The 129,158-nt window shown below is 45.7% G+C and overlaps 3 protein-coding genes and 2 non-coding genes across 7 annotated transcripts in view; 3 read left to right on the top strand and 2 right to left on the bottom strand.

Moving 5' to 3' along the window:
* Nucleotides 1-27,212: 27,212 nt before the first annotated feature.
* Nucleotides 27,213-27,285, bottom strand: trnav-cac. The gene has a single exon. It is a non-coding gene; the product is annotated as a tRNA-Val (tRNA).
* Nucleotides 27,286-39,241: 11,956 nt separating this feature from the next.
* Nucleotides 39,242-80,115, top strand: LOC103179706 (carbohydrate sulfotransferase 9). Of its 2 annotated transcripts, none has more exons than XM_007895089.2 (4): nt 39,242-39,510; nt 50,720-50,943; nt 77,915-77,952; nt 78,797-80,115. In XM_007895089.2, exons 2-4 carry the CDS (start codon nt 50,784-50,786, stop codon nt 79,856-79,858), a joined length of 1,260 nt encoding a protein of 419 aa, XP_007893280.1. In that variant the 5' UTR covers nt 39,242-39,510; nt 50,720-50,783; the 3' UTR covers nt 79,859-80,115. The 2 variants fall into 2 exon arrangements, with proteins under 2 accessions (XP_007893280.1, XP_007893281.1); XM_007895090.2 differs by lacking the exon at nt 39,242-39,510 and adding an exon at nt 50,102-50,130.
* An 822-nt stretch (nt 80,116-80,937) lies between these two features.
* On the bottom strand, nt 80,938-81,011 carry trnat-cgu. The gene has a single exon. It is a non-coding gene; the product is annotated as a tRNA-Thr (tRNA).
* A 3,893-nt stretch (nt 81,012-84,904) lies between these two features.
* Nucleotides 84,905-95,852, top strand: aqp4 (aquaporin 4). The gene is made up of 5 exons (XM_007895092.2): nt 84,905-85,018; nt 91,494-91,902; nt 92,678-92,842; nt 92,964-93,044; nt 95,487-95,852. The coding sequence occupies exons 1-5, from the start codon at nt 84,987-84,989 to the stop codon at nt 95,766-95,768; spliced, it is 969 nt and encodes a 322-aa protein (XP_007893283.1). The 5' UTR covers nt 84,905-84,986; the 3' UTR covers nt 95,769-95,852.
* Nucleotides 95,853-128,688: 32,836 nt separating this feature from the next.
* Nucleotides 128,689-129,158, top strand: part of LOC103179708 (BTB/POZ domain-containing protein KCTD1) — a 94,751-nt gene continuing 94,281 nt past the window's right edge. For both annotated transcript variants that reach the window (XM_042331787.1, XM_042331786.1), the window contains exon 1: nt 128,689-128,760. In XM_042331787.1, coding sequence (XP_042187721.1) covers nt 128,752-128,760 — 9 coding nt within the window. In that variant the 5' untranslated portion in view covers nt 128,689-128,751. The remainder of the gene's footprint in view (nt 128,761-129,158) is intronic.

The following is a 129,158-nucleotide window of genomic DNA, read 5'->3' as shown; positions in this document are numbered from 1 at the left end:
TGCTCAGCTGCCTCTGCAATTCCATCTTCTACCACCTCCCCATCTCCCTCGCTCACCCCAGCCCCTACTCATCCCTCTCTCCACGCCTTCGAACCTGTCTCCCAATCCTCTCTCACCACCACTATAATCTATATGAAACTGACCACCCGCTCCTTCGACCCCATCCCTACCTCTCTCCTTACCTCCCAGCTCACCTCCTTGCCCCTCTACTCACCAACATCATAAACTTTTCCCTGTCCACTGGTGCTGTTCCCACTCCATTAAAAATGGCCGTCATCACTCCTATCCTTAAGAAACCCTCCCTGGACCCATCTCTACTCTCAAACTACCGCCCCATCTCCAACCTCCCTTTCCTCTCCAAGGTTCTGGAATGAGTCATTGCTTCCCAGCTTCGCTCCTTCCACTCCCGCCACTCCTTTCACGAAACCCTCCAATCGGGTTTTCATGCCGCCCACAGCACAGACCCAGCCCTGGCCAAAGTGACAAATGACATTCTGTTCATCTGTGACCAGGGTTCCCTCTGCCTCCTCCTCTTCCTTGACCTCTCAGCTGCTTTCGACACCATTGACCACTCTATCCTCATCCACCACCTCCACTCTCACCTGAACCTTCACGGTTCTGTCCTTGAATGGTTCAGATCGTACCTCTCACACCAGCTCCACTTCATCTCCACAAACGGTTTCTCCTTTAGTCCCCGCACCGTCTCGTGTTATTTTCCTTAGGGCTCTGTCCTTGGTCCCCTCCTCTTCAATATCTATGTGCTCCCTCTTGGTGACATCATCCACAGACGTGGGGTCAACTTCCACATGTATGCGGATGACACCCAACTCTACCTCTCTGCCTCCACCCTTGACTCCAGGACCCACTGCTGTCCTGATAGAATGACTGTCATACATAAAGTTCTGGATGAGAGCTAACTTTCTTCAGTTGAATGTCAGCAAGTCCGAGGCTCTCCTAATTGACTCCCGTCAGCGCCTCCTCACCTCAGGTGCTGACAGCATCACCATCCATGGTTGCACACTCCACTTTGCTAAGCCAGTCCGGAAGCTTGGGGTCTTGTTTGACCCTCAACTATCCTTTCTACCCCACATCCGTGCCATGACCCGCTCTGCCTTCCCCCACCTCCGCAACATCATCCAGCTCTGCCACTGTCTCACACCGCAGGCCACCGAAGCCTTACACATGCATTCATAACATCAAGGTAATGCAAACTCCTTGCTTGTCGGCCTCCCCAACTTCTCCCTCCATAGGCTGCAGATCATCTAGAACTCTGCAGCCCGTGTCCTCTCCCGCACTAGGATCCGTAAAGGGAGAAGGAAAGTCACTTTCCATTCTCCATAGATGCTGCCTGAGGTGCTGAATGTTCCCAGCGACTTCTGCTTCTGTACCCAGTGAAGTGTTTTGAGACGTCCTCCTGACATGCAAGGTGTATCAAATGCAGGAATAATATTGCTGTTATTACTTCCCGACATGAAAGGCGCTATACAAAATGTAATTTTGTTGAGAAGCGCTTTGAGACGTCTCAACGAAGGGATAAGGCACTGTATGAAATGTAAGGAATTATTATTAATAATACAGTCTTCTCCTGGTGGGACAAGGAGCCTGTAAACAGCTCCTTGAGTTATAATTTTAGCCGTGAAGAACATGTTGAAAGTTGCAGTGCATTCCAAGCCTCAAGGGTGGCTCAGTCGTGGCAGGCAATGTGAGCCACACCAGGCTACAAGTGAACCAGTCCCAGAATTTCCTCTGAAAGATTCATTGATAAGCATGTCGTACTCTCCTTCAGCAAAGGCAGCAGCAAGTGTACCACACAGACAGCAGGCGGCAAAGCTGAAACGTGAGCAAATACACGATTAGCCGTGTGTTTATCAGTGCGAGATTATGACGGTTGGTTTTTCTCAACCGATTTCGGAAAATTCCGTGAAAACTATTGTGCAGCCCTCAAAGGTTCAGAGGTCTGATTGATTGGTCAGGTCTGCCGTCGAATGCTCGTTTTTTAAAACAGTTTAAAACTTTCAAAGGCTTTTACTCTTAAATTGCAAACGTCCACGACTGTCTGTGGGACGCTGCTGTGCGCAGTTGGCTGCCGTGTTTCGCTCATAAAATACACAGTGAATTCACTTGACAGTATATTCTGTGAGACGCTTTGAGACGCCTCGAAGACGTGATAAGGCGCTATATCCAATGCTAGGATTATTATTGTTATTATCGTCGAGAGAGCTGTTTTTTCTTTGATGAAAATGATCGCAGAAAATGTTGTTTCACAGCAAAATGTCAAATCGGAATGCTGGAGTTTCACAGCAGTTGTTTTTGCTCAGATGAGTATTACTTTAAGATGACTATTTTAATTGAAGATTTCAAAGACCTGCCTAGAGACATGTTTGACCGTGTATGTATAACACATTTGAATAGCCGTACACACGACTCTGTAAGCAGACTGTCCGGAGGAACTCTCTGAGACACAGCCTTTCTGCGGAAGCTGAGGTGGCTTTGGGCTACACTGAGACCTTTCATTAACCACATGTGGCTTGTGGCTCTGTGGTTCGATCTCTCTTACCACCCCCCCACCCCCCACCCGCCCCCATTTAGCTGCTTTTTAAATGAAAACCCAGCCCCAGTTCAGGAAGTAGAGAGTAACTTCCAAACCTGTTACTGGTTTCAGGTAATAATATAATAATAATCATCCTTGCATTTGATACAGAGCCTTATCACGTCTTCGAGATAGTGTATTCACAGAATATATTGTAAAGTGAATTGACTGTATTCGGCAACCAATTGTCCCACAAACAGTCGTGGATTGAGTGACCAAATTCTTCTTTTTTTTAAGGAATTATTACTCGCAGAAAAGCAATCCAACAATCGACTAACAACGGCGTTCCTACTTACTGCTGGGTGACCAGAGGCGTATTTTAAAAATGATCTTTGAAGGAATTACTTTGAAGTAATCAACTCTTGGCGTGGTGGGTGGGTGGTAACAGGACTTTTGTGAACACCCTGCCCAATATACCATTCCCTCTCGACTTCTGAAAAGATTGATGTCGCTAACCTTTCGAGGAAAGGTTATATTTTTCCCAAAGTTGTGGTTGATTCATTGTGATTACAGAGGAGAGGAACATACACACATCTGAGCCTTTTCCATCAGCTGTGGAGCCAGTGCCAGCATACAGATCAGCTCCCTGAACTGCTCAACAACAACAACAACAAATTACAATTGTGTAGCGCCTTTCACATCGGAAAGACGTCCCAGGGTGCTGGGCAGTCAGCGTTTTTTGGACTGAGCTGGGAGTTGGGATCAGGAGGGGTGGAGGGCAAGGGTGAGTGGAGGTGGGTGTGTGGCCGAAGACACGGTCGAAGAGGAAGGTCTTTGGATGGGATTTGAAGGAGGCAAGAGAGGGGGTGAGGCGGAGAGACTGCGGGATAGAGTTCCAGAGTGTGGGAGCAGAAATGCTGACTGCCTGACCACCAATGGTGGAGCGAGAAGTGCGTGGGACCTGAAGCAGGCCGGTGTCCACTGAGCGGAGGGAGCAACCAGGCTGATATGGTCAAACACTGTACTCGTGTGAAGATGTGTGCGAGAGGGGGAGGGCAAGAAAATCGCCCAAATAAAATTGGTCACTCACTTCACGTCTGTTTGTGGGACGTCAATGTGTGCAAATTGCCTGCTGCGTTTACCTTCAAAATACACGCAGTCACTATACTTTGCAGTATATCCTGTGAAGCACAACGAGATATCCTCCTGACATGAAAGTCACCATATCGAATGGAAGTAGAGTATTAGTATTTTTGTATTGTGCCACTGGGTAACTAACAACAACAAATAACAACAAATTACATTTGCGCAGCACCTTTCATGTCGGGAGGACGTCCCAAGCCCCTGGACAGTCAGGGATTTGGACCCGAGCAGGGTGTTGGAATTAGGAGGGTGGAGAGCGGGGAGGGTAGGGTTAGGAGGGTGGCCGAACAACAACAACAACAAGATTGCATTTATAGAGCGCCTTTCACATCGGGAGGACGTCCCAAGGCGCTGGACAGTTGGATCGGGACCCGAGTAGGGGGGAAATGGTCAGGGTGAGGGGAGGGAAGGGAGGGAGCGAGGAGGGGGTAGAGAGTCGAGAGGGGAGCTGAAGTTACGGTTGAAGAGAAGGCACAGTCGAAGAGGAGGGTCTTGAGAAGTGTCTCGAAGGAGGCAAGGGCGGGAACGAGATGAAGGGACTGTGGGATGGAGTTCCAAAGGGTGGGGGTAGAGAGGCTGAAGGCCTGACTGCCAATGGTGGGGTGGGCCGAGCGGGGGACATGGAGCAGGCCAGAGCCTGCTGAGCTGATATTGCATTAGCCAAAAGTAACTAACATAATCATTACTTTTGATACAGAGCTTATCACTTCAGGAAGAGGTCTCAAGGTGCAGCACAGGATGTAGGGTAAAAGTGTGGTGACTGTGCATTGTAGGCGAACGCCTACTAGTTAGATAACGTAGGCAAGATTGTGTCACTGGTTGACTAAATTGTAATGTGTTGCTGGGTAACTGGTGTACATTAAAAAGAAGACAGAAGAGAACAAGGATAGACGGTAAGCTGAGACCTTGTTAACAATAATACCAATCCTTATGTTTAGATACAGAGCCTTTCACGTCAGGAGGACGTCCTCAAAATGCTTTGCAGGATTCACTGTAAAGTGCACGGTGACTGTGTGTTTTGTGAGCGAATTTTAGTGGTATTCTAACGAGCAAGTCACCTAAAAAAAGAGCCTATTTAGATTCCGAATGCACTGCATGTTGGCAGGAGTTGTTTGAATTTCAATTGGGTCTATTGGTATCAGATGACAAACTCGGGCAGATCAGTGTTCACTCTTCCCTTACATTTCCAGCATCTATAATTAGATGTCTGGTGGCATCGTCACTCTGTTTCCACTGTGTGATCGTGGAGACGGTTGAAATGTTCTTAAAATCCAATTCATTCAAAACTCTGCCACCTGTATCCTCATCCGCACTAAACTCCCCCCACCACCCTTCACCAACAACCTCCCCCACCCCACCGTCACCCCTTTCCTAGCCAGGCTCCACTGGCTCCCTATTGCAGAACGGGTCGATTTCCAGAGCGTCGCACTCAGATACAAATCACTTCACACCCTGGCACCTCCTTAATACCTCTCCGACCTGCCCACATCACATTCCAACACCCGCCCGCTTCGCTCAGCTGGCTCCGGCCATCTGTGTGCCCCTCGTTCCCTCCGCTGTGAGAGGATTTGGGGTGCAGAGTTCTGAATAGTCTAATTAATTGGAACGCCCTTTACAATTCGGGTGGTTCTGTCCCTTTGTGTGCTTTTTTTTTGGTCAGTCGGGCGTCTGACACATGCGGAAACCCATCACTGTGCTTAAGAGTATCCAAACCAAGCTGAGATTTCCAGGCATCCCACCTACACATGGAAATCCCAGAGATAGATTGTTGGAATGGAATGCGCTCTCTCTCCCTAGAGGGCCACATCCTGCTTACCTAATTCCGGAAAGTATTAGGCGCAGGTTGGCAAGAGGGAATCCAGCCTTGGGGAATCCAGAGTGTGTGTTGGGGGTAACCGCTGGAGTCTAACCAGGTAAAACTGCATAGCTTGCCATTGATATCACTGCCTGTCAAGCTTCCACGCTGCATGTCCAGCTAGGACCACCCTACCTGGTCCCTTTGTGTTGAAGTGTAGCGATGCTGTTCCTTTAAGGTCTCTGCTGCGAGCAGCTACGCTCTGTCAGGGAGTTTAAAGCTCACAAGAACAATGTCAGTTGCAATTAAATAACTCGAGCTGCATTTTGAACTCGCCGAAAGAGCAAGTGAATGTTTTAAAATAGACTAATGCACTAATTGCGGGCTAATGTCTCTCAGCACAGACCACTGCATTAAATGTCAGCTCCACAGGCCTTTGTCCCAATTAAAAAAAAACTCAAGTCAATTTGCAAATCCAGTGATAAACTCAGGTGGAGCTGTCTACCTACAGTCACTGCCTGCGAATTACAGCTGGCGTATGATTTTTTTCTTGGTGTCTGGTCATCCCCATGCAAACCAAACTGAGAATTCCATGCATCCGACTTACACATGGAAATCCCACAGATAGATTATTGGAATGGAATGTGCTCTCTCTTTCCCTGGAGAGACACATCTTGCTTACCTAATTCCAAGGGTTGGGGACCCCAGACTGTGCTTGGGGTAACTGCTGGAGTCTGACCAACTAAAACCGACTGGGACAATCTGACACACAAGGAAAGCCACTCTCCGTTTAGATACGGCATTACGGTCATGTTCTAACCTTGTGCAGAGCAGCAGGTTTGACTAACCTTTGATTAGCAGGTTAAATTTCTCCCCTCAAGAGGCGTGTGCAGAAAGGAAACTTGCCCAACGTTTCGCCCTGCCCCGGAATCGAACCCAGGTCCTCTCGCTTGCGAGGTGAGTGCTCTAATCAATACGCCACAGGCCTCCAATACACAGTATAATATATTAAAAACAAGGCACACACAAATCATTTTTATGAATGAAGCCTAATGTTTATTCAACATTTGGAGCAGCAGAAGCGCTGAATGCAGATAGGCTCCATTCAAGAACAGGGTATCTTCTTCACATGATTGAGACTCATTCCTGGGCAAAACGACCTATTGAATGGTGTCATTTTCACTTATGGCATCTCTTCCTGGGGTACCTTCTTACGTGGGCTTTTACGTGGATAGTTCTTTCCTTATGCTTCTTCCTACGGTGCAAGTTGAGGCGCCTTATGTGTCCCCTTCGGCAGTAAAATGCTGGTTTGCACGACTTCATCTTGAGTTGCTTCAGACCCCCTACTTTCTGTCCAGTGGTGTTCGCTCGGCTTTGCCACTTTGCTCTGCCCTCAGGCCTGTTTATATATGACATGTCCATTATGATGCGAGCCATTGTTGTACGGTCATACATATGTATGACCTTATAGGGTCATCACACTCATGGATGAGACATCACTGCCTTATAAGGTGGGCCAATTACATTTGTATAGCACCTTTCACGTCGGGAGGACATCTCAAGGCGCTGGACAAGTCAGGGATTTGGACCCGAGCAGGGGTGGGGGAATTGGGGTAAGGGAGAGTAGAGGGCAGGGAGGGTAGAAGGATGGCCGAAGGCACGGTCAAAGGGGAGGGTCTTGAGACGTGCCTTAAAAGAGGCAAAGGAGGGAATGAGGTGAAGGGAATGTAGGATGGAGTTCCAAAGGGTGGGGGCAGAGAGGCTGAACACCCAATTGCCGATGGTGGGATGGGCTAGGTAGAGGATGTGGAGCTGGTAGGAGCCTGCTGAGTGGAGAGAGCGAGCAGGTTGATAAGGGGTTAGCAGATCACAGAAGTAGGAAGGGGCAAAGCCGTGGGGGTGCCTTGATGACGAGGCCGAGGATTTTTAACTCTATCCTCTGGGGGATGGGGAGCCAGCGCAGCCAGACGAGGATGGGGGTGACGGGGTCATGGAGCCTGAGGGAGAGGACACGAGCTGCAGACTGGATGATCTGCAGCTTATGGGGCAAAGAGTTGGGAAGGCTGACAAGCAGGGAATTTGTCAGTTTGTCAAGCGCTGTGGGAAGCTACCCGGCACAAGGGGAGCTATATAAGTGCAAGTTGTTGTTGTATAATTTCCTTTGCCAAAGCCGCCGGGCGCAACTCTGACTGGGATTTCAGTCTGCACAGGGGTCTGTTCTTGCTCCGCCTGTTCATTGTGCTTCTCCCTGTGATATTTTGCTCCCTGCATTCCACCGCTGCTGACAGAACGGTTGACACAGCCAAGGACATTGTCACTCGTCACAGCAAGCTGAGAACGCTGCAAGCTCTGTTGGAGGAGGCGGGGGAGATTTAACCTGCCAACCAGAGGTAAACTGCTGCTCTGCATAGGGTCAGAACACGGCACAGATATAGAGGATAATGGAGAGGGGAGAGGGTGGGAGAGGGGAGGTATGAGGAGCTAAATGGCATAGGCTTTTGACTTCCATTTTAATGTGACAATGGTGTGACAATCTCGATGGTGTGTGATGGGCTGGACCGGAACCTCCTTTGACAATGTGGTGTCATAGCACTGGGCTGTGTGTTTGCCATCATTAACACAGTGGGCTGATTGACCTCTTGTCTGGGGATATCTCTGGTTCTTTCGTAGGTCCTGTTCTCCAGTCGCTAAAAGAGATAGGTTCCACTGGCGGAAGCAGCGGATTTTCTTTCATTGGATTTGGGAAGCCCTGGGTTTGAAAGACCGGGGGAGATTGAAGGAGAAGGAAAGGAAAGCATTGAAAAAAGCAAATAGGATTCTGCCCTGGGGCCCAGAGTTTGCTGAGCAGAGGGCATTGTGTGTAGATGTTTGTGGCTGTCTTCTCTTGGCTCAGGCTGGGGACAACCGCTGGGGACAGCGCTGTGAGGGACAGCCACGTGAACGTAGCGGAAGAGATCCTCAACTACCTGGCCAGCAAGAGAAGCCACAGTGAGGCTGTAGTGTGTGTCATTCAGGAAAATAAGGTGAGGAAAGAGCCCTGAGTGTCAGTCTGGCTCAGTCGGTAGCACTCTCACTTCTGGTTCAAGCCCCACATCAGAGGACAGAAGTGATAGTTTTGCCAAATGGTTCAGGAAGGCAGAGCCAGGAATAACAACAACAACTTGCATCTATACAGTGCCCCTCACGCAGGGTAACGTCCCAGAGCGCTTGAAGGTGTCAGAGCACAATGACGAGTTGGGGAAAGGTCAAAGAGGAAGGTCTTCAGGCACGACCTGAAGATGGGGAAGGAAGGGACAAGGCGGAGGGATAGAGGAAGAGTGTTCCAAAGTTTCGGGGTGTAGTGGCTGAAAGCCCGGCCACCGATGGTGGAGCAGAGAGCACGAGGAACATGCAGGAGGCCGGAGCCAGTTGAGCGGAGGCAGCAGGTTATGGTTTGGGAGTAAGCAGGTCGGAGAGGGAGGGAGGTGCCAGGGAGTGAAGACATTTGAAAACGAGTGTGAAGATCTTGAAATCAATCTGTTCGGTGATAGAATAAAACATGGAGGGAGGAAAAGAAATCAGAAGCATGTTGCAAATGTTAGCAGCAACAGTGATCAGGAAATCAAGATTTAATGAGTGGGGTGGGGTGGGGTGAAGAGTGGAAACACTTGCTCCTGTTTTAACCACCCCCCCCCCCCGCCCCGTCTTCTCCTCTGTTTGTCACAGGAAGGAGAAACATCCCTGCATCTAGCAGCACAGATCAGGAAGGACATGACTCACTCGGACCAAGAGGACACCCAGAAAGTTCGAATCCTCATGGAGTTTGGGGCAGATATTATGGCAGCCACCAACCTGCTTAGCGAGAGGAGATAGAGATGAACGGCCAGGAGGGGGCTATTCAGCCCACTCAGCAATTAGGACCACTACGATCTCCAGCATCCCTACTGTCCTGGCCGTTCAACAAACTCTCAACTGGTAGCTTCATGCCCAACGCCTTATCTGTTTCTCCATCAGTGAGCAAGCTTTCAGCCATTCTGCCCTCGCTCTCTGAAACTCCATCCCGGAGTCCGTCCCTCCGTCTCGTGCGGTGTCCCTCAGGGCTCTGTCCTCGGTCCCCTCCTCTTCACCCTCTATATGCTCCCTCTTGGTGACATCATCCGCAGACATGGGGTTAACTTCCACATGTATGTGGATGACACCCAACTCTACCTTTCCTCTTCTACCCTCAACTCCACGACCACCGATGTCCTGACAGCTGCCTGTCCGACATCGAGTCCTGGACGAGAGACAACTTTCTTCAGCTCAACGTGCGCAAAACTGAGGCCCTCCTGATTGGCTCACGTCAGCGCCTCCGCACCTCAGGCGCTGACAGCATCAGCATCCAAGGCTGCACTCTCCACCTCTCAAAGCCATCAGGAACCTCGGGCTTCTGTTCGACCCTGAGCTGTCCTTTCTTCCTCACATCCGCGCCCCAACTGGCACCGCCTTCCACCACCTCCGAAACATCGCCAGACTACGGCACTACCTCACCCCTCACGCTGCTGAAACTCTGTTCCACGCCTTTATCACCTCAAGGCTGGACTATGGGAACTCTCTCCTCGCCGGCCTTCCCGCCACCTCCCTCCACAAGCTGCAGGTCATTCAGAACTCTGCAGCTCGTGTACTGTCCCGCACCAGGCTTCGGGACCACATCACTCCCACCCTCGCTCCCCTCCACTGGCTCCCCATCCCCCAGAGGATCGAATTCAAGATCCTCATCCTCACTTACAAGGCCATTCACGGCCTTGCTCCCTCCTACCTCTCCGACCTACTATCCCCCTACTTGCCTGCCCGTAACCCCCGTTCCTCTGGCTCCGGTCTGCTCCACATCCCCCGCCCCAACTGCCCTACCATCGGTGGTCGGGCCTTCAGCCTCTCAGCCCCCAGGCTCTGGAACTCCATCCCCCAGTGCCTTCGCCTTGCCTCCTCCCTTTCCTCCTTCAAGGCCGGTCTCAAGACCTTTCTCTTCAACCGTGTCTTCAGCTCCCCTCTCGACTCTCTACCCCCTCCTCGCTCCCTCCCTTCTCTCCCCTCACCCTGACCATTTCCCCCCTGCTCGGGTCCCGACCCAACAGTCCAGCGCCTTGGGACATCCTCCCGATATGAAAGGCGCTGTATAAATGAAATCTTGTTGTTGTTGTTGTCTCTCCGTCCCTCCGTCCCTCTGTCCCTTCCTCCCTCCCCTCCTTCAAAATCCTCCTTCCTATAATAATAATAATAATAATAATAATAATTCCTCTGTCTTTGAGCGTGATTCAGCCATTCCTCCCCCCACTCCCCCCTGCAACCCCCAGTGCTTTGAGACATCTCAAAGATGTGCTAAGGTGCCAAATCAAATGCAAGGATTATTAATATAAAAATCACTTCTAGTTCTAATGATTATGTTTTGTAAAGAGCTTCGGGATGTTTATTTTACATAAAAGGAGCAACACCTTTCTGTGCCCCCAACAGCTCCAGTACAGCACTGGGGGGGGGGGGGAGATTCTGCTTCATTGTTGGAGATGCCGTCCTTTGCATAAGATGAGGCAACAACATCCCTCTCCGTCCGTTCTTCAAGCGAACATCAAAATTCCAGCGTCACTGTTTGAAAAGGGATGTTTCACCCACTGTCGGAGCTAATAATCTCCCCATCACTTCAGAGTAGTTGGTGGGACTTTTCTGTGGCTGTAGTGTTTGCTTACAAAAACAGTCACTGCATTTGAAGGGTAATCACTGCACAGTTCTTTGAGATGGTTTGACATGTTCAATCGCTGTAAAAATTCAAATTTGTTCTGCCGACAGAGACTGTGCTCCACAGCAATTATTTGCAGAGCATTTGGAGATGTTATAACCTTATAGGCGTTGTGTTAAATGTAAGGATTATAATTATTACTCCATTATGGTATGAAACGTGTTTCTTGTTGGGAATCTCCAGATACACGAGACTCCACTGCACTACTGTGCCCGGGCGGGCACTGCAGACTTGCTGCTCGAGATCCTGAAACACATCAAGTCATCAGTAAACAGGCCAAGGTAACTCACACCACTGCCAGTCAATCCTAAACGGTAACCATAGATGAGCTCTTAACCTAGGATGATTAATATCAAGATAGACTGTCCCTTAGACAACCACCTTTGGACAGATGTGTGACTGATGGCAACTACATGTGCATGTAGTACAGTTAGCTTGAACCTGTTTATATCCACATCCCGCATATGTCGACAACATTTTGAAGTCCCAGGCCCCCTCCCCGTATAGGAACATGTTAAACTTACTGTGTCGACATAAATTTCTGTGTGCTTATAGTGACAAATTTTTCAAGTCCCTAATAGCATTAAGTACTTTGTGTTCTTACTGCTTATGGCGACAGGCTTTAACCTCACGTGTGAGATGTGAGTGAGTGAATCATTGATTGGGTGAGTGTGTCTCGTGCGTGCATGAGCGAGTGAAAAAGCGGCCTGGCTCAGTTTGGTTGTGCTGACGTCTGAGGGTCATAAAATTGTGAGGGTTCAAGCCCCACATCAGGTAAACTTTCACACGTATGCGGGTCATGCACAAATCTACTTTTCCTCCAGCTGCGACTCCAGGTCCGTTGATGTTCTCTCGGCTTGTCTGGCGGACATCAGGGCCTGGATGAGCGAAAACTTCCTACAGCTCAATGTTGACAAGGCAGAAGCCACACTCAGTGGCTTCCTTCAATGTCTTCTATTCCTGCGGCTCTGACCTCCTCAACCTCCCCGGCCTATCCCTCGGACTCACCGAACCTGTGTGCAACCTAGGCATTGGATTCGACCCACAGCTGTCCTTCCTTCCCCACATCCGGTCCCTGACCAGGACCGCCTTCCTCCATCTCCGCCACATTGCCCGCCTCCGACAGTACCTTACCCCAGGCTCAGCCGAAACACTCGACTATGCATTTATCATCTCCCAACTCAAATTTCTCAGATGCCTTCTTTGCTGGTCTCGCCAGTTCCACCAGGCTCCACCAGAGGGGAGATGAGGAGAATTTGTTTTACAACAGAGAGTTGTTACGGTCTGCAATGAAATGGTGGAAATAGATTCAATAACAACTTTCAAAAGGGAATTGGATAGGTACCTGAAGAGGCAATATTTGTAAGGTATGGAGAAAGAGCGGGGGAGTGGGACTGATTGAGAGCTCTTCCAAAGAGCCGCAACAGGCACAATAGGCCGAATGGCCACCTTCCGTGCTTTAATATTCTGTGATTTTATGATTTTGAGAGTTGCAAAGGGCAATTTCAGGACAGACAACAGGAAGTTTTTCTTCACTGAGGAGATAACTAATGACTCGAACAGTTGACAGGGAGGGTAGGCGAGGCATGGACACTGGGATTCATTTTTAATAAAAGCAGTTTGATGTTGAGATGGGGGGACGGTAGGGTGGGTATTCTGGAGGGATGAGATAATAATAATAATCCTTGCATTTGATATAGCACCTTTTGACCTGCTGAGTGTTCCCAACTAATTCTGTTTCTATTTCAGATTTCCGGCATCTCCACTATTTTGTCTTTTGTTCAGCACCTTATCACGTCGTTGAGACGTCTCACAGGGCTTTGCAGAATATAGTGTAAAGTGAATTGCCTGTACATTTTTGGGGGGCGAAACGCGGTAGCCAATTTTATACAGCAGTGTCCCACAAACAGTCATGATCTGATGGGCTGAAGGAGCTTCTTCATCCAATCCAATCTTGTGATCTTTTGTCAAATACAGAAAGTGCCCGAGATCAGTGTGGTCATTGAGAGTTCGAGGCAGATTAATTCTATTAAGTCCTTTTGCAAATGTCAGGGTTTACCATTCATGTCAACAAATCTGGTCGGTCAACCCCTGTGTTCAGTTTCCTCTGTGCTATAGGAGAGAGAAAAAAATAAACTTTTCTTTCTGTGCTACACCATGCTTACACTGAATCTACACTGACGTGATGAAGCCTGCTCGGCTCACCCACTTGACGTCTTGGACTTTTGAACCCAGCTCAATTTGCCATCAAACTTTCAGTTCAACTCCCATCTAATTGTGTCCCTCCTTTCCCCCGAAGGCAGTGACTTACTGGGTCACAATTCCATGGGCACTGATGAGATGATGTGATGTGTAAGCTTAGACAATGGCATCTTGTGGGATGGTTTGATTTTGTCACATGTGTAGATGTCTCATAGAAGATTGAAAGGTATATCCTGGCGTGACGGTTGCTGCATCCAGCACCCGTGGTTTAGGTGGTAGCCAACCGGGCAGAGATTACTCACAATCATCGCAGCTGAAACCCTCGTCCATGCCTTCGTCACTTCCCGGCTGGACTATTCCAATGCCCTCCTCACTGGTCTCCCCAGCTTCACCATCCACAAAATTCAACTGATCAAAAACTCGTCGTCCAGATTCTCACCCGCACAAAATTCGGTTCCCTGATCACACCGGTCCTTGTCAGGCTCCACTGTCTGCCAATTACCGAACGGATCAATTTCAAGATCCTCTCATTCGTCTTCAAATCCCTTTGTGCTCTCGCACTTCCCTACCTATCTGACCTGCTTACCCCCCACTCCACTCACCCGCTGCCTCCACTAAGCTGGTTCCGGCCTCCTGTTTGTCCCTTGTCCCCATTATTTTGTATTTATTGTAAAGTGAAGTGACTGTATTTTGTAGCATCAAATTTCACCTAGTAAAATATAACATAAGGTGCATATTAAATATACTAAATATAAACTGAGTTTTCCTCGGATCCTGTTTCTTCTCTTGAGTTCTTCAGCTCCGTAAAATTAAAGCTATAATTTTATTTTGGAGGCAGATGTTCAACTCCTTTGAGCAATAGAGTTAGACTTATTGGTCAAGTGAGCCATGTGTTAAAACCATGGAGGATTATTATATATAAAAAAAAATCGCAGCCAATTGATAAAATTAAAGGCAATGGAAAGGCTTCTCTTGGCACATTTGATGAAAGTCGCCAGAGAAACTGTAGGAAAGAGCAGGAACCAGTATGTGGGAGATTAAAAACAATCATTACATTAGATGGATGAGAGTAGCCTACCAGCTAATTATGAAATTGATCTCTGTGCCCCTTGTATATTGTGGTGCGTGAAACGTGAAATGTAGTAAGCGTCATCTAGAGGCACTGTTGTATTGTTGAGCATCTGATGCTTTTACATTGTCTCCGCATTTGTTCAGGCCACTCCCGCCAAACTGATGTTTTGCAAATGTGCAGCACCGTTGAGTAAACTATGGATGATTTTAGATGTTTGCCCATGCTACAAGTTGTTCTCCTGCAAATGCACAGTCACTACACATTACAGTAAAATCCTGGGCAGCCCTTTGAAACATTTCAACGACATGATATGGCGCTACATTAAATGCAAGGCTTATTATTATATCTGCAAAACATCATTGTAAATGTATTTTCACAATGTCCACAACCCAAATAAGTGTAACAGAGACAATTGTTCTTTCTCATTTTCTTTCTCATTTTGTGGAGTCCTGTAGCTCAGTGGTTAGAGCACTCGCTTTGCAAGTGAGAGACCTGAGTTCAATTCCAGGCAGGGAGAAACCTTGGGCAAGTTTCCTTACTCCACACGCCTAATAATAATCCCTCCAAAAAAACAAAACAATAATAAAATTGGTCATTTTCAATCTACGACTGTTTGTGGGACATTGCTGTGCGCAATTGGCTGCCGCGTTCGCCCACAAATATACAGTCAATTCACTTTACAGTGTGTTCTGTGAAGCGCTTTGGGACGTCCTCCCGACGTGAAAAGCGCTATATCAAATGCAAGGATTATTATTATTATTATTATTATTATTATTATCTAACTTTGCTTACAAAATGACGGCTTACATAAATATTGTGAAAACTTTTAAGACGTCTATATACTTGAGGTGTCTTAAAATCAAATTGCCTTTACAGATGGGTTCATAGGTTCAAATCTAAAAACATATGAACCTCACTCAGTCCCACACCGATTTTCAGACTCTTTGTGAGGTTTGGTGGGATGTGGGGTTTGAAGGAAGCAGAACAAAAAATACATTGTAATCATAAAATACAATACAATTTACATTTATATAGCACCTTTTGGGGACGTCTCAAAAGCCCTTGATAATGATAACCATTTTCTAGACTGTTTCACCCAAAACTATATCAAAATCGATTTCAGATTTGTTGCCACCATTACACGTCAATTTGGCTCTGTATCACAATCACCATCAGCAAGGCAAACGCACACAGCAACAACAACTTGAACTTGTGGAGTTCTGTAGCTCAGTGGTTAGAGCACGCGCCTCCCAAAAGAGTGACCTGGGTTCGATTCCCCGCAGGGCAAAACCTTGGGCAAGTTTCCTTACTCCACATGCCTGCTAATAATCCCTCAAGAAAAAAATAATAATAATAATTTGGTCACTCAATCCATGACTGTTTGTGGGACACTGCTGTCCAGAAGATGTGATAAGGCTCTATATCAAATGCAATAATAATTATCGTTGCATTTGATATACGCCTTCTTACATCTTCGAGACGTTTCAAAGCACTTCACAGGATATACTGTATATATCCATTTTGTAGGTGAAACACTGCAACTAAATGCGTACAGCAGTGTTCTACAAACGGTTGAATAAACAGTCGTGGATTGAGTGACCAATTTATTATTATTATTTTGTTTAAGGAATTTTTCCCACCCTAAAAGCAATCCGCCAATCAATTAATAACCGGGTTCCTACTTATTGCTAGGTAAACAGAGGCATGTGGGGTAAGAAAACTTGCCCAAGGTTTCGCCCTGCGGGAATCAAACCCAGGTCTCTCGTTTGCTTGGCGAAGTCACTACACTTTACAGAATATCCTATGAAGCACTTTGGGATGTCCTCCTAATGTGAAGGGTGCTATACTAAATGTAACGATTATTATTATTATTACTTAACTTCTGTCAAACCACCTGGAGGGCTTCGGGTCTTGCTTGAACAATCGTTTGAAAGTCAGGTTGTCTTTGGGGGCAAGGAGAGTGAGAATTGCAGGCCTCCTCGGCAGATCAAAGCTGGGAAAGGACTATCTGACAATAAAAAAGACTGAGCCCAATGCAAGTGCCTAAAATATACAAGACAAAAATCTCTCGCCACAGATTTTAAAAAATGACAGGCATTAGAACTTGGGAAGAAAGGAACCATTTTGCGAGAGGAGTCTGGCCTGTCACCGTGTCGTTAACGCAGGTAGATGCCAGGGAATCCCAACGTTTCTGTTCCTTAATTGGAGTTAGAAATTGTCATTTCCATGAGCTCAAGGTTTTTCTTTTAAAATCAATTTGATGGCTTCTGACATGAAGGAGCATCTGCATGGATCAGGAGCTGGGAACATCACACTACACTGAGCGCAGAGCTAAGCGGAGAGACTGCTTACTCCAGGTCTGTCCAAGGAACAAATTCATTGGCAGTTCTTTAGTGTATTCTGTGTGCTAATTAACACAAGGAATGTGTTGAGGGATAGCCGTAGATTTTACCCCGTGCTTTTAATGCAATTGGCAGCATTATTACACTGTAATTCCTTCTGTTGTGAAGCATCGGTAATGGGAAGCAAGGCAGGAACATGGGGGTACCTGAAAGAATAGCTCATATTAATCGTTTGGAATTGAATTGCTACCTGACAACCTGACATTGCTGGACTTTGATAACCAGCAATAAAGGATATAATGGCAACGTTCTCAGAACTTTAAGACTAAATTATGTAATTTAGTCTTAAATATGCGACTGGTTGCATCCGCAGACTACATTAAGTCGCCAGTGAAACAAAGAGTCAACTTGTGAAAGATTTTCTGTCCTGTGGAGTCCTCTGTAGAGTTAGTGCAGTCAGAGGCTATTTTTAAAAAATCTGTAGTGAGAGATTTCTGTCTTGTAAATTTCTAGGCTCTCACATTGGGCTCAGTCATTTTTTTTATTAGAGATTCCTTTCCCAGCCTTGATCTGCTGAGGTGGGCTGCAATTCTCACTCTCCTTACCCCAAAGAAAACTTGACTTTTATATGATTGTACAAACAAGACCCTAAATCTCTAGGTTGATTGACAAAAGTTAAGTGATAATAATAATCCTTACATTTAATATAGCACCGTTAACGTGAGGACAATAATCCTTGCATTTGATATAGAGTCTTATCATGTCTTCGAGTAGTCTCAAAGCGCTTCACAGAATATATTGTAAAGTGGATTGACTGTATGTTTTGTGGGTGAAATGTGGCAGCCAAACCCGGATGCCCCAAAGTGCTTCACAGGATATACTGTAAATGTAGTGACTGTGTGTTATACTGCACGTTTTACCCCGTGTTCCCCAGACATGCATCAAGACTGAATGTGTGCTGCATCACTACCTCAGCCCTGATTTTATTCAAGAGAGAGTTCTTCCCTGGGCCTTTTACAACATTTCCGTGTACTTTTTCACATCAAAATGATTCAAAGCACTCTGCAAGTAAATACCGTGAAGTGTAGTGACTGTTTCTCATTGACAAATACAATCCTACCTATGATCAGGCTCTATAATAAAAATCCGGTACAACGCCTTTCATGTCGGGAGGACGATTAAAAGCGCTTCCCGGGACTTACTGTGATGTGCAGTGACTGTTTTGTGGGCAAACAAAGTTGTTTCCAAATAATACTTTTATAATTTTTTCTTCGTAGACTGTCAACAGCATTGCAGAAACAGGAAGAACAGCAACAAACTGTAATCATAGCGTGGGTTTCACATTCTGTACAGCAACATCTTGAAGCCTTTAGAGACGGCATTGAACTACGGTAGAGGGGAGGAAACAGCTTCACGGTGGAACAGGTAGGTTTACAGAAAGCTTTTAAAGGCAGAGAAGGTTGAGGTGGAGGAATTTAGGGAAGGTCTTCCAGATACAGTGGCTGAAGACCTGACTGTTAACAGTGAGGCTGTAAGTGGGGGGTGGGGGCAGGGAAGGAACGCACTCCAGCTTGGACACAAACTCTGAACTAAATATCCATAAAGATTTGCTTATTTTAATAACCATTTAAATATTTGGAGGAACTTTTTGGTCAGCCAGGTAATAATAAAGTAATAATATTACTTTAATAATAAAGTAATAATCCTTGCATTTGATATAGTGCTTGATCACATCTATTTTAGAGACCATTCTCTGCCTCCTGGTAACCTTTCATTGAGAGACGAACCTCTCCGCAGACAGCCTCATATGTATGCACATCACATCGAGAGAAAGGAATTTGAAAGCTTGATTATTTGATGGATGTCTGTTCAAGTGCATATCAGCTCTTTGGCGACGTCTACACATGGAGATTTCGCTGTGACTAGAATGGAAAAAGGGATGCACCCTACTTACCTAATTCTGAAGAGTATTAGGCGCAGGTCGGCAAGAGCCAATGCTTGGGGACCTCAGAGTGTGCGTTAGGGATACTGCTGGATTCTATCCAGCTGAAACCACATAGCTTGCCAGTGACAGCACTGTCTGGCAAGCTTCCCCTCTGCTTGTCCTACTACGTCCATCAACCGGGTATTTTTGGATCTTGTCGTTTCCTGAAAGTCAAGCTGGCTCTGAGGTGACATGCTTGGCAATGGGATGTCGGTTCAAGTCAACCCTCTGTGATGGTCTCCAGTTCGGTTCCTGAGCCAAGCGGGTCCACAGTATTCCAGGGCAGTGCTGATGGCAGCCCAGCCCAGCCTCGCTCATCAGCAGAGCTTGGAGGGGCAGACCAGTTACTGGGGGCAGGGATTCTTCTCACTTCTGTTAACCTAAAGGGTTTTGTAAACCAAAACCATAGATAGGTAGGGTGGCCCTGTCTGGACAAGCAGCGAGAGGCTTACTGAACCCAGCAGAGATTCAAAATGCCCTCGTGATCCTACCTTTCTTAAAAAGAAACGGAATTAGGACCCAATTTAAGAATGGTTCCATAATTCTGTACAACTTAAAGGTAAAACACAACAATAACACATTACACTTGTATTACACTCACTGAAAAGCCAGGTGCGGGCCGCTGAACGCACCTGTGTCAAATCTGGCCTAACGGTCCACCGACAAATCTGGCTGGACCTCCTCAAAATTTACCGCTCCACTCTAGCCTCGGCCAAGTCGTCCTTCTACTCCAGGATAATCCTGGAGGCGAAGAACAACCCCAGGCTACTGTTTTCCACCACAACCCGACTCCTCCGTCCCCCCCGCCACCCCGCGCAGGTCATCTCCTCCAACCTTCACTGCGAGGAGATGCTGGATTTCCTTGAATCCAAGATCAAGGGAATCCGCTCCGCGGTCACTTCCCCTCCAACTTCCACCCACCACCCACCCCTTCCCTCCCACACTCCGACTCCTACCCATCCTCCCCTACACACCTTCGTACCCGTTTCCCCACCCTCTGTCACTGAACTCATCCAATCCCTAAAACCAACCACCTGCTCCCTTGACCCCATCCCCACTCCACTCCTTATCTCCCAGCTCCACTTTCTTGCCCCACATATCACTGACATCATCAACCTGTCCCTCTCCTCTGGCTCTGTCCCCATTCCATTAAAAACTGCCATCATCACGCCCACCCTGAAAAAACCCTCCCTTGATGCGTCGCAGCTATCAAGTTACCGGCCCATCTCCAACCTCCCCTTTCTCTCCAAGGTCTTGGAAAGAGTTGTCGCCTCCCAACTGCGCTCTTTCCTTTCCACCCATTCTCTTTTCGAACCCCTTCAGTCAGGTTTCCGTGCTGCCCATAGCACAGAAACTGCCCTGGTCAAGGTCACCAATGATATCCTGACCATCTGTGACCAGGGCTCCCTCTGTCTCCTCGTCCTCCTCGACCTATCGGCAGCATTCGATACGGTCGACCACGCTATCCTACTCCACCGCTTGTCCTCCCACCTCAACCTTCAAGGCACTGTCCTTGAATGGTTTAGGTCGTACCTTTCTCACCGTCTTCATTTCGTCTCGACGAATGGCTTCTCCTCCACCCCCCGCACTGTCTCATGTGGTGTCCCTCAGGGCTCTGTCCTTGGTCCCCTCCTCTTCACCCTCTATATGCTCCCCCTTGGTGACATCATCCGCAGACATGGAGTTAACTTCCACATGTATGCGGATGACACCCAACTCTACCTTTCCTCCTCTACTCTCAACTCCACGACCACCGATGTCCTGACAGCCTGCCTGTCCGACATCGAGTCCTGGACGAGAGACAACTTTCTTCAGCTCAACGTGCGAAAAACCGAGGCCCTCCTGATTGGCTCACGTCAGCGCCTCCGCACCTCAGGCGCTGACACCATCAGCATCCAAGGCTGCACTCTCCACCTCGCAAAGCCAGTCAGGAACCTCGGCGTTTTGTTCGACCCTGAGCTGTCCTTTCTCCCTCACATCCGCACCACAACTGGCACCGCCTTCCATCACCTCCGGAACATCGCCAGACTACGGCATTACCTCACCCCTCACGCTGCTGAAACTCTGGTCCACGCCTTTGTCACCTCAAGGCTGGACTATGGGAACTCTCTCCTCGCCGGCCTTCCCGCCACCTCCCTCCACAAGCTGCAGGTCATTCAGAACTCTGCAGCTCGTGTACTGTCCCGCACCAGGCTTCGGGACCACATCACTCCCACCCTCGCTCGCCTCCACTGGCTCCCCATCCCCCAGAGGATTGATTTCAAGATCCTCATCCTCACCTACAAGGCCATTCACGGCCTTGCTCCCTCCTACCTCTCCGACCTACTATCCCCCTACCTACCTGCCCGTACCCTCCGTTCCTCTGGCTCCGGTCTGCTCCACGTCCCCCGCCCCAACCGCCCTACCATCGGTGGTCGGGCCTTCAGCCTCTCAGCCCCCAGGCTCTGGAACTCTATCCCCCAGTGCCTTCGCCTTGCTTCCTCCCTTTCCTCCTTCAAGGCCGGTCTCAAAACCTTTCTCTTTGACCGAGCCTTCAGCTCCCCTCTCGACTCTCTTCCCCCTCCTCGCTCCCTCCCTTCCCTCCCCTTACCCTGACCATTTCCCCCCTCCTCGCTCCCTCCCTTCCCTCCCCTCACCCTGACCATTTCCCCCCTGCTCGGGTCATGACCCAACTGTGCAGCGCCTTGAGACGTCCTCCTGACGTGAAAGGCGCTTTATAAATGGAATCTTGTTGTTGTTGTTGTTGTTGTTGTATAGCACCTTTCACATCAGGAGGATGTCCCAACGCCCTGGACAGTCAAGGATTTGGATTCGGGCTTGGAGTTGGCATCAGGGAGGGTGGAGGGCAGGTAGGGTAGGGGTAGGAGAGTGACCGAAGGCGAGGTCGAAGAGGAGGGTCTTGAGACGGGTCTTGAAGGAAGCAAGTGGGAGGCAAGGTGAAGGGACTGTGAGATGGAGTTCCAAAAGTGGGGGCAGAAAGATTGCCGATGGTAGGGCAGGCAGGAGCCCGCTGAGTAGAGGGGGAGGACAGGTCGGTAATGGACAGGCTAAAACGAGATAGATGTTCTACCCTTATGGACACAGACAAGGAGCAGTGGGATGTAATGCAATGGTCCTTAATGGCAATACTGAAGCAGTAAGGAAAATCTGCTTCCTGGCTTTTCGAAACAATAGGATTGTGAGAAATGCGAAAAGGGTTTGTAAAATCAACAAAAACATGAGATTAAAATAAATCTGTGCGGAATTGTAATATTTTCCAAGTATTTTCTATTTTCTGCTCCTACCAGCCAACCGCCGCCGCCCCCCCTCCACCCCACCCCCGAACAGATTAAAGGTTTTAGCAGACAGTGGATGAGTACCACATCTCAAAATGCACGCAGACCTTTGCATGATGAATCTGTGTCTCAGTTTGGGGCGAAATCTGTCAGATTATGTGTGCCATGCTATCCAAGAATCTGAGCAAATCCTCATCGAGCAGTGAATGATTGAGAGAGAGAGAGATCCACTGGACCACTGCCCTCACACACTGCAGTCTCTCAGAACCATCGACGAGTTGGTCACACACCCTTCGACTCGCTGCTGAACGCTATCCCTCTTTGCATTGGGGTGGTTCCTCAGGTGAGTGCAAATAATAATCCCTGCATTTGATAGATAAAAGCCTTATCACGTCTTCGAGACGTCTCAAAGCGCTTCACAGAATATAATATAAAGTAAATTAACAGCATGTTTTGTGGGCGAAACGCGGCAGCCAATTGTACACAGCAACATCCAACAACTGAGTGACCAAATTATTGTTTGAAAACAATTTTTTTCAAGGATTATTATCCCCGAAAAAGTAATCCACCAATCGACTAACAACCAGGTTCCTACTTACTGCTAGGTAACCAGAGGCGTGTGGAGTAAGGAAACTTGCCTATGGTTTCGCTCTGCCCGGAAACCGAACCCAGGTCCTCTTGCTTGCGAGGCGAGTGCGCTAACCACAACACTACAGAACTCCACGATTCTCATGGGCTTTGACAGAGAGAATAATTGCCCAACCAACCTGTCCCAATTCATCTCCAACAACAACAACAAATTACATTTGAACAGCGCCTTTCACGTCGGGAGGATGTCCCAAAGCGCTGGACAGTCAGAGATTTGGAGCAGGGGGTTGAAACCAGGAGAGGGCAGGGAGGGTTGGGGTAGGAAGGTGGCCAAATACGCAGTTGAAGAGGAGGGTCTTGAGACGTGTATTGAAAGAGTCAAGAGAGGGAGCAAGGTTGAAGAGGTATGTTTTTAGATATAACTTGGAGGGAGGGAGAGAAGAAGAGGGAGTCAGAAGGACTGGAATGGAATTCCAGAGGGTGTGGGCAAAATGGCTGAAAACTCGGCTGCCGATGGCAGGGAGGATAGTGGTGGGGGAGAGGACGATCGGCAACAGGGGAACAGACCGATATTGCAACAATTTGATGAAGAAGCTGCCTTGAATCTAATCGCGTTAAAAATTGCATTAGGATTTGTTGCTAATCACATGAGGGTTAATCTCTAATTGACTGCCCATATTATATCCTGTGAGGCGCTTTGAGACATCCTCCCGACGTGAAAGCCGCTGTATAAATTATTGGGATTATTATTGTTATTATTGTAAGGAACAATACGCTGTTACTCCCAGATCAATGCAAACTTTCTTCCTGAACTATCAGCTGTTTAGTCCCTTCCTATCTACTAATTGTATTAATTGCGCATCTGAAAGCCTGCTTCACTGCCCAGAGCTGCTGGGACTCAGGTTCACTCTCTGGGTTTGTAAAATGCATTCAGTTTCAGGTCAGTTGCTAACCTGACCGCACTGAGTTTGGAGTCAGTTCAAATTTAGTTAAACTGCTGCTTATCTAATCTCAGAGAGTATTAGGCGCAGGATAATAATAATAATAATCCTTGCATTTGATACAACACAATGCAAAATTGCATTTGTACAGCGCCTTTCACGTTGGGAGGACGTCCCAAGGCGCTGGACAGTCAGGCATTTAGACCTAATAGCGCCTTATCACATTGTTGAGAAGTCTCAAAGCACTTCACAGAATATATTATAAATTGGATTGACTGCATATTTTGTGGACGAAACGTAGCAGCCAATTGCTCACAGCAGTGTCCCACAAACAGTCGTGGGTTGAATAACCAAATGGTCAGAGCCAAGGCTTGGGGATCCCAGAGTGTGTGTTGGGATAACTGCTGGAGTCTAACCAGCTAAAACCGCATAGCTTGTCATTGAGAGCACTGCCCGGCCTGGCAAGCTTTGCCGCCACTTGGACAAGCAGTGGGAAAGCTTGCGGAGTTAAAAGGAGACGTGCGGGAAGAATCTCTGCTCCACTACAGCGGAGTAAGGCTGACACAATTCTATTTGTGCACACGAAATTCTGCCTGAAGGAAAAAGTCATTTAATCGAGTTCATTTTCCACAAGGATATACAGGTGTGGATGTCGTTAATGTCTTCCGACATGCACCTGGGTGTGCGTCCTGCAATCCTCAGCCTCCAGCGTTCACATCTAATTCTTTTAGTGACTGTTAGACAAAACCGCCAATTAGTTTCATTTTCTATTAAAGTTAATGGTTCCTCCGAGCATCGGAGATTTTTCAGCAATTGATGCAATTTCTTTCCAGCTTTATGTTCATCACACAGCATGGAGTGCATGAGCTTCAGAGAGCTGTAACCTCAGGTATCATCTCGCCCAGCCAACCAAAGAAACCATAGAGTAAATCTGGACCAAGGTGGGAGTTTTATCCTATTCAGTATTTAGCGATCAGTGATATGACTGACCAAAATGAATTGCTTAGTCCCATTCAACTGTTTCTACTGGTGGTGGGTCTGAAGCCAGTGGACACAGGTTTAAGATAATTGGCAAAAGAACCAGAGGGAAGACGAGGAGAATTTCTTTTATGCAGCGAATTGTTACGATCTGGAACACACTGCCTGACAGGATGGTGGAAGCAGATTCGATAACTTTCGAAAGGGGTTTGGATATTTACTTGAAAGGAAAAAAGTTGCAAGGCTATGGGGAAAGTGCGGGGGAGTGGGACTAAATGGATAGCTCTTTCAAAGAGCTGGCACAGGCACAATGGGCCGAATGGCCTCCTTCTGTGCTGTGGGATTTTATGGTTCGAGGCCAGTTCATTCTTAAAGTTGGATGACCAATATCTGATACAGACCAGTGGTTTACTTGTGTTTTATGCTGTAATGACAATTTGTTATCTTACTGCTAAACATAATCGAGTTTCAAGCTCCAGTGCATTGCTGGGGGCGGAGGAGGGGGGGTGGTCTCATTGTCTGAGGTGCTGTCATTTTGAACAAACCCCCACCAAATAAAATTGGTCACTCACTCCACGTCTCTTTGTGGGACACTGCTGTGTGCAAAATACACAGTCACAGCTCTTTACAGTATGTCCTGCGAGGGGTTTTGAGACGTCCTCCTGAACATGAAAGGGTGTATTAAACGCAAGGATTATTATGCCATACAATATAATTGGCATTTACACAGCGTCTGCCTTTCACGTCGGGAGGATGTCTCGAAACATTTCGCAGTACTGGCTGGGCACACCGAGCTGGGGAGGAGAAGAGGTGAGGACGAGAGTGGGGAGGGGGAAAAATGACCGAAAGCGCCGTCGTAAAGCCTCAATGCTGGGTCTCGGTTAGCACGAGGGATGGCTTAAGGAATGTCTGCGGATTTCACAGAATGTAGGGAATTGTCACAGGGTTAATTCCAACCTCAGGCAGCCATCAATTACCGGCAAAAATGATTGGAGGTGATCCATTGCACTTGTGGCTAATTTGTCTGTTTCCATTCGCCTGCTGACTGTCAGTTCCTGTTACCACTGCGGTTAAATCAGTTCCATCGCATTACATCACATTAATCGCTGTTCCGGTAGCCTAAGAGCATCGCGCACAGCTGTCGGTCTGTGTGGAAATCCTGGCGTCTACACAATCAACAACACCAACAACAAAATTACACTTATAGAGCGCCTTTCACGTTGGGAGGACGTCCCAAAGCGCTGAACAGTCAGATGTCGGGGTCCGAGCATGGGGGAGGGGTGGTGTAGGGGTGAGGGAAGGCAGAGAGGTGGGAGAGAGACCAAAGGCACGATCGAAGAGAAGGGTCTTGAGACCGCCTTGAAGGAAGCAAGGGAGGAAGCGAGGTAAAGGGACCATGGGATGGAGTTCCAGAGTGTGGAGGCAGAGAGGCTGAAAGCCTGGCCACCAATGGTAGGGCGGGTCGGGCGGGAGACATGGAGCAGACCGGAGCCCATTGAACGGAGGGAGCGGACAGGTTGGTAGGGAGTCAGCAGGTCAGAGAGGTAGGAGGGGGCAAGGCCATGGATGGTCTTCAAAGTGAGGACGAGGATCTTGAACTCGATCCTCTGGGGGATGGGGAGCCAGTGGAGTCAGACGAGGGTGGGAGTGATGGGGTCTCGGAGCCTGGTGCGTGAGAGTACACGAGCTGTAAAGTTTTGGATGATCTGCAGCTTGTGAAGCGAAGAGTTAGGAAGGCCGATGAGGAGGGAGTTCCTGTAATCGACCCTTGATGTGACGAATGCGTGGGTGAGGGTTTTGGCAGCCTGAGGGGTGAGGGGGTGGTGGAGTCTGGCAATGTTGCGGAGATGGTGGTAGGCAGTGCCGGTCATGGCGCGGATGTGGGGGAGAAACGACAGTTCAGGGTCAAACAAGACACCCAGGTTCCTGACTGCATTAGTGAGGTTGAATGTGCAGCCATGGAGGCTGATGTTGCCAGCGAAACAATGACAGTAGACGCTATCTCCTCTGTCCGAGGAACCCTCAGAATGTTAATAATAATAATAATCCTTGCTTTTGATATAGCGCCTGATCACGTCTTCGAGACGTCTCAAAGCGCTTCACAGAATATACTGTCAAATATTTTGTTGGCAAAATACGGCAGCAGATTGCGCACAGCAGTGTTCCACAAACAGTTGTGGATTGACTGACCAAATTATTATTATTTATATATTTTTGAAGGGTTTATTACCCCAGAAAAAGGGGAAGTGGGGGGAGTGCGTGAGAGGTTGCAAGGTGACATGCTTGACTGTGGAATGTGGGATCCGAGTCCACATTCTATAATAATATTTCTTGATATGGCGCCTCATCACGTTTTTTGAAATGTCCCGAAGTGCTTCACAGAATATACTCTGAAGTGAATTGATTGTATATTTTGTGGGTGAAACGCGGCAGCCAATTGCACACAGCAGTGTCCCACAAACAGTAGTGGATTGAGTGACCAATTTATTATTATTATTTTTTTTAAGGAATTATTACCCCCAGAAAAGCGATCCGCCAATCGACTAACAACCGGGTTCCTACTTACTGCTAGGTAAGCAGAGGAATGTGGAGTAAGGAAACTTGCCCAACGTTTCGACCTGCCCGGGAATCGAACCCGGGTCTCTCGCTTGTGAGGCGAGCGCTCTAACCACTGAGCCACAGGCCTTCACTATGGTCTAGAGAGCCCGGTTCCTGTCCCACGTGGGACCGCAACACTCCTCTCTCTGGAATTCCATCCTGGAGTCCCTCCAACTCCATCCCTTGTTCAAGGTCCATCTCGAAACATACCTCTTTGACTGTGGTTTCAGTCATCTTTCTCCTCTCCCCTCAACTCCCTGCCACCCCATCCCCACCCACCCCACCACTTCACCGCTCCCCCAACCCCGGCTCCCATCAGATTAGATTCCCAGACAGCATTGTCGAATGCTTTAATATGTCCTCCCGATGTGAAAGTTGCTGTATAAATATAAACTGTATATCGTGATCATACGTTCCCACGCTGGGGGGTGGGGGAAGTTGGTGGGGGATTGTATCTGTATTTTGCAACCTTCTGTCACTAAAAGCCAGTGCAAAGAAAAGCTTTTGCAATGAACTGAATGGCAAGGCACACAGAACCCATTCGTTCTCAAGACCACGCTTAATTTGTTCCGCTCCTTTCAATTCTCCAGCAAGGCCTGAGCTCGGGGTAACAAAAAGAGGGTGAAGGTGGGAGAAAAACCTGTTCACAATCGTTGCATTAATCCTCCCCGCCCCAAATCTTGCTTTTGTTTTGAATTTGTCTCACGCATATAAAAGCTCAAGCTACTTTACATACATTTAGTTGGTCGAGGGGCGAGACAGCTTCTTTGGGAAAGTGGCGCGAATTGAAATGAACTCGCAGACAATACAGTTGTTTGTTCAAAAACAGAGAGAGCTGGGAAAACTCAGGTCAGGCAGCATCTATGGAGAAAGGAACGCGAGTCAATGTTTCGGGTCCACAACCCTTCGTCAGTTTGCTTGTATCGAAAAAAAATACTGGTTTGAAATGCTATTTCTTTGTTTGCTGAATGTTAGGAATCTCAAAGTGAAGTGAAATGTTTTTAATAATAATAATCCTTGCATTTGATATTGCGCTTTTCACGCCCCGAGACGTCTCAAAGAGCTTCACGGAATATACTGTAAAGTGTTTCGACTGTAAACATTGTGGGCGAAACACAGCAGCCAATAGCGCACAGCAGTGTCCCACAAACAGTCGTGGTTTGAGTGACCAAATTATTGTTGTGTTTTTTTTCTTGAGGGGTTATTATCAGATGTGTGGAGTAAGGAAATTTGCCCAATGTTTCGCCTTGCTGGGAATTGAACTCTTGCCAGGCGAGCGCTCTAACCACTGAGTTACAGGACTCCTCTTGAGAGAAGACGTTCCAGAAGTGTGTCGAGTTTTAAGTGGAATTGAAAAAGTAAACCCAGAACAATAGGATCTACCCAAGCGTAGGCTTACAGTTAGAGTTAGATTTAACAACAACAAGATTCCATTTATAGAGCGCCTTTCACGACGGGAGGACGTCCCAAGGCGCTGAACAGTTGGGTCAGGACCCGAGCAGGGGGGAAATGGTCAGGGTGAGGGGAGGGAAGGGAGGGAGCGAGGAGGGGGTAGAGAGTCGAGAGGGGAGATGAAGGCACGGTCAAAGAGAAAGGTCTTGAGACCGGCCTTGAAGGAGGAAAGGAAGGAAGCGGAGAAGGCACTGGGGGATGGAGTTCCAGAGCCTCGGGGCTGAGAGGCTGAAGGCCCGACCACCGATGGTAGGGCGGTTGGGGCGGGGGACATGGAGCAGACCGGAGCTAGAGGAACGGAGGGTACGGGCAGGTAGGTAGGGGGATAGTAGGTCAGAGAGGTAGGAGGGAGCAAGGCCGTGGATGGCCTTGTAGGTGAGGATGAGGGTCTTGAATTCGATCCTCGCATTTAAAAATGCGAGTGGCAGTGAAACATGTTTTGTATTTCCGGGACCTCTAGTTGCTGGAGTTGCATATAATAAGTTACCTTGGTCTCTTGAATGTAGTTTTTCTCAGAATATAATAATAATTTGGTCACTCTGTTCACGACTGTTTGTGGGACACTACTGTGTACAATTGGCTGCTGTGTTTCACCCACAAAACATACAGTCAATTCACTTTACAGTATATTCTGTGAAGTGCTTTGAGACGTCTCGAAGTCATGATAAGGTTCTATATCAAATGCAAGGATTATTATTATTATTACTGTAATTATTATTATTGTTGCTTCCTCCGTTCCTCAGATTTCCCTCCTTTTTAAAGAGCTCAGCCCTGGGACCAGTGAATCCCTGCCCCCACCCCCTCCACCACTCAATAGCTACAAAGATCCATTGTGCCTTTTCAGACGTTCATCAGCAGTGTCTACGAAGCTCGAGTCCCAGATGTCTCACAAGCAGATCTTTGATAATTCAGTGCACCCCATGGAGGTGACCTTGGAACAGTCATTAAATTGTGGGGATCGGGAGCCCAGAGGTCATCATGACCGTCGGCTTAATGTCACTGTCTTAAATTTTAAGAACGTAGGGAGTTGTTCATTTTTAATCTTAATTTAGGAGCCAATTTCCTGCGATATTGAAAAACAATTTGCAGAAAATCAGTGGCCAAAATTAATGTAATTTACATTTATACACAGCCTTTCATGTCGGGAGGATGTCCCAAAGTGCCTTATCGGTGGATCCAAGCCATTACTGTTGACGTGAGCGAGGCTGGCTTGACTGTTTATCAGCAGTTGTCTGGAGTACTGTGGACCTGCCTGGCTCAGGAGCTGGCTATAGAGGATTGACTCGATTCTGACCTCCCACCCTCCTCGATGCACTTAGCAGCAAGGATCACCGAGTAGGGAGTAAAGTACAGAGTGGAAAGTTTACAATATTTCTCTATGATAACAACAATAATAATAATCCTTGCATTCGCTACAGTGCCTTATCACGTCGTTCAGACACCTCAAAGTGCTTCACAGCATATACTGTGCTTTAAGACATCTCAATGATGTGATAAGGTGCAATATGAAATGCAAGGATTATTATTATTATCATTAGAGATAAAAGCAACAACTTGCATTTATGTAGTGTCGCGGATTGCTAACAATGGCCTAGTTTGATGCTGAGTTGTAGAGAAAGAGGAGGTCGAAGAAGAAAGTCTTTGGGTGTGATCTGAAGATGGGCAGAGATGAGGCTATGTGCAGGGATTGAGGCAGGGAGTTTGGGGTGTAGGAGCTGAAAGCACTGCCGCCAATGGTTGCGCGAAGGGGTCAGCTCAATGTTGGCAAGACAGAGGCCTCTCCTGCTTGGCGCCCAGCACCGCCTCCTCACCTCAGCCGCTGACACTATCACCATTCATGGCTGCATTCTTCAGCTCACCGAGCCAATCCAAAACCTCAGTGTCCTTTTCGACCCCCAGCTATCCTTCAAACCCCACATTTGCGCAGTGACTCGTTCCGCCTTCATTCTTGCCTTCAAGGCCTTCCACGGTCTTGCTCCCCCCCTACCTCTCTGACCTCATAACCCCATATCAGCCTGTCCACTCCCTCTGCTCGGTGGACACCGTCCTGCTTCAGGTCGCCCACACTTCCCGCCCTACCATTGGCAGTCAGGTATTCAGCATTTCTGCCCCCACACTCTGAAACTCTATCCTACAACCCCTCCGCCTCAACCCCTCTCTTGCCTCCTTCAAGTCCAGTCTGAAGACCTTCCCTTCACACAACCGTGACCGTGCCTTCGGCCACCCTCCCAGCGTCCTGGCAAACAGTTCCCCAAATAAAAGTTGGTCACTCATCCCATGGCTGTTTGTGGGACGCTGCTGTGTGCAAAATGGCTGCCATGTTTTGTCCACAAAATACTGTCAATCCGCTTTACAGTACATTCTGCGAAGCACTTTGAAACGTCTCAATGTTGTGATAAGGCACTACCTCAAAAGCAAGGATTATCATTATTTTTATTTATATAGCACCTCTCACATCGGGAGAACGTCTCAAAGGGCTTTACAAAGACTGAGTGAGAACCCGGATTGGGAGGAAGATAGGAAGCCTCACCGAAAGTTTGTGTTTGTTTTCAATGGTGGCTGGTTTCACAGTTTACGTCCCTCGTATTCAATTTATGCATCAGCCTGGCTCGGTTGGTAGCACACTCAACTCTGACTCAGAAGGTTAGGAGCTCAGGCCCCATGCCGGGATCTGAAACTCATCCAGCCTATGCTGACGTTCCACTGTATTTGAACATCAGAATAAACTTCAAGAATTTAAAGTCCCAATGTGGGGCTTGAACCCACAACTTCCTGACTCAGAGGTGAGAGCAACTACCGATTACACCAGGCTGATACACTAGTTCTTCGTAAGATGGAGATTTTTACCTGTTTCAGTTCATCAACGCTGGACACAACTCACCCGCTGAGAAGTGGAATATTCTGCCCCTGGGTTTAAGCACTGAATAAAAACAATGGATCATGTTTTTAAAAAAATTGCAGTGTTAGACAGACTCTGTTATGTGCCAAGGCTCACACCCTTTGCGTGACTAGCTACTTGACTTATTTACTCAACGTTACCTGTTGCCATCAGTGCAAAGAGACTTGAGGAGGCAGAGCTCAATACAATGATACAATTTACAATACAATTTACATTTATACGGCGCCTTTCACATCAGGGGGGATGTCTCAGAGCGCTCAAAAACATTCAAGATCTTTCGAGCAACCTTTAGTGCCATGCCATGTTTTTCACGAGAGGTCCCGGGTGAGGCCAAATTTAGGCAAACTTCCTTCTTCCATAAGCCTTGTTTACCTAGCAGTAAGTAGGAACCCGGTTGTCAGTCGATTGGCAGACCGCTTTCCAGGATGATAATCCCTCAAAAAAAATGTCTGGTCACTCAATCCACAACTGTTTGTGGGACACGGCTGTTCACAATTGGCTGCCACGTTTCGCCTACAAAAGGCATAGTCAATCCACTTTACAATATATTTTGTGAAGCACTTTGAGACGTCTCAACGACGTGATAAGGCACAAGATCAAATGCAATGATTGTTAGTATTATTACTCCCCTCAACTCCCTCCCCCGGTGCCCATCCAGCATTGTGAATGCACTTTGGGATGTTCTCCTGACATGAAAGGCGATGCATAAATGTAAATTTTATGGTAACTAAATATGTATGACATTGAGATGCCTAATGTCTGATATCCATCCACATTGCTGGGATTGTCAGATATCCCCCTCAGGGCTAATCTTGCCTGCAGATGGCAAATAAACCTGAGATCCAAGGCCCTGGGAGAAGAGAACAAATTTCCCTTTGGCCAGAACAAAGCTTATTGATATGTGTTTTGCTCAGTCGATGCCTGACACACACAAAAAACAATCACTGTGCTTAAGAGTTGCAAACCAGACTGAAAGTTCCACATACGTGTGTCAACTAACATGGAAATTCCCCCTGAAGGGGCGTACCCTGTTTACCTAATGCTGGGCTTGCAATAATAATAGAATGTTTCATTAAAGCGTTAATGATCCGTTGATCAAATCTCAGAATCTCTCGGGCCACTGACCATGATGAAAGACTAAGCAATGCCTTCCAGGGGCTTTCGATTGTTCTGACATTAAGGTAATCTCAGGCAGTTGAGCACTTGGTAATTAGAGCTTTGTGGGCAGAGAAAGGCCAAGAGATCATGCAAAGAAACACATTGTGGACCACCGGTCAAAGGTGAAAGGTTCTGGCACCCAGAATGTCCTGTTGCTGACAGATTGAAGTGAATTAGTCTGAACTTGCTGACAACTGAAGGCCTGATTGCTATCCAGTGCTGTGCTTCTAAAGCAATGTCCAAAGCAAATTGCTTTAAGCTACTTTAAGTGTAATTATTATTATTATTATTATAACAATTATAATATTTTTTATAATTAAGTGGAATATCCCTAGAATGAAAACCATTTATTTAACCATTGTTCCAGATTGTAAATAAGGCTTTCCCTTATTGTTAATAATATAATATTAACAGTTTAAAATAATAATATATAAACATAATATAAAAATATAATAACAATCTGATCATCATAATCTTCTTGTATTTGATATAACGCCTTTTATGACAGCCGGATGTGTTGAAGTGCTTTGCAGGCTTTCCTGTAAAGTGGAGTGACTGTGTGTTTTGGGGGCAAAAACATCAGCCAATGTGCACACAGCAATGGCCCACAAACAGCAGGGAAATTAATGACTAATTTTGTTTTGGAGGAGCGTTAGCCAGGACTCCAGGAGAAACTCCCTCCTCTTTTCAAATAGTGCCATGGGATCTTTAACGTCCACCTAGACAGACACAGATGGGACCTCAGGTTAATGTGTAGGTGGACACTATAATTCATTATAAGCAAAAATCAAATGGCATTATTAGTCTAAATTGTGTTCTGCACAATGCATTAAGCTACTGGCAACCCTTCTGTAATAATAACTTGTTTTTTTTTGCTTTAAATGATCATTCACCTTTATTTAGTAGATGTTTATGTAGTTTTGCCTTGTTTCACTGCCTTTAATTTACTGTCTGTCTCATACCTCACACACAGCTCAATCAGCCTGCAACTGATGTGCTTATAAAAATAAACCGTTGCCTTAAAAAGAATCTAACCATGATCAAACACACGTGCATTCAGTAAATGTGAGGTGTAAATTGTGCCGTTCAATGTGATAATTGTCACTCGCCCTCCTCGGCTCGCATTTGAGATATTCTCTTGATGTGAAATATGTCAGCCTGGCTCAGTGGGTGGTATTTGCGCCTCTCAGTCAAAGGATTGTGGGTTCAAGCCCCACTTTGAGACTTGTAACTCATACAGTCTAGGCTGACACTCCAGAACAGTGCTGGGGGGTGTGCTGCATTATTGGAGGTACCGTCCTTCAGGTAAGATATTACACTGAGGTCCTATCTGCCCGTTCACGTGGATGTTAAAGATCCCGTGGTATATTCAAAAAGGGAAAAGCATTTCTCCCTGTGCCCTGACCAACAATCCCCCAAATAAATTTGGCTATTCACTTTGTGACTGTTTGTGGGATGTGGCTGTGCACAAATTATCTGCTGCACTCACCCACAAACACAGTCACTACACTTTCCAGTAAATCCTGTGAAGTGCTTTGAGACGTCCTCCTGATAATAATGCTTATGTTTGATTTTTATGATAAATATAAATTGGATTGTAATTCATACAAATCTTCAAGCCTTAAGGTTTCACCCCACCCGGGAATCGAATCCAGGTCCTCTTGCTTGCGAGGCGATCGCTCTAACCAATACCCTACAGGACTCCACAAAATGGAACATCAGTGCAAACACTTTGAAAACAGAGTGCCATTTTGTTTTCACCGCAATTGCCGTCATATCAGCCATTTGTCCCGGCCAACTTCAATCTGGCAGCCGTGGCAGTTCCATGTCTGGAAAACACAATTAGGAGATTATCTGCCATTGCAATGTGACAACCCAGAAACACCATCGTCCCCATTAAATTCTCTGTGTGGGAGCAAGTGGGCAATCTGAGAGTCTTGTAATCCGCATTAATCCTCCATCGATGCACTGTGTTTGGAAAGCTTGCCGATTATCAATGTCTGGGCACGTAGGAAAACCACCGCTCTCCCTGTACAAACAGGAGCCTGTTGAGTCCCCTGCATAAATCTTGAGCTGCTTTTGTATCTTCGTGGCGTTGAGAGCATTTGACCTTCCCTTCAAGATGAAGCATTGACAATTAATCACTGGTGTCACACCCTCTACCACACCAGCGAATGTTCATCGAGTCTCTGCATCTCTGCATTTGTTTACGCAGATTCATTTTCAATTCCACAAGGGATTCGGTCTGAATTGCTGACGATCTGGATCAGCTGGCTGCCCTTGCAGTTCCCCTCTCTTCTTTCCCTCATCTCTCTCTCTCTCCCTCTCTCTGCCCGCTGATATGATCCCATCTCCTTCACGCTCTGTGTTGCAGGATTGATTTCTAGGCTTATCCTTGAATTGCCTCAATTGACTTAAATGCCAAATGTTCTAATTTCGTTCCCGATTGAAACAACGACGCAAGTCTTTTTTCTGTAAGAACATACGGATTTGGGGAATTCTGTGCCCCCCAGAAAAATACAGTTGCAGAATTAGGACCATGGGAGCAGGAGTAGGCCATTCAGCCCCTCAAGTCTGTTCCGCCATTCTATTAGATCATGGCTGATTGATACCTCAACTCCATTTACCCGCCTTTGCTCCATATCCCTTAATTCTCTGAACTAACAAACCTCTAGTTTTGAAAATTTGAATGGATCTGGCAACCACAACCTTTTGGGGAGAGAGTTCCAGATTTCCACTACCCTTTGTGTGAAAAAGTGCCACTTGATTTAATCCTTGATTTAACAATTCTTACATTTGATACAGCACCTTATCATGTCTTTGAGACGTCTCAAAGCGCTTCACAGAATATACTGTAAAGTGAACTGACTTTGTGGGTGAAATGCGGCAGCTAATTACACAGAGCAGTGTCCTACAAACACTTGTGGATTGAATACCAAATTATAAATTGTTTTCATTCTTGAATGGCCTTGCTCTAATTTTAATATTATGCCTCCTTGTTCTGAATTGCTTACTGAAGGCCACGGTATTTTTAACTGCTGGCAGAATTACAGTTGTCAGCCTGGCTCGGTCAGTAGCACTGAATCAGAAAGCTGTGGGTTCAATTCCCCCAAATCGGGACATTGAGCTCAAATTGTCTAAGAAGACACAGTGCAGTGCTGTGGGATGTGGAGTACATTGTCGGAGGTGCCGTCCTTCAGATCAGATTAAAACCGAGTCCCCGTCCATCTGTTCAGGTGGACGTTAAAGGGAACTATTCGAAACAGGGAAGGGAGTTTCTCTTTCCTGGCTGACAATCCCCCAAATAAAAATTGGTCATTGATTTCATGGCTGTTTGTGCTGCGTGCAAAGTGGCTCTGCTGTGGTTTTGCTTTTTCCTCCGAAACATTCACTGTATTTCACAGTATCATAACAACAGTGAGAAGAATCCTTGTATTTGATACATCAAATGCAAAGATTATCATTGTTATATTATGAAATGCTGAGTCTACGACAGCATCGAAAAGGCAACTGCATAAATACTTCAGGAAAAATAATACTAAAGAGCATGTGAAAAAAAAAGGGGAATTGAAACAGATAGCTCCAGTGGGATTGCTAGAACTAGCACACACAGACGCACATAAGAAGTTGAATAGCCTCTGTGCTGTAGACTCTTGATGATTCTCGAGACTGCAATTATTTTTCAAAGTGTGTACAGGATACTGCTAACTGTGGCATTGGCTCATACTGTTTCTCTAGAATGTAGGTCAAGCCTGACGGACGGAATTTTTTCTCTCTCTCTGTTGGTTTCTTCCTGAACTGGATTAAATCCATTCAATTGGATCAATAGCTTTCGGAATACCAATAGTTTCTGCATGTATTATTTCGCGGAATTAGTATTGGATTGACTTTGTTTGCCCCCCACCCCCCCCCCACCACCCCACACCGAGGTTTGTCATTTGTCATTGGGATGTCAATGCATTGTTTCCAAGAATCATAGAGATTTACAGCATAGAAGAGGCCATTCGGCCCAACAAGTCTCTCAGAGTAAAGTGTTCATTCAATCCCACTGCCTTGCCATATCTCCATACCCCTTCAAGCGTCTGCAATATAATATAATACAAAATTACATTTCCGTCAAGAGGACGTCCCAAGACGCTGGACACTGTCAGAGATTTGGACCTGAGCTGGGGGTCGGGATTGGGGAGGGTGAAAGGCAGGAGGGTGGCCGAAGGCTCAGTCGAAGAGGAGGGTTTTGAGACGCGGCTTGAATGAGGCAAGGGAGGGAGCGAGGCGAAGGGAATGTGGGATGGAGTTCCAGAGGTTGGGGTCAGAAAGGCTGAAGACCCAACCGCCAATGGTGGGGTGAGCCGGGCGGGGACCTGGAGCAGGCCAGAGCCTGCTGAGCGGAGGGAACAGACATGGTTGATATGGGGTCAGCAGGTCGCAGAGGTAGGGAGGGACAACGGCATGGAAGGCGAGGAAGAGGATTTTGAACACTGTCCTCTGAGGTATGGGGAGCCAGTGGAGCCGGGCAAGAGTGAAGGTGATGGGGTCACAAAGCCTGGTGCAGGAGAGGACACGAGCTGCAGAGCTCTGGATGATGTGCAGCTTCTGGAGGGAAGAATTGGGAAAACTGACAAGTAGGGAGTTTGCATAGTCGAGCCTAGATGTGATGAATGCGTGGAATGAGGGGTTTGGCAGCCTGAGGGGTGAGGCAATGGCGGAGTTGGGCGATGTTGCAGAGGTGGGGGAAGGCAGAGTGGATCATGGCATGGATGTGGGTGTTATAGAAGTTGACCCCATGTCTGCAGATGTTGAAGAAGAGGATACTAAGGACAGAGCCCTGAGGAACGCCGCACGAGACTTTGCGGAGACTGGAGGAGAAGCCGTTTGTGGAGATGAAGTGAAGACGGTGTGAGAATTATGATCTGAACCACTCAAGGACAGAGGCTGACTCGAATGGAACGAATAGCTTTCTTCTGTGCACTAAATCTCTATGATTGTATCCTTTAGTGTTCAGAAAGTTAGCTTGGGAAAGCAAAACGTTCCTCAGAAGTTATGCTTGCGAGTGCAACTGGTCTGTTTCCCCCTCTGATTTCTGGGAATGTTTTCTGATGACCACTGCTACTAACTTCTGGATTAATAGTTGGGCGATGTTGCGGAGGTGGGGGAAGGCAGAGTGGGTCAAGACACGGATGTGGGGTAGAAAGGACAAAATCACTGGGTGCAGTGATTCTTCCCGCTCAGCTCCTGTTAACTCTGTAATCCAAAGCCCTATTGGTTAGGGTGGTCCTAGCTGGAGTAGTAATGAGAAGCTTGCCAGACCATGCTCTCAATGGCAAGCTTTGAGGTTTTGGCTGGTTAAACTCCAGCAGATACTCCCAACACACAATGTGGTGTCCCCATACATTAGCTCTTGCCAACCTGCATCTCATACTCTCTGTATCCCTCACCCTATCTGCCCCACCATCGGGCAGGCAGGCTTTTATCTAATTCCGAACACCCACCCACACCCCACCCGCTCTCAAGAACTCCATCCCGGAGTCCCTCTGACTCCCTGCCCTCGTTCAAGCTCCATCTCAGGATCTACCACTTTGACTGCAGCCCCCTCTCCCCCTTGATTCCCACCCCCATCGCAGGTGCCCAGTCAGCATTGTCAAGCATTTTGAGATATCCTCTTGACATAAAAGGTACTGTACGTAAATTGTAACTGTATACAAATGTGAATTGTATTGTATTAGGTAAACAAGATGTGTCCAGAGTTCGTATTTGAGACTCAGGGAATTTCCGCACATGGAACTCAGCCAGGTTCGGATACTGTTAAACATGGTGATGGGTTTCTGTGTTGTCAGACACTCGGCTGACCAGGTTATTTAAAAAAAGCACAAGAACAAGGGAAGAATGTGGACTGGCTGAAGAATTTTGCACCTCTTCAGTTTTGTTGTGGAGTCCTGCAGCTTAGAGGTTAGAGCACTCGCCTCGCAAGCGAGAGGACCTGGGTTCGATTCCCGGGCAGGGCAAAACCTTAGGCAAGTTTGCTTACTCCACACGCCTCTGTTTACCCAGCAGTAAGTAGGAACCCAGTTGTTGGTCGATTGGCGGATCGCTTTTCTGGGGGTAATAATCCCTTCAAAAATAAATGCACTTTTAAAAAATATATAATTTGATCACTCAGTCCACAACTATTTGTGGGCAATTGGCTGCCGTGTTTCACCCACAAAATATCCGGTCAACTCACTTTACAGTCTATTCTGTGAAGCGCTTTGAGGCGTCTCGAAGACGTGAAAAGGCGCTATATTAAATGCAAGGATTATTATGCATGTACATCGTATCAACAAGAAGTTTCTCCTCACTTGTGCGAATAAACCAGCCGAGTGGATCAACCCAAGTAGGTGGGTGGGAGTGGCAAGGAAATGCATTCATTGGTTTGCAGGAGGTGCTTGAAGGCTGGAGCTTTGGCAGAGTGGAGTGCAACAAGCTGTTAGCACACACAGAGAGAGAGAGAGAGAAGTGATCTCCCTCACTGACTGCTCAACCTCCTCACTCCCTGCCTCAACTGGTGGCTTTCTCTTCTCTCTGCCAGGAATTCAGAGGTTGCAAGAGAATCAGATCAACTCAGCTCCCAAATGAGAGCACTGCTGCTGCTGGTGGTGGTGGTGGTGGTGATGGTGATGGGGGGGGTAGTGTTTTCCCTGTGAAAGAGGGGAAAGTTCACTCCCTTTGCCAAGCAAGAAAAAAGCAAGCAAGCAGGAGCCCAGGAATGTGCAGTGTGCAAAGAAGAGAGAGAGAGAGAGCTTAACAGCAGCTTGATGGAAAATGCCTGTGAGTACAGCACAGTACATGCATCTGAGAGAGAGAGAGAGAGAGAGAAAGAGAGAGAGAGAGTGTAAGAGGGAGAATGGCTTTGGCTTGTCTTTGCTTTGCAGAGCAGCTGAGACTAACTGTACAAGACAGCTTTGCTGGCAATGGTCTGTCTGTGTGTCTGTGCTGAAGGGTGTGTGTGTTGTGTGTGGAGAGAGACTGATGCAGGAGAGCCCTTGACAGTACGTGTTGGACTACACTGCACAGTGCACTGGAGGCGAAACAAGTTGGTCACTGCAGAGAGTTGGGACGTTTTGAGCAGCAAATCTACTGACAGTGAACTTTCCCCTCTTTTTCACAGGGAACCAACTCAAGTCTCAGCTCAGACCTGCTTCCATTTGAGAGTTGATCTGTTTTTTTTTACCTGTGAAGATGCTTTTCTCTTTCTCTTTTTTTTTCTTTGTTGATCTTTCTATTTTGTTCAAAAGGAAGAAGTTTTACTCCTTCTTACCTCTCTTTCTCCCTCCCTCCCTCCCTCCTTCCCTCCTTATTTTATCTCTGTCTCTCTCTGCCTCCACTCTTCCCACCCCTCCACCACACACACAGAAATAACAACACAAACCAAACTGGGCTCAGGAAGGAAACTTGGGAGAGAGAGAGAGCAAAGGGCAATAACTGGGGAACAAACCTTTTTTTTTTACTGGTGTTTAACAATTGCAAGGAAAAGGCTGGTTTGTGGTGCGAGTCAGAGCATAAAGGAGCTTTCCTTTCCAGATGTGCTTAGTCCTCCCAGCACCTGAGGGCTTTCTAACCAGATAAGGGGAGAAAGGCAAGTCTCCTTACTCCACACGCCTGTTCACGTAGCAGTGAGTAGGAATCCGGTTGTTCGTCGATTGGCGGATCGCTTTCCGGGGGTAATAATACCTCTAAAGAAATAAAATTTGCTCACTCATTCCACAACTGTTTGTAGGATGCTGCTGTGCCCATTTGGCTGCCGTGTTTCGCCCACAACATGCACAGTCAATCCACTTTACAATATATCCTGTGAAGCATTTTGAGACGTCTCAACGACGTGATAAAGCGTTATGCGAAATGCAAGGATTATTATTATTATAAGGTGTCGACTTGACTCAGTCAGTAGCGCTCTCATTCCCGAGGCTCAAGAGACTGTGGGTTCGAACCTCACATCGGGACTTTGAACCCACATAGTCTCGGCTGACGCTCTGATGGAGTGTTGGAGGCTGCACTTGCCTTGTCGAGAGGTTCCATCCTTCGGATGAGAAAGGTCCTCTCTGCCTGTTCAGGTGGATGCTCACAATCCCATGGCACTACTCGAAAGGAGAAGGCAGTTTCTCTCTCCCGGTGTCCTGGCCAACAATCCCCCAGATAAAATTTGTAATTTACTGCATGACTGGTTGTGGGACATTGCTGTGTGCAAATTGGCTGCCACCTTCGCCTACCAAATACACAGTCATTGCACATTACAGTACAGCAAAGTGCTGTCAAGCATTTTGAGACGTCTCAACAGCACGCTAAGGATTATTATTGTTATTATTGAAAGTTCTGAGAGGCTGTCCTATTTTGAAGGGCACAGCATGCTGGTTCCGGTTTAAGTTGTGGTTGTTGAGGTGGTTGTTGTTGTTGAGGTTGTTATATAATATGATAATCCTTGCATTTGATATAGCGCCTTATTACGTCTTTGAGACGTCTCAAAACGCTTCACAGAATATACTGTAAAGTGAATTGACTGTATATTTTGTGGGCAAAATATGGCAGCCAATTGCGCACGGCAGTATCCCACAAACAGGCCAATGAGTGACCAATTTTTTTTTGAAGGGATTATTACCACTGGAAAAGCCATCCGCCAATCAACTAACAACCGGGTTCCTACTTACTGCTAAGAAAACAGAGGCGGATGGAGTAAGGAAACTTGCCCAACATTTTGCGCTGCCAGGAATCGAACCCAGGTCCCTCGCTTGTGAAGCGAGTGCTCTAACCACTGAGCTACAGAACTTCAGCTGCAGCTGTTGTTGTTGATGTTGAGATAACCCACCTGTTTTCATGCCTCCCACAGCCTTTGTCAAAGTCACTGATGACATTCTGTCCACCTACGACCAGGGCTCTCTCTGCCTCCTTGTCCTCCTTGAACCTCTCTGCTGCCTTCGATACTATCGACCATTCTATTCTACAGCGTCCTCAGATGCTATATTTGTGTAGCGCCTTGGGACGTCCTCCCGACATGAAAGGCTCTATGCAAATGTAATTGTAATTGTGTTGTTGTTGTTGTATCCTCCTCCACTGCCTCTCCTCTCAGCCTAACCTTCGCGGAGCTGCGCTTGCCTGCGTCAAATACTACCTCTTCCACCAGTGCTCTGTGACTGGGAGGGCCAGTGCTCTCTGTTGGGGGGGTAGTGCTCTGTGACTGGGTGGGGTGGGGGGGGGGGGTCAGTGCTCTGTGTCTGGGCCGGGCAGTGCTCTCTGTTGGGGGGCAGTGCTCTCTGTTGGGGGTCAGTGCTCTGTGACTGGGGGGAGGTCAGTGCTCTGTGACTGCGGGGGGTGCAGTGCTCTCTGACTGGTGGGGGGGGGGGCAGTGCTCTGTGACGGGGGGGTGGCAGTGCTCTGAGACTGGGGGGTGGCAGTGCTCTGAGACTGGGGGTGGCGGTGCTCTGTGACGGGGGGCAGTGCTCCGTGACTGGGGGGGGGGCAGTGCTCTGTGACTGGGGGGTGGCAGTGCTCTGTGACGGGGGGGGGCAGTGCTCTGTGACTGGTGGGGGGGCAGTGCTCTGTGACTGGGGAGAGGGGGTGTAGTGCTCTGTGACGGAGGGGGGGCAGTGCTCTGTGATGGGGGGGGGTCAGTGCTCTGTGACTGGGGAGAGGGGGTGCAGCGCTCTGTGATGGGGGGGGGGGTCAGTGCTCTGTGACTTGGGAGAGGGGGTGCAGCTCTCTGTGATGGGGGGGGGAGGCAGTGCTCTGTGACTGTTTCAGTTCAGTTCAGGTTCAGCTTTGATTAACAAAAGACAAAGAACTACAGGAGCTGGAAATCTGGTACAAACACAGAAGTCACTCGCTGGAAACACACAGCAGGTCAGGCGGCATCTATGGAGAGAGAAAAATGAGTTAACGTGTCAGGTGAAAGGTCAGAGACTTGAAACGTTAACTCTCCATGGATGCTGCCTGACCTGCTGAGTGTTCTCTGTGTTGATATCAGCATTGTTTAACGTGGCTAAAGGGCTCAGTTTTGTGGCAAAAATAGAACGAGTGTTGAGTGCCCCCCCCTCCCTCCCCATCAATGATCCCTGACTCCACAGTGCCACACAACACAGACTCCCTGGTGTAGCCACAGACCAGGAGGGAGACTGGAATAAACCTCCGGATAAATTCATAACTATTTGTTGCACCCTGCTGTGTTAGCAACGACACCCCTCACCTCTGGATCTCCTCTCCTCTACTCTACCCTTCAATCTCTTCCCCCACCCCCCCATTTAGTTTTAAATCCAGCCTAAAAAGCGATCTCTTCTCATGTGTCTATGGTCTCATTCCCCCTCTCCCCTCTGCCCTCCCCCGCCCCTTCTTCCTTGCTCTGTGTCCCAAACTGTCTCTGAGACCCTATTCCATTGGGAAGGGCGTTAGAGCGAATGTAAATTACAGTTGTTGTCGTGGATACATTGGTGTCTGTGTTTGCCAACAAATCCAGTCACTGGCTTGATCACAATTTCCAGTGAAACACTTTGAGGCATTTCCAAATGATGTGCGCTAAATAATAATAATTATAGTGTGAAATTTCGTGACTGTTTGTAGGCGAACGCAGCAGCCAATTTACACACAGCAATCTCCCACAAACAACCATGGAGTGAGTGACCAATTTCATTTGGGACATTGTTGGCCAGGACACTGGGAGAGAGAAGCTCACTTCTCTTTTTGAATAGTGTCAAAGAATATAACACAATCCCCACTATTTAACGCCTACCTAAACAGGCAGATGGGAGCTCAATTTAATATTTTATCCGAAGGACGGCACCTCTGACACTGCAGTGCTCCCCTCAGCACCGCACTGGAGCGTCAGCCTGGACTGTGCGCGATTGGAGTCCTGACCTGGGGCTCGAACCCACAACCTTCGGACTCGGAAATGTGAGAGAGCTGCAGACCGAGCAAGGCTAACAAGTGGAAAGATGAGTATATTATAAACACCAGCAGGATTGACAGCAGCCAGGAGAATTTGCACGGGAAGCAGCAGGAGATGGGCAAAAAAAACTGAGTCTGGGCCAGACTGGGCACAGAGAGCTGGATGGAATAAAGGAATGAATTTCAGGTTCGGTGAGGACACAGGTTGGAGAGTCGAGCAGATGGCAGCTGAACACTGCCAGGCAGAAGGGATTGTAACAAGCTGAGATGTCAATAACGGCTGAAAAGTATGCCGAGCATATTTTTCCAGGGTCGTGCTGTTAACTTTGCCATGTAAATGATTTCTGAAGGCACAGGTTATTTTTCAGGTGAATAATAATGCTACCAATAATTGAAGTAATACCGTTTGCCTTTGATATGGCGCCATTCACATCAGGATGATGCTTTGCAGGATACAGTGTAAACTGGAGCATTTTGTAGGCAAACGTGGCAGTCAATTTATGTACAGCAATGTCCCACAAACAGCCATAGGCTGACGTCTCTTGAATAGTGTTTTAATGGCATTTTTGACAGCAGCTTAAAAATAATTACATTTCGAATCCAGTAGGATATTGGTTAGAGCACTTGCTTCACAAGCGAGAGGACCTGGGTTTGATTCCGGGCAGTTTCCTTACTCTACACGCTTCTGTTTACCTAGTAGTCAGTAGGAACCCAGTTGTTACTTGTTTGGTGAATCACTTTTCCGGGGGTAATAATTCCCTTAAAAAAATAATAACAACAGTCCATGACTGTTCGGGGGACACTGCTCTGCGCAATTGGCTGCAATGCTTCGGCTACAAATTACAGTCAATTCACTTTAATGCATATTCTGTGAAGCGCTTTGAGACATCTCGAAGACGTGATAAGACACTATATCAAATGCAAGGATTATTATTATTATTTTTGACAGAGGCTTGCCACAACGTCTCAGAATGCTTTATGTACTGAGTTACTTTGAAGTGTTGTGATTATTATTATTATTAAGGCATTTTTCACCTGGTACTTATAATACAATCCAAAACTTACATTTATACAGAGCATGTATGTCGGAGTGAACGGGCACACAGTAAAGTTCTTTACATACTTGCCGTCATTATGTAAGTATCGTTTGTGGAAAGTGGAGCAACCGTAGAAATTTACGGCACAGAAGTTTATGGGGCCTTTGAATGGTATATCAAGACCAAAGCATCCTCCAGAAAATGGCACCGACACAGACGTTATTCTTGTGGAAAATTGACTTGATTAAATGTCACGGCTTTCTGCATCTGTCACTTACACACAAATAGAATTGTGTCAGCCTGGCTCAATCGGAAGCACTCTCGCCGCTGAATCAGAAAACCTGTGGGTTCAAGCCCCCAAGTGTGACTGTGACTTTGAGCTCACAGTCCAAGTTAATGCTCTAATACTGTGCTGCAATGTCAGACAAATCCCATGGCACTACTCGAAAAGACAAGGGAAGTTTCCCCTGGTATCCTGGCCAACAATCCCTGCAAATAATAATAAACCTTGCATTTGATACCGTGCCTTATTACGTCATTGAAACGTCTCAAAGCACTTCACAGCATATACTGTAAAGTGAAATGAACACAGTCCTTCAAACAGTCAAGGTAATATTTTTCCTCTGTTGCCAAATCACTGGAGTTGATAAATGAGAGGATATCATCGTTTGCCAATTTTGAGTGAATGGAAAGGTTGGCGGTCAAGGGAAAGGGCAAGGGAAAAATAGTAAATCTTACGTTTGGTACAGCATCTTTCATTTCAGGAGAAGCTTCAAGGATGCATTTGTAGTTCGCAGGATTTACTTGCAATGTAATTGATTGCGTATTTGCAGGTGAATGCTGCAGTCGATTTGTGCACAGCGATGTCTCAAACTAACCGGAACCACATAATCCGTTACTTCCTCAGTGTCCAGTTGTTTCCAATATGCATAAATGACTTAGAGGAGAATACTTATAATAACGTGGGTCTCCCTGGCACAGTGGCAGTACCTTTGCCTCCGAGTCAGAAGGTTGTGGGTTCAAGCCCCCACGTCAGGACTTGGAATCCCATCCTCTAAACTGACACTCCAATGCAAAGCTCGGGGTATGTTGCATTGTCAGAGGTGCTGTCCTTCAAGTGAGATGTTAAACCTAAGTCCTGCCTGTTCGGGTGGGCATTAAAGATCACTCACTGCACGGCTTCTTGTGGGACATTGCTGTGCGCAGTTGGCTGCCGTGTTTTATCCTGCAAAATACACAATCAAACCACGTTACAAGGAAGTGAAGGCAGCCATCTCCAGCACCTAACACCTTGCTGCTGAGCACTGCTGACTCATTCCCCGATGGCTCCTGCCTAGTACATGACCTGCTTTACTTGTGTGTGTGTGTGTAATGTGTGTGCAGAGCTCCAAGATGCTATCCTCCTTGAAAGGGGCACTAAATAAATGCAGCAAGCAAAGGAACCTGGGTTCGATTCCTGGGCAGGGCAAAACCTTAGGCAAGTTTCCTTACTCCACACACCTGTTTACCCAGAAGTAAGTACGAACAGTAAGTAGCAGTGTGGTGTCCAGACTTACTTAGCAGTAAGTCTACCGAGCAGTAAGTCTGTGCCCCATACTTCAGGAATTCAAGGCATTGGAGAGAGTGCAAAGGAGATTTACCAGGATGGTAACAGGAATGAGGGATTTCAGTTATCAGGAGAGGCGAGAGAAGCTCGGGTTAGTCTCCTTGGAACAGAGAAGGTTAAGAGGAGACTTAGTAGAAATTTTCAAAATTATGAGGGGATTCGATAGGGTGAACAAGGAGAAATGATTTCCACTGGTGGGTGGGTCGGTAACCCGAGGACACTGATTTAAATTAGTTATTAAAAAACACAGAGGGGCGGTGAGGAGAANTTTTTTCACCCAGCGACTTGTACGGTTCTGGAATGCATTGTCTGAAAGGGTGGTGGAAGCCGATTCGATTACAACTTTTAAGAGAGAAGTAGATAATTATTTGGGGAGGACAAGTTTGCAGGGCTATGGGGAGAGCGCAGGGGAGTGGGATTGATTTGGGCAGCTCTTTTCAAAGAGCCGGCACAGACATGATGGCTCCTTCCGTGCTGTATAATTCTATGATTCTATGAACCCGGTTGTTCGTTGATTGCTGAATCGCTTTCTGGAGGTAATGAAAATAAGTAAATAATTAGGTCACTCAATTCCCGACTGTTTGTGGGACACTGCTGCGTGCAATTGGCTGCTGTGTTTCACCCACAAAGTATACAGACAATTCACTTTACAATACATTCTGTGAAGTGCTTTGAGATGTCTCAACAACATGACAAGATGCTATATCAATGCTAGTATTATTATTAAGTTACTGTGTGCCGTAAATTGATAACTCGTCATTCCAAGGGAAAAGTGCTCAGTGACGAGTTTTCCGGAGTGGCAGGTTAGGCATATATATAAATACATAAATAAATGCAGCTGGGATATTCCTGTAGCTCAGTGGTTAGAGCACTCGCTTTGCAAGTGAGAGATCTGAGTTCAATTCCAGGCAGAGGGCGAAACCTTGGGCAAGTTTGCTTACTCCACACAGAGCCTAATAATAATCCCTCCAAAAACCAAAAACAATAATAAAAAATTGGTCATTTTCAATCTACGACTGTTTGTGGGACATTGCTGTGCGCAATTGGCTGCCGCGTTCGCCCACAAATATACAGTCAATTCACTTTACAGTGTGTTCAGTGAAGCGCTTTGGGACGTCCTCCCGACGTGAAAAGCGCTAAATCAAATGCAAGGATTATTATTATTATATTGATATAAGTGGCAGTATACAGTTAATCCAGAATTGAGTAATCATCAGTTTACTGTATGTTGAACATTACAATGTTCCCTAACCCTAAAATTCCAGGCTGATATGTAGCACGCTCCTATTTTGTTGAACATTTCTTTTCCGCCCTCCCCTCCCCTCCCCTAGCCCAGAATATTTTCTAGTGTGTGTAAATAGTTTGGAATTATTATTATTAATCACAACTTCAGTGGCTGTAGCTCAGTGGTTAGAGCACTCGCTTTGCAAGTGAGAGACCTGAGTTCAATTCCAGGCAGGGCGAAACCTTGGGCAAGTTTCCTTACTCCACAGCCTAATAATAATCCCTCCAAAAACAATAATAAATTGGTCATTTTCAATCTACGACTGTTTGTGGGACATTGCTGTGCGCAATTGGCTGCCGCATTCGCCCATAAATCTACAGTCAATTCACTTTACAGTGTGTTCTGTGAAGCGCTTTGGGACATCCTTCCGACGTGAAAAGCGCTATATCAAATGCAAGGATTATTATTATTATTATTAATTCTTGCATTTGATATAGCGCCTTATCAAATCATGGAGACACCCCAAAATTCTCACAGAATAATAATAATAATAATCCTTGCATTTGATCTCGTGACTTTTCATATCTTCTAGACGTAGCAAAGCACTTCACAGAATACACTGTAAATTGGAGTGACTGTGTATTTTCTGGGCAGATTTGCTTTTATATAGTGCCCTTCAGGCGGGATAGCATTCCAGAGCTCTTGTGGGACAAGAGTGGGTGACCAATTTTATTTGGGGATTATTGGCCAGGACCCTGGGAGAAACTCCGTTCTCTTTTCGAACAGTGTAATGGGATGTTTAACGTCCACCTTAACAGGCAGACCAGACTTCGGTTTCGGGTCTGATCGGAAGGATTCAACCGATTACTAATTCAATGTATAAACCCTCAGTGGATTAGTAATCTGTTGCTGGCAAGAACAAAACAAACAATTAAAAGCAAATGAATATTTTTACAAGCCTTGTGCACTCACATTGCGAGGGCTGACTCACCACACGCAACAAATGTAATTATTTTGGGGGAAATCTCGGACCTGTGCAGCAGATATAAAACTTCTCCTGTCAAAACATCTGTGCAGATTTAACTTGGGAGAAAGGATTGTCTTTCCAAGTCCAATAATAATGCATAACCATAATGCTCTAATTAACAGAATGCCTTTTTGTGTCTCAAAGCGCTTTCACTGCGAATTTTGTATTTTTTGTACGCAGAGTAGCATCTCAGAGTGCTTAACATGCAAGTTGTTGGATTTGTAGGGGAACCAATTTGTACACAGCAACATCCCCACAACCAGTCACGAACAACTGCTGCCTCCAAAGGCACGTGGTCAAGGCATTTTACAGTGAAGTCCTGTGAAGCGTTTCTGAAGTGCCCTCCTGACGTGAAAGGCATGATATCAAGTGCGAGGAATATTATTCAGCTGTTGTTTGCTCACCTCTCTCCTTTGTTTACTCTCCTCCCGCTGCAGCGCATCTGTCTCTGGGAATTCAGCTTTCTGTGTGTTTTTCTCACAGTGTAGGAAGCAAATGTATTCTGTGGTAGGTCGGGCTGCCTCAGACTACCATATCCTCTCCCACACAGGCTCCGCAAAACTATGACTCATCCTCTCTCGGATCCAAAACAAAAAAATAATAATTTGGTCAGTCAATCTATGACTGTTTGTCGTACACTGCTGTGTGCTATTGGCTGCTGTGCTTTTCCCAGAAAATATACAGTCAATTCACTTTGCAGTATATTCGGTGAAGCGCTTTGAGATGTCGCAACGAAGCGATAAGGCGCTATATCAAACGCAAGGATTATTATTGTTAATGCTTTTCAGATATGCCAATGCAATATAACAAGAGGTCACAGGTTCAGGTTTGTGAAAGGAAATTTAACAGAAATAATAATCCTTGCATTTGCCTTTCACATCAGCGGATGTCTCCATAGATCCATAGAAGTTTACTGCACGGAGGAAGGCCATTCGGCCTGTCATGTCTATGCTGACTCTTTTAAGAGCAATCCTCAGTTCCATTTACGTGACTTTTTTTCCGCATACCCCTGGAGTTTACGCCTGTTTATTTATCTACTCCCCTATTGAAAGTTATTACGGATTCTGACTCATTCACTGCTCCCTAAAGGACATTCCATATCCTCGCCACTCTAGTGTGAAAACATTTCCCCTAATCTCCCTCATTTATTCGTTTGCTAATTATCTTAAATTATCCCTGAGTTGCCAACCAATGCAATTTTTTTTTCCCTATTGACTCTATTAAATCTCCTCATAATGTTAAAGACTTCTATCAGGTCACCCCCTCAACCTTCTTTGTTCCAGTGGAAAAAGTCCCATTTCCTGCAGTCTTAAAGCTCTTTACGGGATATTCTGTAGCTTTAGGCCAGCTAGCTAACTTGACCTGATAGCAATAATAATCCTTGCATTTGATATAGTTCCTTATTAAGACATTTCAAAGCACTTCACAGAATATACTATAAAGTGAATTGACTGTTTATATTTTGTGGGCGAAACACAGCAGCCAATTGCGCATAGAAGTGTCCCACAATCAGTCGTGGATTCAATGACTAAATTATTATTACTTAATTCTTTTTTTAAGGGAATACGATCCTTGGAAAAGTGATCCGCCAATCTACCCTTAACAACTGGGTTCCTACTTACTGGTAGGTACACAGAGGTGTGGACTAAGGAAACTTGCCTAACGTTGTGCCCTGCCCGGGAATCGAACCCGGGTCCTCTCGCTTGCGAGGCGAGTGCTCTAACCAATACGCTGCAGGACTTCACACTGTTGAGCTGTTAGTCGAAGTAGAGGTGATGGACCCAGATGCCCCTTTCTGCCCATGTCCTTGCTCACATTGTCTATGTGGGCTTCACATAGATAAAAGTTTCAGCAAGCAATTCATAATTGATCCTTGTATTAAAATGCTTTCCAGAATTAATGCCAAAGTCAAACTTTGCTTGTGATGGCAGCTTGCAAGCCCAAAGGCTTGGCTCTCATCAAACCTACACCTAACACTCTCCAGAACTAAGTAAGCAGAGTGCATCCCTCAGGGGAGAGGGAGAATGTGCATTCCATTCCAATGGATGAGAATTCCACTGTTGTAGATGGTATGCATGGAACTCTGTCTGGGTGTGAGGATGGGTTTCTGCGTGTGTCAGACACCCAAAACAAAATGGAGATTAGTTTTTTTCATTGGGAGGTATTCTTGCATCCCTAACTCTCTCTCTCTCTCTCTCTCCCCCACTCTCCAGAGTTGCCGAGCACGAGGAGCGAGTGAATGAAAAGTGAGAGGCTGTATCGTGGGCTGAATGAACAATGTTGAGAGCGTCGTGTAATTACAAGGAGACGACGGGAAGCCTGAAGTGCAGGAAGGACATGAAGCTGAGGCACGTCTTCCTGTCCATCCTGTCGTTCGGAGTCGCGGGGCTGCTGCTCTTCATGTACCTTCACGCCTGGATTGACGAGCAGCCGACAGGTAAGTCAATGGCTGACTCTTTTGCATTTGCTTTTGTGAGGGTCCTTCAGATGAGATGTTAAACTGAGTTGCCTTCTGTACTCCTTCAGGTGGATGTTAAATAATAAGAATAAGAATAATCCTTCCATTTGGTACAACACCTCATCTCGTCATCGAGACATCTCAAAGTGTTTCACAGGATATACTGTAAAGTGGATTGACTGTGTATTTTGTGGGTGAAACGCAGCAGCCAGTCGTGCACAGCAATGTCCCACAAATAGCCGTAGAGTGAGCGATCAATTTTATTTGAGGAATTGTTGGCCAGGCCACCAGGAGAGAGAAACTGCCTTCTCTTTTCTCTTTTCAAATAGTGCCTCAGGATCTTTAACGTCCGCATGAACAAGCAGACGGGACTTTGGTTTAATGTCCCTTCCGAAAAATGTTAAAGATCTTACTTGAAAAGAGAAGGGAGTTGCTCCCAGTGTCCTGCCCACTAATCCCTCCAAATAATAAAGATCTCGTTCACTTCATGGTTGCTTGTGGGACATTGCTGTCGCCTTTGTCCACAAATACACAGTCACTACACTTCACAATAAAATCCTGTGAAGTGCTTTGAGATGTCCTCCTGACGTGAGAGGCGCTGTATCAAATGTAAGTATTTATTATTTGCAAATTTGTTAATTTGGAGCAACAGATTGGAAATATAATCTGAATTTGGGGTGAGAGGGATTGTGTGGAAGCCTCACAAGCCAGAGGACCTGGGTTCAATTCCCGGATGGGCACTCCAGCTGAGGATGAGAGCATGGAGAATGGGGGGGGAAGGGGGGTGAGATGGTGGAGGGATTTAAAGGTGAGAACAAGGATCTTGAATTCGATCCACTGGGGGATGGGGAGCCAGTGGAGCTGAATGAAGAAGGGGAGAGGAGCCTCGGGTGGTTGGGGACATAGTAGCGGAGTTTTGAATGGTCTGCAGCTTGTCTAGGGAAGAGCTGGGGTGTCTGGCGAGCAGAGCGTTGGTGTAGTCAATAATCGACTTTGACGATCGAATTTATCAACAGATTAACAATTAATAAGATTACACTGTTAACCCAGAATGGATTGGATGTCTAAGGAAATAGGGTCAGGCAGTGAACCCACACAGGTCAGTAGGTCAGTTTGTATTGCTGGTGTGAAACTGAAATCCACTATATTCAATCTCACATCTGGAATTGGAAATGTGACTTGTCGTCTGTGGAGATGGGTATAAATCCTAGCGGACAAGGCTGGAGTACTCAGACTTCAAAAGCTCCGTCCCTCTCCATAGTTGCACCCCAGTGCGTTTGAAATTGCCCAAGCTGACCCTCCAATGCACTGGTGGGGGTTGGGGGATGGGGAGAGGGTGTCATCTTTCAGATGAGACATTAAATGCAGGTTTGAACTCTTGAAATCAACAATCCCCCACAGATGTGTTCAGACGTTTAAAGAGGGTCCGTTTGAGCCGAGCAGAATTGCTGACAGAAAGACCCTGAGCAATGAGATAAATAAGCCGGTAACAAAGGGGGAAAGCTCTGTCAGACAGGGTTCCTCTGGGAGGGTGATGTGGGGAATCTATTTCAAGTCATCTGCTGTTCATGCTATTTATAAATGAGGTGGTAGAAAGCAGCTCTTCTAAATTTAGAAAGGTTGCTGATGGACACAAAGCGACACAGGCAAGCGATTCATATGAAAGAGGTAAGTAGCAGAGGTGAAGCCCTTCCTAGTGGAGATGTCCATGAAGCCGGGTCCACGGCCTTCTAACCTGACTGGTGGCAAGTAGGATGGTGATAATCCTGACGGTGTTGTACTTCAGCCTCTCTGCCCCACTCTTTGGAGCTCCATTCCACAGTCCCTTCCATTCACTCCCTCCCTCGTCTCCTTCGAGGCCCGTCTCAAGACCCTCCTCTTCGACCGCACCTTCGGTTACTCTCCTATCCCTACCCTCCCTGCCCTCCACCCCTCCTTATCCCAACCACCTACTCGGGTCCAAAATCCCTGACTGATGTCCTCCTGATGTGAAAGCCTCTATACAAATGTATGTTGTTGTTGTTGATGTGCCTCAAAGTGCTTCTCGGGATTTACTGTAAAGTGTAGTGAGTGTGTACTTTGTAGACAAATGTGGCAGCCAATTTGGACTCCAAGTCCCACAAACAGGGATGAAATGAAGGACCAATTTTATCAACAGGATCATTTATCTGCAATCTCAAAGTGGATTTCTTCAGATGAGATGTTAAACCGACTGTCTATCTGTTCGTTTGGGGAATTAAAGGTCCCATCAAACTGCTCAAAGAAAAGGGAGTTTCATCCGGTGTCCTGACCGACAATCCCCCAGGCAAAAATCATTCACTCATTCAATGGCAGTTTCTGGGACATTGATTTACGTAAATTGATTGTCAAGTTTTCCAGCAAAACCCATTAGTCTCTCCATTTGACAGGTAATCCTGTGAAGTAGTTTGAGACGTCTTCCCAACATGAGAGGCACTTCAGACTCCGAGACGGGGGGAGGGGGGAGGTAGCTGTAAGCACGGTCGAACAGAAAAGTCTTAAAGTCATTCCACATCTTTAATATTGTTTAATATTTAATATAATATATTAATATTTAATATGATTTAAAATGATTCACTCTGTGACGTTACAAGGCATAAAGTGGGCTATATAAATGCAAGTTGTTTTTGTTGTTGTGGTTGTTGTTGATTCATCCACCTACATTACTTTGAATCCAACATCAACTTTGAAGGTCCTGAGGTGCAGAACAGTCAAGGGTTTGCGCCCCAGCTGGAGGTTGGATTTGGGGGTGGAGTGGGAGAGAAGATGACCGAGGAAGGTCTTGAGACTTGCCTTGAAGGGGACAAGGGAGGGGGCAAGGTGAAGGGACTCCAGGCTGGAGTTCCACAAAGTGTGGACAGAAAGGCTGAAGGCCTGACTGTTGATGATGGGGCAGGCGGAGCGGGGGACGTGTAAAATGCCAGGGCTTCCCGAGCTGAGAGAGCGAGCGGGTAGGGTAGGGACAAGAGCGTGAGGCTTTTGAAAGTGGGGACGAGGTTCTTGAACTTGATTCTCTGGGAGATGGGGAATCGATGGAGCCGCACAAAGATTGGGGTGATTTGCTCACGGAGCGGAATTTATATCAATATATTTGACAGTAATGGTTTTAATATCAAACTGTCATCGAATTAATCCTAATATTGGATTTCGTAACACACCCCAAACCACCCAGAACATGGAGCCAGTCTGATATCGTGTCATGAGAACCAACCTCAGGATTTGGAACAAAATCTTGTGACACCTCTTGTTGTCTTTAATAATCCCGAACTGTCCTTGAATGGAGCGAGCGGAAGAATTCTTGATCTATTTGCAGTTCTCTTACGGTATTGATGTGTGAGCTGCCTTAATAATAATAATAATAATAATACTTGCATTTGATATAGCGCCGTATCACGTCTTCAAGACGTCTCAAAGCGCTTCACTGAATATACTGTAAAGTGAATTGACTGTATATTTTGTGGGCGAAACACGGCAGCCAATTGCGCACAGCAATGTCCCATACAAACAGGCGTGGATTGAGTGACCAAATTATTATTTTATTTATTTAATTATTTTTGAAGGGATTATTACCCCAGGATAAGTAATCCGCCAATCAACTAACAACCGGGTTCCTACTGCTAGGTAACCAGAGACATGTGGAGTAAGGAAACCTGCCTAATGTTTCACCCCGCCCAGGAATCGAACCCAGGTCCTCTCGCTTGCGAGGCGCGTGCTCTAACCAATACACCACAGGACTCCACGCCTTGTACTTGTTCAGACAGTGATTGGATCCTTTTTTAATTAGAGATTCAGGCGGAGTTCCATGTGGATGAATGTGGCAAGAAATAGTTTCTTTCATAAATAACTGAGCAGCGGGGGATGGGATTGTACAGAGTGCAATCTGCTCACAGAATCGTTAATAGCTTCTGCTTCAGTGTTCAGATATAAATCTGCCCTGACCAAGCTGCCCTGTACTTCTAGGTCAGTCAGTCATTCATCTTTTGTGAGCAGATTATTTTTTTTCTGTATCAAAAATAATGCAACTTGTTTGCAAAATTATGAATTATCACTGCTGTTCAGTGGTGCAGATTATTCTATTCATTTAGGAATCATGGAATCATAGAGTAATTATATTAATAATCCTTACATTTGGCATGGCGCCTTTCACAATGGGAGGAAGTCTCAAAAGCACTTCACCAGGATACACTGTAAAGTGTAGTGACTGTGTATTTTGCAGGCAAACATGGGAGTCACGTTACGTGCAGCAATGTGGCACAAACAGGTGAGTGACCAATTTTATCTGGGGGATTGATGGCTGATGGCATTGAGAGAAACTCACTTCTTTTATCAAGTTGTCCCAATAGGATCTTTCATGTCCACCTGAACAGCCAGGCAGGACCTCAGCTTGACGCCTCCTCTGAAAAGTAGGTGACTACATTTGATTACAAGTCAAAATAAGTTATTCATGGGTAGGAGGTTAGGGCTGGAGGAGGTTGCACAGGTAGGGAGGGGCGAGATGGAGAAGTGATCTGAAGGTCAATTCTTAATAATAATAATAATAATTCTTTTATTTGATAGAGGGCCTTATCATGTCTTCGAGAAGTCTCAAAGCGCTTCACAAGATATACGGTAGGGGAATTGATGTGTATTTTGTGGGCGAAACGAGGCAGCCAATTGGGAACAGCAGCATCCCACAAACGGTCATGGATTGAAGTGACCAAATTGTTATTTTTATTCATTTATTGATTCGAGGGGATTATTACCAGGGGAAAAAACGATTCGCCAATCAACTAGCAACCAGGTTCCTACTTACTGCTAGGTAAACAGAGGGGTGTGGAGTAAGGAAACTAGTGTAAGGTTCGGTCTGTACGGGAATCAAATCCAGGTTTGGTTTCACAAGATGAGCGTTCTAACCAATACACTACAGGACTTCACAATGGAGTAGAGAGCTTGAGGGGAACGAGTCTTACTGGAAAACCTCTCTAGCTGTCACGCTTCCAGCCAGGCAACCTCCGTCTTCTCACCGTTACGCTGATGGCGGATTTCTGCTCTTTTATCCTTCCCAGCAGATCGACCGCAAGTAATGAAATTGTCCTCCAACTCAGAGGTGCCTAGCAATCCTTCAGTCTAATGGCTATTTTGATTAATGAACACCCTGTGGTCATTTGTGTAAGGCAGAGGCGAAATGCAGAAGGAAAATCAAGCCTATTGCTCTTCTCTATTTTCGGCTTTTCTGATCACTTTCCTGAAGCCTTGATCCTCTGGGAGCTCTGGTAATGTTTTGGACAATGATGCATTGCAGTATAGATTTTATTCTTTTGAACTGAGTTTGTGGGAATGTTTCCAGTGCTGCAGAATGGTGGAGTCCAGTGGTGGAGTCCTGTTAACTGTTGGTTAGAGCCTCGCCTTGCAAGCGAGAGGACCTGGGTTCGATTCCTAACATTAGGCAATAATAATAATAATAATCCTTGCATTTGACATAGCACCTTATCACATCTTCGAGCTGTCTCAAAGCGCTTTACAGGATACATTTTAAAGTGAATTGACTGTATAGTTTGCAGGCGAAACGCAGTAGCCAATTACGCACAGCAGTGTCCCGCAAACAGTCATTGGATTGAGTGACTACATTTTTTTTGATGGATTACTATAACCCCGAAAAGTGACCTTCCAATCGATTAACAACTGGGTTCTTACTTACTCTAAAATAAACAGAGGCGTGTGGAGTAAAGAAACTTGCCAAAGGTTTCGCCCCGCATGGGAATTGAACCCAGGTCCTCTCGTCTACAAGGCAAGCGCGCTAACCACTACGCTACGGGACTCCACAATAATAATAACGATAATAATAATCCTTGCTTTGAGCTGTCTCGAAGATGTGATAAGGCGCTATATCAATTGCAAGGATTATTATTATTATTATTGCCTAATGTTAGGAATCGAACCCAGGTCCTTTCACTTGCAAGGCGAGGCTCTAACCAACAGTTAACAGGACTCCACCACTGGACTCCACCATTCTGCAGCACTGGAAACATTCCCACAAACTCAGTTCAAAAGAATAAAATCTATACTGCAATGCATCATTATCCAAAACGTTACCAGAGCTCCCAGAGGATCAAGGCTTCAGGAAAGTGATCAGAAAAGCCAAAAATAGAGAAGAGCAATAGGCTTGATTTTCCTGTGCACACAGCGTGTGTCCGACTTTATGTTCAGGATTGTTGGCCAGGACGCCCATCCCTTATCGATAGTGTCTTGGGATCTTTAACATCTCAGTCAGGTGGGGCCTTGTTTTAACATCTCATCCGAAGGACGCCACCTCCATCAACGCAATACACCCCCGGCACTGCATTTGTGTGCCACTTTAGAAGACTATGTGAGTTCAAAATCCTGACATGGAGTTTGAACCCACAACTTTCTGACTCAAAGGTGAGGCTGCCATCAACTGATATTGAATCACTTGCCCTTAGTATGAATTTCTTCATTATGTGGTTTCCTAAGACATCAAACCTCGCTGTCGCTCAGTTCAGCACAGATGGAAGGTCAGAGCTGAGCCATGTGTTTTCGTTGTATAAACCAATCATTTGTGAAGGGAAGAATTATTCCTAATGTCAGCCAAAACGTAAATTACATGGCACACAAAAAATTCCCTCTGAGTTCATAGACTCAGAGGGAAATGAGTGGGTATGTCTGAGCTAGCCACTTATGGTCAGGAAATGTTGAGTTGCTTGGCATGTTAACTGACTGGCTGTTCATCTCTCACCACACACCCTGCAAACAGCTGGGATAGTGACAGCACAGAACTTCATCTAAAACATAAACTTGCAACATGAAAAAGCGAATAAATAAAATCGGTCACTCAATCCATAATAATAATTATAATAATAATAATCCTTGCATTTGATATAGCGCTTTTCACGTCGGGAGGACGTCCCAAAGCGCTTCACAGAACACACTGTAAAGTGAATTGACTGTATATTTGTGGGCGAACGCGGCAGCCAATTGCGCACAGCAATGTCCCACAAACAGTCGTAGATTGAAAACGACCAATTTATTTTTGGTTTTGGAGGGATTATTATTAGGAGTGTGGAGTAAGGAAACTTGCCCAAGGTTTCGCCCTCTGCCTGGAATTGAACTCAGGTCTCTCGCTTGCAAAGCGAGTGCTCTAACCACTGAGCTACAGGACTCTAATCACTGAGATACATGACTGTTTTTTGGACGACTGCTGCTTTTCGCCCACAAAATATATAGTCAATTTACTTTACAGTGTATCCTATGAAGTGCTTTGGGACGTCTCAGTGACATGATAAGGCTCGATCTCAAATGCTAGGATTATTATTATAAGGCTTATTATAACGATAATAATTAATAAGCAAAACTTAAACCTAACTGTGCTCTAATCTTTGCATTTGATGCTGCACCTTTCACATCAGAGTGGAGGGCTAGACATCTCAAAGCACTTCACGCAGGACATATTGTGAAGTGGAGTGACTGTGCTCAGGATTTCACTGGAAATTGGGAAGTTTACAGGCGTCCCAGTGCCTTAGGATATCCTCCCGAAGTGAAAGGCGCTTTACATATGTAATTTGTTGTTACGTGACTGTGTATTTGTTGGCAAACGCAGCAGGCACTTTGCGCACAGCAATGTTCCACAAACAGCCACGGAATGCATGACCAATTTTATCTGGAGGAATGTCAGCCAGGACATCGGGAGACACTCCCTTTTCTTTTCGAATGGCGCCGTGGGATCTTTTAACATCCATCAAAACAGGCAGACAGGACCTTGGTTCAGTGTTTAATCTGTAGGACGGCTCCTCCATCAATGCAGCGCTCCTCTGGGGTTGTACTGGAGTATCCGCCTAGATTATACACATCCAAAATCCCAACAAGTGCGCAGTACAGAGTATGTTTTGAGGCGCTTTGAGATGTCCTCTCGATCTGTGCTTTTTCCAGCATATTTCTGTGATCTGCTTTGTCCTCCCCACGTGAAAAGCTCTGCGTGAAATGCAAGGTTGCCCCGTGGCCTTGAAGTGAAATCTTAAACATTTCAATATTTAAATATTTAAGTTAAAAGACAAAAATCTTTAGAGATACAGTGAAATGTCGGGCGTCAACCTACATTATGACTTCGAAGCCTGACGTGGGACTTCAACTCTTCCTGTCTTTTGACCCAGAGGCGAGATGGCCTGCCAACTGAGCTGGGCTTTCACTGATGTATACACGCAGCCAACTGTTAGTCACGTCATCACTATTCTTCATGCGTTACCTGAAAGTATGAACATTCACCAGTCTGAATCTTGTGAGTAATTATGAAACCATTTGCTGCCTAGTTTCCATTTCAGACTGGCTTTTGCTTACTCACAAACTCACTTTTTATCTGGGAGCTGGTTGGAAAACTGGCTTCAAATTAAACGTGGTGCCAAGTGTTTGGGAACACTCGCTGTATAAATCTTAATTTGTATTGCACTGTACATCGCATATTATAAGTCTGAAAAGGCACAATGGAGCTTTGTAGCTGTCAAGTGGTGGATGAATGGGTGCAGGCGAGATCGATAACCACTTCACTACAGGACTTCCAAAGTGAATCAGGTTCTGGGCTGCAGTAGGTGGCCAACCTCCTTCAGTGTCAGAAATATTCGGCAAAAGTTGCTGAATGGTCGGGAAAGCTGTCGCAAACCAATATACCACAGAATGAAAATGTGGAAAATATTACTGGTGTTGATTTTGGAGACAGCCCACAAAGTGGAGAACAGTCATTGTGTGCGGTCTAGCTGCATAACCCCCGAGTCCACAGAAATATCCTCGGACACAAACCTCCCCCCACCCCGATTAAAAATTGGCCTTCTCTGCACGGCTCTTTGTGGGACATTTGGGACATTGAGTGCGCAAATTGGCTGCCGAGTTCGCCCGCGAAACACACAGTCACCACGCTTTGCGCCAAAATACTGTGAAGCTCTTTGAGACAGTTCCCCCATGACATGTTAAGGCGCTGTCTCAAATGCAAGGGTTATTTTTCGGCGAGCTGGAAAATGAATAGTTTCACCAAGGATTTCCTGTGCCAGCTTTTCTCCTGAATGTTTATTGGAAATATCTGGCAGAGTTTATCTTAGGATAGAGAGCTGCTGGTTTTCTGTTACCTTGGATACCTTGTAATGTAATCACACATATATTTCACCCCCTTGCCTTGTATTTTTAAACATTTTCCCTTCTCTTCCTTTCTTGTTCATGACCAGTCGCTGTAAGGATTTCCAGCTGTAATCCGGACTCATTCACCACTCCAGGCGAATTCTGTGTGCCAGCCCAGCTCACTCCTGCCTCTGTGTCAGAAGGTTGTGGGTTCAACCCCACATGTTGGGAGCTTGAACGCACACAGTTCTAAGCTGATACTCTATTGCAGGGAAATCCCTTCACACCCTGGCACCTACCTACCTCTCTGACCTGCTTTCTCCGCGCTCCACTACCCGCTGCCTCCCGCTTGTCGCTTGTCCCCTCCGCTCCACCATTCGTAGCCGCCCTTTCAGCCACTACACCCTGAAGCCTTTGGAACTCTCTCCCTCAATCCCTCCGTCTTGCCCCCTCTTTTAGATCGCGACTGAGGGACGTCTTCCCAACGTGAAAGGCGCCCTACAAATGTTGTTGTTGTTGAAGACCTTCCTCTTTGACCGCGTGATGTAAATGCGAGTTGTTTTTGTTGTTGTTCTATAAAAGAAAGCGGCCTTCCCTTCCTCCTTCAGGGAGAATGAAAAAAAATTCCAATCACTTTGCTACCTCCGAAACCCATAATTATCCTTGTGGAATGAATCCCCAGCCCAAACTATTCTCGAACTCCAGTCCAGCGCAAGACCACCTAATAACCTGTGCAGACACTTAGTTTTCAATTGAGATGATGAGTGTTTTAGCAGAGGAACCCGAGAGTTAGACAATAATTGGATTATCTGCTTTGACCCAGAAATGTGCACAGTTGTAATTACTCTGGTAACATGAGCCGTGAGACTGAACCAGCCCATTATTTGTGTAACATGAACCTCTGCTGTTCTTTTCTTATGAATGACCCCCCTGTTTGTGGGACTCCGCTGTGCGCAATTGGCCACCGCTTTTTGCCCACAAAATATACAGTCAATTTGCTTCACAGTATGTTCCGTGAAGTGCTTTGAGACGTCTTGAAAATCTGATCAGGTGCTATAAGAAATACAAGGAATGTTATTGATATATTATAGCAAGAACCTGTTTTAAACACCCAAACAATTCTTCCCAGGTTAGAAAAAAATGGTCAACCGCTTTACAGCTGTTTGTGGGACTTTGCTGCATGTAAATCGACTGCCGTTCACAAAGTAAACAGTCACTGCACTTTACAGTAAACCTAATAACACAGTTATGATGCTTATCATGTCAGGAGGATCAAATGAAAGTATTCTAATGTTGGAATTGCATCCAAAGTTCAGTTGATGCACCGGTTTCTGAGCAGGCGGGTCTGCAGTATTCCAGGGCACTGCTGATGACAGCAGAGTCAGCGTGGTTCATTGGCAGGTCTTGGAGAGGTAGACTGGTCACTGGGGCAGGGAAACCTCCCACTCAGCTCTTGTCATCCCTGTAAGCCGAAGCTTTATGGGTAGGGTAAGCGATGTGCTTTGAGCTGGTTAGAACCCACCACAGTTTGACACTGAGCTGGGGAGAAAAGGGAGGAGACTGCAGACATGGTTGAAGAGGAAAGGTGCAGTCTAAAGACTGGCAAAGAAGGAGCGAGGGTATGGGAAAGGGGAATAAGAGGGGAACGAAGAACTGTGTGGCATATAAACACCAGCATGGAGTAGTTGGGTCGAATAGTCTTGTTTCCTTACTGTATGTCAAGCTTTTTGGTAGGCCAACAAAATAAATGTGCTTGATTGAATATTTCTTGATTGATACCCTAAATCAGAAAATATTAAATCAAGGGAAAAATGGGAAACAAAAACGTTGACTTAAACCAGACTCGCCTGGACTAGAGCGAATGTTTGGGGTGGTGGGGATCACTCCTTGATTGAGTGGATCCAGCCCTGCTCCAATGCACGGCAGAAATATTTTACTTGCAAGCTTTGCAGAACTGAAATAAAAATAGAAGTTGCTGGGAACACGCAGCTTTGATGTGAAAAGTGCAGGGTGGTGGGGGGGAGAGGAACACATTTAGATTCTTTTTTGTCTCTCTTCTTTCTCTCTCTCTCTCTCTCTCTCAGAAGACATTCATCTGTCAAATGAGACATAAACCATTGAGATTTTGAACCTGAGCTGAAATTCATGGTGCTAATACGAATCAATAAGTAGTTCAGTCTGAATATTTTTTTGATAAACTAAATTTAATGTCAGTCCTGAATTTGAAGCCGGTTTGCATATTGGCTAATGCGGTGATCACACTAGTGTGCTTTATAAAGATTATGTACACATTAATAATAATAATAATCCTTGCATTTGATATAGTGCCTTATCATGTCATTGAGACGTCTGTGAAGTGAATTGACTGCATATTTTATGGGCAAACCACAGCAGCCAATTGCACACAGTAGGTGTCCCAAAAAAATCGTGGATTGATTGACCAAATTACTGTATTTATTTATTTGTTTGTTTTTGATGAGATTTTCCCCAGTCTGACACATGTGGAAACCCATCATCATGCTTAAGAGTTTCCAGCCCAGACTGAGAGTTCCATGTATCCCACCTACACATGAAAATTCCTGTGTCTGGAGTGGAATGTGCATTTTCTTCCTCCACTGCCCATCTTCCAACCCCCACCGCTCCTTACCTTGTCATCGAGATCGCTGTCTTGGGAGCTTTCCCGCTGCTTGTCCAGCTTGGACCACCCTACCCGTTCGGGCTTTCGCTTGCAGGGTTAACAGGCTGAGTGGGAAGAAACTCGAGGTTAGCTAAGGTCAAACATAAAGATCATTATAATTAACAATAAGGATTATTATAATTACTTTCCTCCCAAGTCTTTTCTGCATACTGTGACTGAGAACAGTGTGTTCTGGTTGGGGTAGGTGGGGGGCAAGGGGCAGGGTTCTGTTCTTGCATTTAATCGGAAACCCACAGGTAATAATATGATAATATTTGAAATTGATATAGCGTCTTATCATACCGTTGAGACGTCTTTAAGCGCTTCATTGTGTAAATATATATTGGATTATCTGCCTATCTGGATTTATCGTAAAGTGAATTGACTGTATGTTTTGTGGGCAGCCAATTGCGCACAACAGTGGAGAGATAGGGAGGTGCCAGAGAGTGAAGGGATTTGAGTGTGAGGAACTTGAAGTCAATTCGTTCGGTGATGGGAGCCAGTGGAGCCTGGCCAGGCCTGGTAAAATGTGGGTACAGAGTTCGGTCCGAGTCAGTATGTGGGCGGCAGAGTTCTGAATGAGCTGGATCTTGTGAATAGTGGAGCTGGGGAGACCGGCGAGGGGTGTGTTTGAGTAATCCAGGCGGGAGGTGACAAACACATGCACGAGGGTTTTGGCTGCATTTGGGGTAAGATACGGTCGGAGGCGGGCAATGTGGCGGAGGTGGAAGAAGGCGGTCCTGGTCAGGGACTGGATGTGGGGGAGGGAGGACACGTTTTTAGATCCGGTCATATTGGTAGCAATAAATAATGCCTGAATGCCATTTTGCATTCACACGGGGCTGGGTCTCGGAGCGCTGAGCAGTTGCAGAGTTTGACTCCGAGCCAGGGAGAAAGGGGAGGTGACTATAGGTTTCGTCAAAGAGGAAAGTCCTCAGGTATGATCTGAAGGGGCGAAGTGGAGGGATTGAGGCAGGGAATTCCAGAGGTGCGGAGAGTAAAGGAATACTGTATGCACAGCCACAGATGGTGGGGAAGAGGAAATGAGGGATGTGAAAATGATCGAACCGGCTGAGCAAAAGGATGTGAGCAGGTTGAAGAGGTCGGGAGGTGCCAGGGCATGAAGTGATCTGTAGGCGAGTGTGAGGATCTGGCAATCGATCTGCTCTGCGTCAATGAGCCAGTGAAACCTGGCGAGGACTGGGGTGACGGGGACACGGCGTTTGGTACAGGTGAGGATATGGGTGGCAGAGTTTTGAATCAGTTGGATTTTATGAATGGTGGAGCTGAGGAGACTGACAAGGAGGGCAACGGAGAAATCCAGGCGGGAGGTTGATGACAAAAGTGTGGATGAGGGTTTCAGCTGTGTTGGGTGTGAGGTATGGTAGGTAGTGGGCGATATGGTGGAAGTGGAGGAAAATAGTCCTGGACAGGTTAATAATACTAAGAATTTTAATAGATTACACAGGCCTGAGCTGCCAGGCTAGATCTGGGGACGCTGAGAAATTTGTGGCCGCCCGAGTTCCCGAATCAATCAGGGGAGAAATCCCACCTAGGTGTCAATGAACCATGGGCAAGTTTCCTTACTCCACACGCCTCCGTTTACCTAGCAGTAAGTAGGAACCCGGTTGTTAGTCAATTACCAGATCGCTTTGCTGGAGGTAATAATCCCTAAACATTTTTTATTAATGATAATAATTTGGTCACTCAATCCACGACTGTTTGTAGGACACTGATGTGCACAATTAGCTGTCGTTTTTTGCCCACAAAATACATAGTCAATCGACTTTACAGTGTATTTTGTGAAGCGCATTGAGACGTCTCAAATACGTGGTAAGGTGCTATATCGAATGCAGGGAATATTATTAAATCTGATACCTGAAGAAAGGAGAATATCTGAGCAAGAGGCAAAAAGGTTTTAACATGCAGAAATATGTGTGTGTTGGGAGGGGTGACAGGTTTGAGGGAAAGAGTGTACCTAAACCAGAAACATGACACTATTTTAAAGGCAATGATCTGCCCAGTCAGATAAACCCGAGGAGCCGTTGATTTATTATTAATAATAATACTTTCATTTGATACAGTGGCTTTCACGTCGGGAGGTAATCTCAAACCATTTCACAGGATTCAGTGTAAAGTAGTATGGCTGTGTATTTTGTAGGCGAACTCAGCAGCCAATTTGAGCACAGCAACACCCTACAAACAGCCATGAAATGATTGACCAGTTTTATCGGCCATCGCTTTACAACATCTCAATCTCACATCATTGAGACATCGCAAAGTGCCTCACAGAATATACTGTGAAGTGATAGACTGTGTATTTTGTGGGAGAAACACTGATTGTCCTTGAGACGTCCTCCCGACGTGAAAAGCGATGCAATCTTGTTGTTGTTGTTGTTGTTGAAAGCCAGCAGCCAATTACACACAGCAGTGTCCCACAAATAGTTGTGGATTGATCCCCCAGCACAGCACTGAAATGTCAGCCTAAACTGTGTGGGATCAAAGCTTGAACTCACAACCGATTGAGCCAGGATGACACACGCAGACTTCTCCCTGCTGTGTGATATGGTTTAAGTATTTTGGGCACGAGCAAGGGTTGTGTTGTTAAAACTCCCTGGGGGTACTGTAGATTTGTGCACGTGTTGGGAAAACCTCTCGTCTCTACTCAGGAATGTGCATGTCAGAGCTCGTTTAACAGAACTATATACAGCTCCTATTTCATCCTCCTGTAATAAAGCTACAGCAAAAACAACAAATCGCATTTATATAGTTCCTTTCACGTTGGGGGGGGTTGGGTGGAGGTCCCAGGATCCTGAAGGTCCGTCCTTGAACATGCAGCTTGTGATAGCTTTATTAGATAATAATAATAATCATTGTATGTGATATAACACCCTACCTCTGCGACCTCAAACCTTACCGATTCAGTCGCCCCCATCGCTCACCTGCTTGAGTCATGTCCCTCTCCCTACCTGCCCGCCTCACCTTCAGCCTTTGAGTTTATGAGTTTGAGAGGTAGGCCTTGGTGGTTGCGGTCAGAGCCAGAGGTGAGGAGATGTTTCCAAAAAGGATGTATGTCTGCTTAGATCTTGTCAACTTTAAAATTACTCCCTCCTCTCCCCACCCCACCCCCAACCCCACCCGCTCTCCACCTCCCGGTTCAGTTGCAAACTGTCCAGCACTTTGAGTTGTCTCCTGACCTGAAAGGTGTTGGATAAATGTGAATTATATTGTAAAATTTACTGCAGAAGTAACATGGCGCATGTATCCTTTTCCTGGCTCCCCATAACAATGGGAATTTTCCCAAGTGTAGTAGGACATCTACTGTCTTGTTTAAAAACCAAGGTCCTGTGTGCCAAGTCAGTTGGCCATTAAAGATCCCATGGCTCTCCTCAAAAACAAAAGGGGCTTTTCTCCTGGTGTCCTGGCCATCAAACCCCCAGATAAGATTGGTCATTTGGGACGTCCTCCCGACGTGAAAAGCGCTATATCAAATGCAAGGATTATTATTATTATTATTATTCACTTCGTGGCTGTTTGTGGGACACTGCTGTGTGCAATTTGGCTGCCACGTTCACCCCCAAAATACACACAATCACATCATTTTACGGTACGTACTGTGAAGCTCTCCCGTGTCACCTGGATGGCATGATAAGGTGCGATGTCAAATGCATGGATTATTATTATTATTGTGGTTATGCATAATAGCAGCTGCGCTCAACGTTTCTGGCGATGCCCCAGGGGAGGAAAGGAAAAGTCCCAGCCTTTCTCGCTCAACACAGCTTCCTTGTAAGTCAATCGATCGTTGCGTACAGCTGTCTGTTTAGACTGGAGACTGTTAATGTTCTCCGGCAGACTTGGGCTGTGTGTTACGGTGAGCCAGAGTTCCCGGTGCTTTTGCCAACCAAGCATCTTCCTGATCTGGAATGGAGGTGTTTCGGCGCCCTCTGGAGGCAGCCCTTGCACGTGCCTTGCTCGGCACGTTTGCGCGTCAGCCTGACTCGGACTCTCTCTCTCTCTCTCTCTCTCTCTTCCTCGGCAGATAGGTGTGGGTTCAAGCTTTGAGCTCACAGTCCAGACTGGCACTCTGATTCAGTCCTGGGTGGATCGCTGTGTTGTTTGGAAGTTCCGTGCTTCAGGTGAGATCCTTCCAAGCTCCTCTCTGTCTGTTCAGGTGGATGCTAAAGATCCCGTGATCGATAAGAGAAGGGAGTTTCTCCCCGTGTTTCCTGGCCGACATTCCCCCAGATAAAATTGGTCACTCATTTTGCGGCTGTTTGTCGGGCGCTGCTGTGCACAAATGAGCTGCCACTTTCACCTACAAAATACACAGCTAACTACCTTTTATAGTAAAATCCTCTGAGAGTTTTGGATTGTCCTCCAAACAAAACAATAACAATAGCGCCCTTAACGTCTCAAAGTACTTAACAGTGGCGGAGCTCAACACTGAGTAGTGGAGAGGGGGGGAGGTGACCATTGGCTTGGTCGAAGAGTGAAGACTTTAGGTACGACCCAAAGATGGACAAGGAGGATTGAGGCAGTAATTCCATAGTTTCAGGGGGTCGTGGCTGAAGGCACGGCCACCAATGGTGGAGAGGAGGGGACGAGGGACGTGCAGGAGGCTGGAGCCGGCTGAGTGAAGTGGGCGAGAGGAGAAGAATTCTGGGGTGTAAATAGCACCGACGTGAAAAGGTGCTATTTGAGTGCAGCGCAAAGATTATTATCCAATGCTAATATCTGAATATCCATTTGAGCAGCAAAAAGATTTGCTGCATTCAGTGATGAACGTAAAGTTATAACTGTGAGTGGAATTTTCCAACTAACATCTGCATAACCTAGACTTCCAGACTGTTTCTGTTCCTAACTAGGGTACACCCCGCCCTCTCCATCCCCCTCCCCACCCCCCACACACTGAACTCGAAGTCGCCTGGATAAGCATTAAATTATGCGATTGTAGAATAAACAAATCATGTTGACAAGGAAATGCTCAAGGACTGTGATTAAATATTAAGTTTGTTTCATTCTCTGGGGGCAGTATATTATGTGAGCGAGGCCATTGCAGCAATGAAATAGGATAACACTCCTGACATTTGGTATAGAGCCTTTCACATCAGGAGCACATCTCAAAGCCCTTCGAAGGATTTACCGCAAAGTGTAGTGACTATGTTTTGTGAGTGAACGCAGCAGCCAATTTGGCCACAGCGATGTCTTGCAAAATAGAACGGTGAAAGGCCAACGTGTTATGATAGACGCAGTGGATGGGTTCTGATTTACTGTGTGAAGAAAGGTAGAGAATTGAATGTCAATAAAGCACTTGGGCCAAATACACATCGGAACCCGAACTTCTCGCTGCTTGTCCAACTAGGACCACCCTACCCATTAGGCTTTGGCTTGCAAGGTTACAGGAGCTGATTAGGGAGACTCTCAGTGGCTGGTCTGCCTTTCCAAGTCCAGATGATGAGCCAGGCTGCCAGGGCTGTCATCAGCGGTGCCCTGGAATACTCGGTCCTGCCTGGCTCAGGGGAACTGGACTACTGAGAGCGCCACAGAGGGTTGACTCATCTGACTTTCTGTTACCAAGCCCATCACACTGAAGCCAGTTCAGGCTCAAGGAGACCCCGCTTTACCTGCCCCATCCGTAAAAGAGGATTACCTGACAATATTCAAAAAGAGATGGGAGTTTCTCCAGGTGTCCTGGCCATCCATCCCCCAGGTAAAATTAACCATTCACCTCACGGCTGTTGGTGGGCTGCTGTGTGTGCAAATCGGCAGTTGTGTTTTCCTCCAAAAAAAGGTCAGAAACGTTTGTCAGTGATTACAATTTTAAGCAATTTGAGACTAATGATGTGACGAGATGCTTCAAAACGTAAGCGCTTTCTTCCTGCTCTTGAGGAAATGAGAGAGAGACTGGGTGAGGCACATAGTTAAGCACAGCTTGAAATCCTCTCCCCTTCCATAAGCTGTGCAGAGCAATCCGTCCTTAGCATGAGACGTTAAACAGAGGTTTCGCCTGCCTCTTCAGGTGGATACTAAAGATTCCACGACACTATCTGAAATTTTTTTCTCTCTCTCAACAGTACCCCAAATAAAAATGGTCACTCGCTCCTTGGCTGTTTGTGGGACACTGCTGTGCGCAAAATGACTGGCGCGTTTCACCCACAAAATACGCAGTCGATCCACTTCACATTAAATCCTGTGAAGGGTTTTGAGGCGTCTCAACGACGTGATAAGGCGCTATATCAAATGCAAGGATTATTATTATTATTAATTGTACATCTATTTATGCTCCTCCACAAGGATCCTTCACTTCAGCTCACCTTTCCTTCTGCTTGGCTACTGCTGTTCACATCTGCTGTCATCTCCTCTGATTATGCGTCTGTAATCATTTCGTAACTGCCAAAACCATCAGCTTTCTGCTTCTGACATTTCAGTGGAACTGAGTGTATATAATCTGCCCCAAGGTAGGGGGGCAACTTCATTGAGAAAGCCAAAAGGAAGCTTCTTTCCTCTGGATGGTGTTTTAACAGTCAAACATTAACAAAATAATAAGCAGGAATAAAATACATGGTGGTGTTACCACTGCTCCTATCCCACTCGAGTAAAAAAGCAACATACGCTCTTGTTGGTCAGCCTGGTTTAGTCGTTAGAATTCTCCCTCCAAGTTAGAAGGTTGTGGGTTCAAGCCCCATCAGTGGGGAATTAATAATAATAATAATAATTCTTGCATTTGATATAGTGCCTTATCACGTCATTGAGATGACTCAAAGCGCTTCACAGAATATATTGTAAAGTGAATCGACTGTGTATCTTGTGGGCGAAACACGGAGGTCAAATTGCGCACAGCAGTGTCCCACAAACCATTGTGGATTGATTTACCAAATTATTATTATTTATTTTATTATTATTTTTTGGCAACCTAAAATGAGACTTGGAGCTCACAGTACTGAGAGTGAGCTGCATTGTCGGAGGTGCTGTCCTTCATTAAAGCGAGATGAGACATTAAACTGAGGTCCCATCTGCCTGGCCAAACATACCCTGACACTGCTCAAATAGAGAAGGGAGTTTCTCCCTGTGTCCTGGCCAACACTGCCCAGATATAATCGGGCATTCACTTAGTAGCTGTTTGTGGGACATTGCCGTGTGCATATTGGCTGTCAGGTTCGCCCACAAATACACAGTCACTTGTTTTGGTTCCATTGGTCTACGATGGCTGACTGCACTTCATAAATGAGCAGTCAGCAGCATTGACGCATTTACACTGCATGAGAAGGATGATCCCTTGATAGCCCAATAGAGCCTGAGCACATGTCTATGTATGGCCAGGCAACCTCACTGTAGCTCAATCTGACTGTCTCTCACCTGCTTATGATTGCCATGCACAGGCTATTAAAGGCAGATGAAGATCCAAGTCTCAGATTGCCATAACCTGAGGACGGTGAAATACAAGCCGTCTGCTTGAATACATTATAATTATATATATATATATTATATATAAGCCCACTCCTTCTCCCGTATTCGATCACGGCTGAAACCTTTGCCTTCGACTGTTCTTACGGTCACCTTCTCCCTCCCTCAGACTCGGGGTCAGCCTCCGCCACCGTTAAGCACTCCGAGATTCTGCCGTGCGTGAAGGGTGCTATGCAACTGCAAGTTGTTGTTGTTGCTCTAGGTCATGTATATATATATATATATATATATAGTTTTATATATACTGCATAAGCAACATTTTTAAGTGGTGAATATTACCTGTTTGGTAATGTAAGATGGACAAGGCAACAAGATGCAATCAAGAGCAATACTAATTTACATTTGTAGAGAAAGCTTTTCACGTTGACACGATGTCACAAAGTGCTTCACAGGACTCGCCATAAAGTGGAGTAACTGCGTTCAGTTTTGTGCATAGCAATGTCTCACAAACAGCCATGAAGTGAATGATTGATTTTTGTTTTTCTGGAGGATTGTTGGCCAGGACATCAAGAAAAACTTCCCATCTCTTTTCAAATATCTGTCGTGCCATGAGATCTTTAATATCCAACAAAGCAGGCAGATGGGACCTTGGTTTAATGTCTCATCTGATGGACCTCACCTCTCTGGAGTGGGGGTTGGGGGGTATCTAACTAATCTGCCTAATTCTGAGTTGGATAACCCAAACTATTACCAAATGCAAAAAAACCTGCCTCAGATTTAAAAAAGATGGCAGGAACAGGGTGAAACTCCCTTTTCTTTTTGAGGAGTGCCATGAGCTCTTTAATGTCCACCCAAAAGAGGCAGCAAGGCTTCGGATTAGCATCTTATCTGGAGGATAGCATCACTTACCTGGGAGGATGTGCTGCCATCTACTGGTTTGGGCCGGTGTTCTATACGGAAAACTGCAAATTTTACCCCGGAATTGCTCAAGAGGCTTCTTCCTCAATCAGATCACTTACATAGAGTTACGTAGAGTGATACGACACCGAAACAGGTTATTCGGCCCAGCTGGACCACACACACCGCTGTTCATACCTCACAAAAACAGCAGCTTCCCTTGAAAAGCGAATTGCCTGCTCTAGTCCAGTCCAGCTAATTGTTTCCTTTAACCTTCAGTAAATCTTTGCTGAAGAGTCAAAAAAAAAGTCACCCCGCTTTACAGTACAGTCTGTGAAGCGCTTTGAGACATCTCAAAAGACGTGATAAGGCACTATATCAAATGCAAGGATTATTATTATTGTTAGTCAATCATCACTCCTTTAGCCCAGCAAAAGAAAAGAAGAAAAAGTGATATCAATGGCAATCTATGCGATTTTAGCTGGTTAGACTCTAGCTGTTACCCCCAACACACACTCTGGGATCCCCAAGCCTTGGCTCTTGCCAACCTACACCTAATACTTTTTGGAATTAGGTAAACAGGATACGTCCCTCCAGGGAGAGAGAGAGCCCATGCCATTCCAACAATCAGTCTCTGGGATTTCCATGTGTAGGTCGGATGCCTGGAATTCTCAGATTGGTTTGGATTCTCTCAATCATAATGATAGGTTTACGTGTGTGTCAGACACCTGGCTGATCGAAAGTAACACCACTCCCTGCGCTTAAAATGCCAAGGTAGTACTTTTCCTACTGACTTAACACAGTAACCATAATATCACAACATGGACTGCCAGGCCATCTATACAAGATGGCAGGCAAGAAGACCTTATCACTTAACTCCAGCATTTATCCCAACCCACACTCTGAAGGTCCCCAAGCCTTGGCTCTCGTCAACCTGCACCTAATATTCTCCTGAATTATAAAAGCAGGATGCAACCCACTGGTGAGAGACAGAGGGGGAGTTTGCATTCCATTCTAGCCACAGGGAAATTTCCATGTGTAGGTGGATATGCACGTAGAACTCTCGGTCTGATTTGGATCTCTTGAGCACCGTGATGTGATTCCACGTCTGGCAGACGCCTGACTGATCACAAAGAAAATTAGCAACATTAACAAATAGTCCCTTGAATGTCCTTGGGTAGTCACTTGTGGAGTCTTAGAGTGTAGTGGTTAGAGCACTCGCCTCGCAAGCGAGAGGACCTGGGTTTGATCCCCTGGCAGGGCAAAACCTTGGGCAAGTTTCCTTACTCCACACGTCTCCGTTTACCTCGCAGTAAGTAGAAACCCGGTTGTCAGTCGATTGGCAGATCACTTTCTGGTGGTAATAATCCCTCCAAATAATATTTTTTTTCACTCAATCCACGACTGTGTATGGGACATTGCTGTACTCAATTGGCAGCAGCGTTTTGCCCACACAGTCAATTCACATAACAGTGTATTCTGTGAAGCGCTTTGAGATATCTTGCAGACATTTGCTATATCAAATGCAAGGATTATTGTTAATATTATTATTATCCTTTGCACTGAAACAAAATTTCAGAGACATTTCTGAGTTCAGCCCAAGTCGAATAGCACCAGCAATTGCAGAAAACACCTCAAAATGGTCTCACAGCTGGGCTGCAGCACAATTTACCTTCAGATTGTGCTGTTCAGCCTATGTTAACATTGTGTTCCCTTATGTCTCTTTATGGGACATTGCTGGCACATATTGCTGCCTCAGTTGCTTACAAAACTAGCACCAATTCATGAACACTACACCTTTAATAAGAAGCCTTGCATTTGATATAGCACCTTTCATGTCAGATAGATGCCTCAAAATGCTTTACAGGTTCACTGCAAATTGTAGTGACTGTGTATTTTGTAGGTGAATACAGCAACCAAGTTGCACACAGCAATGTCCCATCAACATCCATGAAGTGAATCATCAATTTTACTTGGGGGATTGTTGGCCAGGACGCTGGGAGAATCTCCCTTCTCTTTTCGAATAGCCCCACGGGATCTTTAGCATCCACCTGAACAGGCAGACAGAACCTCAGTTTAACGTCTCATCTGAAGGCTGGCACCTCCAACAAGGCAGGGCTGCCCTGGCTATGTATTCACGTGTCAGGCGAGACATTAAAAGTTCAAACAAAAACAGACAGAGCTGGGAAAACTCAGCAGGGGCTGGAGTTCAAAGTTCTGCCATGGGACTCTCGCCTTTCAGTCATAAGTTTGCGGGTTCAAGCCCAACATCGAGAATCACACAGTCTACAGTGACGCACGAGTGCTGGGGTTGTATTACATATATACGTTATGGTAAAATCCAGTGAAGCACTTTTGAGTCATTGGTTGTCCTGATGTGAAAGATGCTGTATCAAATGTAAGGATTGTTATTATTACTGCTGTGCACAATTGGCTGCCACGTTTCGTCCACAAAATATACAGTCAATTCACTTTACAATATATCCTCTGAAGCGCTTTGAGACGACGCGAAGATGTGATAAGGCACTATATCAAATGCAAGGATTATTATTAATATTGTTATACTGTCAAGTCTTTTACCATTTGGAACCTTCCTTTTAATATGTCAGCGATGATCGCTGACTGTCTCAGACCTGGAACTTTACAAATATCCTGCAAAACAACAAGAAAATAGTTCACCAGTTCAGCTACCTCCGCAAAGCATTCCTGTGAATTGGTGAGGCATGGCTTATTGATTCTAAATCCACACTGACTCCCTGGTGTGGCCTCTTGTACTCACTTGGAAATCAGTCATACTTGGAGTTTTCCCATCCCCTTTCATAACCCCAAAGCATCAAAACAGCCATAGCACAGCGTAAACTTTTGTGTCAGGAGTACGTATCAAAGCAATTCAGAGGATGTACTGTACAGTGTAGTGACTGTGTGTTTTGTAGGCGAATGCAGATGTCCATTTATGCACAGCAATGTTCCACAATCAGCCATGAAGTGAATGATCAATTTTATTTGGAGGATTGTTGGCCAGGACACCAGGAGAAACACCCTTCTCTTTTCAAATCATGCCACAGAATCTTCACAGTCCACTGAACAGACACAGACAGGACCTTCAAAAGGATCGAAGACAAACCAACCCTTTCTTTTTAACGAACAAATCAATGAACCTATACTCTAAAACACCTCCTCAGGTTATGTTCAGACCTGTTAAAGGTAGACTGCATTAACAAGGCTATCTGTGGCCTGTAATTGCCTCCATTTGTCAAAATATTTGAAGCACAGTAGTTTTAAAAAGAAGAAAATTGTACAATGATTCAAAAGAACTTGCTTGTAAAACCTGCATGCTGACAGGATTTCAATTACATGCTATTCAATATTTTACCATAGTTGCCTCCTTAGATTAGAAAGCACCACACATCAGTTACGTTCAAGAAAATGATCCTTCAAAAGCAAACATGTATCCCTTTGGTTGTTTTTAATGTAATTTTGATGTACTCTTCCATTTTATTGGGGAAGAGGAAGGGGGGTGGGGGAAAGGGGAATTTGTGTGGAGTATAAACACCAGCACGCACTAGTTGAGCCGTAGGACCTGTTTCTGTTTCCTGCCACTCTATGTAAATACTAATAATAATAATCCTTGCATTTGATAAAGCGATTTAGGGGAGGGAGCAAATCGGAGGGAATCTGAAATGGATTTATAATCCTTGCATTTAATATAGCACCTTATCACGTTGACTGGTTGTGGGGTACTGCTGTGCGCAGTTGGTTGCTGCGTTTCGCCCACAAAATACACAGTCACTCCACTTTACAGTAAATTCTGTGAAGCGTTTTGAGACGTCTCGAAGACGCGATCAGGCACTATGCCAAATGCAAGGATTATTATTATTATTATCAAGAGGGTTTTGATCTCCTCTAATCTCCTATTAGAACAACAGCACTATTTGCTCCAAACGAAATTGTTCAATATCGGACTCCTCTGTGGGTTGTCTAAACCAGGGCAGAGTCAACAACAAAACAACAACAACTTGCATTTATAAAGCGCCCTTCATCTCTGCGGCCTGAACCCACAGAGCTTCCAAAGGATTGCCGTGTGTCTCCACCTGGGTCAATGGATGGGGGAGAAGTGGGCTCTCATTAAGATTCACAAGTGTTTGCCCCATGTCATTTCTTGCGCAAGGATCTTGGCTTTGAACACAACACTTGTGTGTGTGTGTGTGTGTGTGTGTATGTGTTTCTTGTGACCGGGCATCTCATTTGTACCTTATGTACCTTCCAAACAACCCATCTGCACAAGTGAGGCTCATGTTAGCAGTGCCCAGTGAAAAGTAAAGTCCAACACTATTGTATTAACTCACGGACCGAATCCTTTTTCTTACTTGAAATGGTTCGGACAACAACTTGGGAGCAGCAGAAGAGAGAGATGCTTTATTTTCTCCTTTCAAAAATAGTTCAAAACAAAACATATATACACGCACAAAGCGGATCTCATTAGGTGACAAAAAAGCACAGTTTATAAAGGCATTCATTAATTGCCAGATTTTCGGAGCCAGCCGGGCAAAGCTTCACCAAGTGACAGGGCAGTGTATTAATAACACTAAGAATGAAGTTTCCCAGGAACTGCTGAACCACCACAGGAAGTGGCTCTGCATTCTTATGAGCAGTCTCGACAATCGAGTTCTGTTTTTATATTGAGCATAATTAGTAAATATGAGCAGCGGGAGAGAAAGGCACAGCCCGGCCACACTGCCAACCCTTCACTTCATTTTCTTCAATCAACATCAACTCAAGACTTCTTCTTTTATGCCCTGGATTTCCAAGCCCATTAACTCGCTGGTCCAGCCAAGTCTTTGCAGAACAGAACAGATTGTGCAATATCTTCTGGGAACTGCGCTCGGGGGAACATGTCCCACTCTGTGGGAAATACTCAGTGCAGCCAGTCTGACCAGACCCCCCCCCACCCGCCTGCTCCCCTCCCCACTCCCCCACAGTACACCAACCCCCGCCCCCATAGGAGGGTGACTAAAGACACAGTCAAAGAGGAAGGTCTTGAGATGTGCCTTGAAAGGAGGCAAGGAAGGGAACAAGGCCAAGGGACTGTGGGATGGAGTTCCAGAGGGTAGGGGCAGAGAGTCTGAAGGCCCGACCGCCGATGGTGGGGTGGGCCGGGTGAGGGACATGGAACAGGTCAGAGCCCAGAAACAAGCTGAGTTGATGCGTTGACACCCTGTTGATGGGTGGATCTACTGGTACATAACGTACATTGCAACAACATTGCAATTGGTTTTCCATGTAAAAAGGAAGCCTCACTCCTCAGTTGACCCTAACTACTACTGGTACTATTCCTAGACTCTACGCTCTTTACCTCAGACTCCCAACACTTCCCTTCGCAGGTGTTCATATTGTGCAGAGTCTAGCAGCCTGTGTCCCCTCCCGCACCAGGCTCCGCGAGCCTATCACCCCCATCCTCGCACAGGTCCACTGACTCCCCAGCTCCCACCGCATCAAAATTTCAAATCCCTCTGTGGTCTTCCCCCAACCTACATCTGTGACTTTCCTCGATGTTCCCTTGGTCTGCTTCATGCCCCTCACCCCACCATCGGCCTGCAGGCTTTCAACCATTCTGTCCCCCACACTCTCTGGAACTATGGAGTCCTGTAGTGTAGTGGTGAGAGCACCCGCCTCGCAAGCGAGAGGACCCAGGTTCAATTCTCAGGCAGGCCGAAACCATAGCCAAGTTTCCTTACTCCACATGCCTCTGTTTACCTAGCAGTAATTGGAACCCAGTTGTTAGTCGATTGGCGGATCGTTTTCTGGGGGGGATTAATCCCTTCAAAAATAAATATAATAATTTGGTCACTCAATCCATGACTGTTTGCGGGACATTGCTCAGTTGGCTGCCGCGTTTCGCCCACAAAATATACACTCAATTCACTTTACAGTATATAGTGTGAAGCACGTTGAGGCGGCTCAATGATGTGTTAAGGCTCTATATCAAATGCAAGGATTATAACTCCATTCCAGATTCCCTCCAATTTGCTCCCTCCCCTCTTACAAGTCACGTCCCAAAAAGTATCTCTTTGACCGTGCCTTTTCCCTCCCACCCCCCCCCCTCATCTCCCATCTCCAACTCGGCTGTCTAGCCAGCATTGTGAAGCGCTTTGAGACGTCCTCCTGACATTACAGGCGCTGAGTAAATATAACTTGTGCTGTGTTATTCCCAGGGCTATGTCTTTTAAGTCTTGCACAGATTAAAAGATTGACCTTTCTGCACTGGCCAGTCTTTTTAATGGTTGTCATCATGGAATGTTTTTCTGGATGAAAGGCACTGTATAGGGCTCAAGTCTTTCAGCTGTTGTTAGATTCCTAGTTAGGGCACTGACCCACACTGGTTTTAATCCCCAGTAACAACTCCAAACGCAGATTAACAGAATTATCTGCGCGAGTGAATATTGTGGTTAGAGAAGAGAAATTTGTGAAGAGGATGTATGCTTTGTGCTTCTCTTTATAAGAAACACCTGAGTGTTTTGCAGTGTGCAATTTGTAGGTAAACTTGCACTTTTTTTTGGTACTAACATAGTCTAGGCTGACGTTCCAATGCAGTGTTGGGGTGGGTGGCTGGGGGGGAAGAGAGAGAAGGGGTGGTGGGTTATCAGAGGTGCCGTCCTTCGGATGAGATGTTAAAGCAAGGTCCCGTCTGATAAATGCTTTACACACTGAAATGGCGTAAATCTAGAACCAGCTGGAATTTCTCCTCTTTGAAGTAGTTCATGGCATTCATTATTTAATTCCTGTATGTTACCTGTCTCTGTTATATCTGTTAATACTCCCGTGTAAACCAGCCCTCATATTTGCTCTGTTCTCTTTTAGTGCCGAGATACAAAATGCAGGAGGACCCAAACAAAAAGGTAATTGGAATATTTGGGAAATGTATTTTTTGGGGTTCAACCAGGTGTGGGACATATGCGAAAACGTCATCACCTTGCTTAAGAGTATCCAAATCATCACCTACACGTGGAAATTGTCATGTATTGGGGTGCACACTCTCTTCCCGTTAAACACATCCTGCTTACCTGATTCCGGGAGTATAAAATTTATATATACAGTCGATCCATTCTACAGTATATCCAGTAAAGTGCTTTAAGACGTCTCAATGATGTGATAAGATGGTATATCAAATGCAAGAATTATTATTATTATTATTAATCAGTTTGGCATATCTCAAGGTAAATTTCCAATCTGAGCATTCAAGGAAGTTATTCTCAGAATGAGGGAAGAATTCTGTCTACGTCTCCTCAGTTCTTTTAGTACTTTTAGTCTGCAGTGCACTTTGAAGTAAAGAATGTATGAATAAAAAGTGAGTGAAATCGACTGAAAAGTTACATTCTTTCACCCTGAATATCGCTGACAGCATGTTGTAATTGGATTTCACTGTTTCCAGTGACCTTAGGGACAGAATACTATTTTTTACCCATATATTCTTCAGACTCTCTCTTCACCTTGTAGTAATAATAATCCTCACACTGATAACTATCCTTACATTTCATAATAGCGCCTTCCATGTCTCAAAGCGCTTCAAGAATTCACCGTAAAGTATATCCTCTGGATATAACTCCATGCCTCAATCCCCCCACCTCACCCCCTCTTTATCTGTCTTTAAATTCCACCTGAAGACCTGCCAGGAGAATTGTTGGCCAGGACACTGGGAGAAACTCCCTTCTCTGCCTTATATCTCCCTCGTTCTCTCGACAGGAATGGAATAAACAGTTCAGAAGCGCAGGGAGAAATGCCACAACCTTTACGAATGGGAAGGTCGGACAAATTGGGAAGAGCTTCTGGCCGACGCAAACTAATGAGACGTTCGAGGAAGCGGGTGAGTCGTTGAAGCACAAACTAGCAGAACAGAAGAAGATGAGAAACTTATTGATAAAAAAGTACTTGTATCCCATCAGCTATCAGTTGGCCTTCCGTCCCCCCAACAGGACTCAACAGGTGACGGACGGAAGCCAAGAGAAACGCAAAGCTTTGCTGGCCGAGTTCTGTCAAAAGTATCACTCAACTCGGCATCGGGCGTCCTTGATACGACTCGTGTCCCGGATTTATGTGGAGGACAAGTATAAACTCCTGTACTGTGAGGTGCCCAAGGCTGGTTGCTCAAACTGGAAACGCATATTAATGGTACTGAATGGCTTGGCCTCGTCCCCAGACAATATCTCGCACGACTCTGTGCACTACAGCAAAAGCCTACGGAGGCTGGACAGCTATAACATTAAGGACATCCACGATCGCTTCAGCACTTACACCAAGGTGGTGTTCGTCAGGGACCCCATGGAGAGATTGGTGTCGGCATTCAGGGACAAGTTCGAGCACTCCAACAACTATTACCACCCGGTATTCGGCAAGGCCATCCTGAAGAAATACCGAGTCAACGCAAGTGTGGAGGCGCTGGACACAGGATCGGGGGTGACCTTCAGAGAGTTTGCTCAGTACCTGCTGGACGCACAGCGGCCTGTGGGGATGGACATTCACTGGGAGCAGATCAGCAAGCTCTGCTCGCCTTGTCTGATCGACTATGACTTTATCGGTAAGTTCGAGACCTTGGAGACGGACGCCAACCACTTCCTGAAGCTAATCGGAGCTCCCCCAGGCCTCCACTTCCCCAGCTTCAAAGACAGGCACTCCACCGACGAGAGGACTACCCCCACAGTGGTCCAACAATACTTGGCTCAGCTTTCCTCTGTGGAAAGGCAGAAGACCTATAACTTTTATTACCTGGATTACTTGATGTTCAACTACTCCATGCCACGTTTTTAATTCGTACCGAATCAAAGAGGTTATTTTATTGACAGATGTTAATATATTTTGCGATCGATGTGTAGGGGTTTCCGGTTTATTGTGACGCGCGTGAGACAATGTTTCTTGTGCGTCGTATGAAGCAGGATTTTTATCGTGACTGTAGTGAGGCTATTTACTGTTTGAAAGAAGTTACGTTGGGCAATTACAGGTTTCATTCCACCCTCTCATTATTTTTATTAATAATAATATTCACATTTGGCATAACGCTTTTCACGTCTGGGGGACATCTCAATGCACTTAACAGTATATACTGTGAAGTGCAGTGACTGTGTATTTGTAGGTGAACGAGACAGACAATTTGCACACAGCAATGTCCCACAAATAGCCATGAAGTGAATGGCCAATTTTTATTTGGAGAGGGGAATTGTTGACCAGGAAACCGGAGTAAATGGGCTGCCACATTTGCCTACAAGCACACAGTCACTACACTTCACAGTAAATCCTGTGATGCACTTTTGAAGGCCTCCTGACATGAAAGGAGCTATACTGAATGCAAGGATTACAATTATTATGATCAGTTCAGTGAATATGGTTAGGTTGGTGCTGATTGATACTGTTGGTGAGTCAAGAGTTGGTCTCATTGACCCATTTGTGCATTATGTATGCTTTTTGTGAATGTGACTGAATTCCTTGCATTGTGCTTTCAAATGGAACAACCAGTGAATCCGAGATAATGGAAATGTTGTAAATACTTGAATGATGGTGAATCTCCACTTTTATTATTATTGATCGCAATGTTCCTTTTTATAACAACCCTTGCATTTGATACAGCGCCTTATCACGTCATCGAGACGTCTCAAAGCGCTTCACAGGATATACTGTAAAGTGGATTGACTGTGGATTTTATGGATGAAACGGGGCAGCCGATTGCGCACACTAGTGTCCCACAAACAGTTGTGGATTGAGTGACCAAATTATTAGGTTTTTTTAAGGGATTATTACCCACAGAAAGTGATCAACCAATCGATTAACAACTGGGTTCCTACTTACTGCTAGGTAAACAGAAGTATGTGAAGTACGGAAACTTGCCTCAGGTTTAATTCTGCCCAGGAATCGAACCTGGGTCCTCTCGCTTACGAGGCGAGTTCTCTAACCACTAAGCTACAGACTCCACTATACAAAATATAACAATAATCCTTATATTTGGCACAGTACCTTTCATGTCCGGAGGATGTCTCGAAGCATTTCACAGGATATACTTTGAAGTATATTAATGGTATGTTTTTTCTTTGGGTATTGTAGGTCAGGACACTAGGAGAAACTCCCTTCTCCAAGTCGATTTGTCCACTCATAACATTCTGATTTGAAAAATAATAATTCTTGCATTTGGTACAGCACCTTTCAGGAGGATGTCTCAAAACACTTCACAGGATACACTGTAAAATAACTATATAGATATATATAAATTTGTAGGCATACGCAACAGCCCAATTGTGCACAGCAATGTCGCTCAAACATTCGTGAAGTGAGTGACCGATTTTATTCTAATGTGGGATTGTTTGGCCAGGACCCTGGAAGGACTCCCATCTCTTTTCGAATAGTGCCATAGGATCTTTGAGCCGATCTCCCGACATGTTGCTATGCCAAATATAACGATTGTTCTTATTAATAATTAAACTATCCCTATTTAAGTTTGCTTTGGTCGTGAAAGACACCGACTCAAATCTAGAAGTGTTTTATTCTGTAAATTCTGTTGCAGCTCAGACACACACAGCCTTTCCAAAGTTATTGTTGTTAATCTCACACTCTCCAGGTTGATGCTCCAAGGCTAGGTTAGGAGGAGCTCACAAAATATACAGTCAATCCACTTTACAGTATATTCTGTGAAGTGCTTTGAGACGTCTTGAAAATGTGATAAGGCGCTACATCGAATGCATGCATTTATTATTATTGTTGTCAGAGGTGCTGACCTACAGATGAAGTGTTACCGTGAGCTCCCATCTGAGCCTGTTCAGGTGAACGTTAAAGATCCCATGGCACGACTTGAAAAGAGAAGGGACTTTCTCTACCACGGTCCTGGCTTACAATCCCCCATTGGTCTCATTCCCTTCATGGCTGTTTGAGGGACATTGCTGGGCGCAAATTGACTGCTACATGCACCTACAAAAAAAAGTCACTCCACTTCACAGCAAAATGCTGTGAAGCACTTTTGAATTGTCTTGACGACATTACAAGACGCTTTTATCAAATGTAAGGATTATTATTAAGCATTATTATTAACCACTATCACTGTAGATATTTTGTCAATTTGTAACATTTGATACAAATTTTCCAAACACTTTGCTTTACATCCTCCTTATCTTTCCTCTCACATGCAGACTTTGTGAATCGTGTAACATCCTTAACATTCGAGAAGCTTCCTGTTTTACGATGTTATACGATATGCCCGCATTGTACACTGAATAAAACACAGACTTCCCTAACTATTAACCATAGTTAACTTCAAAAATAACCGATAGGGCAGGACAGTTTTGTATTGAAATGTCTTCCTGGTTGTAAAGGGGAGTAAGTGTGTGGTGGTGATGTTGCTAGGACTGTGACGATTTCACAGTAACAAAGCAGCATTAAATAAAATTTACCGTGCTTCTTCCCATTAACAATACAACTTGCATTCAATGCCTCAGAGCGCTGGACAGTGATGGGATTGGATGCCAAGCAAAGGAGAAGAGGGAGATGTCCGTAGAAGAGGTCAAAACGGTAAGTTTTAACATAGGATTTAAAGGCAGATTGAGAGGGAGTGAGGTGGAGGGATACCTGCTTCATGTCCTCCCGCTCTCTCTGCCCAGGTGGGCTTTCAGCCATTTTGCTCTCACTCTCTGGATGTCTGTCATGGAGTCCCTCTGATCCGCTCCCTCCCTCTCTCCCCTTTTTCAAGGTCAGTCTCGAGACTTACCTTTTTGATCATCTTTCCCCACTCACACCCTCAGCTCCCACTCCCAGCTCGGGTCCCGGCTTGGAGCAGCGTCAAGCGCTTTGGGACATCCTCCCAACATGAAAGGAGCTGTCTAACTGTATATTGTGTTATGCTGTTTTACCTGAATATTGGGTAGTATTTCTGCCAGCTCAAAGTTGGTTTGGATTTTGCTCCTCTGACCCCCACACCCCGAGACATCCTCTCAACATAAAAGCACCTCCTCCCCGCACACCTGCTCCCCTCTCCCCCAACCCATCCCAGCAGCGTCAAGTCAAGCACTCCCAATACGTTGTTCCGATGTGCTGTATAAATGTATATTGTGTTGTGAAGATTGTACTTTTTTTTGATAATTCACTGTGATCCTTGAATAAAACAATGTCCTAGAGACTTACAATTCCAGTCATTCCTTATTCTGATTTACATGCTTTTTCCAAATGGTTCAGCTCGGGTCCGAAACTCTCTCTCTCCAGCGCCTTGGGACCTTCTCCTGACATACAAATGTAATTTTGTTGTTGTTGTTGTTGTCTGCCAAGCTTCCCCGCTGCTTGTTCAGCTAGGACCGCCTTACCCGTTAGGGCTTTGGATTGCAGGGTTAACAGGAGCCGAGTGGGAAGAAATTTGTATTGGCTGACATTTGTGTTCTGGTAGTGACCTTTATACTAACCTCCCCTCTCAGATATACACAGATAGCAGTTGTTAAATCAATCTCTCTCTTTCTCACACACACAAATACACCACAACATGATTTATATCATGGCATCGCAGCGTCAAGCACCATGGAATCCTAGCCCTGAATGTCCACGTTGCTTCCAGCTGAGTCTGTTTATAGTCCCTTTGCCAATGTATGACAACAACAACGACAAGCATTTATATAGTGCCCTTCATCCAGGATGGCGTCTCAGAGCGCATTTGAGCCGAATTAGTGTTTGCCACAAAAAGTGACCTTAATCGTGAACTGGTCTTCATGAGCGCTCCGAGACTCTGTTTGCCGTGAAGGGCGCAATATAAATGCAAGTTGTTGTTGTCTTTGTCCAATCTCCTTTCATTTGATACAAAAGAGAAAACAGAACCTGTGTAAAAGCTCAGCTGGGATGATGAGTGATAGCTTCCCTGCTATCCTGAGAACTATCGCACTTACAATTCTCCCTTTCACTGGGTAAAAAAGCAGTAGAAGCTGCAAGTGATGTATTAACCAAGACAAGCGGACAATGCTGTCAGCCTTAGCTGAGTTGGAAGTATATCCGACTCTGAGACAGAAGGTCATGGGTTCAAGATCCACATCGGAGCTGTGAGCTCACACAGCCCCGGCAGACTCTCCAGTGCAGTGCTGGGAGTGTGCGGTATTGTGAAGGCGCCATACTTCAGATGACATGTCCAGATGGATGTTAAAGATCCTGTGGCACTATTCAAAATGAGAAAGGAATTTTTTCTAATATCCTGGCCAACATTTCCACCAAACCCTGCCCCTCCCCCACCCCACCCCCAAAAAACTTTATGGCTGTTTGTGGGACATTGTTGTGTACAAATTGGCTGTCGTGTTCACCTACAAAAGAATAGTAAAAGAACCTTAACAGTAAATCCTGTACAGTGCAATGAGGCATCCTTCCAACATGACTGTTGCAATATCGAATGCAAGGATTATTATGTATTGATGCCCTGATTGTGGAAATATTACACCTGAAGGGCACAATATCAATGCAAGTTGTCGTCATTATAGTTAAGGAGCTGTGGCTTCTTCAGAAGCATCCTATAAGCAGTGCAAAAGACTGGCCACCAAAGAGTGAGATGAGCTGAGATAATGAAATATAGTACTCACTGCATGGAAAGTTCAGTGTTAAATATAAATCATGTTGTGGTGTGGGTGGGGCGAGGTGTAATCTTCCATTGAAACTGCTCCTTGAGACACTTGGGTTCGTTCCTTTTCACTAATAAATTCAGTGCGGTGTCTAAATTAAACTGAGGTTTAAATAGGGAGCTCGTTTCCAAGACGTTAGCTGTGCGAAAGGTTCAAGTTCACATCATTGAGATCCCAAACGTGTCAAACTCTTAGCCTCTAGCTCACCTCAAGATCCTGGCAACCACCATTCACGCTCAGTCCCCACCTCACTTTTTAGACTGGAGATTGCTGCCTTCCTACCAGCCTTCTGCTTCCAGTCAACTCAACGCCTCGAAATGTGCGGACCACAAAGAGCTGAAATCTTTGGGTAAGGTTCATTTGCTGTTTGATGTTGTCAATCACTAGCTCTCCCTTTCCCTTCTCCATGTGTCAGCCTGGCTCAGTCGGTAGATCTCTCATCTCTGAGTCAGTGTGTGTTCAAATCACACATCGGGACTTGGAAATCGTATCGTATAAGGTATAGGGTTAGGATTAGGGTTAGGGTATAAGGTACCCCGTTGCAGTATTGAGGGTTGCGTTAGATTCCATGGCTCTATTCGCAAAAGGAGTCCTGTAGCTCAGTGGTTAGAGCACTCGCTTTGCAAGCGAGAGACCTGAGTTCAATTCCAGGCAGAGGGCGAAACCTTGGGCAAGTTTCCTTACTCCACACACCTAATAATAATCCTTCCAAAATAAAAAACAATAATAAATTGGTCATTTTCAATCTACGACTGTTTGTGGGACATTGCTGTGCGCAATTGGCTGCCGCGTTCGCCCACAAATATACAGTCAATTCACTTTACAGTGTGTTCTGTGAAGTGCTTTGGGACGTCCTCCCGACGTGAAAAGCGCTATATCAAATGCAAGGATTATTATTATTATTATTATTCTGTGAAGCACTTTGGGATGTCTAGAAGACGTGAAAAGCGCTATATCAAATGCAAGGATTATTATTATTATAAGGGAGTTTCTCCCAACAATCACCCAAATAAAATTGGTCACTCACTTCATGGCCATTTATGCGACACTGCTACATGTAAATTGTGTGCCATTTTTGCGCACCTACAAATACGCAGTCACTACACTTTACAGCAAATACATTACAGTATATAATGTGAAGTATATAATGTGCATTGCAGCACATAAACTTACTCCACACACACGCTTCTGTTTACCGGGCAGCAAGTAGGAACCCGCTTGTTAGTCGATTGGCGGATAGCTTTCCAGGGGTAATCATCCATCCAAAATAATAACAATAATAATAATTTGGTCACTTCAATCCACAACTGTTTGTGGGACGCTGCCGTGCGCAACTGGCTGCTGCGTTTCGCCCGCAAAACACACAGTCACTACACTTTACAGTATATCCTGTGAAGCGCTTTGAGACGTCTCGAAGGCGCGAACAGGGGCTACGTCAAGTGCAAGGATTATTATCATCATTCTTACAACAGGGTGGTAATGGGTCTTAGGTCTCAGTGAACGCAGGAGGTTGGGCTGGGCTCAGTCACTGTGGTGGGGTGGGGGTCAGAGACAGTGAGTGACACCAGGCTGAGCTGAGCTGGGCTCAGACACTAGTCACTGCTCTCTGGTCTCAGTGAGTCGTTTGTGTTGCTCCGGGCGCCCGTCCCGGCTATTCAGGTGTTGCCCTGAGCTGGGGGAGGGTAGTGGTGTGTGGGGTGGTTGGGAGAGGGAGGGGGGCGGGGGGGGGTGACGTGCTCAGCCTGGCAGCATATTAAAAGCGGATCGCCTGGGTCTCTGCGTTTACAATGTTCCCTTCACGCCTGGGAGGAGAGCCTGACTCTGAGCCTGATCCAGAGCCACAGCCACTCATCTCCTCTGTGCACACAAGCCACAGCCCCGCAGTGCCCTCCTCACACAGGTATTATTATTATTTATTATTATTTATTATTAACACAATCCTGCCACACACAAAAAAAAGCTTTTGAAATAATTTCTTGTGGGGTTTCCAATCGCTGAACATTGATGAATGCGACTGATATGGAGGGTTACAGCCCTGTTTTTTATATATATATATACATTGGCTTTTTGCATATTTTTTTGATGTTCAGAGGTTATAGCTTAATTTTCAGCCCTGTTTTGGGTGGGGGAGGGTGGGGGGGGTGGAGTGGGGGGAGGGGTGGGAGAAGGGCAGTATCTGTGGATGGTTCGCAGTTGGTGATGAATTTAATGAGATTGTTGCCTCCGTGTCGTTCTCCGCCACTGTCAAGCGCTCTAGGACGCTCACCTACATGAGGGGAGCAATATAAATTTGAGTTGTTGCTGTTGTTTTACACATTTAATGCCAAGTACTTTGTTGAATGCGGGCCAGCTTTTGTGACTGGTTTTCACGTTGATAAGAACAGAGAAGATCGCTCACACTAAGTGACATCTGACCTAAAAGTTCGCTTTGCGCGTTGGCCAGGAGTTGTGAAACTTTTTTTTAAAAAACTCGTCGTAAAAGTAGCGTCGGGTTGAAGTGAGTGAGTGCTTGAGGTCTAAAGAGACCGGTTGACAGAGTGGGACTGTGGATAGATCTTCTGTGGATAGATCTTCTGCTGTTTACTGAGACCAGGGATGTCTTTCCGACGTGAAAGGTCTATGTGAATGCAGTTCTTGGTGTTGGCAAATTGTTTTTTTTTAAATTTCTGAAATCGTGAAATTGACAAGCTTTCAAAATAATCGTAATTCAGTCTCTGAATCCACGACTGTTTGTGGGACGCCGCTGCGGGCAACTGGCTTCCGCGTCTCGCCCATAAAATACACAGTCACTACACTTCACAGTCTATTCTGTGAAGCACTTTGAGACGTCTCGAAGAGGTGATAAAGCGCGATATCAAATGCAAGGATTATTATTAATTCCTCCCCTCCCCCTTTTATTGCCTAAGGTCTCTGCACACGTGTGTGTGGGTAGGTGGCAGTGTGGGGGGTTGTTTAGGAGAAGAGACTGTTTCAATTTGAGTACTTTGATGTTTTAAGATTGCTCTTTGACTCCTATACTTTTCGAGACATTATTCTGTGTGGACAAAGCTCCCAATATATCAGTATAAGTTGTTATAAGTTATCAGCATCTCGGGACATCCTCACGATGCATAAGGCACTATACAAATATAATCTGTTGTTGTTTCAATGCCACAACAAGTCCAGTGTAATTGTAGCGTAACTTCTGTTTAAAAAAAACTGTGAGAGGGCATCACATATTCTAGTCGATTGATGTTCAAGACATTCCCTCCACCTCGTGCCCTCTGTGCCAATCTTCAGATCGTACCTCCCCTTTCTCCACCGCATCAAACCACGCCATTGTTGAGCACTCCGACTCTCTGCCTGGCACGAAGGGTGCTATAAATGCAGATTGCTTTGTTGTTATTTTTAAAGCCAACTCTCCCTCCTCTCCCCCATCCCCCCATAAATGGAGTTGTGGCTTGTTGCGAGCCCAGGGGTGGGGGTGGGGAGGTGACCAAAGACGTGATGGAAGAGGAAAGTCTTCAGGTGTGATTCGAAGACAGGCAGAGAGGGGGCAAGACTGAGAGATTGAGGCAAGGAGTTCCAGAGGTTCGGGCGTAGTGGCTAGCAGCACAGCCACCAATGGTGGAGCGGAGTGGACGAGGGACGTGCAGCAGACCTGGCCAGCTGAGCAAAGGGAAAAGGTAGAGCCAGGTGTGAGCAGCTCACACAGGTAAGGAGGTGCCAGGGAGTGAGGAGATTTGAAAGTGAGAGTGAGCATCTTGAAATCGATCTGTTCTGCAACAGGGAGCCAGTGGAGCCTGGCAAGGACTGGGATGATGGGGGTGCAGAGCCTGGTATGGGTGAGGACATGAGAGGCAGAGTTTTGAACCATTTGAAACTTGTTTATAGTGGAGCTGGAGAGACCGGAGAGGAGTCCATTGGAAGCATCGACTTTGGAGGTGGCAAAAGCCTGATTGAGGGTTTCAGCAGCATTTGAAGGAAAATAGGAGCAAAGACGGGCAATGTAACGCACGTGGAGGAAAATCTTCCTGGTCAGGCACTGGATGCAGGGTAGGAGGGATAACTGGGGATGGAACCTAACATCAAAGTTACACACAGGTTTGGTGAGTCCAAGGAATAGGCAGGGAAGGTTAAGGATTTCAGAACCACAGGTGAGAAGACATTAATGGGAGCCAAGGGGAATGGCTTCCATCTTGTCCATATTCAGCTGCAGAAAGTTAGCACTCCTTCAGGCCTTGATGTCAGACAGTCAGAAGGTTGGTAGGACTGGGGTTGTGACTGGAGGAAGAAAAATAAATTTGCGTGTCATCGTAAGTTTTATCTGATTGATGACGGTTTCGAGGGATGAGGTAAAAATGCGGGTAACAGTGGTTGCAACAGTAGAGGAGGAAATAGGAATTCTGGAAGACAAGGGAGAGGTTGAGAGGGTGAGCAGGGAGTGGGGGGTCGGTGAAGGAAGAGAAAACAGCCAAGTGGATGTTGTCTATTTTCGATATGAAGAAGTCCAGGACCTCTTCACATTTAGCAGCTGAGATAAGGATAGAGGATGCTTTAAGGAAGAGCACAGAGGAGGTGACGTGTGGTGGAAAACAATTAGGACCATCTCCTTTTGCTCAGGTGGTGGGGGAATCTAGCCTTGCTGAGAGGTACACATTGAGTGGTGACCGGTAACAAAATTCCTAACAGCTGAGACGTTAAATTGAGGTCCCATCTGCCTCTCCAGGTGGATGTTAAAGATCCTGTGGTGCTATTCAAAGTTATACAGGCCCTTCACCTGGCTCCTCCTTTGCCTCCTTCATCGCACTTCTCAAGACCCTCCTCTTCGACCATAATTGTGGTCACCCTCCTAACCCCACCCTCCCTGCCCTCCACCTCTCCTGATCCTAGCCCCCCCTTACTGTCCAGCTCCTGACATGAAAGGCACTGTACCAATATAATTTGTTGTTGTTGTTGTTGCTCAAATTGGCTCAATTGTTGCTCATTATCCCTAACACTGGGGATCATCCTCATCGCTCTCCTCTGCACTGCCTCTAGGGGTTGGGCAGAACCCATATGTGGCAGTGACCAGAACTGAGCACAGCGTTTTAGGTGTGGTCTACAGCCTGACTGAGACATCTGAGGATGTATATGGATCCCATAAAATATTTTCCGCTTTGATTCACAGACTCTCAAACCTTTCATCTCCTGTACTTTACCTGAAGTTCAATCTCAGGTCAGAACTCCATTTGGGTCTATTACTAGCTGTGCAGAGAGCGGTGCAAGGCACCAATTGACGGCTCGGTGTAATTGACTTCTATCACAACTCATATCCCATGTAATGAGTAACTAACATTGCTCTGCAGTAAATTTTTGCTGAATTCTTGACCTCGCTGCGTAAATAAGGGCAATCAAAACCCAGTGAAGTGTAGCCCTATTCTTTCATGTGGAAAGTTAAAATAGGATTTTATTGCTGCTGTGTTTTTTTAACAGGTTTTCAATAAAATGCAATTTACTTTCGTACAGCGCATTGAAAGTCTCAAAGCGGAGTTGGATGATGGAGGGTGGTAGAAAGGTGACCCAAAGTGCAGACCAAGAGATGCATCATGAGACGTTTCTTGGGCGAAGGAGTTGGAGGGATTCCGGGATGGAATTCCAGAGGGCAACATTCTTCTGAGTTTTAAAATATATATAAATATTTAATAATGAAGTAACTTAAGCAGCAGCTCTCTCTCTCCAAATCTCACTTTATTCCTATCAATAAGCCTTTCAGAATGTTATTAGCAATCCATTGAATGACAGTTGGTATGGAGAATGTCTGATTCCCCCTGCGAAGGAATTTTAAGCCCAGTTACTGTGCAAACGTTGTTTTGTGGGTGATGCACAGATGGCAGGTCAGAAGTATTGTGTGTCAGTATGAAACACAGATCCTTAAGATAACTTTAAACATCTCACCAAAGAACTGCAAGCATTTTGTTTGAACATTTTGTGCAGTAAATTGGCAAAGCACAAATTAAATTCCACTGGAACATATGAACACAAGAGATTCGGGGGATGGTTACCAAGCACTGTGGTGAAAATCCTGCTTACAATGCACTCCACATCGGGACTTGGAACTCAAGTAGTCTAGATTGACACTCCAATGCTGGGTGGTGGGTGGTGGGTGGGGGTGAGGGGGGAGGGTCGGAGATGCCACCCTTTAGATGAGACTTTAAAACAAGGTACCTTCTGCTTGTTCAGGTGGATGTTACAGAGAGAAGGGAGTTTCTCTCCCAGTGGCCTTGGTAATAATCCCCTGAATAAAATTGATCAATCCCACCCCCTGCACACAGCCTCCCGCCTTGGCTGTTTGTGGGATATTGTTGTATGCACACTGTGCTCTGAGACTATAACCTGCATGAAAGTTTTCAATGCTTCTTGTTGTGGTGGTGGTGTTGGCTGCCAACAAATACACAGTCACGACTCTGCAACTCCTTGTAAGTACTGTAAATCCAGTGTGATCGTAACATAACAAATGTTGCTATAGATGCTATATCATTGATGCTAGATCAAATCCATGACAATTATTCTAAGTCAAATCACAAAAAGCTGAGATTTGCTACTTCAGTGTACCTCTGATCCCTTAAAAAAATTTGGCCACTGAATCCACGACTGTTTGTGGGACACTGCTGTGCGCAATTGGCTGCTGCATTTTGCCCACAAATATACAGTCAATTCACTTTACAGTGAATATTCTGTGAAGCGCTTTGAGACGTCTCGAAGACACGATAAGGAGCTATATCAAACGCAAGGATTATTAACATTAAAGACATTCACTTCCTAAGACTTAGATTGTCTGTTTGTGTTTTTTTCCTTTACCGCAGGAAGTGCTCACAGCTGTGCAACTGTGAGACGATCATGACAGCGTTTAAAGGGATCTGGACACAACCGTTCTGGAAAGCAGTCTCTGCAGAGTTCCTGGCGATGCTTATTTTCGTGCTGCTCAGCCTGGGCTCCACCATCAGGTGGAATGGGAAGGACCAGCCCATGGACCTGGTGCTCGTATCGCTGTGTTTCGGACTCAGCATCGCTACCATGGTGCAGTGCTTTGGACACATTAGTGGGGGTCACGTTAACCCTGCTGTCACAGCAGCCATGGTCTGCACCCGGAAGCTCAGCCTTGCCAAGGGATTGTTCTACGTTGTTGCCCAGTGTCTCGGCGCCATTACTGGAGCAGGAATCCTCTACCTCATCACGCCTTCTAGCGTCGCAGGTGGACTGGGAGTTACCAAGGTAACGAACTCCAGGCAATAATAATAATAATGATAATCCTTGCATTTGATACAGCGCCTTATCACCTCGTCGAGACCTCTCAAGGCGCTTCACGGAATATGTTGTAAAGTGAATTGACCGTATATTTTGTGGGCGAAACACGACAGCCAATTGCGCACAGCAGTGTCCCACAAACAGTCGTGCATTTAAGGACCAAATCTATGTTATGCTACAAGTACTAAAGGGGAAGAAATAGTTGCTGTGGATCAAACGCAGGTGTCAGCCTGGCTCAATTGGTAGCACTCGCTCGCCTCTTGGGTCAGACGGTTGTAGGTTCAAGGCCCACGGCAGGACTTTGAACTCATTTAGTCTAGACTGATGCTCCAGTGCAGTGCTGGGGGGCACTGCTTTATCACAGGCGCTGTCCTTCGGATAGACACAAAACCAAGGTCTCTCCTGCCTTATTTTGTGAACGTTAAAGATCGTACGACAAAAAGAGAAGTCTCAATCCCTTCGCCCCTTCATCTATCTTTAAATCCTGCCTTAAGACTTACCTCTTCAACTGGGCCTACAGTCACCTCCCCCTCCCTTTCTCTCTTGCTTGGGGCCCACGACTGCCACTCTGCAAAGCAATTCTGCGTCAAACAGGTCCTATACGTTGCTCTATAAATGGAATCTTGTTGTTGCTGTTGTTCTGTTGTAGTTGAGTAAGACTATAAAGACTATAAATAACACACTTAGGTGCTATGCGTTTTGTTTCCGTGTGATATGACTTACCTTTTGTTTTATATTTCAGGTAAATAAGCAGCTGTCAGCCGGCCATGGTTTGCTGGTGGAGATTTTCATAACCTTTCAGCTGGTGCTTACCATCTTTGCCACTTGCGATCCCAAACGTGAAGACCTCAAAGGTTCATCTGCTTTGGCGATCGGTTTCTCTGTGGCTATTGGGCACATGTTCGCCGTAAGTCTTGTATCTCACATGAATCCACCATGACATTGGTAGCTTATGATCTTCTTCGTATTGTTTTTCAGGAATTTTTATTTAGGACATCCTAACCTAAACTTTTCTTTTCCTTTCATAGATTGACTACACTAGTTCCAGCATGAACCCAGCCCGATCCTTTGGACCAGCAGTCATTATGGGAAAATGGGAAAACCATTGGGTAATTTGTTCTAATAATAATAATAATAATAATAATCCTTGCATTTGATATAGCACTTTATCACGTTGTTCAGTCATTTCAAAGCGCTTCAAAGAATATATTGCAAAGTGAATTGATTAGGCGAAACACGGGAGCCAATTGCGCACAAACAGTAAAGGATTGAGTGACCATTTGTTTGGCGATCCGTCAATTGACTAACAACCGGTTGCTACTTACTGCCAGGTGAACAGAGACGTGTGGAGTAAGGAAACTTGCCTAAGGTTTTGACCCGCCCGGGAATCGAACCCAGGTCCTTTCACTTGCGAGACGAGTGTTTTACTCCACTACACCATGAGACACCTTAGCTTATATATTATAACATAGTATATAGCAATGCATTTGGAATAGTGCCTCATCACGTCGTCGAGATGTACACAAAACACTTCAAGGGATGCACTGTAGTGACTGTGTATTTTGTGGTTGGATACGACAGCCAATTTGAGCATAGTGAGTCAAAGACGATATTCCTGGCCACTGAATGCTGGCAAGGACAGTCAGGTGGGGGCGGGTAATAGAAGAGGTGGGCTGGAGGGAATCTACATGCACGTGGGCCTGCAGAATTTTTAATCTCTCCATTTCGCGCCCTGTCCACCTTGGTGCAAATTCCGGAAACCCGGGGTTTAGGACACCCTCCCCGACCCCGACCCCCAGCTCGGGTCCAAAACTCTGTCCAGCGCCTTGGGACGTCCTCCTGACGTGAAAGGTGTGAAACTAATGTAATTACTGTATACTCCCTCCCTACAGTCCTTCTATTCAAAGTGGAGTCTTGTTGAACTTAGCCAGGCCAACCAGGCCTAACTGGGGCATCAACAAACACACCAAAACTCACTTCTCGGTTCTTGTAAAGTCTTACTTAAACTATTTCTAAAAATACCTTGTTACTCCAGCAACATCAACAACAACAACAACAAGATTTCACTTATAGGGCGCCTTTCACGTCGGGAGGACGTCCCAAGGCGCTGTACAGTTGGGTCAGGACCCGAGCAGGGGGGAAATGGTCAGGGTGAGGTGAGGGGAGGGAAGGGAGCGAGGAGGGGGTAGAGAGTCGAGAGGGGAGCTGAAGGCACGGTCAAAGAGAAAGGTCTTGAGACCGGCCTTGAAGGAGGAAAGGGAGGAAGCGGTGAAGGCACTGGGGGATGGAGTTCCAGAGCCTCGGGGCTGAGAGGCTGAAGGCCCGGCGACCGATGGTAGGGCGGTTGGGGCGGGGGATGTGGAGCAGACCGGAGCCAGAGGAACGGAGGGTACGGGCAGGTAAGTAGGGGGATAGTCGGTCGGAGAGGTAGGAGGGAGCAAGGCCGTGAATGGCCTTGTAGGTGAGGATGAGGATCTTGAAATCAATCCTCTAGGGGATGGGGAGCCAGTGGAGGCGAGCGAGGGTGGGAGTGATGTGGTCCCGAAGCCTGGTGCGGGACAGTACACGAGCTGCAGAGTTCTAAATGACCTGCAGCTTGTGGAGGCAACATCAACAAGTTATATTTGTATAGCACCTTTCACGTCAGGGGTACATCCCAAGGCACCGAAATAAGGCGCAGCAATAAAGAATCAACATTGCGAGGAGTCGTATAACTGAACAGAAAGGATGCAAGTAAATACACAGTCACTACACTTTACACAACAACTTGCTTTTATATAGCGCCCTTCACTTATATAGGTTAATAATAATAATAATCCTTGCATTTGATATAGCGCTTTTCACGTCGGGAGGATGTCCCAAAGCGCTTCACAGAACACACTGTAAATTGAATTGACTGTATATTTGTGGGCGAACGCGGCAGCCAATTGCGCACAGCATTGTCCCACAAACAGTCGTAGATTGAAAATGACCAATTTATTATTGTTTTTGGTTTTGGAGGGATTATTATTAGGCTCTGTGTGGAGTAAGGAAACTTGCCCAAGATTTCGCCCTCTGCCTGGAATTGAACTCCAGTCTCTCGCTTGCAAAGCGAGTGCTCTAACCACTGAGCTACAGGACTCCACAAGTCTTCCACAAGTCCTCCACAAGACACTCCTTTAATGTCTCGGAGCGCCAGGACAGAGTGGGAGTAGCAGAGTGTGGGGGAGTGGGGAGGTGTTAGGATCAGGAACATTTTCAGAGGGAGCAGTTTGGGTCAGAGTGGCAGCCAAAGCGCGCAGGCGGAGACCGAGAGCGAGTGATCAGCGGGCAGCATCAGCCTGTGAGCCAGGGATTGTTTTGCCCACAATGTACGCGGTCACTTCCCTATCCAGTGTATTCTGTGAAGCTCTTTGAGGCATCTCAATGACGTGACAATGTACTTTATCAGATGCAAGGATTATTATTATCATACCGGGCGCCAAGGTTGCACACTGGCTCAGTGAGTTTGGGGGAGGGTGAGGAGCATTCGTCTTTTCATGGTGTCTTTTTCGTTTCCTGTTTCCCTGCAGATTTACTGGGTGGGGCCCTTGATAGGTGGAATAGTGGCAGCTGCCCTCTATGATTACCTATTCTGCCCAGACAAGGCGCTGAAGGATCCCTTTAAAGATGTTTTCAAATCCACCCAACCTCCTGGAGGCAAATACGTGGAAGTAGAGGAGAACAACAGGACTCAGTTCATCGAGTCCGAGGACCCGGGTGTCAAACCCGTGACCTCCCAGGTTATCGACATCGATCAAAGCGAGGAGAAGAAGGAGAAAGATTCCACGAATGAACTTCTCTCATCTGTATGACTAGCAAGAAGCACTGAAAGCAGAGAGCCGCCTTGTAAGAGGTCAAGAGACAGTGTTATTTCTATTAAGGAAACTGATCTGCTATAAATTAGGTGGAAGCGTATATCCTTTTGAGGGCTAAAGTGGCACAGATATCACCATCTTTTTTAGGGTTGGGGTTGTAACAAAGTGTTATACCAATGTCTGAGTTTTCTTTTAAGCTCTTTACTCTTCAACTCATCCCACCCATAGTCCAGCAACATACAGTCAGCTGTGCAGAAAATGAGTTGGATAAACATGAGAGATCAATAGGGACGGGCGGGCTGTTGGAAGGAACGTCATTAAGTTCCTTAAGTGGAGTCCTGTAGCGTATTGATTAGAGCACTCGCCTCGCAAGCGAGAGTACCTGGGTTTGATTCCCAGGCAGGGTGAAACTTTAGGCAAGTTTCCTTACTCCACACACTTCTGTTAATCTAGCAGGAAGTAGGAACCCGGTTGTTGGTCAATTGGCGGATCGCTTTTCTGGGGGTAATAATCCCTTTGAAAAAAAATAATAATTTGGTTATCGATCCACGACTTTTTGGGCGGCACTGTTGGGCACAACTGGCGTGTTTCGCCCATACAATATACAGTCAAATCTCTTTCCATTTACTTATTAATCCTCAGAAAGTCAGTGTACCCGGCCTGTCCGTGGACACAGCATCTGATTGCGTTGGATAAGACATCTTGGTAATCCAGTTGTCGAGGTCACGCCCCATTGTTCTGAACTCAGCCACATGCCACTTGTAGTCTATTTGGAGTTTTTATTTGAGGAGCTTCCAAATGTCACTGTTAGTCAGGAAAATATGACTGCACACACACAAAAAAATCCATGCTTTCTGGCCATGGTAACTAAGGGCCTCTCTGTTTTCAGTGCTGCACACATGCACTACACTTGTAGAAAGTCTATCTTTTAGGCGCTCCGAGATGCCATCCGGTATGAAGGGCGCTATATAAATGCAAGTTGTTATCTTTTAAGAGATGAACTTATTTCTACGTGTATTAGAAGATTGTTAGTTTTCAGCGCCCCCAGACGTAATCCTGTGTGAAGGGCGGTATATAAGTGCAAATTGTTGTTGTTGTTCTTAGACGGGTTATGCCTAAGTGACTTCTTCCCTTCCCATTTGTGTTCAAAATATTTTAGCTGAACATATGTAGATGAAACCTGTTAACCCTAGTGGGGGAATCCAGAACAAAGGGACATAATCTTGAAATTAGAGCTAGCCATTTAGGAGTGAAATCAGGTAGAACCTTTTTCACACATAGGGCAGTGAAAATCTGGAACTCTCTCCCCCAAAGGGCAGTGGATGCTGGATCCATTCACATTTTCGAGACCGAGATGGATAGATTTTTGTTAGGTAAGGATATCAAGGAATATGAAGCAAAGGCAGGTAATTGGAGTCGAGGTACAGATCTGCCATGATCTAATAGAATGGCGGAACAGGCTCGAGGAGCTGAAAGTCCTACTCCTGTTCCTGAAGGCCAAAACCCGAATGGACAAACAGCGGGAAGCTGGGTAGACGATGCTTACTGCGATGCCAACCTGGGTTAAACTCCAGCAAAGCCTCAAAGCATGTGTTGGACTACTCAAGCCTTGAGTCTTGCCAACTTGACCCTGATTCTTTCTGACCTTAGGTGAACAGGGTGTGTCTCCATGCCAGACAGGTAAAGGTTTTCCATCCATATCTGGGTACTTTGATTTGGTTTTGATACTCTTCAGAATGGCGCTGGGTTTCCACATATGTAAGATACCCCATTGAGAATATAATTAGAAATGAAGTGTTGTCAGGTGGGCAAATACAGCAACCAGTCTGCACCAGGTATGACTCGCGGACAGCATTGTCTTGCCTGGCTCAGTTGGTAGTACCCTCGGCTCTAGGTCAGATGGTTGTGGGATCAAGACCTTACATTGGACCTTGGAACATATAACCTAGGCCGGTACCCTAGGTGTCGTTCTACAGATGAGACATTCAACCTAGGTCCTGTCTGCCTGTTCAGGTGGACGTTAAAGATCCCATGGCAATATTCAAAAAAAATGTGAGTTTCTCTCCCAGTGGTCTTGCCAATAATCCCGCAGATAAAATCGATCATTCACATCATGGCTGTTACAGCACCTTGGAACATCCTCCCGACATGAAAGGAACTATTCAATTGTATTACAGTAGAAACTCTTTGAGACGTCCTCTCGGCATGAAAGATCCTGTACCTAATGTAAGAATTGCGATACATGTGAAGAGGCGTGTGGAGAGCAAGGTATTGACATCCTATTTTGAAATGGAAAAGGGTAACTAACACATGAGAGCTGTGATTCATACAGCATTTGATATAATGCCGGCAATTCGCCTGCAGTGGATATGCTGTACTATACTTTACGATTTCCCAAGTTGGTTTGGAATAGCTGTTCTGTAATCGACAAGCCCTTGTTAATGCAGTTCCTCTCAGATTAATTCTCAATTTCTCACTCCCAGCCCCCAGAGTCTTATCATTCTGTAGCAGGAATCCTTCAAATAGATACAGCTATAAAATAGAACTTCCGGCCTTAAGATCTATCCTACCGATCAGATCCAAGGTTAAGTACTTACTTCTACACAAATGCACCTGTTTAATTTCTAGAACATTAACTTTGAAAAGAATTCTCTTAGCCGCAATAGTGAGAAATGATTGCTTGAGAACTCTTCTTTCCATTTTTCAATTATTTTTATGCTTTTGCTGTTTTTTTTTCTTGAGCTGAACAAGGAACTATCTGCAAAGCACATTCCATTAAATAACGCACAGTTAAGATAACAATATCCAGGTTTTCTGTTTTTCTACTCAGTTGTGTTCTCTTCTGCATTCCTGCTGCCTTACTGTGTTTTTTTTTGGTTCAGTTCATGGAGGGAAGTGACTTAGAGTTATAAAGCATCATTAAAAAAAAATTATTCTTAAAAAAGTTTATTAAAATTATTTATTATGATCATGCACAACCAATACAATGATTTTTTTTGTTCGTTTCGATAGAACTTCTTACTCGTTTACTAAATGCATCTGCCCACTAAACACACAGTCATTACACTTTCAGCGCCTTGGGACGTACTCCCGACATGAAAGGTGCTGTATCATTAATTATTATTAATATTATCCTTACAGAAATCTCACCCTACTGTCCTCCCATCACAGCATCGCATTTCTGTCTAGTAATAAAAGTTTTGTCAATGAAATAAATCAAAACAGATTCATTGCTCTTTTGTCCAGTTATGAGCAACCTCCCATCAGGACAGGTCATGTGGAAATACAGTATAATTTCAGCCAATGTAAGTGTTTATGGTGTTACTGTGCAGTGTACTAGAGTACAGAGGGTGATGTCTCTGTTCAATGGAACTGTAACCTCCTGTTCATTGTGAAATGATGGAGTGAAATTTACGTCTCGGAGTGCAGCACAGTTGGACACCGAGAGAGGGAGAGGGGGGAGGTGACCAGAGGTGCGGTCGAAGAAGTAGGATTTCAGGTAGGTAGGATTTAAAGATGGATAAAGGTGTGGTCGAGGCAGGGAGACTGAGGCAGGGAGAGAATCCGGCAGAGGAGTGGGGTACGAACATTTATGGCGTTTCATTATGAAATCTGCAAACCTTACCCTGGTGTGTCTTAACCAGTGAGTGTCTGCTATAGTACAAAGGAAATGTGTCCAAAGGAAATATGGTGCAGTATATATCTTTAGAACAGGTGAGGACAGCTCTACCGGCTTGCTTCATTTTGATCCCCTTCTCAAACTCTCTGAACTGGTTGCCGAGCTTGGTGACCGGTTTAATCGCTGATTCTCTCGTCTCCCTCGCATTCAGAGCCTCACCCACACCATCTTTCCCTCAATGAATTGCAAAGTTGCTCACTTCTGTTCCTATCCCTCAGCCAATGCCACTGAAACACTCCCTCACACCTTTGTCACAGCCTGCTTATATTTTCCCAAAGTACTCCTCGCCCGTCTCCTTCCCTCTACCATTCACGAGCTGCAACTCATCCGAAACACCGAGGCCCGCATCCTGACAGACACAAACTCCACACGCCTACCACCCCAGTCTCATTGGCTCGCTGTTTCTGAGTGGATCGAGTTCAAGGTCCTCACTCTCACCCACAAAGCCATCCATTCCCTGGCACCGCCTTATCTCTCCAATCGAGTCCTACCCTACACCTCCGCTCAGCTAGCTTGGCCTTGCTCAAACTCCACCTCTTTGAACCACCTCTATGGCCACCTCCCTCCCCCTTGCTCAGCATCCAGCCCCGTCCATGTAAAGCCGTCGGAGACAGTACCCTATGTGAAAGGCATTCTATAAATGCAAGTTGATGCTGACAGCATCACCATCCAAGGATGCACACTCCACCTCACTGAGACAGTCTGGAACCTTGTCATCTTGTTTGACCCTCAATTATCCTCTCTACCTCACATCCGTGCCAGGACCCGCTCTGCCTCCCCGCACCTCCGCAATATTGCCCAGCTCCGCCACTGTCTCACACCGCAGGCTGCCGAGACCCTCACACACGCATTCATAACATCCAGGGTTGACTATGCAAACTCCTTGCTTGTCGGCCGCCCTAACTCCTCCCTCCATAGGCTGCAGATCATCCAGAACTCTGCACTCATGTCCTCTCCCGCACCAGTCTCCATGACTCTATCACCTCCATCCTTACCCACCTCCACAGGCTTCCCATCACTCAGAGGATACAGTTCAAGATCCTTACCTTCAAAGCCCTCCAAGGTCTTGCTCCTCTGCGACCTCCTAACCCGCTACCATCCTGCCTGCTCCCTCTGTTTATCCAGCAGTAAGTAGAAACTCAGTTGTTAGTCAATTGGCGATACCGCTTTCCGGGGATAAACCCCCCCAAAAAATAATAATTTGGTCATTCAATCCATGACTGTTTTTGTGGGACACTGCTGTATGTAATTGGCTACCGCATTCGCCCACAAAGTACCTTATCAATTCCTTTCACAACATATTCTGTGAAGCACTTTGAGATGTCTCACCGACGTGATAAGGCGCTATGTCAAATCCAAGGATTATTATTATTTTTACAGGAGCAATGCGGGTCTGTTTAATTAAAAGGAGCATTAAATCTATCAGTTAAAAACCTTGAACAATCAAACATATTTGTTTAAGTACCAGGAAACTCGATCAGTTTAATTTCATCAGTGAGTTCCAAGAAATTGAAGCTAATTCCATAATAAATCATTTTAAATTGAGCGTCCCGAGCCTCGGCTTGCTATTGACTGGGAAGTGCACTCTGTATTTTATAATTAGCCCCTATTAGTATAATTCAGGTGATTGACGCTTTATAAATCTCACTCATGTTCTCACTCATCTCTCGGATTTAGCTTCTCTGGGATTCCCAAGCCATGGTTCTCGCCAATATGCACCTAACACTCTCCGGCAATAGGTAAGTAGGGTGCGCGCCCATCCGAGGAGAGAGGTTGCACGTTCCATTCCAAAAGTTGTGAATTTCCATGTGTAGGTGGGATGCACGGAACTCTCAGTTTGGTTCGGATGCTCTTAGCATTGGTTAGAGCACTCGCCTCGTAAGTGAGAGGACCTGGGTTTGATTCCCGGGCAGGGCGAAATGTTAGCCAAGTTTCCTTCCTCCGCATACTTCTGTTTACCTAGCAGTAAGTAGGAACCCAGTTGTTAGTCAATTGGCGGATCGCTTTTCCCGGGATAATAATCCCTTTAAAAAATGTTTTTTTTAATAATCAGTATTTGGCCACTAAATTCACGACTGTTTGTGGAACACTGCTCTGCGAAATTGGCTGCTGCGTTTTCCCCACAAAATATAAAGTTAATTCATTTTTACGGTATATTCTGCGAAGCTTTGAGACGTCTCAAAGATGTGATAAGACACTATATCAAATGCAAGGATTATTATGGTTATTATTCTTAAGCACGGTGATGGGTTCCAGTGTGTGTTGGACACCCGGTAGACCAAAATAAAAGCCTTGTTTCTGTCAGCACGCCTGCTCAGATATAATTAGGCTTTGGCTTCACTGTCAGGATTTATACAGCAATGTTCTTGCACTCAGCCTCAGGAACTGAGAAAAAAATCATCCAAGCTAGAGCTAGCTGGAGGCACAATCAGAAAGGTCACTTTTATTATTGAGCAAGATATTATTTACGTGAAAGCACAGACCTGAAAAGTCTGCCGATGGGGGCCTTAAGGTTTAATTCTGTTGCCCGTAGAATCACGGAAGCTTACAGAAAAAGTCCATTCGGCCCATCGTGTCTGTGCTGGGTCATTGAGAGAGCAACGCTTTCAGTTCCATTTATCTGCCCTTCCCCACACCCCCCCCACACCCAGTAGCCCTTTTAGTTCACTGGGTCAAGTAACCACAAATACTGGATTGAAAGAAAATGGGGGAGTAGAAAAATAGAGGTGAGAAGACTGACAGCAGCTGAAAGGATCACAAGATGTTAGTTGTTATGGTCTGAAAGGTGAAAGCAGATTGACAGTAGCTTTCAAAAGGGAATTGGATAGGTACTTAAAAAGGTAAAATTTGCAAGGCTATGGGGTGAGAACAGGGGAGTGGGATTAGTTGGTAGTCCTTCTGTGCTGTAAGATTCTATGATTCTAAGATTTGCTTGAGTGAAGAAGGCCTTTCAGGCCATCAGATCTCATTCCTCCATAACACCCACCTTATCATCCTCTCATCGAGATCCTTTTTATAAAATGCCCAGTGCCCTGGCCTCATTGACACTTTCCTGGCAACCTGTTCCAATTGTTAATTACCCTCTGCGTAAAGAAGAACTTCCCACTACTTTACAGTAGAACTTTACAATGCTTTCCAGGGGTAACAATCCCTCAAATAAAAATTGGTCACTCAATCCACGACTGTTTGTGGGACACTGCTGTGCGCAGTTGGCTGCCGGGTTTTGCCCACAAAATACGCAGTTACGACACTTTGCAGAATATTCTGTGAAGCGCCTTGAGACATCTCAAAGATGTGATAAGGTGCTATATCAATTGCACGGATTATTATAATTATTACTACACCTATGTCTAACATTAACCCGATCTCAAATTAAATAAAAAATCGCTAAACCCTACTGTGCAAGCCACATAACCCTGATTAAAAGTTTGCACACCTCTGGAACATTTTCTCTCAAAACTGAAGAGCCCCAGCTTGTCTTATTCGTTGCTCATATTCATTCCTCCAACACTGGAGAGATCATCCTTGTTCTTCTCTGCGCTGGGTACCCCTTTTCAAGCAGTGCCTTAGGGTCTTTAACATCGACCTGAATAGGCAGATAGGTTTAACATCTCACCTGATGGACAACACCTCCAAAAACACAGCACCACCCACCCCTACCCCTTCCCCCCCTTTTGACTCGAAGGCGAGAGTGCTACAAACTAAGCCATGCTGACAACTGGTAGGTTGTACAACGATGATTGTTCCAAATTATTATAGCATGTAGCGAGGGCATTAAAAAGTGAAAGGACATGGAAATCGAGGCCAAAGAGAAGATAGCAGACACATTGAATGATATTGCTTGACAGTCCCTTACTAAGGAGAACACTAACCATAAGCCATTTAACATTCAGCACATGTAAGCTCTGGGACATTGATATCAGTGAGAGTTTCTACATAGGCTCACGGGGGTGAAAATGAAGGGGCACTGCCATGATATTAGACTCTGTGTTCACGGCAATGTTCCTGAATTAATACAGTTTCATACCACATCACCATTAACCTTGGAATGTTGCCCCCAAGCGTTTAACTGAACAACGTTTTGAATGAGGATGGCATCTTCAAGCGGACACTAAATTGAAAAGAGTAGCATCTGCACTTCCATCTAGTGGTCAGACAAAATAAAATTCACCATCAAAGGTGGAATCCTCGGGAACTGCAACTGTGCAAGGAGCAGCAACAAGCAGATCAGTGTCTGAGTTTCCCTTGGAAAACAATTCAGTAGATTTAACCACAAATGCGGTTGTCCTCTCAATCCAAGTCCCCATTTTCCTCTGATCCCACAAAAGTTTCTCCCGATGTCCCGGCCAACAATCCCCCCAGAGAATATCAGTCGTTCACTTCACGGCTGATTGTAGGACATTACTGTACGCAAATTGGCTGCCATGTTGGGCCTACAAATGGCATAGTTACTGCACTTTGAAGCGCTTTGAGACATCTTCCCGACGTGCAAGGTACTTTATCAAATGTAAGGATTAATATTATTTACGTGTGTTATCTTTTCAAGATATTGTTTGCAGATCAGAGTTAATACGGGTAAGAACGAAAGTGCAGGTAGGGTTTTAGTGATTAAACACATGGTATAAAGAGGAAATACGCAGGGAAGATGTGCGTCTTGCCTGGAATTTCTAAATTGAACTAACCAAAAAAAACACACACACATAAAAATAGTAAGAATCCTCACGTCTGTTACAGCGCTTGTCACTTCAGGAGGGTTTCTGCCTCAAAGGATATACCGTGAAGTGGAGTGATTGCTGTATTTTGTGGGCGAAAGCTCAGTTGAAATAGAGACATAACACAAGCCAGTGCTGCTTCTGGAACCTATTTGTCTTGTTTCATGATCTAACAGCGTTGTCTAAACATTCATTGTATATAGGGACTTCAATCCACAGTACTAAAAAAAACTTGACGTGAAACAAGTTGACCTAAATCTGTCAGCACGCTTAACCGTGAGTCTACAGAGTATCTGTTACAGTCTTGGACTCACTTCCATTCAATTCCTATTTAAAAAAGGTAAGAATCCTCGCATTTGATATAACACCTTTTACGTCAGAAGCATATCTTAAAGCATCTCAGAAGTATACTATAAAATACAGTGACTGTGTATTTGGTAGACAAATGTGGCAGTCAATTTGGACACGGGTATGTCCTACAAACAGCCATGAAGTGAGTAACCAATTTTATTTTATTTGGGGATTGTTGACCAGGACAATTGTAGAAATTCCCTTCTCTTTTCGAATAGCGCCACAGGTTCTATAACGTCCACCTGAACAGGCAGACCGGTCCTTGGTTCAATGTTTCATCCTGTCGGCTGTTCAAAAAGAAAAGGAGGTTTCTCCCAGTGTCCTGACCATAATTCACCAAATAGAATTGGTCATTTACTTCATGGCTGTGTTCAGGACGTGGAGTCCTGTAGCTCAGTGGTTAGAGCACTCGCTTTGCAAGCGAGAGACCTGAGTTCAATTCCAGGCAGGGCGAAACCTTGGGCAAGTTTCCTTACTCCACACGCCTAATAATAATCCCTCCAAAAACCAAAAATAATAATAAATTGGTCATTTTCAATCTACGACTGTTTGTGGGACATTGCTGTGCGCAATTGGCTGCCGCGTTCGCCCACAAATATACAGTCAATTCACTTTGCAGTGTGTTCTGTGAAGCGCTTTGGGACGTCCTCCCGACGTGAAAAGCGCTATATCAAATGCAAGGATTATTATTATTATTATTATTGTGGGACAATTGTGTGCAAATTGGCTACTGTATGTATGTGTATGTGTATGTATGTATGTATTTTACAGTAAAATCATGTGAAGTGCTTTCAGATATCGCAGCGACGTGATAAGGAGCTATAACAAGGGTTATTATTTTCCTTATTGTATAATCCGTAGAACAAAGCAAAAAGAGAGATTGATCCCCAAACAGTTTTCTTGCCAGCGATTGCTCTTCATGGCAAGTTATGAGGTTTTATCTGGTTAGAGTCCAACGCACCCCAACACACAGTACCTCAACACAAACTCTGGGATCCTCAAGCCTTGCCTCTAGCCAACATGTGACTAATACTGTCCGGAGTTAGGTAAGCAGGATGCATCCCTCCAGGGAGAAAGTGCATTCCATTCCAGGTACAGGAAAATTTCCATGTATAGGTGGGATGCATGGAACTCTCAGTCTAGTTTGGTCACTTTTAAACATGGTGTGGGTTTCTGAGCAAATAAACCCTGGTTTGGTAAAGGTTACTGTTGGGGTGTAGCTTAGGTCAGGTTGGTAGAATGCCTGTTATTTAATATAAAGATTGCTTCATCAAACACCATGCAGAGATGATCGAGTGCCAGAAGGGCTGTCCTTTGGGATGAGACATTAAACCGAGGTCCCGTCTGCCTGTTCTTCACGCGTGTCGGATTTCCGGCTGACCACAACAAAATGAAGCTGCTGCTGACTCTGAGATTTCGTGGTTTGCCAGGAAGCTCTGAACTGGTACCTACGATTCATTAAGCAGACAGACAGGCAGGGAGACAGACTTAACTTAGTGTCCTGTAGAGTCCTGTAGCTTAGTGGTTAGTGCACTCACCTTGCAAGCGAGACACCTGGGTTCATTTCAAGGCAGGGAGAAACCTTGGGCAAGTTTCCTTACTGCACATTCCTAATAGTAATCCCTCCAAAACAAAACAATAATAAATTGGTCGTTTTCAATCCACGACTGTTTGGCTGCTGCGTTTCGCCCACAAAATATATGCGGTCAATTCACTTTACAGTATATTCTGTGAAGGGCTTTGAGATGTCGAAAAGCACTATATCAAACGCAAGGATTATTATTATTATTTATATAGTGTCAGGGCTCCAGGTAGTTAGTCGCAGGAGCTCTTTCTGACCAGCAGGTGGGGCTTGTAATCCATGCACAGGAGGACCACCCCACCTCATCACCAACATTGAAATTATCCTTCCATTTGATTTCCACATGGTGGGGTTTGGGGGTGATCTCAAAGCATTTTATGGGACCATAAAGTGTAGTTACTGTGGGTTTTGTGGATGAACATATTTCCATCCACGTGTTTTGCTTCAATTCAGAAAATGACTTTTCCTGACCATTATTGTCTATAAAAGCTGCTCTGTGTGAATGTACTTATTTTTTTAAAGAGTGTTAAGAACTTAAAGTGCAGCTTTCTATTTATTCTAACAGTGAGAAGTGAGCCAGCCAGTGGTGTGCAAGGCTTCGTGATATTCAACCACTCCTCCACAGAGAGGGTGAGTGCCTGATCTCAGTGTAGGAGAACAGAGATTGTCCTGAAAAGAATGAGTCCTGTAGTTAAAGCACTCGCTCTAGAGTGGTTAGAGCACTCGCCTCGCAAGGGTTTGATTCCCGGGCAGGGCAAAACATTAGGGAAGTTTCCTTACTCCACACGCGTTTGTTTACCTAGCAGTAAGTAGGAAGCTGGTTGTTAGTCGTTTGACGGATTGCTTTTCTGGGCTAATAATCCCTCAAAAAAATAATAATAATAATTTGGTCACTCAATCCAAGACTGTTTGTGAGACACTGCTGTGCTCAATTGGTTGCTGCGATTTTCCCACAAGATATATACAGTCAATTTACTTCACAGTATTTTCTATGAAACACTTTGAGGCGTCTCAAAGATGTGATAAGGCGCTTTATCAAATGCAAGGATTATAATTATTAGTATTGAGAACAAAGGTTGTCCTTTGTCCTCTGTGGAGAACAGGTAAGAGGCTCGCCCTAAGGAAGAAGGCAGATTGGGGTAGGAGTGCGGGTCAGACTCTCACATGTTGCTGGAGATTGATTTTAAAACAAATATTAGCGGAAGCCTGTGAGCTCGTGACCTGCGTCTCCTTTCAAATGGTGAGAGTAACACAAGGAAGTGAGAGAAAGTCATTTGAAAATAAGGCAACAAATCACTGTGAAGAAAGCTGAGTGGACTTCCAGTCAACCAAAGTTTTTGCTTGTATTTTAATGAACTACAAATATCTCACTTGACAGATGAATTTCTGCTCAGGGTTCCAGATAGCAACATTAATAATAATATAATAATCATTTGCGTTTATATAGCGCCTTATCAAGTCATTGAGACATCGTAAAGCACTTCAGGGTATACTGTAAAGTAAGGTGACTATATTTTGCGGGTAAATGAAGTAGCCAATTTGTGCACAACAATATCGCACAAACATTCCTGAAGTTAAAGGTCGATTTTATTTGGGGTGGGGGACTGTTAGCCAAGACACTGGGAGAAAAACTCCTATCTCTTTTCCAATAGTATCCTCAAACATAACCTCGGTTTAACACTTCATCTGAAGGATGGCACCTACGACAATACAACATCCCCCCTACTGCATTGGAGGTCAGCATGGACTAATATAATAATAATAATAATCCTTGCATTTGATATAGCGCCTTATCACATCACGTCGGGAGGATGTCCCAAAGCGCTTCACAGAACACACTGTAAAGTGAATTGACTGTATATTTGTGGGCGAACTCGGCAGCCAATGGCGCACAGCAATGTCCCACAAACAGTCGTAGGTTGAAAATGACCAATTTATTATTGTTTTTTTTTTGGAGGGATTATTATTAGGCTCTGTGTGGAGTAAGGAAACTTGCCCAAGGTTTCTCCCTCTGCCTGGAATTGAACTCAGGTCTCTCGCTTGCAAAGCGAGTGCTCTAACCACTGAGCTACAGGACTCCAATATGATTCTAAGTCCTGATGTGGCCTAGACAAGAGTGCTACCAACTGAGCCAAGCTGACACACATTGCCGATACCAACCTCTAAGGGAATTTCGCCAGCATCGAAGTTGCTGCATGGTACTCTGAATGGAATTTCAGCTCTCGGGAGTTTGAGAAGGTCTTTATTTGTCATTGCAGAGGATATAGAGTTGATGTCGTGTTCGCCTACAAATACACAATCATTATATTTTATAGTGAATCTTCTGAAGTGGTTTGAGACATCTCGACAACATGATAAGGTGCGGTATCAAATGCGAGGATTATTATCATTACTACCATGTTTTGATGATGAGTCCAAAATTCGAGGGGCGTAAATATAAGATAGTTAGTGGCAGACCTACTAGGAGTTTAGCAAGAACTTCTTCACACAGAGGTTGGTGAGAATGTGGAACTCACTGCCAGAAGCTGTGGTTGAAGCAAAAAGCATCAGTGTATTTAAGAGAAAGCTTGATAAAGACTTGAGAGGTAGGAGATATGTATAGGAGGATGAGGCTTTTGTGGAATATAAACAGACTGATTGAGCTGAATGGTCTGTTTCCGTGCCGTTATCATGTAACTCAATATAAGTTTTGTTATTTACGATTCAGGTTGGTTTGGATTCTCATAAACATGATGACGGGTTTCCCATTGTGTCAGACACACACAGACCAACATTTGTTTTTACATTTAAAAACAAACGTGGTTCGCTGTACTCCTGTATTAAAAGGGGCTAATTCGTAGTTTTTCTTAATGGGTTTCTTAACCCAACAAAGTCTTCATATGTGCAATGTATTATTATTCTTCGTTAAGAAACCTCATTAAGAAATACCGCAATTTAAACCCCCAAAACAAAAGATTTGGGGGTTTAAATGCCTGGAAGTTAAAGCCCTAATGGGTAGGGTGGTCTTAGCTGGACAAGCGGCAGGAAGCTCCCAATGGCAAATTATGTGGTTTTAGTTGACTAAACTCCAGCAGTTACCCCAACACACCTTCTGGGTTCCTCAAACCTCGGCTCTTGCCAGTCTGCGCCTACAACTCTCTGGACCTAGCCAGGCAGGGTAGAGGGAGTAGAGAGAGGGCGCTTCCCATTACTAACCACAGGAATCTCTATGTGTACATGGAAGTCTCAGTTCGATTTGGACTCTCAAGCAAGGTGATAGGTTTTGATGTGTGTCAGGCACCTGGCTGACCAAAGAAAAACGGGAATCCTGTGAAGCGCTTTGAGATAATAATAATAATAATCCTGCATTGATAGCGCTTTTCACTTCGGGAGGACGTCCTGAATCAAATGCAAGGATTATTATTAGGCGTGTGGAGTAAGGAAACTTGCCCAAGGTTTCGCCCTGACCTGCCTGGAATTGAACTCAGGTCTCTCGCTTGCAAAGCGAGTGCTCTAACCACTGAGCTACAGGACTCCACAGTATGATGTAAATATTTGCTTTGATTATTATTATATGCACATTTGCTTTGCATCCGGGCCGCTTATACGTCATTGAGACTTCTCAAAGCGCTTAACAGAACATACTGTATATTTTGTATATTTTATTTTTTAATTTTATGTTTTGTATATTTACTGTATATTTTGTGGGCGAAACCTGGCAGCCAATTTCCCAGAAGCAGTCGTCGATTGAGTGATTATTACCCCCGGAAAACGATCTGCCAGTTGACTAACAACCGAATTCCTACTTACTGCTAGGTAAACAGAGGGTTGTAGAGTAAAGAAACTTGCCTAAGGTTTTGCCCTGCCTGGGGCAATTTAAATGAATTTGCAACAGAGGATGTATTCATCCTCTCTCCAGAGAAGCAGGCAATGAGGTGCCACCTTCAACACAATGTAATTCACATTCATACAGCGCCTTTCACATCACAAGTTCGTCCCAAAGCACATTCACAGTGCTGGATAGGCCCCTGAGCTGGGAATGGGAGGTGAGGGAGGAGCAGAGGGGAAAGATGACCGAAAGCGTGGTCAAAGAGGTAGGTCTTGAGATATGCCTTAAACGATGGGAGGGAGCTCCAGGAGGAAGAAGGAAGAATGTCTGTAAATCCGCCCAACCATGGCAGGGCGAATATGGAGTGGGTCATTAAACAGACCGGTGCAAATGAGGCACATTTAACAATATTGGGTTAAAATACAGTCAACGAATGAGTCAATTAACTGTGGTAACAGCAAATAGCCCACTAAACAGCTGTGCAGGATATACACTGTACTTGGCAGTAATGGAGCAAGGTTAAGAGCCTATATGAAAATTTGGAAGAAATCAGAAAACCCAGTAGCACAAAGTAAATGCACACTGACTTCAAGCAGCAACTCAATATAATCACAATATTTTTTCCTAATAAAATTTTATTTGCAACATTTATCAGAGAGATTTTTTAATTGTTTCCTTTCGGCTGCAAGCCAGAGCGAACATTTAGGTGTCATTTATCATATTTGGCTCCTGTGTTAACGGTACTTTGTCTGAAAACATTTGCTAAACTATTTAGTAACATGGAGCCCTCTAGGATCTAACTTTGCCTTGCAGGTTAATGTGTAAGTAATCACACTCGTTTTTTTTGCTGGTTTGTTTTAGTTAAATGCTGGTGTTGACTGTGTCAGGATTGTGGGTTCAAACCACATTGGTGACTTTGAATTCACAGTCCAGGCTGACATTCCAATTCGAGGGGGTGTGGAGGTTGGGCATTTTCGGAGGTACTGTCCTTTGGATGATACGTAAAACCAAGGTCTTGTCTGTGCTCTGATCAGGTGGGCGTTAAAGATCCCAAGGCACTACTCGAAAAGAGAAGGAGCTCAGTGTCCTGGCCAAAAATCCCAGGATAAAATTGGCTATTTGTGGGTCATTGTTTGTGCGCAAATTGGGCTGCTCTATTTGCTTGCAAATGCACAGCCAGGGCACTAAACTTCACTGAGAAGTCTCAAAGCACTTCGCAGTGATTTTACGGTGAAGTGGGTAGTGCATTAGAGTGACAGCCTTGACTGTGAGTTCAAAATCCCGACCTGGGGCTTCAACCCACAGTCTTCTGACTCACAGGCGAGAGTGCTACCAGCTGAGCCAGGCTGACACCTGAACCTAAACGTGACTAAGTACATTGTGGCACAAAGGGGAGAACAAGGAGAGTAAAAGGAAAGGTACACGCGAGATCGAATTTCAATGGAACACGACTGGTTTACTTGGAAAAAGAAAGCTTCGACGAGGAATGATTTTCACGATGCTGAATGTATTGAGGTAAATATATCAGACACCAGGGGGCACCAGTTAAACATTCAGATGTCAGTGGTAGAGGAGAGATATCAGGCAACATTTCTTTCACACAAAAGGGTGAGCAACTTGTGGAACAGCTTAAGCAGTGAGGTCCAGTATAACTGTGCTCAAGAGGCAATGTAAGTGCATCTCTGGGGTCAGAGAAAGGTTTGTGGGATTATGGGGAAAAGCAGACAACTAGGATTGAGGCTCAAAAGGGCTGAGTTCATACAGCCTTTCAACATCTGTTAGCATCCAAGGTACGTAACTCAGTTGGTTGTGCATTGTGTTTGATAAACCAGAGGCTTTGGGGGATTTCAATCACAGCAATGCTAACCCCTTTGCCCTTTGAAGGTTGGTAAGTTGAATACAATGTGTATCCTTGTTGAGTTGGATTGGATAGGGTTGGGATGAGTAGGAAGGTTAGCGGTGATCTCCCTGGGGCTGAACTGACATTCAGGAGAAAAAAGAACATGTCATCTGAGGCAAACCATGGCTAGTAGCCAAGCAGATAAGATGGAACTAACTTGACAACGTTTTTTGAGGGGTCAGATGGGTGTCTAACACATGCGGAACCCATCACCGTGCTTAAGAGTATCCAAACCAAACTGGGAATTCCATACATCCCACCTACACATGGAAACCCCAGAGATAGATTGTTGGAGTGGAATGTGCTCTCTCTATTCCTGGAGGGACAGATCCCGCTTACCTAATTCCAGAAAGTATCAGGAGAAGGTGGCAATAGCCAAGGCTTGGGGACCCCAGAGTGTGCGTTGATGTCACTGCTGGAGTCTGACCAGCTAAAACAGCATAGCTTGTCATTGATATCGCTGTCTGGCAAACTTTCCTGCTGCTTGTCCAGCTTGGTCCACCCTACCCATTAGGGCTTTGGCTTGCAGGATTATCAGAAGCTGAATGCGATGACTCCTTGCCATCAGTGACTGGTCTGCCCTTCCAAGTCCTGCTGATGAGCCAGGCTGACTGAGCTGTCATCAGCAGTGCTCTGCAATGCTGCAGACCCAACTGGCTCAGGAACCGAACTACCGAGACCACCACGGAGGGGTGGCTTGATTCTGACATTGCACAGCCAAGCGTGTCACCCCACAGCCAGTTCAGCTCCAAGGAGACCTTGCTTACCTCCCCCCAAGGAGGTTAGTCGCTAGCTGGTTGTTTGACATCCGACAAGCATGGGCTGGTCCCTCACTAGATGGATGGTAGATACCAGAAGCTCCCTGCGAGCTTCCCGGTGGGCAATACAGCTCAGCATAAAATGCGTGAGAGCATTGCTACAAGTACTGCATGGTACAGCTATTTATTTCTTATTCCTGAGAAAAAAAGGATATGGATTCAGAGAAAGACGAACTTGGACTGTGATCGTGACTTTGAGGGAATGAAATAAAACAAACAGGCGCTGAGTCTTGAGATTAAGACAGATTGTTTTCACACCGATTGGTATGTCACAAGTGCATGTATTTCACATATCCGCTAGTCTGTTTGGGAAATCCATTGGTGTTGGTTGGGGGAAAGGGTTAAAGTACGTGTTGTGGAGAAGTAAAGGGAGATTTATTCTACATCTGCGGTCACTGTAAAATTTGATAAGTTTCGATGAGGTGCATGTTTTCGATCAGCTCTCCCCTCCCCTCTCGGCTCCCATCTCAAGCTCAGATGCCTACCCTGCTCTCTGAAGTACTTTGGGATATCCTCTCGACTTGAAACATTGTATTGTATGTTGACGGGCTATTTCCCACTTGTTGGGCGCAAATACAAAGCAATACAATTTACATTTACGTAGGGCGAGTCTGCTGATAAGCCAGGCTGGGCTGTGCTGTCATCAACAGTGCCCTGGAATACTGCGGACCCACCTATCTCAGGAACCGGATTATCGAGACCTCCGCATAGGGTTGGCTCGATTCCGACATTCTGTTGCCAAGCATGTCATCTGGGAGCCAGTGCAGCTCCATGTGGGGGTCCAGGTTGGAGTTGCAGAGAGTGAGGTGGGGTGGTGGGGGGAGAGGGGTTGGATTGAATGGTCTGCCTCTGTGTCATATCACTCTGTGCAATTCTATGTATGTGATCTATAATCCTGACACCTTGGGGTGGCCCCATATTAGAGATGCATTGTATTCTCCAGTGTTGCAATCCCTACAAAATTTAATAACATCAATGTAAAGATCACGGACTATGAAATATATATATATATATATATGTATGGCTCTTTTCCATGCTAAATACACTGGATGCTGCCTTCCTGTAAGTAATACCTACAGCAGGAGGGCAATGCATACAATGGTAAAAAGCAAGCCCTGTATTTTTTCTCCTGTGAGAAAGCGTTACTGTTTTAGGGCTAGTTCATTGCCTAGGGAACTAGAATCCCTAATTTCCTCAATTACTATGTATGGCAAAGTACCATGATCTGGGCTGTACATACCCCTGGCCCCCAAGATTAGCACTATGCCTCGAGGCCTCAGAAAGGCTAAGAAGCAGCCCTGCCCACAACTCGCCGAGATTAACAGAGATAATCAGAACTCCAGAGCTCTCGAGCTTTCCTGGGGAAAAACATCGACCGGAGACGGGTGGATTTCCGTCGATACCGCCGTGGCAATAAATCCACGGAGCAAATGTTATTCCACTCAAACATTTACAAGCAATAGCACTGCGTTCTGAGAGTTCTGGTCCACATCGCCTCTCCCTTTCTCTCTCTCTCTCTCTCTCTCTCCCTCCCTCCACAAACCCTCTTACTTTATTTCACTTGTTCCGTTTTTAATTCCAGCGCTTGTATACTTCCAGCTCTTGTAAATTAAAAATTATTTTAAAAAATACCTCAGGGCTTGAAAACTGCAGCTGTTTTTGGCAGGGTGGCGGGATGGGGAAGCGGAGGGAAAGGGAGTGGGGGAGAAGGGGGAAAATCAGATTATTGCAGATTTAATGCTTTTTCTTGTGTGTGTGTGTTCGCGTGTGGATTTTATTCCTTAATGATTTTTAAAGATGTTTCGGCTTTTCTGGGAAGCTGTTGTTGGACACAACACTTGTGAAAGAATGAGAGTGATTATCAGCCAGGGGCCCAGATTTCTAGCAACGCTTTGTGAGATTTATGCAGGGCTGGATTTTAATTATTTCACCATTTCGTTCTGTATTGCGTGATGTTGTAGCACTTAAGACCCACTGCAGAAGAAAGGGCAAAATTGTTAAAAGTGCNTTTTTTTTCCTTCTAGTTGTCCCAGGGATGCATATTAATAGTTACATCAATTGTACAATGTAATACAAATATACGTTTAAACTAGAGCCTTTCATGTTGGGAGGAAGTCCCAAGCCTTCAAGTTTTGCATCCAAGCTGGAGGTGAGTGGTAATGATGGCCAAATGCACAGTCAAAGAGGAAGGTTTTGAAGCATAAGAACATAACAGAAGAACAGAAGAAATGGTTAGATGACATAAAAAGACCATCTAGTTCGCCTTCCACCTTCCTGGCGGTCGCAGGCAATATGGACCGAACTACCTATGTGCTATATCCCCTAATGTTATTTCCTAAAAGAAAACTATCTAATCTGTGTTTGAAGGAATCAACACTTCCTGCTTGTTTGATAATCTTTGAAGAGTAAATAGACATTTAACTGGGAACCGACGAAAGAAGAGCAGGAAGTATAAAAAGGGATTCTGTGAGAACAATTGTCGGTGTTCATGGTTGCACCCTGGCTCACCCAACTCCAGCAGTATCCCGGCCCACACTCCCCACGCCTTGACTCTTCCCAACCTGCGTCCAAATCATTACAGTTTTCGTTGGGCAGAGTGTTTCCCTCGAGGGAAATTCAAACATGCAATATATTATAATAACGCTCTTTGCATTTGATAAAGTATTTTGTCACTTCATTGAGATGTTTCAAAGCACTTCACACTTACTGTGACTGTGTATTTTGTAAGCATATGTGGAACCTTCAGTTTGGTTTGAATACTCTTAACCCACGTTAAGACATCCGGCTGACAAAATCTTTTATTTTTCTAGCAATTATACCGGTAGATTTGATAAACAGAACTGACTAATCATTGTATTATTCTGCTGGCCATATGATTTTTCAAATGGATGCAATTTAGTGTTGCCAGGATGAACCGCCAACTAAAACAAGAAGCATATCGCTGTTTCAGGGACATGGCTGGGTGAATTGACTGCTGTGTTCGCCCATAATAAAATAGCCATTCCACTTCACAGCAAACCTGTAGCATATAGGTTAGAGCACTCGCCTCGCAAGCGAGAAGACCTGGGTTCAATTCCCAGGCAGGGCAAAAGTTTAGGCAAGTTTCCTTACTCCACACGCATCTGTTTACCCAGCAGTAAGCAGGAATCCGGTTGTCAGTCGATTAGTGCACCGTTTTCCGGGTAATCATCCGTTCAAAAATAAATAAATAATTTGGTCACTCACTCCCTGACTGTTTGTGGGACACTGCTCTGCTCAATCGGCTGCTGCGGTTCGCCCACAAAATAATTTACTTTACAACATATTCTGTGAAGCGCTTTGAGATGTCTCAGCGACATGATAGGGCGCTGTATCAATTGCAACAATTATAAATCATGTGAGCGCTTTGAGATGGCCTACTGATGTGAAAGGCGCTGTGTCAAATATAAGCATTCTTAATTATTATTCTTACACCTCTCATGGCTTTTCCTATAGTCTCCTAACTCAAAGATATATCATTGCCTTTCAACACACTTCAAATGCTCGCTGGGCTTCATGTAAATTACTAAAAGATAGCTAATAAAAAAAGTTGAAGGAAAAGGAGCAGAGTAATTCTGTAATGGAGTGATGCCTGACCTGATTTGAATAGATGTAATATGCTCGGGAGAGACAAACTGCTAAAAAACTGCAAGAATTACACACCACAGATCGTCAAAGGAGGGAAATTGCATTTGAAAATCCTTGCATTTGATATAGCGCCTTATTATGTCATTGAGACGTCTCAAAGCGCTTCACAGAATATACTGCAGAGTGATTTGACTGTATATTTTGCGGGCCAAATGCAGTAGCCAATTGCGCACAGCAGTATCCCACAAACAGTTGTGGACTGAGTAACCAAAATATCATTCCTTTTATTTGTTTGATTGGATTATTACTCCTGGAAACCCGATCCGCCAATCGAATAACCAACCGGGTTCCTACTTACTGCTAGGTAAACAGAGACGTGTGGAACAAGGAAACTTGCCTGAGGTTTTGCCCTGCCTGGGAATCAAACCCAGTTCCTCTCGCTTGCGAGGCGAGAGCTCTAACTACGCTACTGGATTCCACATACAGCAATGCCTGCCTCATAAGACATAAGTGTTCGAGCATTTCCAGATGAAAAGGTGCCGATATTATATGGGCCAAGTCAAAAGAAGCTGAGGTGCAACTGAAGTACTCTGAGATTTCGCCTCATGTTTGGATCTTGGTATACATGAAAGCAGAGACTCTGAAGATATCCACATTCTCACTCCTTGTACTCAGAATGAGTCCTTGATGCGTAGATAAAGGGCAGCGAAGGTGAGAGTTTTTTTTTTCCAATCTGTTTTATATGTTGATCTCCAAAGAATAAAAATGATCATGGCTCTATTCTCCTTCATGCCTTGGAGGTTCGAGTGCTATTTTGTAATTGGATACTGTACTACATAAGCAGTCAGCCTTTCTAGAACTGAAGGCAAGGCTATCAATGAGCTTGATTCAGGAGTAGGGAGCATTAAAAAATATTAAGGCTATATGTAATCACACATGCCTCAGGAGATTAGTTTCCTGGATGATAAATAACAACTCGCATTTATACGGCAATTCTCGCGTGAAAGAATGTCTGGAAGCATTTGACAAGTGCAGTGACGGACACTAAGGAGGGAAATAAGTAATTTAAATATGTTGACCAAAGGCGTGGATGGATAGATGGTTTTCAGAGGTTTTCGAAGTGAGTCAGCGAAGTAAAGCAATACAATGTGGTGATGTAGGGAAGCTTCATAAGACATAGGAGAGGAGCATTTTAGCTGAAGGCTTGGCCACCAATGTTGGAGTGAAGGGAGTGGGGAGAAATCAATCGACCAGTCAGATAAACCGACATAAAGACGGCAATAGAACTGCAGAACCACAGAAACGTAACAGTACAGAAGAAGGTCATTTGACCCAATGTGTCTCTTTTACCAGGTAGGATTACAGGAGATTGCAGAGGTAGCGAAGGTGGGGCAAGGCAGCGCAGAAGGATAAAAACGAAGATGGTTTCATTGAGCAGACCCAAACCAATGCTGGAAAGTCACATTCTTCCAACAGGTCGCTCTCCCAGCCCATAGTTGATGCTGGAGGAGTACATCACCCACCTTTTCTACAGAACTCTAATAATATCTTCAGCATTGATTTTAGCCCCTCAGTGATCCGGTGGCTTAAAGACATTGCCCAATGTAACACTAACTCTATTATGCGTCAGCCTGGCTCAGTCAGTAGCACTCTCACCTCTGAGTCAGAGGGTTGTGAGTTCAAGCCCCACGTCAGGACTTAGAACATACAGTCTAGTCTGATACTCCAGGGCAGTGCTGGGGGTGCACTGCATTGTTTGAGGCACCGTCCTTCGGGTGGGACGTTAAACCAAGGTCCCATCTGCCTGTTCAGGCGGACGTTAAAGATCCCACAGCAGGCATGATTCGAAAAGAGAAGGGAGTTTCTCCCAGCGTCCTAGCCAACAATTCCCCCTCCCCTTCCTCCCAATGAAACTGGTCATTTACTTGGCTGTTTGTGGGACTTTCCTGCGGGTAAATTGGCCGCGGGTTCGCTTACAAAATACGCAATCGTTACATTTTACGGTGTAGCCTGTGAAGGGCTTTGAGACATTCTCCTGAAATGAAACGGGTGGAGAGGAGGAAATCTGCTCCTGATTACTGGTCTGATGACTCCTGATGGAAAGTTGGGAGAGTGTACGGATTCTTGGTGCCCTCTCCAGTTAAATAACCTGTCAACACTCAATTGGCCGGTTTCATACATGAAGATCGAGAACCAGAGTTTGTGTCACGGTGATCAGAATTAAGCGGGTTAGCCCAGGTGCGTGCTGACTAGAGCGCTTTATGTATTGAGCACAATTTCTGCAGCCAGCTTCCTGTTGGCTTTGTTTACTGCTGTCTACAGCACTCTGGTTAGACATGGTATGCAACGAGTCAACTAACAACCCCCCAGGACTTTAATGCAGGAGCGCTGTTACTTGTCTGGCAGCAATATTCTGGCTTGATGTATTCCTACAGGCCAATCTGCAAGTAGTGCACTTGATATTTAAGCAATGTTCCTGTGACGTTTCAGATGCTACACTGGCAACTCGAACTCCCCCGAAGGCCTTAATAGAAAGCAATAGTGAGTTACATACTGCACTGAACGGAGGTAAAATGGCCACAGGAAAAGAGGATTTCTAAATGAATCCTTGCGCTTATCAAAATGAAAGATGCCAGCCCTGGGCAGTGGAAACATTCTGACCGTAGGAACCCAGTGTTGCCCAGTGATATTCAGAAAAGGAGTAAATAATAATAATAATAATAAAAATAATCCTTGCATTCGATGTTGCATCTAATTGAAGCTGTGTTGTGTGTTACTAGACCAGCAGCCTGTCAATTTCTCTCGCAGTAAGACTTCGCGGTACACAATGATTTGAAAAACTCAAACGCAGGTCACGAGGACAATTTATCTTTATTGAACTTCATTCAACCACAATAATGACCGGGAAGCTTCTCCCTGTGTCCTGGCCAACAATCCCCCGAATAAAAGTGATCACTCACTCCACGGTTGTTTGTGGGACGTTGCTGTGCCCAAATTACCTCCAGTTACTGCAGTTTGCATCTGTGCCAGTAGCTGAAATATGTGCTCAGTAGCTTTCCAACTTGTGGGTGTAAGGGGGAGGTAAGCGGCATCTCCTCGGAGCTGAAATGGCTCTAAAGTGACGTGCTTGGCAACACTTTGTCGGAATTGAGCCAACCCTCTGTGGTGGTCTTGATATTCTGGTTCCTAAAGCAGGTTGGTTCACAATACTCCAGGCCACTGCTATTGACAGCCCAGCCAGACTGACTCAACAGTAGGAGCTGGAAGGCCAGGCCAGTCCCTGGGGGCAAGGTTTCTTCCCACTCAGCTCTTGTTAACCCTGCAAGTTAAAGCCCTAATGGGTAGGGTGGTCCAAGTTGGACAAGCAGTGGAAAGCTTGCCACGCAGTGCTCTCAATGGCAAGCTATGTGGTTTTAATTGGTTGAACTCCAGCAGTTACCCTAACGCACCCTCTGGAGTCCGCAAGCTTTGGCTCTTTACGCCCAACACAATACTCTCTGGGATTAGGTAAGCAGGGTGTGTGCCTCCAGGGGCGGGAGAGAGCACACAATGCATTCCAGACACAAGGAATCTCTGTAGGTGGCATATGTATGTGGAACGTTAGGCAAATTACCTTACTCTACATGCCTCGGTTTACCTAGCAGTGAGTAGGAACCCGTTGTTATAGTCAATTGGAGGATCGCTTTTCCGGGAGTAAAAAGCCCTTCAAAAAGATAATAATAATAATAAATTTATCACTCAATCCACAACTGTTTGTGGGACACTGCTGTGTGCAATTGGGTGCCATGTTTTGTCCACAAAATATACAACAGTCAATTTACTTTACAGGATGTTCCGTGAGGCGCTTTGAGACGTCTCGAAGGCATGATAAGGCGCTATATCAAATGCAAGGATTATTATTATTATCATATTTTATATAACCCTCTAAAGGTGTATCTTGCTCGGGTATTGTTACCATTGGTGTTGCTGCTGGCTGGCATCACCCTCATTTTCCTAATCTACTCACTCAACCTGCAGAGCACATTGGCTCCCTTCTCTGTTCACACAATGGTTGGCACAACGCACAGTGTTTGCTGTGCCCACTTCCCCTGCCAAGCTTCTTCAAAATAGGCTTTTTTTTTTGCTCAATTCTACTCAGCTTTCATGACGCCAATGCCAACAACTTACACAGCGATCTTCACGTGGGGAGTCACCTTGGACCATTGAACAGTAACAACAACAAATTACATTTGTGTAGCGCCTTTCACGTCAGGAGGACGTCTCAAGGCACTGGACAGTCTTGGGGTTGACAAAGAGATAAGCCCTCTCAATGCTTATTCACTGGCAAGCCACTACACCCGAACCTCTGGATCTCCCTGCCTCAATCCCTCCGCTCCTCTTTTCCCATCTTCAAAGACTTTCCTTTTCTCACTATCTGCACTATCCTACCATATGCACTGGACTATCATCACCCAAGCTGGCGGTTGGAACCAGTAGGGGTGGAGGCCGGGAATGGTAGGGGTAGGAGGGTGACCGAAGGCTCGGTCGAAGAGGAGGGTTTTGAAGGAGGGGGCGATTGGAGTTTGACCTGAGCGGGGGGAGAAAGAGAAAGAGGAGGCAACCTACGTTCGGGCAAGCTCGAACCATAGACACGGTCGAGCTTGCCTGCTGACGTTCTGAGCTAAACGGCACACCGTAACTCAAAAGAGTTTCTTTGAAGCATGGAAGTTTCAGCCTAGACTGAGGAAATTTGTTTGTGACTTCTGTCTAACTCTCTAGGCTCTGTCTAGGCTGAAACATCCATAACTGTTTGTGGGACACCTCTGCGTGTTGGCTGCCACGTTTTGCCCACAAAATACACAGTATATTTTGTGAAGCACTTTGAGACGTGATAAGGGACTATATCAAATGCAAGGATTATTATTATTAATATTTGGCGATATTATTATTATTAATATCGTGTTGGTGCCATGCTTGCTCCCAACTGGAGATATCTTGTTCTAACGTACAGCTCAATGTCAACAAGAAGAAGGTTCTTCTGCTTGGCTCCCATCAGTGTCTTTTTACCACAGACGCTGATCACATTCACCAAAACATGTCCTCCTCCAAATCACCGAACCAGTACAGGACATCAGTGTCAGCTATCATTCACTCACAAAACACACAGTCACACCACTTTACGGTATATCCTGTGAAACACTTTGAGATTTCTCGACGACGTGGTAAGGTGCTATATTAAATGCAAGGATTATTACTCTTATTATCGTTAAACACTTGCATCTGCGCTCTCTGTAACATCATCCACCTCCACAACAACCTCTGACTCCTGGACCCCAATGGCTTGACCTCAACCTCCACTTTGACAATTCTGTCTTGCTTCATGTCTCCGGTCAACCCACCTCCTCTCTTCGAGGTGTCTTGACTCATTTCTGTCTTTCAACTGAGTTACTAATTCCATAGGTACAGATCTCTTTCTCCCCAGCCCTAATCCAGCTCTATATGTGTGCCCTAACTGGAACTCCATAACTAAACTCAATCCTATCCTCCACCCAAAACACATTAATATTAATAATGATAATCGTCCTTGCATTTGATATGCACTGCAATACAAAATTACATTTGTATAGCGCCTTTCACGTTGGGAGGAGGTCCCAAGGTGCTGGACAGACAGAGTTTTGGACCCGAGCTGAGGGTCGGGGTTGGGGAGGGGGAGGCAGGGAGATCAAAGCACAATCAAAGAGGAGGATCTTGAGGTGGGTCTTGAAGGTGGCGAGGGAGGGAGAGAGATGGAGGGACTGCGGGATGGAGTTCCAGAGGGTGGGGACAGAGTGGCGGAAGGCCCGCCCGATGATAGTGGGGTGAGCAAGGTGGGGGATGTGAAGCAAGCCAGAGCCCGCTGAGCGGAGGGAGCGATCAGGATGGTAATATATATAATATAATAATCCTTGCATTTGATATCGCGCTTTTTATGTCTTCTCGATGTCTCAAAGTGCTTCACAGAATATGCTGTAAAGTGAATTGACCGTATATTTATGGGAGAAACGCGGCAGCCAATTGCGCACAGCAATGTCCCACAAACAGTCGTGGATTGAAAATGACCAATTTATTATTTTTTTTGTTTTGGAGGGATTATTATTAGGTGTGTGGAGTAAGGAAACTTGCCCAAGGTTTTGCTCTGCCTGGAATTAAACCCAGGTGTCTCGCTTGCAAGGCAAGTGCTCTAACCACTGAGCTACAGGACTCCAGGGGGGTCTGGTAGGGGGTTAGGAGGTCGGAGTGGTAGGGGAGAGCAAGACCATGGAGGGCTTTGAAGGTGAGGACCAGGATCTTGAACTGTATCCTCTGAGTGATGGGAAGCCAGTGGAGTCGGGCGAGGATGGAGGTGATAGGGTTACGGAGCCTAGTGTGGGAGAGGACACGGGCTGCAGAGTTCTGGATGATCTGCAGCTTGTGGAGGGAGGAGTTCGGGAGGCCGACAAGGAGTGAGTTTGGGTAGTCGAGCCTCGATGTAATGAAACCATGTATGAGGGTTTCAGTGGCCGCGGTGTGAGACAGTGTCGGAGCCAGGAGACGTTGTGGAGGTGGGGGAAGGCAGAGCGGGTCATGGCGCGAATGTGGGATGGAAAGTTGAGGGTCGAACAAGAGCCCAAGGTTCTGGACTGGCTTAGCAAGTTGGGGATACATGGATGGTGATTCTGTCAGTGCCTGAGATGAGGAGGCGCTAACGGGAGCCAATCAGGAGAGCCTCAGTTTTGTTGACATTCAACTGAAGAAAGTTAGCTCTCATCCAGGACTTGATGTCAGACAGACATTCTGTCAGCACAGCAGTGGGTCCTGGAGTCAAGGGTGGAAGCAGAGAGGTAGAGTTGGGTGTCATCTGCATACATGTGAAAGTTGACCCCATGTCTGCAGATGATGTCACCAAGAGGGAGCATATAGATATTGAAGAGGAGGAGACCAAGACAGAGGCCTGAGGAACACCACACAAGATGGTCCGGGGGCTAGAGGAGAAACCATTTGAGGAGATGAAGTGCAGGCGGTGTGTGAAGTACGATCTGAACCAATCAAAGACAGCGCTGTGGAGGTTGAGGTGAGAGGAGAGGCGGTGGATGAGGATAGAGTGGTCGATGGTGTCAAAAGCAGCAGAGAAGTCAAGGAGGATGAGGAGGCAGAGGAAGCCCTGGTCGCTGATAGACAGAATGTCATTTGTCACTTTAACCAGGGCGGTTTCTGTGCTGTGGGCGGCACATAAGCCCGATTGGAAGGGTTTGAGAAAGGAGTGGTGGGAGAGGAAGGAGCGAAGCTGAGAAGCAACGACTCGATCCAGGACCTTGGAGAGGAAAGGGAGGTTGGAGATGGGGCGGTAGTTAAGAGTAGAGAAGAGTCCATGGAGGGTTTCTTAAGGATAGGAATGATACAGCGTTTTTTAAACGGTTGGGAACAGTACCAGTGGACAGGAAGAGGTTAATGATGTCAGTGAGTAGAGGGGCAAGGAGGTAGAGTTGGGAGGTAAGGAGGGGGTAGGGACAGAGGATACAGTTCAAGATCCTGGTCCTCACCTTCAAAGTCCTCCACGGACTTGCTCCTTCCTACATCTGCGACCTCCTAACCCGGTACCATCCTGCTCACTCCCTCCGCTCAGCGGGCTCCGCCCTGCTTCAAGTCTTCCGCCTCGCCTGCCCCCGCACTGGCAGGCGGGCCTTCAGCCACTCTGCTCCCACCCTCTGGAACTCCATCCCGCAGTCCCTCCGCCTCGCCGCCTCCCGTGCCACCTCAAGACCCTCCTGTTCGACCGTGCTCTCTATCTCCCTGCTTCCCCCCCCTGCCCTCCACCCTCCCTGATCCCGACTCCCAACTCGAGTTGGAAACCCTGATTGTCCAGCGCCTTGGGACGTTCTCCCAATGTGAAAGGCGCTTTACAAATGTAATTTTGTTGTTGTTGTTGTCTCAAAGCACGTCACAGCATATATTGTGAAGCGAACTGACCGTATTTTGTGGGCGAATGAGACGTGGCAGCCAATTGTGCACAGCGACGTCCCACAAACAGTCGTGGATTTAAGAACCGTCCACGATTCCCGGCTCCAATTAATTTTTAAAAATAAAACACCTGATATGGCTGACAGGCTGAGACTCAGCGGAATTTCAGGCCTCTGGGAGGGACACGGGCGACACCAACCGATGAGGCAACGCCACACATGGATGCAGATCGGTTCCTGTTTCCGGCTGACGTGACCAATACTGTAACAGTCAGGACTCTTTGCACAAGAGACCTGGAGCAGAAACCTTGGATGTCATTCTCCTCCCTAACCCAGAAAACGTGAGGCCAAAATCTGTGCCACCTTAAAGAGCTCTGAGATGTTATTCTCTATTAAGGCTATTTAAGGATTACTGGATTATTCTCAACACAAGTTGTTGGTGTTAGCTACTACCTGCTACCATTCATAGCTTTAGTAACAATAGTAATACAATAATAATCTTGCAATGGGTGGAGTGCCTTTCATGGCAGAGGATGTTTCAAAGCGCTTCACAGGATGCTCTATAAAGTGTAGTAATTGGGTATTCGTAGGAAAACACGGCAGCCCCCATTGGCGCACGGCAATGTCCCTCAAACAGCTGTGAAGTGAATGGACAATTTTATTTACTTATTTATTTACACTGCAAGCGCCTTATCGGGAAACCACTAAGAAGCCCAAATATTTAACCCCGCCGTTGTATCCTATCGCTGACTTCACCTTTACGTCCCCATTGAAATGAGTTGATTGGTTACAAATGAAGACTTCTGTTTGCTGAACCTTGCCTGTTCATTGGCTTTACCTCCATCCTCTGCTCTTTGCATGTGTTATTATAATCTGACACCAAGTCTTACTTTGCACATTCCTTAAAACTCACTTTAAAACTCAAGAGTAAAATTACAGATCTCTCCGTGGATGAAAAGGAAATAAATGGTATTTTTATGGTGCTTTATTTTGGAATAGCTCAACACACTTTAATAGTAATTACTGTCAAGTAAGTGACTGTTTCTGCAGACCAATGTGGCAGCTAGTTTTCACACAGCAAGATCCCACATCTTCGAGGTAGGTGAACGTCCCTTTAATCGAGAGCATTATGTGTCAGCCTGGTTGGGTTTGTAGCAATAACGCTCTGAGTCAAAAGGTTGTGGATTCAAGCCCCATGTTGGAACTTGTAACTCAAATAATCTAAGAATAATGATAATCCTTGCATTTGATATAGCGCCTTATCACGTTTTCGAGACATTTCAAAGCGCTTAAGAGGGCACTCCAGTGCAGTGCTGGGGGTGTACTGCATTGTTGGAGGTGCCATCTTTTGGATGAGACGTTAAACCAAGGTCCAGTCTGGTGAGGGAGGTCAGGGAATATACCTTAGCGTGGGTCAATGTTTTGAGACAAGAAGGAAAGAGTGGACAAATTGGAGGGAGAAACATGTTGAAACCATTTAACACTCCCTTCCTAGCGAAGCTTCACAATAGCTGAAGCGGATCATGAAGAACTTACAAACGAGAAGATGAAACAATGAAGGTGACAGAGGAGGCAGTGCCTGCGATCTCTTCACAGCAGTCGCTGTGCATCATTAGCAATGCTCTCAGAGTTTTTATTTATAGGCCAGTCTCGGCGCTGTTGCTGGGAGAGATCTTGGGGTACGCCCGAGGCAATGCTTGGTGGAAAATCTTCTGGAGAATTTCAGCTTGAAACGATTTGAGGAATTAAAATGAATTGTGTGTGTGTGTGTGTGTGGGGGGAAGTTGGGGGGGGGGGGGGAGGTTGGGGGGAGAGTGGGAGGAAGGACGGACTGAAAAAAAAGGCAAAGATTAACTTTAGTTTTTTTAATTATAAAAAAAACTCAACGCAATTTATTTCTTTCATTTCTTTGTAAGAGTTTGCGGAGTTGGACAAGCAGCAGATTAAATCCTCCCCCCCCCCCACACACCCACACACACACGCTCGCTCCCCCCCACCTCTTCCCCCCCTCCCCCCCCACCTCTTCTTTCACTTGTATGCTGTGTGCTTCACAACAATGCTGGTGGGTGTTTCAGATCTCAGGGGATGCTGTGATGAGAGGAATAGGGGTGGAGGAAGAGTGATGGGAGGGTGAAGGGGAGGGGAGGAGGTGACAGAGGGGTTGGGAGGGTGATGGGAAGGTGGGGGAAGGGGGCAGTGTGTGTGGAGAGCGGTACAGGGTGATGGGTGGTGGGGTGGGGGGGGGTTGAGGCTAATGAGGTTAGGAGGAAAACAATATTCATTTGAATGTTTTTTCCCCCCAATAACCTTTGCTATTAAAAAAAAGTCCCTTTGTGTGTCTTTTTTTAATGGCGGTGGCAAATCGAACCGCGATGCCTTAAGTCTGTTCCCACGAGAGAGAGTTAGAGAGAGAGAAGATAAAAGGAGCGGAAAATTAAGGAGGGGGGGGGGGGAGGAAGAAAGAAAAGAAAAGAAAATCTAACACAAGTTTAATTGTCGATCCAGTCCAGCTTTTACTCCCAGCTAAAGAGTGCTTTGAAGGCTGATGCCAGCAGCTAGACTGGCAGCTTGGAGATCTGATACTGTGACAAGCAGCAAGTTTAAATGCCTCCTAACTTTACATTTGTGTCACTGCGTTTGCTTGCGCTGCTTTTTCGCTCACTTCTTTGATCCTCTCGCCCGCAGAATACGCGCTCGGTCCGCTTTGCGGCATGTCCTGCGAGGCGCTTTGAGACGTCTCGAAGGTGCTATATCAAATGCAAGGATTATTATTACTTTTATTGTCATCGTCATCATCATCATCACTGTTATTTTTTCTCCCGCAATAGTCATTCTCTCTCTCTTTCTCTCTCTCTCGCTCTCTCTCCATCCTTCTCAACCCCTCATCCCCCCCCCAACCCCCCCACCCCCTTAAAAGCAAAATGTAATCAAACATCTCACTGATCTGCAGGCTTTGGGAAGCCAGTTGGTATGAGTTGGGTGTCTGCACCCCCAGGGCAAACCATGTCACAATTGCACACTAACGCAGGGGATTGCTGTGGGAGGAAAGGGGGGGAGAATGAATGAGAGAGAGAGAGAGAAGGGAGGAAAGAAAGAAAGATATGGACTTACATGTGGTTTTATTGAGCACATCAGTTGGGAACAATACGAGGTGGTGGTGGGGTGGGGGGGGTAACACAAGGGGAAAAAAAATCACTCTCTAACAGGACCATTGGGATGGCTTCAACAAGTTGGTAACCCTTAGTGTGTGGCAGATCATTTCTGGGGTGAATGTGGCAAAGATGAGGGAGGGAGAGTGATGCGAGAGTACCAGTTTTTGGAAACCTCATCTGTTTGGCTTTGACTCTTCTCTCTCTCTCTCTCTCTTTTTCTCTCCATCTCTCTCTCTCTCTCTCTCTCTCTCTCTTCCTCTCCCTCTCTTCTGGCAAAGGAACGCTCTATCCATTTGCAAAAGAAATGGCCCGAGGAAACATTACATCAAAACTAATCATAACGATTAAAATCAGCTTTTTTTCTGCACAGTGTAATGAGCAAGTTGGGGGCTGACGTGAGATTGTTCTGCAAAAAAAAAAGAGGAGAGAGAGGGAGAGAGAGAGAGAGAGAGGGGGAGAGAGAGGGGGGTGGGAAGGAGGGAGGGAGGGAAAGAGAAAAAGAAGAGGAAAAAAAAGAAAGAGAGAGAAAAAAAAATCTGGTCTCAGAGAGAGAGAGAAATTGCCAATGTGATATCTTTTTTTTTGGAAAAAAAACACTCCCCAAGAGAGAGAGAGAGAGAGAAGGGAGGGAGGGAGGGGATGGAGATGGGGGGGGGGGGGGATGGAGTGGTGATGGGGGGGAAAGAGAAATAATAATAAAATAAAATAAAATAAAATCCAGAGAGTGGGAGAGAGAGGGGGAGAGGAGAGAGAGAGAGAGAGAAGGGAGAGGGGGAGAGAGAGGAAGAGAGAAGGGGAGAGGGGGAGAGAGAGAGAGGGGAGGAGGGGAGAGAGAGAGAGAGGGAGAGAGAGAGAGGGGGGGGGAGGGGAGGGAGAGAGAGAGGGGAGAGAGAGAGAGAGAGAGAGGGGGAAAGAGGGATAAAAACCACAAGAGGGTGTTTGGTAATGGGATCTGCATTTACCTGAGGTTGAACAGTTAATTAAATGTAACTTTTATTTGCAGATTGGGTTAGACGCCGAGGAGAAGGCAATGAGCTAATTGTATCCTGATCCCTGCCTTAGGGGGTTTCGAAGCCCTGCAGCTACTATTCTCTCTCTCTCTCTCTCCCTCTCTCCCTCTCTCTTCTCTCTCTCTTTTTTCTCCTACCTTCACCAGCTATTGGAAGACGGATCGTTGCATTTCTCTCCCGTGTATCGAGAAGAGAGGATCGGGGAAGGGGAGGGGGAGGGAGGGAGGAGGGGGTCTTTTCTGGTGTGTGTGTGTGTGTGGTGTGGGTGTGTGGGGGTGAAAAAAAAAGTGAGTGAGTGAGTGAGTGTGAGAGAGAGAGAGAAGAGAGAGGGGAGAAAGAAAAAGAGAAAGAGAGAGAGAGAGAAAAGAGAGAGAGAGAAAAAAAGAGGTGGGGAAGACTTATGTTAAATGTTTCAGGTAAGGCAACCCACAACAACAACAACAAAACCTGTGTGTTTTGATTTGTGTGTGTGTGTGTGTTGGTTGTGTGTGTGTGTGTGTTTGTATGTGTGTTTGATGTGTGTGTGTGTGTGTGTGTTGGAGTGTGTCTGTATGTGTGTGTGTGTTTGGTGTGTGTGTGTGTTTGGTGTGTCTGTCTGTCTGTGTGTGTGTGTGTGTGGTGTGTCTGTATGTGTGTGTGTGTGGTGTATGTGTCTGTGTGTGTGTGTTTGGTGTGTGTATGTGTATGTATGTGTGTGTGTGTGTGTGTGGTGTGTGTGTCTGTGTGTGTGTTTGGTGTGTGTATGTGTGTGTGTGTGTGGGTGTATGTGTCTGTGTGTGTTTGGTGTGTGTATGTGTATGTATGTGTGTGTGTG

Source organism: Callorhinchus milii, unplaced genomic scaffold (assembly GCF_018977255.1).
Source record: "Callorhinchus milii isolate IMCB2004 unplaced genomic scaffold, IMCB_Cmil_1.0 Scaffold2, whole genome shotgun sequence".
In the NCBI taxonomy this organism is placed as follows: domain Eukaryota; kingdom Metazoa; phylum Chordata; class Chondrichthyes; order Chimaeriformes; family Callorhinchidae; genus Callorhinchus; species Callorhinchus milii.
The sequence above is the reverse complement of the archived record's forward strand: the minus strand, read 5'-3'. Positions and strand labels throughout refer to the sequence as shown.

Coding starts and splice junctions, on each gene's coding strand:
- LOC103179706 (XM_007895089.2), top strand. CDS start 50,784: ATGTTGAGAGCGTCGTGTAATTACAAGGAGACGACGGGAAGCCTGAAG. Junction 50,944..77,914: donor GATTGACGAGCAGCCGACAG/GTAAGTCAATGG, acceptor GTTCTCTTTTAG/TGCCGAGATACAAAATGCAG. Junction 77,953..78,796: donor AGGAGGACCCAAACAAAAAG/GTAATTGGAATA, acceptor TTCTCTCGACAG/GAATGGAATAAACAGTTCAG.
- aqp4 (XM_007895092.2), top strand. CDS start 84,987: ATGTGCGGACCACAAAGAGCTGAAATCTTTGG. Junction 92,843..92,963: donor CTATTGGGCACATGTTCGCC/GTAAGTCTTGTA, acceptor TTCCTTTCATAG/ATTGACTACACTAGTTCCAG. Junction 93,045..95,486: donor GAAAATGGGAAAACCATTGG/GTAATTTGTTCT, acceptor GTTTCCCTGCAG/ATTTACTGGGTGGGGCCCTT.